The 121,896-nt window shown below is 38.3% G+C and overlaps 1 protein-coding gene across 2 annotated transcripts; it reads right to left on the bottom strand.

Annotated features, from left to right (window-relative positions):
* Positions 1–215: 215 nt before the first annotated feature.
* On the bottom strand, positions 216–92,086 carry NOSTRIN (nitric oxide synthase trafficking). 2 transcript variants are annotated; one of them, XM_053698399.1, is made up of 17 exons: positions 91,943–92,086; positions 91,205–91,290; positions 76,079–76,162; positions 61,970–62,032; positions 52,002–52,083; positions 44,883–44,945; positions 42,811–42,909; positions 40,174–40,299; positions 23,863–23,961; positions 23,633–23,758; positions 23,434–23,542; positions 21,824–21,912; positions 20,222–20,347; positions 14,133–14,373; positions 10,099–10,182; positions 3,517–3,566; positions 1,166–1,310 (listed from the first exon to the last, which is right to left on the bottom strand). In XM_053698399.1, exons 1-17 carry the CDS (start codon positions 91,967–91,969, stop codon positions 1,296–1,298), a joined length of 1,569 nt encoding a protein of 522 aa, XP_053554374.1. In that variant the 5' UTR covers positions 91,970–92,086; the 3' UTR covers positions 1,166–1,295. The 2 variants fall into 2 exon arrangements, with proteins under 2 accessions (XP_053554373.1, XP_053554374.1); XM_053698398.1 differs by lacking the exon at positions 3,517–3,566 and having other exon boundaries at positions 216–1,310; positions 91,943–92,081.
* Between the last annotated feature and the right edge of the window lie 29,810 nt (positions 92,087–121,896).

Here is a 121,896-nt window from a genome sequence, read left to right as displayed (position 1 = left end):
AATTGGTGTGTTTCAGTAAAGCTATAAAAAATGGTATATTTAAAACAGTACAAACATACATTTTGAAATGCCCTCATACATGAAACAAAAACTGAATACAACTTTATGTACATACAGTAAGATGAGTGCATTCTCAGGAACGAACACCAGTTTAATAACGTGTTCGCTTTTTCTATGGGGATTTCCCATATGGGTGCAAATTTTTTTAGCCCAATGATGCTTTTCACAGAGAAGTACTTTCCTAAGTATATCAGTCTGATCCCACCTAGTGAGGTCAGTTCAGCCCCCCAAATACCAGGCAATCCCTCTCTAAACAAAGAACATGTCAACCTCAGACGATCCTTTTGTCCTTCAAGTTATTGAGCTAGTTGTTCATTCTCTCTGTTTGTATTATGTCTCTCTAAGGGAAAAAGGGGCAAGCAGACAAACTCCTTGTTCAGGGTGCTTAGAGGAATATGGCTGCACCTCACTGACGGGGCCTAATGAAAGCCTAAACGATTGTCTGGGGTTCCATGTTCCATGTTCCTTGTTCAAAGAGGAATTGCCAGGTCTTTCGGTGCTGGGCTGACCTTAAAGGGATAGGAAAGTCAAAATTAACTTGCATGATTCAGATAGAGCATGTTATTTTAAGACAGTTTTAAATTCACTTCTATTTTCAAATGTGCTTCGTTCTCTTAGTATCCATTGTTAAAAAATGAATTTGCACATACCATACACTAGTGGGAGCTGTTGCTAATTGGTGCTTGCACACATTTGTCTTTTGTGATTGGCTAAATAGATATTTTTGGCTTCCTGTCAGTAGTGTAATGCTGTCCATTCAGCAATGGATAACAAGAAATTGAAGAAAATTTGATAATAGAATTAAATTGGAACGTTGTTTAAAATTGTATGTTCTATCTGAATCATAAAAGAAAATTTTGGGGTTTACTATCTCTTTAATAAGTAGGATCAGACTGATATACTACAGGGAAGTTCTACTCTGTGAAAAGCATTACTTGGCTAAAAAGAAGCTGCACCCAGGTGGTAAATCTCCATAGAACAAGCTAACAAGTTATTGAGCTGGTTATTCATTCCTGAGAGTGTGCTTCTCTGTGTGTACAATATCACTTTAAAATCAATTTGTTAAAAAAAAATGTTTCAAGAATGCTGTGGATATTGCATTATACAACTGAATTTCCTCTATGCCTGAGATGAAGAATTATCTGAGTTGAGTTCTTTTACATATGTAGAAGGGAAATATCCTTTTTTCCCATTTAAGGTACCCAGCCACCAGCCGCTGTCGTCCTTACGGTGAACTATAAGATGATCATCTGCAAAAAAGAAACATATTTCAACATGATACACACAATGTAACTTACAGTAAAAAGTGCAACTATTTTGGTAGGTTGAAATTTTTAAGTAAACAGTTAAAAATATATATATCTGTTTTCCATGGCAAGTGCAATCATTATATCTATACAAAGGCCTATCAATAAGATGATACATCTTACACTATTCCCGAAGAGAAGAACCTCTTGCAAGCTTGTGCTAAAGTTAATGATAATAACCTCTTTAAACATTCTCTCAACTGAAGATGTCCATTTAAATTAAGAAAATGTTCCATGAGCACCTTTTTAAATTTAAATGGACAAGTTCAATTTGCTTTTACATCTGTGGTATTTATCAACAGTTAATGCTACACTGCTTAGAAATAGGATGGATTTATGAGAAAAAAAAATATTATTAGAATTGTTCTCTAATCAGTGCTATCCCCATATGGCACTTTTGTTGTAGCTAGAGCACTGATTGGAGAACAATTCAAACCTTTAGCTCACAGAAATTTTTTATTTTGAAGTGGACGGCGGAGCACAGGGGTATTTGATTTTGATATCTACAGTATATTAAAAAGTAATAGTACTAATCAACTAAACTCCATCTAAAGTATCATTAACATTTTGTATCTATTTTAAAAAGGGGAGACTTAAAGGAACATAACACTTTATTTTGGGGCAAATTGGTTGACATTTTTTCCATTAACTAATGAATGCTAGCGCAAAGTGCTACCGCAAGCTTGTGATAGCATAAACCTGCCACTCGTAATGGCTGGTTATGTAACGTGCTTCCGTTAATAAGGGCAAATTTGCCCCTTTATAGGCACACACAAAATTAGCACTCCACTGCCAGAGGTTTAACAGGCAGGTTGGTATTGAAACTTTATGGGATACAGAATCTCAAAGGAGATTGTGATATTAACAGGTGAGCATCTAGCAATTACTGTATATAAATTCTCAGTATAAAGAAAATATAAATGTAACTGAAATGTTCTTACTACCGTTTATACTTGTATCTGCTTCTAGTTTAAAGTACAACTTCACTTGCATACAGCTGGCAATATGAATCAGTGAGATCTACAAGTGTAAATTGCTTAGAGAATATAATGAGGGACAAATCCTGGAACTCCCCTTTCCAGCCCAAGGCTGATTTTGTAAAGCAAAAATACAGAATATAGTGAAATTTGTAAAAAAAAAAAAAATGCACATAAATATACAAAGTATGATACTAATTTGTTAGTTACAGAAAAATATTGAAAGTAAAATCAGAATTTGTACAAATCACAATCCTATATACAGAGGTATATATGTCTATGTTAAAACACAAATTGAAATTAAGTAAGTAAATGTGAAGTGTAAAGTAAATTAAAACGCAAAACATAAAATGTAAATCCAACAAAACTCTCATGGCATGCAGTACAATATTGTGCTGTCTATCGCTCTTTCACCTCCATAAATACAGGGAACGCTCCCTAGAGTGACATGACACAAAGTTTGCATTTCTAAAATCTTGTGAGAAATCTTGCAGTGCAGACAGATCATTTTAGATAATTTTTATAAAAGTGATTGCTTATTTTTTTGGTGTAGTGTTTACATTTCTTCTCTTGTCTGCCGGAGGTATGTAAGGGCTTTGGATTAATTAGCTTGGATATCTGACAAAGTGACAGGGGAGCTGAAATATACATGGTGAGATGGTCAAGTAATAGACTACCTATAGATTTTTCTTTAAACCACACCCATGAAAAATCTACCTAACAAGGCTGGAGATCATAAGAGTAAAGTTGCTTACAAGCAGCTTAATGATCAATTTGGACAAAAAATTTATGGGAAACAAATGACAGTATAAAAGTAACCATTTTAATTTAAAATCATTAAAATTAATCTTGGTGAAAAAAAAATCAGTTTTATCTGAAACAATTTAAAGGGACATATCATAGTCAACACTGTGTATTTAGTTTCTGGTATAGACACTCAAACTGCTAATCTGACACAGGTGACAGTAATTATAGAACTTTTAAATTAAATATGTTTTTTCTTCGTTTTAAAACGTTTGTGGGATTCGAAACATTAAGGTTAGAATTTCCAAAGTAGATTAATTAAATTGTGTTGTAATTGTAGAAAATAATACAATAAAAATGTAGGTGGTTTAAACAGAGAAAGGTTGTGGTAATCATCATTGGCCAGAACAAAAGCATGATATGCACACCTGTATTATTGTGTCTGAGCCATGCAGGTATTCATACTTGATCATGGGGTCTGCAAAATGAACAAAATACTATTTTTTAAGTTTTATTATAGTCACAAAATGGTCAGATATAGTTGAACAGAAAGCTTTTTGACTATTGCAATGAGGGTAAAATGTTCTGTATTTGTTAGACTGATTTTTTGGGGAGAGGGGTTTATGTAAGTAACTCCTCCATTTATGCTTTTTGTTCTTCAAATAAGACGCAATTTATAATTTACCCGGTGGACAAGGTTCCCAGCTTTGTAGTGAGGTCTGTCCATGTTTGTAGTGAGCAGATCCCATTACAATCTAATAGCCCACATACATTCATGTTGAAAGACATTGATGTGCATTTTCCACTTTAAAAATATGTTTTGAAAACCTGTGAAATATTGGGCAAAATAGTTTTTTTTTTTTAAACAGTGTGAAGTTTTAAAAAAAGGTAAATTTATGCTTACCTGATAAATTGATTTCTTCTATGATACGACGAGTCCATGGATTCATCCTTTACTTGTGGGATATTATCTTCCTGCTAACAGGAAGTGGCAAAGAGCACCACAGCAGAGCTGTCTATATAGCTCCTCCCTTGACTCCACCCCCCAGTCATTCGACCGAAGGTACAGGAAGAAAAAGGAGAAACTAAAAGGTGCAGAGGTGACTTAAGTTTTAAATAAAAAAATTATAATCTGTCTTAAATTGACAGGGCGGCCCGTGGACTCGTCGTATCATAGAAGAAATCAATTTATCGGGTAAGCATAAATTTACTTTTCTTCTATAAGATACAACGAGTCCACGGATTCATCCTTTACTTGTGGGATGCAATACCAAAGCTACAGGACATGGATGAACGGGAGGGACAAGACAGATGCCTAAACAGAAGGTACCACTGCTTGAAGAACTTTTCTCCCAAAAATAGCCTCTGAAGAAGCAAAAGTATCAAATTTGTAAAATTTGGAAAAGGTATGAAGTGAAGACCAAGTCGCAGCCTTACAAATATGTTCAACAGAAGCATCATTTTTAAAAGCCCATGTGGAAGCCACCGCTCTAGTAGAGTGAGCTGTAATTCTTTCAGGAGGCTGCTGTCCAGCAGTCTCGTATGCCAAACGGATGATGCTTTTCAGCCAAAAAGAAAGAGAGGTAGCCGTAGTTTTTTTACCTCTACGTTTTCCAGAATAGACAACAAACAGAGAAGATGTTTGACGGAAATCTTTGGTCGCTTGCAAGTAAAACTTCAAAGCACGAACCACGTCCAAGTTGTGCAACAGACGCTCCTTCTTAGAGGAAGGATTAGGACACAGGGAAGGAACAACAATTTCCTGATTAATATTCTTATTAGTAACAACCTTAGGAAGGAATCCAGGTTTGGTATGCAAAACCACCTTATCAGAATGGAAAACAAGATAAGGCGAGTCGCATTGCAATGCAGATAGTTCAGAAACTCTTTGAGCCAAAGAGATAGCAACTAAAAACAGAACTTTCCAAGATAGAAGCTTAATATCTATGGAATGCATAGGTTCAAACGGAACCCCTTGAAGAACGTTAAGAACTAAATTCAAACGCCATGGCGGAGCAACAGGTTTAAACACAGGCTTGATTCTAACTAAAGCCTGACAGAACGACTGAACGTCTGGAACATCTGCCAGACGCTTGTGCAGTAAAATTGATAAAGCAGATATCTGTTCCTTTAGGGAACTAGTTGATAGCCCCTTCTCCAATCCTTCTTGGAGAAAGGACAACATCCTAGGAATCCTGATCTTACTCCATGAGTAGCCTTTGGATTCGCACCAATAAAGATATTTACACCATATCTTATGATAAATTTTCCTAGTGACAGGCTTTTGAGCCTGAATCAAGGTATCTATGACCACTTAGATAAAATCAAGCGTTCAATCTCCAGGAAGTCAGCCGCAGAGATACTAGATTTGGATGCTGGAACGGACCTTGAATGAGAAGGTCCTGTCTCAGTGGCAGTGTCCACGGTGGTAGAGATGACATGTCCACCAGGTCTGCATACCAAGTCCTGCGTGGCCACGCAGGCACTATCAAAATCACTGAAGCTCTCTCCTGTTTGATTTTTGCAATCAGGCGAGGAAGGAGAGGAAATGGTGGAAACACATAAGCCAGGTTGAACGACCAAGGTACTGCTAGAGCATCTATTAGTACTGCTTGAGGATCCCTTGATCTGGACCCGTAACAAGGAAGTTTGGCATTCTGACGAGATGTCATCAGATCCAATTCTGGTGTGCCCCATTGATGAATCAATTGTGCAAACACCTCCGTGATGGAGTTCCCACTTCCCCGGATTAAAAGTCTGACGACTTAGAAGATCCGCTTCCCAGTTCTCCACTCCTGGGATATAGATTGCTGATAGATGGCAAGAGTGAGTCTCTGCCCATCAAATTAATTTGGAAACCTCTATCATCGCTAGAGAACTCTTTGTTCCCCCTGATGATTGATATATGCTACAGTCGTGATATTGTCCGACTGGAATCTTATGAATCTGGCCGAAGCCAGCTGAGGCCACGCCTGAAGCGCGTTGAATATCGCTCTCAGTTCTAGAATATTTATCGGGAGGAGAGCCTCCTCCTGAGTCCACACACCCTGTGCTTTCAGGGAATTCCAGACTGCACCCAAGCCCAATAGGCTGGCGTCCGTCGTCACTATGACCCATGCTGGCCTGCGGAAACACATTCCCTGGGACAGATGATCCTGTGACAACCACCAAAGAAGAGAGTTTCTGGTCTCTTGATCCAGATTTATCTGAGGAGATAAATTTGCATAATCCCCATTCCACTGTTTGAGCATGCATAGTTGCAGTGGTCTGAGATGCAAGTGAGCAAACGGAACTATGTCCATTGCCGCTACCATTAGTCCAATTACCTCCATACACTGAGACACTGACGGCCGAGGAATGGAATGAAGAGCTTGGCAAGTGGTTAAAATCTTTGATTTCCTGACCTCCGTCAGAAAATTTTTGATGTTTACCGAATCTATCAGAGTTCCCAGGAATGGAACTTTTGTGAGGGGGATAAGTGAACTCTTTTTTACGTTCCCCTTCCACCCGTGAGATCTGAGAAAGGCCAACAAGATTTCCATGTGGTATTTGGCTAGTTGGTAAGTTGACGCCTGAATTAAGATATCATACAGATAAGGCGCCACTGCTATGCCCCGCGGCCTTAGAACCGCCAGAAGGGACCCTAGCACTTTTGTGAAAATTCTGGGAGCTGTGGCCAACCCGAAGGGAAGAGCCACAAACTGGTAATGCTTGTCCAGGAAGGTGAACCTGAGGAACTGGTGATGATCTTTGTGGATAGAACTGTGAAGATATGCATCCTTTAAATCCACGGTGGTCATATATTGACCCTCCTGGATAATTGGTAAAATAGTCCGAATGGTCTCCATCTTGAAGGATGGGACTCTGAGGAATTTGTTTAGGATCTTGAGATCTAAAATTGGTCTGAAGGTTCCCTCTTTTTTGGGAACCACACACAGATTGGAGTAAAACCCCTGCCCCTCTTCTGCTTTTGGAACTGGGCAGATTACTCCCATAGTATATAGGTCTCCTACACAGCATAAGAACGCCTCTCTTTTTGTCTGGTTTACAGACAATCAAGAAAGATTAAATCTCCCCCTTGGAGGAGAATCTTTGAAGTCTAGAAGATACCCCTGGGTCACGATTTCTAAAGCCCAGAAGTCCTGAACGTCTCTTGCCCAAGCCTGAGCAAAGAGAGAAAGTCTGCCCCTACTAGATCCGGTTCCGGATCGGGGGCTGCCCCTTCATGCTGTCTTGGTGGCAGCAGCGGGCTTCTTGGCCTGTTTACCCTTATTCCAAGTCTGGTTAGGTCGCCAGACTGACTTGGATTGAGCAAAATTTCCCTCCTGCTTTGCAGCAGGGGAGGAGGTAGAGGGTCCAACTTTGAAGTTTCAAAAGGAACGAAAATTATTTTGTTTGGTCCTCATCTTATTTGTCTTATCCTGAGGAAGGGCAAGGCCTTTTCCTCCAGTGATGTCTGAAATTATCTCTTTCAGTTCAGGCCCGAATAGGGTCTTACCCTTGATAGGAATGGCTAAAAGCTTAGATTTTGACGACACGTCAGCAGACCAGGACTTAAGCCATAATGCTCTACACGCTAAAATGGCAAAACCTGAATTCTTTGACGCTAATTTAGCCAGTTGAAAAGCGGCATCTGTAATGAAAGAATTAGCTAGCTTGAGAGCCCTAATTCTATCCAGAATATCATCTAATGGGGTATCAACCTTAAGAGCCTCCTCTAGAGCCTCAAATCAAAAAGCAGCTGCAGTAGTTACAGGAACAATGCACGCTATAGGTTGCAGAAGAAAACTCTTATGAATAAATATTTTCTTTAGAAGACCCTCAAATTTTTTATCCATAGGATCTTTGAAAAAACAACTGTCCTCAATAGGTATAGTTGTACGCTTAGCCAGGGTAGAAATAGCTCCCTCCACCTTAGGGACCGCCTGCCACGAATCCCGAATGGTGTCTGATATGGGAAACATTTTCTTAAAAGTAGGAGGGGGAGAGAACGGAATACCTGGTCTATCCCACTCCTTAGTAACAATGTCCGAAATCCTCTTAGGGACCGGAAAAACAATAGTGTAAGCAGGAACCTCTAGATATCGATCCATTTTACACAATTTCTCTGGTGGAATTACAATAGGGTCACAATCATCCAGAGTCACTAAAACCTCCCTGAGCAACAAGCGGAGGTGTTCTAGCTTAAATTTAAAAGCCGTCATATCTGAGTCTGTTTGAGGGAACATCTTTCCTGAATCAAAAAGCTCTCCCTCAGACAGCAATTCCCTCACCCCCAACTCAGAACATTGTGAGGGTACATCGGAGATGGCTAATAAAGCTTCAGAGGGCTCAGCATTTACTCTCACACCGGACCTACTGCGCTTCCCCTGCAAACCAGGCAGTTTAGATAAAACCTCAGTGAGGGTAGTAGACATAACTGCGGCCATATCTTGCAGGGTGAAAGAATAAGACGCACTAGTACTTGGCGTCACTTGTGCGGGCGTTAATGGTTGTGACACTTGGGGAGAATTAGATGGCATAACCTGATTGTCTTCTGACTGAGAATCATCCTGTGACATACTTTTATCAGCAAAAATATGTTCTTTGCAATTTATTGCCCTTTCAGTGCATGAGGGACACACAATGGCTTCTAAACACATTGAACATTGGCTTTCCTCAATGTCAGACATGTTAAACAGGCTAGTAATGACCACAAACAGGCTTGAAAACACTTTATTTAGTGAAAAAATAACAATCTTAAAAAACGGTACTGCGCCTTTAAGAGAAAAAAAGCATACACGTTTTGCAAAACTGCTTTAAAACAATCAAATCGTATTAATTTTGTGATATAAGCATTCAAACTATGCAGCTAAGTTTGCCCCACAAGGAAAGGAACACTTAACCCTTACTGGAAAAAACGGATAATTAATAAACTTTTAAATCCGGAAAAAACACCCCCTGCACCTCGCCACAGCCCTGCTGTGGTGCCTACCTGCCCTCAGGGATCTGGAAAATAGGGTTAAAGCTTTGATTTGGCCCAATACTCTCACAAGGGCCCACCGGAGTTGGAGCTTGCTGCTTGCCTGTCAAATACAACTGCGCAACGGAGGCACGAAAATAGGCCCCGCCCATCTCACTTGATGTCTCTCAGCCCAAATAAACTGCACCAGAGCGGTCTCAAACTAGCCATGTGGGTTCCTAAGCCCAAAAAGAAGCCAAGTGTACCCTCTCATTTAAGCATAAAAACGTTCCTTCCAAAAACGTTATCAGCACTCCCAGTTGAATAAATGTTTGCCCACAAACATTCAAACTCACTGTCAACCATTTTTTTTAGCCCCTATTATGCAAGCTTAGTAATACCCCTCTATTCTTTTAGGATTACTGCTTACCCTTTCCTTCATGGGGATACTGTCAGCCAATTCTGAAATACCACAGTCTCTCCAGAAAAAATGACATACCTCACTGCTTATAGCATGAAAAACGTTCCTCACACTGAAGTTTCTTAAGTACTCCTCAGCCATTCTGTGGGAACTGCTCTGGATCTTAGTGACAAATGCTAAGATCATCAGCCTCCAGGCAGAAGTCTTCATCCATCTGCTGCCTGAGAGAAAATAGTACACACCGGTACCATTTAAAATAAAAAAACTCTTGCTTGAAGAAAATAAAAACTAACATTGTATCACCTCTTTCACTTTACCCTTCCTAGTACTTAGAGTAGGCAAAGAGAATGACTGGGGGGTGGAGTCAAGGGAGGAGCTATATAGACAGCTCTGCTGTGGTGCTCTTTGCCACTTCCTGTTAGCAGGAGGACAATATCCCACAAGTAAAGGATGAATCCGTGGACTCGTCGTATATCTTATAGAAGAAATATTTCTGATCAATTCAAATGGCTTTGAATTTTAAAATGATGTATTACATGGCATTAACCAATGGGAAAAGACTCATAAAGTCTGCTGTTACATACCCAACTTTTATGTATCTGTTAATATATATATAAAACAACTTTATTCTAAAATTCTGAAGAATACCTTTCTTCAAGCTGAGTTCGTCTTGTCTTTGAGGCTCATATGGGTATAAAACTAAGTACGATCCTTGGTCTTGTTCACCAGTTTCTGTAGATACAAATAATAGTTTTGCTTTATTATCTGAAATTAGGTTTTATAAGATTAAAATAGCTAAATCAATAAAATTATACAATTAAAACTAATATGGTTAAAATGGTAATGAAGGGGAGGCTGTTGGAAACATATAGAAGATATGCATTCTACTTTGTCTATATAACAACCATGAAGGGGCTGCTGGGCTATGCCTCTGATCTGCATACTAGTTTAGTTATATAAGAGATTTAAGGAGGCTGCATGTCCATGCATCTGATCAGAGGTATCACTTGGTTATATAATTGGCATAAAAATGGATGCCTGGTAATGGAAATGTTCTGAGATCTCACCTGGGTAAATTAATGGCATAAAGGAAACTACAGGGGCATGTGCATTGTTTACGGTAAAATTTTTTGTATAATTTGCTAATTGTAGAAACTATATTTAGAATGTAATGAAAAATATTATTTTGTTTATCTAATACAATGTCTTTTTGCAGTATTATTATTGAATACAATTGAATATCATGTGAGGGGGCCCACAATGCTCCCTACCATCTGTTTTTTTAGTTCTGCCACACTGATTTGTTTTTCTTGTTTTTAAATCTGAGCAAATATTAACACATTTTATCTTACAGCAATACTAATGCAACATATTACTGGGGAGGAAACCATTATATTTTTGTTTTATCAGAAAAAGAAAACATAACTTAAAATAAATATCTTTCTTACAGATTCACTTGTCAGTCATGTTTAACTGCTATGATTTACTGATCAGTTCTCAATTTTAAAATTAGCTCTTCATTTTGTTAGTGGAAAGCAGAGTTGTCTGCAGGTTAATACCAACACATTAAAAAAAATCAGGGGTATGAATTTTGAAATAAAACAAAGTAGGAAGATGAGATAATTATTTTCTAGACAAGTGTCCAAAACCTTGATTCAACACTACAAAAAAGCCTGTGTTTATCTTTATTAGACTCTAGTTTGACCTGATGTATTGCTTCTTATTGCAATACAGGTAGCCCTCAGTTTACGCCGGGGTTAGGTTCCAGAAGGAATGGTTGTAAATCGAAACCGTTGCAAATTAAAACCCAGTTTATAATGTAAGTCAATGGGAAGTGAGGGAGATAGGTTCAAGGCCCCTTTCAAACTTGTCATAAGTAACACCTAATACATTATTTTTAAAGCTTTGAAATTAAGACTTTAAATGCTAAACAGCATTATAAACCTAATAAAAACATCACACAACACAGAATATATAATTAAACTAAGTTAAAAGAACAAAAACATTTGCTAAACAGCATTATAAACCTAATAAAATAATCACACAACACAGACTTTACTTGCATTTTTCTGCAAACAGTTATTTCTATGCATTCCAATCTGGACTGATTTATAGACAGGAAGATCTTGTTCCTTTGAAATCTGCTCAATAGCTCAGGTCTGGTTAAACTGATTAATTTCAGCTTGCTTAGCTTTGCTGCAACACAAGCAGACAGCTCCATCTACTGGCTATTTTAATAAATGCACTGCTTCTCAATGCTTTTCAATAGCAGTCACATGACTGGAAAAAAAGGTTGTTATTCTGAAACGGTGTAAATTGAACCATTGTAAAACGAGGGCCACCTGTATTATGTTCCATGAAAACAAATGATAAAGCTGGATTATTTTCATAGACCTGAGTCTAATTGGTTGTAAAAACATTGCACTGATGGACCCCTGCTGTGTGAACAAGTCAGGAGCTCAATAGTTTGCCAAATCATTTATGTGATTCTGAAGCAGGTTAAAACTGGTGAAAGGAATGAAAAAATCTGGTAGAAGCCTAGACATAGAGAGTTCATGATTTCATGATAAATAGGAACATTGTTAGGAATAGATTAATAAATATAGAATTAAAGAATATTTTAATATTTCCTAAAAGAAATGGTCGATGGTTTTTAATGGCTATTGCTTCTGATATGTGAGACAAGCTTATAGCTCTTTTCATTAGTCTATTTTAAGTCATAGAACAGAAAAAAGAGACAAGCGCAACCGCGATTCACTGTACCGGTTTATTATAATCAGATCCCTGACTGCATAAAATTTCACACTTACAAGATATAAATTAAAAAAGAGCCCATAACATCTACTCAGCCACCCTGTAGTTCTGGTCCGGCCTCCAGTTCTCCAACAGTCCGTATAGATGGTAATGCTAGGAATATTTCCCCATCAATGGACAGAGCCACCAGGTAGGTGGTGAGTTTATGTGCCGGCAAAGGTACACAGTCTTTCAGAACGTAACCTGAACGCGTTTCGTTTACTCACGGTTAAACTTTTTCAACAGGAAGTGAGTGTATTTGCATCTCACACTATAGGTCTTTAAATTTGCCGGGCTATTATCTCATTGGTCCGTGTTGGATGATCTTTGTAGCCTACCGTGTCCCTGTGTGTAATAATATCAGATAGACAGTGCCCCATACAGCTCTACTTAGAGTTTATATTAGGCTATTTTTATTCTTGTCTGTTTTTTAGTTGCGCTGCTTAGTGTAGATATTTAACTATTTTCAGTCATACTTCCATTTCTCTCCTGAACTGAAGCTGTTGTGTGTAATTTATTATTTTGCGTGTCATATAATTCATTCACCAGCTTGTTCCTCTATCAGTTTTACATTGTCCTAAAACCTGTCCCCTAATTTGTGTAAGACCCCTTATATATTCACTCTACAATTTATTTATTTTTTGTACTTTTTGATAGTTAGTTGTGCATAGCATTCTATAATTAATACTTTTTTTGTCTTATAACTTCAACACATGGAAATTTCCTGTCTAACCCCTGTTACCCCATTAACTCTGCAGCAGTGCATTTAATGCTAATAGGTGGTTTCTGCTTTTGGCACTGTTGAAGGCATTCATGGTGTACAAAAAAAAAGCTATTTCTAAGCACCCTAGTCCAAAAGGATCATCTTTTTGGAGTTATTCTGAAGTAATTGATGACTCCAGACTAGTCATCAGAAGCCATTCTGAAGTATGCCCACAGGTTTACAAGCCTATTGATGTCTAATGATGTGCAAATTATTTCTAAAGTAGTTTGATGATCATCAGATGACTCCAGGATGGTCTCTTAAGTAATCCTGTTTGCTTTGGGCATGCTTTTAAACATGTGCAGCTTTCTTGATGAGGATTTACTGGTGCCCTAAAACATTCCCTCAGATGTGTTTTGTTTTATGTTTGCAATTTACTAAGGCGTAGATTACAAGTGGAGCACAAAAGTATTAGCTCCTAAATATTGCTATCTGGCTCCCATGTGTTTGGAAGTTGGCCAAAGAGGAAAAAAATATAAATAGGCACATTTCTTTGCACATCCCTGAGGCACCCTTAATTATATGAGAAACTGTGAAGTAAGCTACTATGCCACTTAAGAGGAGTATTTTGCTTGACATTATTGTCCCTTTAAAAGAAGTGAATGTTTTCAAAATATTATTGGAGGTAAAACTTATGTAGGAAATATTCTAGCTTACTGAAAATATACTACTTCACCGGACAATGAACCATGCATTGCCTTTGTTCTTGTTGTATTATGTTTTACATCAGGAAGGTCATGTCACACAAATCTGTAGTTTGTATGACTGAGTAGCTAAAGTGATAAACCATGGTAAAATAACCATGTAGAATTTTGCAAAACATGTGTCCCTTATTTATAAACTAACTAAAACTGGTCAGTTGACTCAGGTTCATGGATAATTAAGTGGCTAAAAAGTTGAGTTAAGGAGAGATAAACTGTTATATTTGCTGTGTATAAAAGAGGACACTTCAACATGTTTTACAATTTTTGTGGGGTTTTTGTTTTTGTTTTGATGAAACAACCTAATTTTCCTTGCCAGGCTTATTTGTCCCTACCAGCAAAGCTGACACTTTATTTTTGTTTACTTCACCATTTCGGTTCTTTTTCACTACTATTTTAACATGCTCTATATAGAAATAAATTACCATCATTTGGAGTGCTCAAATCAGCTTTCACTAAGTTATTCTGGTCTTTAGAAAGTCTTATTCCTGAACCTCTGGGTGGTCTCTGTGGGTGATCAGTGGAGTCCTGTAAATTTTCATATTCATTGGCAACTTTGCTACTTAAGTTAGAGCTTTGCCTGGTAGGTGTCCTCTTACTGTTGGAGCTTCTGATTTTTTGCATATTTATGGAGCGGGATATATGCACAGAGCAATGCTGGCAACCCTGTAAATAACATAAACATTATCTTAGCTTTATCAGCACACTCTGTAAACAATCACCTTTGACAAAATCGTGGAGATCAGTATATCGAGAAATGTAATACTATTATTTTAAAGATTATTACAAAGACAGTACCTGATTTACTCAATGTGTATTGCACTACAATAAACATAAAAAGGACATTGCTATTGGGATTAAATGAAATGGACAGGGGATGCATATTGGTGCAGACTTTAGGTCTATATCTGCCTAGCAATGTTTACTTTCTATATTCTGCCTTTAACAGTTCAGAATTATGGGAAAATGTATCAAGTGGCATTCAAGGCTTTTGAAACTTTACAGTGCAGGCTTGCATATATTGGTGCTGTTAGTAATTATGATTATCCTATAACAGGGGGAACAATCTTAACTGGTGAGGAAATACCTATTAAGAGGGGAAAAAAAATTGCTCGTTCACCATTTCTAGCTTGTTTGACCCCACGTAAAATGCTGTGTACGGATTTAGAAAAAGTAATGAATCAGAATAAAATAGAGATTTAGAAGTGGGCAACAGAGATGGAGCATGGTCTAAAACTCCAGTCTTCAAAAAGTCATAATAGAGAGAAAATGAAGGAACGTTTAAATATATTGTGGCATTGTTACAAATAAAAGCAATTTTCTTCTGAAGGAAAAAGAAACACTCAATCATGAGTGAGCTTTGAGTTTCAAGCATTGACCAAAACATTTTTATAAAGGGATTTGTAAAGACAGTACATTTTGTATAAAGGGTAGCTGATTTAAGAAATAGATATTCAATGAATAATCAATAGATGAAATATATGTGGTGTACAAGTAATAGTAGCTAGAAAAAGAATTAATGTTTTAGGCAAATGAGCAAACCTGATGAACATATTAACTTCTGTGTTGTAGATTTCTGTAGCTTTTTTGCAGACATTAAAGGGCCATTAAAATAAAAAAATACTTGTTCTGATCTATTAAACTATGCAATTTTAAGACTATTATCCCTACACTGTGGGCTAGATTTATCATACTACTGGTGGACAGGGGCTGACATCCTTGCACCTGTCTGGCCAGCATTACCTCTGGCAGGCCGCATTTATCATTGCACACCTGCACTTGTGTGAAACCCCACCCCCTGCCCGCGCACAACCAATCACCCTCGGGCAGGGGCTGTCAATCTCCCTGATTGGAAAAGTTAGGGGCGATTGATATCCGCCACATAACAGGTGGAAAATAGGGTTGAGAAGCAGCGATCTGATGACCGTTGCTTCTAAAATCTCGAGACCCATTGAAAAATCTTCGCCTGTGTTTTAACCACAAGAAAGGGGTTTAAAACAGACATTAGTCTAGAATTGATAGTCATAAAATTAAATCTTTTCTTTTTATTATAATGTCCCTTATCATATTGTATAGAAGCACATTTCTTTGCACATCTCTGAGAAATACATCATCATCTAAAAGTTGGTTTTATAAATTAGCTGCACTTTCTGTTGTATTTAATCTCATTTACTTTCCTTATCGCTGCCAGGCTTAAGTATGGCCTATGCTCTTTTGTATGAATCCCATATATGTTTCACAAGTGTATTTTTTTTGCCCTTTTTTCTTTTTTTTTTTTTTAAAGCATTTCATTATATTCCCCATATCCCAATTAAATCTTGATTCTTAATCTGTTGGCAGAAAAATAAAAAAATATAGGATAAAAGCAATTTTATCTTCATATATACAGTGAGGGAAAAATTATTTGATCCCCTGCTAATTTTGTACGTTTGCCCACTAACAAAGAAATGATCAGTCTATAATTTTAATGGTAGGTTTATTTGAACAGTGAGAGACAGAATTACAACAAAAAAATCCAGAAAAAACGCATTTCAAAAAAGTTATAAATTGATTTGATTCGAGTAAACTAAGTATTTGATCCTCTATCAATCAGCAAGATTTCTGGCTCCCAGGTGTATTTTATACAGGTAACGAGCTGAGATTAGGAGCACTCTCTTAAAGGCATCTCAGCTTGTTAACTGTATACAAGACACCTGTCCACAGAAGCAATCAATCAGATTTTAAAATCTCCACCATGGCCAAGACCAAAAAAAGAGCTGTCCAAGGATGTCAGGGACAATATTGTAGACCTAAACAAGGCTGGGATGGGCTACAAGACCATCGCCAAGCAGCTTGGTGAGGTGACAACAGTTGGTGCAATTATTCGCAAATGGAAGAAACACAAAATAACTGTCAATCTTGCTCAGCATGGGGCTCCATGCAAGATCTCACCTCGTGGAGTTTTAATGACCATGAGAATGGTGAGGAATCAGCCCAGAACTACACTGGAGGATCTTGTCAATGATCTCAAGGCAGCTGGGACCATAGTCACCAAGGAAACAACTGGTAACACACTACGCCGTGCAGGACTAAAATACTGCAGAGCCTGCAAGGTCCGCTGTTCAAGAAAGCACATGTAGAGACCTATTCAAAGTTTGCCAATGAACATCTGAATGATTCAGAGGAGAACTGGGTTAAAGTGTTGTGGTCAGATAAGACCAAAATTGAGCTCTTTGGCATCAACTCAACTCGCTGTGTTTGGAGGAATGCTGCCTATGACCCCAAGAACACCATCCCCACCGTCAAACATGGAGGTTAAAACATTATACTTTGGTGGTGTTTTTCTGCTAAGGGGAAAGGACAACTTCACCGCATCAAAGGGACGATGGACGGTGCCATGTACCATAAAATCTTGGGTGAGAACCTCCTTCCCTCAGCCAGGGCATTAAAAATGGGTTGTGGATGGATATTCCAGCATGACAATGACCCAAAACATATGGCCAAGGCCACAAAGGAGTGGCTCAAGAAGAAGCACATTAAGGTCCTGGAGTGGCCTAGCCAGTCTCCAGACCTTAATCCCATAGAAAATCTGTGGAGGGAGCTGAAAGTTCAAGTTGCCAATCATCAGCCTCAAAACCGTAATGACTTGGAGAGGATATGCAATGAGGAGTGGGACAAAATCCCTCCTGAGATGTGTGCAAACCTCGTGGCCAACTACAAGAAATGTCTGACCTCTGTGATTGCAACAAGAGTTTTACCATCAAGTACTAAGTCATGTTTTGCAAAGGGGACAAATACTTATTTCACTTATTAAAATGCAAATCAATTTATAACCTTTTTTCTGGATTTTGTTGTTGTTATCCTGTCTCTCATTGTTCAAACAAACCTACCATTAAAATTATAGACTGATCATTTCTTTGTCAGTGAGCAAACGTACAAAATTAGCAGGGGATCAAATATTTATTTCCCTCACTGTATGTATACTTTTTTTAGGATAGTTTTGCAATACTACAAGCTCTATTGTGATGGAAACCCTGTGTTTTTGCATTTATATATTTATTATGAATTTATTATGTGTTTGCCACAATACAAAAAGAAAGCAGCTCAATCCTATTTTTCCTAAAAGCACCACAATTATGGAACGATCTCCCGCACACTTTCAAACCTTCCCCAAGCCTAAAATCCTTTAAGAGATCCCTCTCTACATATCTCAAAACAGAATGCACCTGTCATGGTTGACTATATATTTACTATCTGTTCTATGTTAATTTTGCATATATTATGTATTAATATTGGCCTAGATTACGAGTTGTGCATTAGAGTTAAAAAGCAGCATTAAGAGGTCCTAACGCTGCTTTTTAACGCCCGCAGGTATTACGAGTCTTGCAGGTACAGGTGTACCACTCACTTTTTTGGCCAGACTCGGAAATATCGCAAATTCACTAGCGAGAATTACGTATCCTATATTTTCAATGGGACTTGCATAGCGCCGGTATTACGAGTCTGATCAAAAGTGATCGGTAGACCCTCTCCTGTCAAGACTGGTACCGCATTTTAAAGTCAGTAGTTAAGAGTTTTACACTACAACGCCGTAGCATAAAACTCTTAACTAAAGTGCTAAAAAGTACACTAACACCCATAAGCTACCTATTAACCCCTAAACCGAGGCTCTCCCACATCGCAAACACTAAAATAAATATTTTAACCCTTAATCTGCAAATAGCCCTTAAAAGGGCCTTTGTGGGGAAGATTCCTTTAAATGACGTCATCCAAGATGGCGTCCCTTCAATTCCGATTGGCTGATAGAATTCTATCAGCCAATCGGAACTAAGGTAGAACTTCAATCCTATTGGCTGATCCAATCAGCCAATAGGATTGAGCTGGCATTCTATTGGCTGTTCCAATCAGCCAATAGAATGCCAGTTCAATCCTATTGGCTGATTGCATCAGCCAATAGGATTTTTTCTACCTTAATTCCGATTGGCTGATAGAATTCTTTCAGCCAATCGGAATTGAAGGGACGCCATCTTGGATGACGTCATTTAAAGGAACCTTCATTCAGTCATCGGCCATGGACAGAAGAGGATGCTCCGCGTCGGAGGTCTTGAAGATGTAGCCGCTCCATGCCGGATGGATGAGGATAGAAGATGCCGTCTGGATGAAGACTTCTGCCCATCTGGAGGACCACTTCTGTCCGATTGGATGAAGACTTCTGCCCGTCTGGAGGACCACTTCTGCCTGGTTGGGTGAAGATGTCTCCCGGTAAGGTGATCTTCAAGGGGTTAGTGTTAGGTTTTTTAAGGCGGGATTGGGTGGGTTTTAGAGTAGGGTTGGTTGTATGGGTGGTGGGTTTTAATGTTGGGGGGTATTTGTACTTTTTTTTTTACAGGTAAAAGAGCTGATTACTTTGGGGCAATACCATGCAAAAGGCCCTTTTAAGGGCTATTTGTAATTTAGTGTAGGGTAGGGCTTTTTTTTATTTTTTTTTATTTTGGGGGGCTTTTTTATTTTGTTAGGGGGATTAAAGTAGGTGTAATTAGTTTAAAAATCTTGTAATTTCTTTATTATTTTCTGTAATTTAGTGGGGGTTTTTCGTACTTTAGATAATTTTATTTAATTGTAATTAATTGTATTTAATTTAGGTAATTAATTTAATTATAGTGTAGTGTTAGGTGTAATTATAACTTAGGTTAGGTTTTATTTTACAGGTAAATGTGTCTTTATTTTTACTAGGTAGTTATTAAATAGTTAATAACTATTTAATAACTATTGTACCTAGTTAAAATAAATACAAAGTTGCCTGGAAAATAAAAATAAACCCTAAGCTAGCTACAATGTAACTATTAGTTATATTGTAGCTAGCTTATGGTTTATTTTATAGGTAAGTATTTAGTTTTAAATAGGAATTATTTAGTTAATTGTAGTAATTTTATTTAGATTTATTTTAATTATATTTAAGTTAGGGGGTGTTAGGGTTAGGGTTAGACTTAGGTTTAGGGGTTAATAACTTTATTATAGTGGCGGCGACGTTGGGGGCGGCAGATTAGGTGTTAATAAATGTAGGTAGGTTGCGGCGACATAGGGGGCGGCAGATTAGGGGTTAATAAATAAAATGTAGGTGGCAGCGATGTTGGGGGCGGCAGATTAGGGGTTCATAAGTATAATGTAGGTGGCGGCGGTGTCCAGAGCAGCAGATTAGGGGTTAATAATATAATGCAGGTGGCGGCAATGTCGGGGCGGCAGATTAGGGGTTAATAAGTGTAAGATTAGGGGTGTTTAGACTCGGGGTTCATGTTAGGGTGTTAGGTGTAGACATAAAATGTGTTTCTCCATAGGAATCAATGGGGCTGTATATTTTGTAGAGGAGTATATTTTATTCCTTAACAGAAATAAACACTTTTTTTCTAAATTTAAGCAAATCTTAAATTTCTTATACTTAATCTGTGTTAATTGATGACCTTTCATATTCATATATATTAGAAAATGCAAGATTTCCTTATTGTTTAAAAACATTCTGTACAAACCATAAGGTTACCTTTTCTTTCCATTTAGTTATGCACTCGCTACAAGGATGTTTTGGTAGTGGTTTCTTTTGCAGCTCTGCCAGTGCTAATGCAAGTTTGAAGTTATTTGCTTCTAAGAGGTTGAGTTTTAAATTTGTCTAAAATAGAAAGTGTATAAACTTTATGTATGTTACACAGTTTAAAGGGATATGAAACCCAAATTGTTCTTTAATGATTCAGATAGAACATGCAATGTTAAGTAACAGTAAGCTTACATTCCTACGTGTACACCAGTAACTATACCATTATAGTTTATGATTTTCACATGCTGTAATAACTTTTGTGAACAACATATATTATAGTGGTTCCACTCAAAGTATTCCCTTGAAGTAAATTGTTAAAAAAAAAAAAATCAATAAATACAAACTTTTAATCCCATAAGAAAATTAGACTGTGTGGTGATAGCATAACACATGGCTTAACAATCACAAAAAGTCATGAAAGATTTAAATACATTGGATCAGTGATTCCATAGCTATTTTAAGTTCAGATAGGACATGCAATTTTAAACAACTTTCCAACTTACTTTTCGCATCAAATTTGCTTTGTTCTCTTGGTATTCTTTGTTGAAATCTAAACCTAGGTGGGCTCATATGCTAATTTCTAACCCCCTGAAGGCCACTTCTTATCTCAGTGCATTTAGACAGTTTTCACATCTAGACAGTGCTAGTCCATGCGTGCCATATAGATACCATTGTGCTCACTCCCGTGGAGTCATTTATGAGTAAGTACTGATTGGGTAAAATACAAGTCTCTCAAATGAACTGAAATAACTGTGCAGTCTGCAGAGGCTTAGATACAAGGTAATCACAGAGGTAAAAAGTGTATTAAAGGTTATGCAAAACTGGGTAATGGGTAGTTAAGGGATTATCTATCTTTTTAAACAATAAAGTGATAGTAAATCCGAGCGTTTAACAAACTCATCGGCTTCAGTCACACAAGGCACAGCACTCTTCTACCAATGAGGTGACGTTTGCACCTCTAAACCAATAGCCGTTCTTGTATACAACACACTGTCAGATGACACGCATGGCTATTGGTTTAGAGGTGCAAGCGTCACCTCATTGGTAGAAGAGCGCTGTGCCGTGGGCGGCCAAAGCCACTGAGTTTAGCGTTGTGCGGTGGCACAGTCAGGGTGAGTTTGGCACCCTTTATTTAATAACTGATCACTTTAACCACTTTATTTTTAGTGATGGTAAATCTTAGGGTTTGTTAAAAAAAATCTGAAATAGACTGTCCCTTTAAGTGTGTTTTTTTAAAATGTATTTATGGTGCTTTAGCACTTTTATATAAAGTAAGTTGTTTTTTTTTTGTTCCCATTATATTAATGTTTAAAGTAGAAATAAAATTGCAATTTTAAGGGAAAATAGTATGTTTAAATGTGTGCAGTTACATTAATTACTCTGGCTAATAAAAATTCTCATAGATACATATTGCTGAGGCAGTGTAATAAATAGAAGATTGCTTCTAGTTTTTAATTATTCAGTAGCTTCCCATAACCCTTTAGCTGCAACAGATTACACAAACATATGGATAGATATAAAAATAGATAGCTACTTTTACATTTTCATTACCTCTTCTAAGATTAGACTTGTGTCATCTTCATTTTTCAAATCTGAAAATGCTGGATTTTCTGTGTAGGCTTTCATCATCTTTTCCAAACCTAGATTGATAAACACATAAAAAGGATTCAATAAATACTTAAAAATTCAACTTTTATTATTCAACTTTTAAAATTCAACTTTTATTATTCAATTTACTTCTATTATTTACTATCATATTATTTTACTATTCTCTGATTTGCTTTGTTCTTTTGGTATCCTTTGTTGAAAAACATATCTCTGTAGGCTCAAGAACAGAAATGTACTACTGGGAGCTAGCCAGTGGGTGACTGCACATATATGCCTCTTATCATTCGCTCACTCAATGTATTTAGTTAGCTCCCAGAAGATTATACAGTTCAATAGAGAGAAGAAAATGTAATAGTAGAAGTCATTTGGAAAGTTATTTAAGTTTGTATGCTGTATCTGAATTATGTAAAATGTTGGGCTTCATGCCCCTCTACAGGAACATGAATGTGTTATAGCATTTTATTATTGTACTGTTGCTTCCATATAACTGTGTGTTTAACCTCTGCACAGGGGTTAAATGCATAGTTAATGTCAGCTCCAGAGCAGCAATGTAATACTGGGAGCTAGCTAAGCACATTTGGTGAGCCAATGTGACATATGTGTGCAGCCACCAATCACAAATCACCAGCTTGCTCCTAGTAGAACAATGCAGCTCCATAACCTATTTAGGTATGCTTTTCAACAAAGAATACCAAGAGAAATAAATTGATAACAGAAGTAAAGCATCCCACTGGGAATTTCTTCTGCTGACTGTGCTTACACAGCTTTTCTACAGCCTATACTTAAAGTGATGGAAAATCCTAGCGTTTTTGAAACGCTAGGACTTACCAATGCTATTTTCTCAATGAGTTGACTTTTCCACCTCTTAGCCAATATCTTTCTAGTGAAACGGCATAATGCTGAATGGCTAGCATGGCTATTGGCTAAGAGATGAACGTCACCTCATTGAAAAAATAACGTTTTGCCGTGGGGCAACCTGTGGTATAAACTCGAGGGGTAAATAAAGGTACTTTTATAATAAAGTTTTTTATACTTCATGACTGAAATTCCCCTTTATTTATAGCACTGGTAATTTGCATCACTTTAAGTATAGGCTATAGAAAAGCTGCGTAGACACAGTCAGCATAAGAAATTACACTCCCAGTGGGAGGTAGGAGAGATAAGTCACAAAATGTTAATTTTCAATTGTTTTCTTTAAGTATTGGGCATTGGTATACAGACAGAGATAATATAAAGAAGTATGTGTGGGTACAGAAAGTGATAAAATAAAGAGATCTGATTTCTCAAACAATTTTAATAAGCTGTTTTTTCAAAGAACAACACCAGCTATTTCATATACAAAGATAATTCCAAACAAGCAATTTCTCATACATTTTATACAGCTGGTATAACAAGTCATTGTAAGCTCATTAGGTAAATCAATTTTACATCCCTTAAACATATCAAAGCCTTACTTTGTAAAAAAATTTTGTTGTTGTCTCTGGAAATGAATATCCCATGGAACATATTTAGATGGTTGATGTAAGGTAATTTAAAAAAAAGTTTTCTCCTACCCTCTTTGTCTCGTGAAGCCTTTTCTATGTCTTGCTGAATTCTCTGTGTTTTCATTTCCAAGGAAGCTACTCTTCTGTCTTTATCCATTATACATGAACCATCTTCTTCCTGATTAAAATGATTTAAAAAAAATGTTCTGAAGAAACTATTTGTTTACATTGCCACCTTTTAAATTGCATTTTGATATCGAATACTTACATAATAATCTAACAATAGAAATTCTGATTTGTTGTCTTCAGAATAAATGGTTGTTTCCTCCAAGAACGTCTGAATATCTTTCTCAACATCAATACTTTTTATTGCTTGGTCAATTTGGGTCTGAGACTAAATAGTGCAATATAAAAAAATGCTAAATATTAGGAATGACATTGAAGGCAACTTCATTATTTATTCTAGGTTAAAGAAAGTTAAAAATGAGCTTTTCATACCTTGTTTAGTGTTTGTCCGAAGGTTAATACATGCTGGTTGTACCGAGTAAGAATCTGGGATAGCAGCTGTATTTTTTCTTTTTCAAGATCTTGAATACTCTGAAATACAGCATGAAATACAGACATTATTCTCTGCATATTTTAAATGTTATATTATTCTATATATACCTATAAACCATGGAACAAGTTAAAGGAACATTGTACACTAGATTTTTCTTTGCATAAATGCTTTGTAGATGATCCATTTATGTAGCCCATCTGGGAGTGTTTTTGTAACAATCTATAGATTTACTTATTTTTTAAGAACTTTGTGCTGATTTCAGACTCCTAACCAAGCCCCACAGTGTCAGATGTATACCTGTGTTTACAAACTCCTGCTGACTCCTGTTTATGTTATCTGTCTTTTCATATGCAGGGAAGGGGGAGGGGGGGGTATCTGCTCTTTTCATTTTCCCAGCCCCTTTCACTGGGTGTCCCAGCCTAACCTCATCAACAGTGCTAAACTGGGACCTACTAAGTAAGTTTTTTAAGGTTTTATACTGGATTTTGAGATTAGTATCTGTGCATGTTTTGCTTTTCATTAGTGTCTATTACATGCAGCTATACGAAAATTGGTGTATGCTGTCCCTTTAAGAATGAAAATATGTACTTAGTATCTGGCAAATATTGTATGTACATATTAATTAGATAATAATTACTACGTGGTGCAATATCTTTATTACTGGTAAATCAGATTTTGCAATAGTAAGGAAAGCTGAACCCTTCTGATAAAACTGGTTTCTAAGAGATAATATCAAGCAACTCAAACCCCAAGGCCTGTACGCAAGGATCAAAGGCTACCATGCACATATTCTAAACATTTTTAGGAAGAGTAATGACTAAGCCATAGCCAGAGGTTTATCAAAACCAAATATTCTTCAGTGAAAACCCCCTTAAAATAGGAACATGGTGTTTTAATATATACATCTAAATCAACATTCATATGTATAAATCCAATCTGAGAATAACTGTTGTGAAAAAAACAATGTATTGTTTCAACGGCACTTATAAATGTTGCAGTATTGGTTGCAAAGATTGCAGCTATATACGAATAACAAACACGTCATTTTCACAGAGGGTGTATTAATTGTTTGACTTACTTTCAGCTAGATTATGAGTTTTGCGGTAAGAGCTGCTCGGTACTAACTTGCAAGTTATTGTCACTGATCACTTACCTACAGCGCTGGTATTACAGGTTTACAAAAACCCGGCGTTAGCAGGCAATACGTGAGCGTAGAGCAAAATTGAGCTCCATACCGCACTCCAATACCAATGCTGTGGTGAGCTGGTTTTACGTGCTCGTGCACGATTTCCCCATAGACATCAAGGTGGAGAGCCGGCTGAAAAAAAGCTTAACACCTACAACAAAGCAGTGTAAAGCTCCGTAACGCAGCCCCATTGATTCCTATGGGGAAATAAAATTTATGTTTACACCTAACACCCTAACATAAACCCCAAGTCTAAACACCCCTAATCTGCTGCCCCCAACATCGCCAACACCTACATTACACTTATTAACCCCTAATCTGCCGCCCAACATCACCGCCACCTACATTATACTTATTAAACCCTAATCTGCCGCCCCCAATTTCGCCGCCACCTACCTACATTTATTAACCCCTAATCTTCTGCACCAAACAATGTCGCCACTATACTAAAGTTATTAACCCCTAACCCTAAGTCTAACCCTAACCCTAATACCCACTAACTTTAAGGTAATTAAAATAAATCTAATTAAAACCTAATATTAATAACTAAATAATTCCTATTTAAAACTAAATACTTACCTTTAAAATAAACCCTAAGCTAGCTACAATATAACTAATAGTTACATTGTATCTAGCTTAGGGTTTATTTTTATTTCACAGCTAAGTTTGTATTTATTTTAACTAGGTAGAATAGTTACTAAATAGTTATTAACTATTTACTAACTACCTAGCTAAAATAAAGAAATATAACTGTAAAATAAAACCTAACCTGAGTTACACTAACACCTAAACTTACACTACAATTACATAAATTACATACATTAAATACAATTAACTAAATTACAAAAAACAAACACTAAATTAAACAAAATAAAAAAAGAAATTATCAGATATTTAAACAAATTACACCTAATCTAATTGCCCTATCAAAATAAAAAAAGCTCCCCCAAAATAAAAAAAAAAACCCTAGCCTAAACTAAACTACCAAGAGCCCTTAAGAGGGCCTTTTGTGGGGCATTGCCCCAAAGAAATCAGCTATTTTACCTGTAAAAAATATACAAACAATCCCCAACACTAAAACCCACCACTCACACAACCAACCCCCCCAAATAAAATCCTAACTAAAAAAAAACTAAGCTCCCCATTGCCCTGAAAAGGGCATTTGGATGGGCATTGCCCTTAAAAGGGCATTTAGCTCTTTTTCCGCCCAAACCGTAAGCTAATAACAAAACCCACCCAATAAACCCTTAAAAAAGCCTAACAATAACCCCCGAAGATCCACTTACAATTTTTGAAGACCTGACACCCTTCCTCAACAAAGCCGGCAGAAGTCCTCAACGAAGCGGCAGAAGTCTTCATCCAACCAGGCAGAAGTCTTCATCCAACTGGGCAGAAGTCTTCATCCAGACGGCATCTTCTATCTTCATCCATCCGGCATGGAGCGGGTCCATCTTCAAGACATCCGGCGCGGAGCATCTTCTTCAATCGACGTCTTCTTGAACAATGAATTCTCCTTTAAATGACGTCATCCAAGATGGCGTCCCTTGAATTCCGATTGGCTGATAGAATTCTATCAGCCAATCGGAGTTAAAGATGAACAAATACTATTGGCTGATGCAATCAGCCAATAGGATTGAGCTCGCATTCTATTGGCTGATTGGAACAGCCAATAGAATGCAAGCTCAATCCTATTGGCTGATTTGAATTTAGTATTTGTTTGTTTTTTGTAATTTAGTTAATTGTATTTAATTTATGTAAATTATTTAATTGTAGTGTAACTCAGGTTAGGTTTTATTTTACAGGTAAATTTGTATTTATTTTAGCTAGGTAGTTAGTAAATAGTTAATAACTATTTAGTAACTATTCTACCTAGTTAAAATAAATACAAACTTACCTGTAAAATTAAAATAAAACCTAAGCTAGATACAATGTAACTATTAGTTATATTGTAGCTAGCTTAGGGTTTATTTTACAGGTAAGTGTTTAGTTTTAAATAGGAATTATTTAGTTATTAATAGTAGGTTTTATTTAGATTTTTTTTAATTATATTAAAGTTAGTGGGTGTTAGGGTTAGACTTAGGGTTAGGTTTAGGGGTTAATAACTTTAGTTTAGTGGCGGCGACATTGGGTGCGAAAGATTAGGGGTTAATAAATGTAGGTAGGTGGCGGCGATGTTCGGGGCGGCATATTAGGGGTTAATAATATTTAACTAGTGTTTACGATGCCGGAGTGCAGCCGTTTAGGAGTTAATATGTTTATTATGGTGGAGGCGATGTCCGGAGTGGCAGATTAGGGGTTAATAATTTTATTTTAGTGTTTGCGATGCGGGAGGACCTCGGTTTAGGGGTTAATAGGTAGTTTATGGTTGTTAGTGTACTTTTTAGCACTTTAGTTATGAGGTTTAGGTTACGGCTTTGTAGCGTAAACCTACTGACTCTCAGTTTACGTTATGGATCTTAAAGTTTTAGGCTGTACCGCTCACTTTTGTCCGGAAAGGCAAACTCGTAATACCGGCGAAAAAGGAAGTCCCATTGAAAAAGGACTTTTTGAAAGCTGCAGTAGTTACGTTGTGTTACGGCCAAAAAAGTGTGCAGTGCCCCTAAACCTGCAAAACTCGTAATACCAGCGGTAGTGAAAAAGAGCCTTAACGCTGCTTTTTCACTCATACCGCAAAACTCGTAGTCTAGCCGTTTGTTATCTATCTTATATAATTTGTGGGTTGTACCTTAAGGTATATGAACGGTTTATGTGGGACTCACTACAAAAGATGTTAGGTCCTAATTAACAAACATTTATATAATATCAAGAGAAATGTCCGTTGTTCAGCACAATCACACAACTTTATTAATATACACAGATGAAAATGTGCAAATTTGTTACAGATACTAGGGGCAAGATTACATATGAATAACTGCTGAAACCTGCGTGGCCCTAATGTCCCCTCGCACATCGGGGAATCACATATACAGCACCAGCAGTTCATAATGTGCCGTAAGTTGGATAAACTAATGATGTCCAGAAATGTGCGTACGTAATTACAAATTTCTGCAGTCGCCAGTGACTTACGGCACGTCAGAAACTGTTGGCGCCTAAGAAAATTAAATAAATGTAAAACCCCCTGTAAAGTCTAACATGCCTCCCAAAAATAAACCTGACACATAAAAAACCCTAAATCCGCCAACACCAACATCGCAAACTACCTAATAAATGTATTAACCCCTAATCTACCATTCACCCTCATCGCGATCTACCTAATATATTAACCCCTAATCCGCCATTAATTCACATCGCAATAAACATAATAAATGTATTAACCCCCTAATCTGCCATTACCCACATCGCAATAAACCTAATAAATGTATTAACCCCTAATCCGCCAATAACCCACATCGCAGTAAACCTAATACATTTTTAACCCCTAATACGCCATTAACCAACATTGCAATAAACCTAATAAAAATATTAACCCCTAATCCGCCATTAACCCACAATGCAATAAACCTAATACAACTATTAACCCCTAAGCCGCCAAACCCACTCAACACAATAATCCTTATAAATCTATTAACCCCTAATCCGCCAAACCCCCACAATGCAAACAACTAAATGACTAAGACCCCTAAATTAAAACCAATTACCTAAATTAAAAAATACTAATTTACAATTAAAATAAAAAAAGCTAACATTACTTAAAAATAAAAAACCTAAGAATGAATTAATCTAAGATAACAAAAAATAAAAAAGTCTAACATTACATAAAAGTATAAACTATATTATAAAAAATAAAAAAATGAAACCTAATCCCTATGAAAATAAAAAATCCCCCCTAAAATAAAGACACCCCTTAATCTAATACTAATTTACCAATAGCCCTTAAAATGGCCTTTTGAAGGATATTGCCCTAAGTTAAACAGCTCTTTTACATTAAAAAATACTAAGTCCCCCCTCTAACAGTAAAACCCCCCAACCACCAAACCCCCCAAAACAAAAAAACTAACACCAAAAAATCCTAAACTACCCATTGCTTCTAAAGAGGCATTTGTATGGGCATTTAGCTCTTTTACTGCCCTTAAAAGGGCATTCAGCTTGTTTAAGAGTGCCCAATAAATCCCTAATCTAAAAAAAAAAGCCCAAATCTAACCCCCAGATAGGTACTCACTGTTCCTGAAGTCCGGCGGAGAAGGTCCTGTTCCAGGAGGTGAAGTCTTCTTCCAAGCGGCCAACATATTCTTCCAAATGGGGACATCCAGGACCAAGCCGACGTGGAGCAGAGATGAGCATGGAGCAGGACCGGCGACCATGGAGCCATGGAGCGTGGAGGATCCTCTTTTGTATGATTACATTAGAGCTGAATGTCCTTTTAAGGGCAATTCCCATACAAAGGTCCCTTTAGGGGCAATGGTTAGTTTAGGATTTTTTAGTGTTAGGTTTTTTTATTTTCTGGGGTTTGGTGGGTGGGGGGGTTTTACGGTTAGAGGGGGGACTTAGTATTTTTTAAGATAAAATAGCTGTTTAACTTAGAGTAGTGCCCTACAAAAGGCCCTGTTAAGGGCTATTGGTAGTTTAGTATTAGATTAGGGGGTGTTTTTATTTTGGGAAGCTTTTTTATTTTCATAATGATTAGGTTTAATTTTTTTATTTTTGATCATTTGCTTTATTATTTTATGTAATGTTAGAATTTTTCATTTTTTGTAATTTTAGATTAATTTAATCTTAGTATTTTTTAATTTAGGTAATTGGGGTTAATTTATGGGGTGTTAGGTTAGGCGGCTTAGTCATTTGCGTTGTGGGGGTTTGGCAGATTAGGGGTTAATAGATTTATTAGGATTATTGCATTGTGTGGCTTTGGCGGATTAGGGGTTAATAGTTTTATTAGGTTTATTGCAATGTGGGTTAATGGCTGTTTAGGGGTTAATACATTTATTAGGTTTAATGCGATGTGGGTTAATGGCTGATTAGGGATTAATAGTTTTATTAGGTTTATTGCGATGTGGGTTAATGGCGGATTAGGGATTAATATATTTTATTAGTTATTGCAGTGGGGGTTGGCGGTTGACAGGTAGATAGATATTGCGCATGCATTAGGTGTTAGTTAATGTTTTCAGGCAGTTACAGGAGTTACATGCTTACATTTTCAGCGCAAGGCTTGCTGCGTCTGCCTTTGTAATCTTGCCCCAGATAGGCAAAAAACTTACAAAGAGTTTGATTTGATCAACTACTGGAAGTGAGATTTTTATTGATATATGAATATGTATATCCAGTAAAATAATAATTTAATGTAGATAATCAGATCTATTTCTATGGTTATATCACTTATTGTAATCTTTTCAATGCCATGTATGATAAACGTTTACCCTATGATTTTTTGGACGCAGTTATTTTTTAATTATTTAGCATAAAATAGAATAATAAAAATGTATTGACTTCTAGTAAATATATAAATATTATGTACATTTTCTAGAATACACTGTCTGCTATATAAGGGTTAGTAATGGTTAAAGATATCTGAAATCCCAAAAAAATATTTTATGATGCATACAAAGTGCTGCCATCCAGTGCTCTGGCAAACACATATTCTAACATTCTTGCAAAACTGCTGCTATATAGTGCTCCAGACATTCCTGAGATTAAATCTTTGCTTTGTGGGTTTTAAAGGATTAGTCACACAGGGCTAGATTATGAGCGGCAAACTAATTGTTATCTCGAGCAATAAGGGATATATTGCAGCTCTCTTCGCGGGTCGGAAGTAGCGTGCGTATTACGAGTTAAAAATAAATGTGTTCGCTTGAGTGCAATTGAATTTAACACATGTTGGGTTATGGTGACTTCTGAACTCTGGTTAACTGATACTCTTGACTAAAAAGTTGCACAAAAATGATCAAAAATACATTTAAAGTTACACTCACAATAACACAGTCTAATAAAACAATTTAAATAAATATTGCATAAAGATATGAGGTTTTAGGTGTTAGGGAAAAAAGGCTGCAAAAAGCTTTAACAGAATATTGCATAAAAAAATGTTCTAATAGCTCAAAGTTATGAGGTATTAGAAAGAAAAAAAAAGGGCTGCAAAGAGCTTTAACATAGTGATACATACATATATATGTCTAAATATTTATATGTGTACATATATACACATTTAAACACATAAAGAGATATGTATGCATATATAGAAGTATATACAGTATCTCACAAAAGTGAGTACACGTACACCCCTCACATTTTTGTAAATATTTTATTATATCTTTTCAGGTGACAATACTGAAGAAATACTAAACCCCCTTTAACAGTAAACCATACAGTGGTTTCACAGGACAGGTTCCACTCAGAACAGGCCTCGCAATGGTCGGCCAAAGAAGTTTAGTGCACATGCTCAGCGTCATATCCAGAGGTTGTCTTTGGGAAATAGATGTATGAGTGCTGCCAGCATTGCTGCAGAGGTTGAAGGGGTGGGGCGCCAGCCTGTCAGTGCTCAGACCATACGCCGCGCACTGCATCAAATTGGTCTGCATGGCTGTCGTCACAGAAGGAAGCCTCTTCTAAAGATGATGCACAAGAAAGCCCGCAAACAGTTTACTGAAGACAAGCAGACTAAGGACATGGATTACTGGAACATGTCCTGTGGTCTGATGAGACCAAGATAAACCTATTTGGTTCAGATGGTGTCAAGCGTGTGTGGCAGCAACCAGGTGAGTAGTACAAAGACAAGTGTGTCTTGCCTACAGTCAAGCATGGTGGTGGGAGTGTCATGGTCTGGGCCTGCATGAGTGCTGCTGGCACTGGGGAGCTACAGTTCATTGAGGGAACCATGAATGCCAACATGTACTGTGACATACTGAAGCAGAAAATGATCCCCTCCCTTCAGAGACTGGGCCAAGCATGTCATCAGACCTAAACCCTATTGAGCATCTGTGGGGCATCCTCAAACGCAAGGTCTCTACCATCCACCAGCTCTGTGATGTCATCATAGAGGAGTGGAAGAGGTGCATCCTGTGAAGCTCTGGTGAACTCCATGCCCAAGAGGGTTAAGGTAGTGCTGGAAAATAATGGTGGCCACACAAAATATTGACACTTTGGGCCCAATTTGGACATTTCCACTTACTTTTGTTGCCAAAGATTTAGACATTAATGGCTGTGTGTTGAGTTTTTTTGAGGGGAGAGCAAATTTGTATTGCTATACTGGCTGTACACTCACTACTTTACATTGTAGCAAAGTGTCATTTCTTCAGTGTTGTCACATGAAAAGATATAATAAAATATTTACAAAAATGTGAGGGGTGTACTCATAAGTGCATTGAAGTCCTTGTCAGTCAAGTAGCTGAAAACAGGAAAAGCCATATATATGCAATATTCCTCTTTAATAAAGTGTTTAAAGGTATATGAAATCCCAAATGTTTCTTTCATGATTCAGATAGAGCAAGTGATTTTAAAAAACTTTCCAGTTTACTTCTATTATTTAAACTGTTTCTCGACTTGGTATCCTTTGTTGAAAAATATATCTAGGAAGTCTCAGGAGCTGCTGATTGGTAGCTGCATATGTATGCCTCATGTTATTCGCTCACCATTACATTCAACTAGCTCCCAGTAATGCATTGCTGCTCCTTCAACATAGGATACCAAGATAATGAAGCAAATTATATAATAGAAGTAAATTGTATATAGAAGTAAATATATATATATATATATATATATATATATATATATATATATATATATATATATACGTGTGTTGTGTATGTGTGTATGTATGTATGAGTATGTGTGTGTATATGTATGTGTATGTTTCTGTATATGTGTGTGTGTATGCGTGTGAGTGTGTATATGTATATGTGTGTATATGCGTGTATCTGTGCATATGTGTGTGCGAGTGTGTATATTTTTGTGTTTGTGTGTATGTGTATGTATGTGTATGTGCGTATGAGTGCATGTATGTATTGGTGTTTATGTGTAAACCTCAGTTTTTGAGTTTAATTGCAGTGTTGGCACTTTGAGATAAAAAGGTTAACCATCACTGTTCTAAAGCTTAGAGATAATTATGTTGGTAAATGCATATGTTGTTTTTCAGCAAATAAACATATTTAAAGTAAAGACATTAATCTTTTTTTTTTTTTTGTAGGGTCACCCTACCCAAATGTATTTCTCAATTAGAAATGCTTTTGTACTGAGAAGATTAAACCATTAAGTGTAACAAGGTATTGCAACTTTATTATTGTACGGCTAGATTACGAGTTGTGCGTTAGAGGCTATGTGGTGCTAACGAGCAGTTTTCTCTCACCACTCACCTACAGCTCTGGTATTACGGGTTTTTACAAACTCGGTGTTAACAAGCAAGAAGTGAGCGTTGAGCAAAATTTTGCTCCTTACCGCACTCCAATACCAGCCCTGCTTAAGTCAGCGGTGAGCTGGTCGTACGTGCTCGTGCATGATTTCCCCATAGGAATCAACGGGGAGAGCCGGTTGAGAAAAAGTCTAACACCTGCAAAAAAGCAGCGTAAAACTCAGTAACGCAGCCCCATTGATTCCTACGGGGAAATAAAAGTTATGTTTACACCTAACACCCTAACATGAACCCTGAGTCTAAACACCCTAATCTTACACTTATTAACCCTAATCTGCCACCCCTGACATCGCCGACATCTGCATTATATTTATTAGCCCCTATACTGCTGCTCCGGACCCCGCCGCCACCTACATTATACTTATTAACCCCTAATATGCTGCCCCCAACATCGCAGACACCTACATTATATTTATAAACTGCTAATCTGCCGTCCCCAATCTGCTGCTCCTATAATAAACATATTAACCCCTAAACCGCACTCCCACCTCGCAAACATTAGTTAAATATTATTAACCCCTAATCTTCCATCCCTAACATCGCCGCCTCCTACCTACATTTATTAACCCCTAATCTGCCGTCCCTAACGTCGCCGCCACTATACTAAATGTATTAACCCCTAAACCTAAGTCTAACCCTAACACCCCCTAACTTAAATATAATTACAATAAATCTTAATAAAAATTAATATTATTACCTAAATAATTCCTATTTAAAAGTAAATACCTATAAAATAAACCCTATCGGCTAGATTTGGAGTTTGGCGGTAAAAGGGCTGTTAACGCTCCGCGGGTTTTTTTCTGGCCGCACCATAAATTTAACTCTGGTATCGAGAGTTCAAACAAATGCTGCGTTAGGCTCCAAAAAAGGAGCGTAGAGCATTTTTACCGCAAATGCAACTCTCGATACCAGAGTTGCTTACGGACGCGGCCGGCCTCAAAAACGTGCTCGTGCACGATTCTCCCATAGGAAACAATGGGGCTGTTTGAGCTGAAAAAAAACCTAACACCTGCAAAAAAGCAGCGTTCAGCTCCTAACGCAGCCCCATTGTTTCCTATGGGGAAACACTTCCTACGTCTGCACCTAACACTCTAACATGTACCCCGAGTCTAAACACCCCTAGCCTTACACTTATTAACCCCTAATCTGCCGCCCCCGCTATCGCTGACACCTGCATTACACTTTTAACCCCTAATCTGCCGCTCCGTAAACCGCCGCCACCTACGTTATCCCTATGTACCCCTAATCTGCTGCCCTAACATCGCCGACCCCTATGTTATATTTATTAACCCCTAATCTGCCCCCCACAACGTCGCCGACACCTACCTACACTTATTAACCCCTAATCTGCCGAGCGGACCTGAGCGCTACTATAATAAAGTTATTAACCCCTAATCCGCCTCACTAACCCTATCATAAATAGTATTAACCCCTAATCTGCCCTCCCTAACATCGCCGACACCTACCTTCAATTATTAACCCCTAATCTGCCGACCGGAGCTCACCGCTATTCTAATAAATGTATTAACCCCTAAAGCTAAGTCTAACCCTAACACTAACACCCCCCTAAGTTAAATATAATTTTTATCTAACGAAATAAATTAACTCTTATTAAATAAATGATTCCTATTTAAAGCTAAATACTTACCTGTAAAATAAATCCTAATATAGCTACAATATAAATTACATTTATATTATAGCTATTTTAGGATTAATATTTATTTTACAGGTAACTTTGTATTTATTTTAACCAGGTACAATAGCTATTAAATAGTTAAGAACTATTTAATAGTTACCTAGTTAAAATAATTACAAATTTACCTGTAAAATAAATCCTAACCTAAGATATAATTAAACCTAACACTACCCTATCAATAAAATAATTAAATAAACTACCTACAATTACCTACAATTAACCTAACACTACACTATCAATAAATTAATTAAACACAATTGCTACAAATAAATACAATTAAATAAACTATCTAAAGTACAAAAAATAAAAAAGAACTAAGTTACAGAAAATAAAAAAATATTTACAAACATAAGAAAAATATTACAACAATTTTAAACTAATTACACCTACTCTAAGCCCCCTAATAAAATAACAAAGACCCCCAAAATAAAAAATTCCCTACCCTATTCTAAAATACAAAAATTACAAGCTCTTTTACCTTACCAGCCCTGAACAGGGCCCTTTGCGGGGCATGCCCCAAGAATTTCAGCTCTTTTGCCTGTAAAAAAAAACATACAATACCCCCCCCCCAACATTACAACCCACCACCCACATACCCCTAATCTAACCCAAACCCCCTTAAATAAACCTAACACTAATCCCCTAAAGATCTTCCTACCTTGTCTTCACCATCCAGGTATCACCGATCCGTCCTGGCTCCAAGATCTTCATCCAACCCAAGCGGGGGTTGGCGATCCATAATCCGGTGCTCCAAAGTCTTCCTCCTATCCGGCAAGAAGAGGACATCCGGACCGGCAAACATCTTCTCCAAGCGGCATCTTCTATGTTCTTCCATCCGATGACGACCGGCTCCATCTTGAAGACCTCCAGCGCGGATCCATCCTCTTCTTCCGACGACTAGACGACGAATGACGGTTCCTTTAAGGGACGTCATCCAAGATGGCGTCCCTCGAATTCCGATTGGCTGATAGGATTCTATCAGCCAATCGGAATTAAGGTAGGAATATTCTGATTGGCTGATGGAATCAGCCAATCAGAATCAAGTTCAATCCGATTGGCTGATCCAATCAGCCAATCAGATTGAGCTCGCATTCTATTGGCTGATCGGAACAGCCAATAGAATGCGAGCTCAATCTGATTGGCTGATTGGATCAGCCAATCGGATTGAACTTGATTCTGATTGGCTGATTCCATCAGCCAATCAGAATATTCCTACCTTAATTCCGATTGGCTGATAGAATCCTATCAGCCAATCGGAATTCGAGGGACGCCATCTTGGATGACGTCCCTTAAAGGAACCGTCATTCGTCGTCTAGTCGTCGGAAGAAGAGGATGGATCCGCGCTGGAGGTCTTCAAGATGGAGCCGGTCGTCATCGGATGGAAGAACATAGAAGATGCCGCTTGGAGAAGATGTTTGCCGGTCCGGATGTCCTCTTCTTGCCGGATAGGAGGAAGACTTTGGAGCACCGGATTATGGATCGCCAACCCCCGCTTGGGTTGGATGAAGATCTTGGAGCCAGGACGGATCGGTGATACCTGGATGGTGAAGACAAGGTAGGAAGATCTTTAGGGGATTAGTGTTAGGTTTATTTAAGGGGGTTTGGGTTAGATTAGGGGTATGTGGGTGGTGGGTTGTAATGTTGGGGGGGGGGTATTGTATGTTTTTTTTTACAGGCAAAAGAGCTGAAATTCTTGGGGCATGCCCCGCAAAGGGCCCTGTTCAGGGCTGGTAAGGTAAAAGAGCTTGTAATTTTTGTATTTTAGAATAGGGTAGGGAATTTTTTATTTTGGGGGTCTTTGTTATTTTATTAGGGGGCTTAGAGTAGGTGTAATTAGTTTAAAATTGTTGTAATATTTTTCTTATGTTTGTAAATATTTTTTTATTTTCTGTAACTTAGTTCTTTTTTATTTTTTGTACTTTAGATAGTTTATTTAATTGTATTTATTTGTAGCAATTGTGTTTAATTAATTTATTGATAGTGTAGTGTTAGGTTAATTGTAGGTAATTGTAGGTAGTTTATTTAATTATTTTATTGATAGGGTAGTGTTAGGTTTAATTATATCTTAGGTTAGGATTTATTTTACAGGTAAATTTGTAATTATTTTAACTAGGTAACTATTAAATAGTTCTTAACTATTTAATAGCTATTGTACCTGGTTAAAATAAATACAAAGTTACCTGTAAAATAAATATTAATCCTAAAATAGCTATAATATAAATGTAATTTATATTGTAGCTATATTAGGATTTATTTTACAGGTAAGTATTTAGCTTTAAATAGGAATCATTTATTTAATAAGAGTTAATTTATTTCGTTAGATAAAAATTATATTTAACTTAGGGGGGTGTTAGTGTTAGGGTTAGACTTAGCTTTAGGGGTTAATACATTTATTAGAATAGCGGTGAGCTCCGGTCGGCAGATTAGGGGTTAATAATTGAAGGTAGGTGTCGGCGATGTTAGGGAGGGCAGATTAGGGGTTAATACTATTTATGATAGGGTTAGTGAGGCGGATTAGGGGTTAATAACTTTATTATAGTAGCGCTCAGGTCCGCTCGGCAGATTAGGGGTTAATAAGTGTAGGTAGGTGTCGGCGACGTTGTGGGGGGCAGATTAGGGGTTAATAAATATAACATAGGGGTCGGCGATGTTAGGGGCAGAAGATTAGGGGTACATAGGGATAACGTAGGTGGCGGCGATTTGCGGTCGGAAGATTAGGGGTTAATTATTTTAAGTAGCTTGCGGCGACGTTGTGGGGGGCAAGTTAGGGGTTAATAAATATAATATAGGGGTCGGCGGGGTTAGGGGCAGCAGATTAGGGGTACATAAGTATAACGTAGGTGGCGGTCTGCAGATTAGGGGTTAAAAATTTTAATCGAGTGGCGGCGATGTGGGGGGACCTCGGTTTAGGGGTACATAGGTAGTTTATGGGTGTTAGTGTACTTTAGGGCACAGTAGTTAAGAGCTTTATAAACCGGCGTTAGCCAGAAAGCTCTTAACTCCTGCTTTTTTCAGGCGGCTGGAATCTTGTCGTTAGAGCTCTAACGCTCACTGCAGAAACGACTCTAAATACCGGCGTTAGAAAGATCCCATTGAAAAGATAGGCTACGCAAATGGCGTAGGGGGATCTGCGGTATGGAAAAGTCGCGGCTGTAAAGTGAGCGTTAGACCCTTTAATCACTGACTCCAAATACCAGCGGGCGGCCAAAACCAGCGTTAGGAGCCTCTAACGCTGGTTTTGACGGCTACCGCCGAACTCTAAATCTAGGCCTAAGCTAGCTACAATATAACTAATAGTTACATTGTATCTAGCTTAGGGTTTATTTTTGTTTTACAGGCAAATTTATATTTATTTTAACTAGGTAGAATAGTTATTAAATAGTTATTAACTATTTAATAACTACCTAGCTAAAATAAATACAAAAGTACCTGTAAAATAAAACCTAACCTAAGTTACAATAACACCTAACACTACACTATAATTAAATAAATTAACAAAATTAACAACAATTAAATAAATTAAATTAGCTAAAGTAATAAAAAAAACCCCACTAAATTACAGAAATTAATAAACAAATTACAAGATATTTAAACTAATTACACCTAATCTAATAGCCCCATCAAAATAAAAAAGCCCCCCCAAAATAAAAAACCCTAGCCTAAACTAAACTATCAATAGCCCTTAAAAGGGCCTTTTACGGGGCATTGCCCCAAGTAATCAGCTCTTTTACCTGTAAAAAAATACACACAACCCCCCAACAGTAAAACCCACCACCCACACAACCAACCCCCCAAATAAAATACTTTCTAAAAAAAACCTAAGCCCCCCATTGCCCTGAAAAGGGCATTTGGATGGGCATTGCCCTTAAAAGGGCAGTTAGCTGTTTTGTGGCCCAAACCCTAATCTAAAACCCACCCAATACACCCTTAAAAAAACACTAACCCCCTGAAGATCGACTTACAGTTCTGAAGACCGGACATCCATCCTCAAGGAAGCGAAAGAAGTCTTCATCCAACCGGGCCAAAGTCCTCAACGAAGCCGGGAGAAGTCTTCATCCAAGCCGGGCAAAGTGGTCCTCCAGACGGGCAGAAGTCTTCATCCAGACAGCATCTTCTACCTTCATCAATCCGACATAGAGCGGGTCCATCTTCAAGACATCCGACGCGGAGCATCCTCTTCAAACGAATTCTTCTTACTGAATGACGGTTCCTTTAAGTGACGTCATCCAAGATGGCGTCCCTTAGATTTCAATTGGCTGATAGAATTCTATCAGCCAATCGGAATTAAGGTAAAAAAATCCTATAGGCTGATGCAATCAGCCAATAGGATTAAAGTACAATCCTATTGGCTGATCCAATCAGCAAATAGGATTCAGCTTGCATTCTATTGGCTGATTGGAACAGCCAATAGAATGCAAGCTCAATACTATTGGCTGATAGGTTTAGGGGTTAATATGTTTATTATTGTTGCAGCGATGTCCAGAGTGGCAGATTAGGGGTTAAATGTATTTTAGTGTTTGCGATGTGGGAGGGCCTCAGTTCATGGGTTAATAGGTAGTTTATGGGTGTTAGTGTACTTTTTAGCACTTTAGTTATAAGTTTTATGTTACGGCGTTGTACCATAAAACTCTTAACTACTGACTTCAGAATGCGTTAGGGATCTTGGAGGTAGATGGTGTACCGCTCACTTTTTGGCCTCCCAGGACAGACTCGTAATATCAGTGCTATGGAAGTCCCATAGAAAAAAGACTTTACAAAGTTTACGTAAGTCGTTTTGCGGTAAGGCCAAAGAAGTGTGCGGTGCCCCTAAACCTTCAAGACTCATAATACCAGCGGTAGTGAAAAAGCAGTGTTAGGACCTGTTAATGCTGCTTTTTCAGCCTAACGCACAACTCGTAATCTAGCCGATTATTATTTTCCATATACTTGATATCCCACAAGTTAGTAAATCTCACATATCAAAATTCTCAAGCACTTTATTTAGCAAAATAATGACATAGCAGAAGACTAATAAATAATAGTATACCGACCTTATAACAATTTTCCAATACATTTTCCCACTTCAGTCTTATAGCCTGCCCAGTAACATTTTCTTTGTAATATTCATCATCTATTTTTATCAGAAGTTCTGTTGATTTTTTCAGCTTATTGAGAAGCTAGAAACAGAAGCAGCAAGAAAATTCAAATGACATAATCCTTCCCTCCAAACACATTTAAAAAAAGTAGAACAATAGCAAAAAAATAGAAGAACTATTGTTATAATATGTATAAATAGTGTAATTATGTTTAGTTTTTCAGAACCAAGCTGACATTACATTTGTGGCAAAATAATTTATTATAACATTTTTTTTTTTTCAAGGCATTTTAAGTATTGTATTTCTTTCAACTGTTGCACCTTGTATATTATAAATGAAACACTGATGACAAGATGATGAATGGCAGCAACAAAACAGCGTTTGAACTTGTTTAATTTAACTAGAGTGAACTAAAAGTATTTGTTGTCCATACTAATAAGTTTAGTATTTTGCAACATTCCTTTACATCAGGGATGTGGGCCTCTTTCCAGACACAAACCATCTTTACATGTAGGGAAAAGTCTAATTTTAACTAGTCCTCTGTAATTTCTTACTAGTCCGGGTATCTATCTATCTATCTCTGTTTATCTATCAATCTTTCTATCTATCATCTATCTATTTTTGTTTATCTATCTATCCATAAATACATTGCTGGATACAGTATATATTAACACAGTCTGCGTGCCTAATATAACTTCACAAGGTTCAGCACTTTTCTTGCTGCCATATTGTAGATGAAAATCTGGATTGTCATGACGATGTACAGTGGGGAAAAAAAGTATTTAGTCAGCCACCAATTGTGCAAGTTCTCCCACTTAAGAAGATGAGAGAGGCCTATAATTTTCATCATAGGTATACCTCAACTATGAGAGACAAAATGTGGAAACAAATCCAGACAATGACATTGTCTGATTTGGAAAGAATTTATTTGCAAATTATGGTGGAAAATAAGTATTTGGTCAATATCAAAAGTTCATCTCAATACTTTGTTATATATCCTTTGTTGGCAATGACAGAGGTCAAACGTTTTCTGTAAGTCTTCGCAAGGTTTTCACACACTGTTGCTGGTATGTTGGCCCATTCCTGCATGCAGATCTCCTCTAGAGCAGTGATGTTTTGGAGCTGTTGCTGGGCAACACGGACTTTCAACTCCCTCCATAGGTTTTCTAAGGGGTTGAGATCTGGAGACTTGCTAGGCCACTCCAGGACCTTGAAATGCTTCTTACAAAGCCACTCCTTTGTTGCCCGGGCGGTGTGTTTGGGATCATTGTCATGCTGAAAGACCCAGCCACGTTTCATCTTCAATGCCCTTGCTGATGGAAGGAGGTTTGCACTCAAAATCTCACGATACATGGCCCCATTCATTCTTTCATGTACATGGATCAGTCGTCCTGTTCCCTTTGCAGAGAAACAACCCTAAAGCATGATGTTGCCACCCCCCTGCTTCACAGTAGGTATGGTGTTCTCTCTCCTCCAAACACGAAAAGTTGTGTTTCTACCAAACAGTTCTACTTTGGTTTCATCTGACCATATGACATTCTCCCAATCTGCTTCTGGATCATCCAAATGCTCTCTAGCATACTTCAGACGGGCCCAGACATGTACTGGCTTAAGCAGGGGGACACGTCTGGCACTGCAGGATCTGAGTCCCTGGTGGCGTAGTGTGTTACTGATGGTAGCCTTTGTTACGTTGGTCCCAGCTCTCTGCAGGTCATTCACTAGGTCCCCCTGTGTGGTTCTGGGATGTTTGCTCACCATTCTTGTGATCATTTTGACCCCGCGGGGTGAGATCTTGCGTGGAGCCCCAGATCGAGGGAGATTATCAGTGGTCTTGTATGTCTTCCATTTTCTAATTATTGCTCCCACAGTTGATTTCTTCACACCAAGCTGCTTGCCTATTGCAGATTCAATCTTCCCAGCCTGGTGCAGGTCTACAATTTTGTTTCTGGTGTTCTTCGACAGCTCTTTGGTCTTCGCCATAGTGGAGTTTGGAGTGTGACTGTTTGAGGTTGTGGACAGGTGTCTTTTATACTGATAACAAGTTCAAACAGGTGCCATTAATACAGGTAATGAGTGGAGGACAGAGGAGCCTCTTAAAGAAGAAGATACAGGTCTGTGAGAGCCAGAAATCTTGCTTTTTGTAGGTGACCAAATACTTATTTTCCAAAATAATTTGCAAATAAATTCTTTCCAAATCAGACAATGTGATTGTCTGGATTTGTTTCCACATTTTGTCTCTCATAGTTGAGGTTTATCTATGATGCAAATTACAGGCCTCTCTCATCTTCTTAAGTGGGAGAACTTGCAAAATTGGTGGCTGACTAAATACTTTTTTTCCCCACTGTATGGACGTATGTGTCTTTTTTAAGGGGAGTTTTCAGCAAATTTATCTGTGTGTGTGTGTGTGTGTGTGTGTGTGTGTGTGTGTGTGTTTTAGTTACTTGTACTATGTTAGAAGGGTACAGAAACTCCTGAAATGTCAACTTTAAAAAATTAAAAAAATCATTCTGCTGAATTTTAAATTATATATATATAAACTCAAAATTCAGCACTCACAGGAATTTTATATTTTTAATTTATTCTGTATCTCACCTTTTGCTTATCCTTTTCATTTGCAGATTCCTTGCCGTTTTCTGCATGATGGAAAAGTGCTTCATGTTTCTTAGTGTGATCCATTAATTTTTTCTTGACCTGTAGAATGCCATACTTTAAAGGTCATATTCAAAATAAACTGTTAAAGATTTTTAGAAATATTAAGAAATATTATTTTTATATTGCTGCTACTTATATTTGCCACCCTATTCTACTTGTAGTTAAAATAAAAACTACACTGTTATAAATGAAATCTTTTAGGAAACCGGTAATAAATAACCACTGTATGTTCATTCAAAAATGTAAAATCAAATTACTGTTTATCATCCTATGCAATATTACTAAGAGAAATCAGTGAATAGTAAATCAATGAATAGTAGATCTTACTAGCTAATCTCTAAAAATGTACTATAACCACACTTAATTTGATTTTATTTTAATAATTTCCAAAGCCAAGTCAAATGTATTAATGCAACTCATAATATTGAGATAATAATAATTTGAATCTCTAGTTGCAGAGATAAGAAGATTATATTTTGCATGCCTTCCTCCCTAGCTTTGATATTGCTATTACAGTATTCAATGTACACTTTGGGGCCGATTTATGAAAGTGTGAGCGGACATGATACGATGTAGCGTATCATGTCCGCCACACATCGATAAATGCCGACAGCATTCGCATTTAAATGCCGCCCCCTGCAGATCTGCGGCCGCTAGCTGGGGGTGTCAATCAGCCCGATCATATAGGATCGGGCGGATTGATGTCCGCAGCCTCAAAACAGGTGGACAAGTTATGGAGCAGCAGTCTTTAAACCGCTGCTTCATAACTGTTGTTTCCGGTGAGCTTGGAGGCTCGCGCGGAAACAGGGGCATCAAGCTCCATTCGGAGCTTGATAATTCGGCCTCTTTAAATGAGAATATTTCAATTTTTGAGCTTTGGTCGTTCTTTAACCATTTTGAGGCTAACCTTTTTTTCAGAATACAGATTTATGAGCAGGTATGTTCTTTCCTAGTTTTGAAATGCAAATTTTCAAGAAACTTCTGAATCAAAGAGCCCATAATAGAAATTGCACCATAATTACTTATTGCATATCCAAAGTAAATTTCACTAATTTGTGGTTTTCTAGTCATATACATGTCACCTGCAGAGATGATATAGTTAGATATTAGGAAAATGAACTATATCAAGTCACGGGTATAAATGGTTAGAAACATACATTTGTGTCAAAGAAATACGCCCTGTTCCCTCCTTGTAATCATCACCATCGGTGGTGTGCTACAGGTTCCTGGTTTGTTCCAAGACATTGCCCATGTTGTGAACTATAAATATCTCCTGCACAAATCTGACAGAGTAAAATATAGGCTATTTAGGAACAATAAAATATAATATTAAAAAAATCTAATAGTTTTATACTCTGGGGCCGAATTATCAAGCTCCAAATGAAGCTTGATGCCCCTGTTTGTGTGCGAGCCCGCTACTCCATAACTGGTCCACCTGCTCTGAGGCTGCGAACATCAATCCGCTGGATCCTATACGATCGGGCTGATTGACACCCCCTGCTAGAGGACGATTGGCCACGAATCTGCAGGGGGTCGGCATTTATCGATATGTGGCGGCCATGATACACTACATCGTATCATGTCTGCTCGCACTTTCATAAATCGGCCCCTCTGTGGTTGTTCTTCAATTCTGTAGGACCAGGCATTAGAGAAATACTGTAGCTTTGATACAGAGTGATTAAATAAAAACTGACATTTGAACCACCTGTCAGTTGACTAAAAATGTTTGTGCCTCCAATGATCTGTTTCATTCTATATGTGTCATGTATTTTATGTATATAGAAAGAAATAAAAATACATGTTTTTCTCTTACACATTTATACTAGTAAACTGTGTCTAATATTAAACTAATACACCTAAATCTCACATTAGCATCTATGTGTCAGAACATTATCAATGTAGACCATTAACAAACCATTTTAAAGAAACAATATTTCCATATTGAATGCCATATTTAAAATATACTTGTCTCTTATTTGTAAAGCTACAATTACAAATAAATCATTTAATACCTTTATTTGTTGTTTCCAGTTGTGTAAAACAGAATTTGCCATCTTTTCAACTTCATTATCTAGCTTTGAAAACATAGATTATGAGTTAATTAGTTACTATTTTAAAATCAGGAATACAATAAAAACAATTAATAACTGAAACCTTAATGTTTAGATTTACATTGTACAATATTTTAAACAGAATTTCTTACAATATTATGTTTTTTTTGTTTGTTTGTTTGTTTTGTGTGCAGAATTAGGCTGATTTACCAAATGTCTGTCGGACCTGATCCAACAGTGTGGATCAGGTCCGACAAACATCGCTGAATGCGGAGAGCAATACGCTCTCCGTATTCAGCATTGCACCAGCAGCTCACAAGAGCTGCTGGTGCAACGCCGCCCCCTGCAGACTCGCGGCCAATCGGCCACCAGCAGGGAGGTGTCAATCAACCCGATCGTACTCGATCGGGTTGAATTGTGGCGATTCCTGTCCGCCTCATCAGAGCAGGTGGACAGGTTATGGAGCAGCAGTCTTTAGACCGCTGCTCCATAACTTGTGTTTCTGGCGAGTCTGAAGACTCGCCAGAAACACGGGCCCTCAAGTTCCATCCGGAGCTTGATAAATGGGCCTCTATGTTTTCTTGCCAGGCTTGTGAAGTCTTGTTCCACTCAACCATTAAATAAAGACATTGAACAAAGGGTACTGAGTTACCGGTGGTGCATAAGCAAACAGGGTTCAACACATATTACAGTAGATTTCGCTCAGTCTTTTCCTGCAAAACATCTGCTTTTAACAGTTCAGTGACATATGAGCTGTGGGGATGCTCAACACACCATTTAGGGCTCCATTTATGAAGCAGCAAGAGCTACTCCAGAGCCCTTGCGGGGCAAGTTCGCACATGCGAGCCTGTTTCCCACAATGTAAGAAGCAGCAGTCATTAGACCACTGCTTCTTACACATAAATATAACATTGTTCTCACTCCTGTGGAAAAATTATATTAGTTATACACAAACCAGCACTAATTAGCAAAAATGCAAGATTGCAAAAAGCACTGAGATAAGGGGCAATCTGCAGGGGCATAGATACAGGTAATTATAAAGGTAAATATTAATATAACAGTGTTGGTTTTGCAGAACTGAGGAATGGGTATTAAAGGGGTTATCTATTTTTTCAAACAATAACATTTTTAAAGTAGACTGTCCTTTTTAATCCTATATGAGGTGGAAGGTATGAAAGATGTTTGGCGGCATTGTAAATTAAAAAAAGTTAAAGAAAAATGCTTACAACCAGGGACATCCAGTGGGGAGACAGAAACAGGCACACATAGGGGTAAAAAAGATTGTTTTGAACATAACACAAATTGGGCAAAAACAATGATATTTTCAGCGTTCTAATATCTCTTTTTTTTGCCCTCTTGTTTGAAACTGAAATATACTTCTGAGTGTACAGTTGTCTAGAGCACTAATGGAAGCTGTGTGTGCCGGATACCAACATAAAAAGAATAAATGAATAGCAGAAGTAAATTAGAAAGTTTTTTGTTACAATTTACCAGCTTTTATGTCTTTAAATGGAAAAGTAAAAAAACTAAAACGTTTTATTAAATTATTTTCTTTGTAATTTTTTCCTGTGATCCCAGCTACATGTTTATACTTTATAGCAAAGTTGTCTACTGAATGCTATGTTATAATACATGATGATTAAAAGGTTATTGTGCATGTGCTTCAACAAAAATCACTGTTCTCCATTATGCTTCATCTCCCTGGCAAATCTGTGGCAAATCCGTTCCATAGTTAAGCTGTAAATATGACTACACTTTTTATAGCCCTGTTTGGATAAACTGTAAAATAAGATCTCATTTATAAATGATAAACTACCAAACAGACACCTAGATTATGAGTCTTGCATTAGGGTTAAAAAAGCAGCGTTGAGAGGTCCCAACGCTGCTTTTTAATGCCCACTGGTATTATGAGTCTAGCAGGTACAGGAGTACCGCTCACTTTTTTGGTCAGACTCGGAAATACCGCAAATCCACTTACGTCAATTGCATATCCTATATTTTCAATGGGACTTGCATAGCGCCGGTATTACGAGTCTGCCAAAAAGTGAGCGGTAAACCCTCTCATGTCAAGACTGGTACCGCATTTAAAAGTCAGTAGTTAAGAGTTTTACACTACAACGCCGTAGCATAAAACTCTTAACTAAAGTGCTAAAAAGTACACTAACACCCATAAACTACCTATTAACCCCTAAACCGAGGCCCCCCCCACATCGCAAACACTAAAAAAATGTTTTAACCCCTAATCTGCCGGCCCTAACATCACCAACACCAACCTACATTTATTAACCCCTAATCTGCTGCCCCCAACGTCGCCGCCACTATATTAAAGTTATTAACCCCTAAATCTAAGTCTAACCCTAACCCCCTAACTTAAATATAATTTAAATAAATCTAAATAAAATTACCACAAATCACTAAATTATTCCTATTTAAAGCTAAATACTTACCTATAAAATAAACCCTAAGATAGCTACAATATAACTAATAGTTACATTATAGCTATCTTAGGGTTTATTTTTATTTTACAGGCAACTTTGTATTTATTTTAACTAGGTACAATAGTCATTAAATAGTTATTAACTATTTAATAACTTCCTAGTTATAGTAAAGTAAATACAAATATACCTGTAAAATAAAACCTAACCTAAGTTACAATTACACCTAACACTATACTATAATTAAATAAATTAACTAAATTAAATACAATTAATTACGAGAAAAACCCCCCACTAAATTACAGAAAATAATATAATATAAAAATTATATATAATTTTTAAACTAATTACACCTACTCTAATCCCCCTAACAAAATAAAAAAGCCCCCCAAAATATAAAAAAGCCATACCCTACACTAAATTACAACTAGCCCTTAAAAGGGCCTTTTGCGGGGCATTGCCCCAAAGTAATCAGCTCTTTTACCTGTAAAAAAATACAATTCCCCCCCAACATTAAAACCCTCCACCCACACAACCAACCCTACTCTAAAACCCACCCAATCCCCCCTTAAAAAACCCTAACACTAACCCCCTGAAGATCACCCTACCGTGAGACGTCTTCACCTAACCGGGCACAAGTGGTCCTCCAGATGGGCAGAAGTCTTCATCCAAGCCGGGCAGAAGAGGTCCTCCAGATGGGCAGAAGTCTTCATCCAGACGGCATCTTCTATCTTCATCCATCCGGCACGGAGCGGGTCCATCTTCAAGACATCCGACGCGGAGCATCCTCTTCATCCGACGGCCGATGACTGAATGAAGGTTCCTTTAAGTGAAGTCATCCAAGATGGCGTCCCTTCAATTCCGATTGGCTGATAGAATTCTATCAGCCAATTGGAATTAAGGTAGGAAAAATCCTATTGGCTGATGCAATCAGCCAATAGGATTGAGCTTGCATTCTATTGGCTGATTGGAACAGCCAATAGAATGCGAGCTCAATCCTATTGGCTGATTGGATTAGCCAATAGGATTGAACTTCAATCCTATTGGCTGATTGCATCATCCAATAGGATTTTTCCTACCTTAATTCTGATTGGCTGATAGAATTCTATCAGCCAATCGGAATTGAAGGGACGCCATATTGGATGATGTCACTTAATGGAACCTTCATTCAGTCGTTGGCCGTCGGATGAAGAGGATGCTCTGCGTTGGATGTCTTGAAGATGGACCCACTCCGCGCCGGATGGATGAAGATAGAAGATGCCGTCTGGATGAAGACTTCTGCCTGTCTGGAGGACCTCCTCTGCCCAGCTTGGATGAAGACGTCTCATGGTAGGGTGATCTTCAGGGGGTTAGTGTTAGGTTTTTTTAAGGTGGGGATTGGGTGGGTTTTAGAGTAGGGTTGGTTGTGTGGGTGGTGGGTTTTAATGTTGGGGGGGATTGTATTTTTTTTTACAGGTAAAAGAGCTGATTACTTTGGGGTAATGCCCAGCAAAAGGCCCTTTTAAGGGCTATTTGTAATTTAGTGTAGGGTAGGGCTTTTTTTATTTTTGGGGGCTTTTTATTTTGTTAGGGGGATTAGAGTAGGTTTAATTAGTTTAAAAATCTTGTAATTATTTTATTATTTTCTGTAATTTAGTGCTTTAGTTTTTCGTACTTTAGATAACTTTTTTAAATTGTAATTAATTATATTTAGTTTAGGTAATTATTTTAATTATAGTGTAGTGTTAGGTGTAATTGTAACTTAGGTTAGGTTTTATTTTACAGGTAAATGTTTCTTTATTTTAACTAGGTAGTTATTAAATAGTTAATAACTATTTAATAACTATTCTATCTAGTTAAAATAAATACAAAGTTGCCTGTAAAATAAAAATAAAACCTAAGCTAGATACAATGTAACTATTAGTTATATTGTAGCTATCTTAGGGTTTATTTTATAGGTAAGTATATAGTTTTAAATAGGAATAATTTAGTGAATTCTAGTAATTTTATTTAGATTTATTTAAATTATATTTAAGTTAGGGGGGTTAGGGTTAGGGTTAGACTTAGGTTTATGGGTTAATAACTTTATTATAGTGGTGGCGCCGTTGGGGGTTAGGGGTTAATAAATATAATGTAGGTGTCTGTGATTTTGGGGGCAGCAGATTAGGGGTTCATAAGTATAGTGTATGTGGCGGCGGTGTCCAGAGCGGCAGATTAGGGGTAAATAATATAATGTAGGTATCAGCGATGTCACGGGTGGCAGATTAGGGGTTAATAAGTGTAAGATTAGGGGTGTTTAGACTCGGGGTTCATGTTAAGGTGTTAGGTGTAGACATTAAAATTATTTCCCCATAGCAATCAATGGGGCTGCGTTAGGAGCTGAACGCTGCTTTTTTGCAGGTGTTAGGTTTTTTTTCAGCCGGCTCTCCCCCATTGATTCCTATGGGGAAATTGTGCATGAGCACGTTTTTCCTGCTCACCGCTAACGTAAGCAGCACTGGTATTGAGGTGAGATGTGGAGCTAAATTTTGCTCTTCGCTCACTTTTTTGCGACTAACGCCGGGTTTGTAAAAACCCGTAATACCAGTGCTGTCTGTAAGTGAGCAGTGAGGGAAAACTGCTCGTTAGCACCACACCCCTGTTAACACAAAACTCGTAATCTAGGTGAGATTTTCTTAGTCACATTCTCCAATCTGAAATACATTCTTGTTCATTTCAAGTTTATATTGTATGTCCATTTTTTAAAGCTTACCCGGCTTGAAACTTGAACCTTCATCTCAGTCTTATAGAAAAGCTTTTTTGTAAAATCTTCCTGCATTAATCTGTGTGTGGCTCCCTTACAGTGAGGGAACACTTATATGGGCTTGATTTATCAAGCTAAGTCAGACAGGGGCGTACATATGTAACCCTGTCCTATGCAGCTCGCCTCTGGCAGACAGAATTCCGCTAGCGCCCCCTGTCCGCACACAGCCAATCCCACGAGGACAGGGGCTGTAAATCTCCCCGGTCAGACGATACCAGGGTGATTGAATATATCCTCTTAGGTGGAGAAGAGTGTATGAAGTGTCTGATGACTGCTGCTTGATAAATACAGACTGCAGGTTCTCGTGTGAGAACCTGCAGTTGTAGATGGGCGAAGGGCTTGATAAATCGAGCCCTCTAGTATGTCTCTGTAAAAAGGAAGTTAGTGGTCTGAGGCAGCAAATAAAGCATGTGTAGCATTCTGTAATGTTTAAAATTTGGAAACACTTTAAAAAACAAATGTAAAAAAAATATATAAAATGTATCTGCACTTCTGTCTCCAATGTAAAAATGTAAAATATATTGATTCTGTTTCTGATGTACTTTTTTTTTAAAACTGAACTCTAGAATTCAAAGTTAAAAAGACATTCAAATATAAATTTCTCATACTTAAGTGAATTAAGATGGATAATTTGTAAGTACTACATTTATCTAGCTGCAGTAGAGGATGTTTTGGAGCTGTTGACTGCTGACTGCTGCATCCAAACTTCTCTGTCACCTGATATGTAGCGGACTTAAGCGCATTCTTTCAGAATTATTGACAATCAATTGCTTGAGAGCAGGGGTGTGAATGTACAAGCAATTGCTTGTGCAATCCTAAATGCAAAGTTGATAAATGGGGGCCTTAATATGAATTGCCCCTAAATATAAAATGTTGACCTTGCCTAGCTGTACACATAAATGGGGCAATAATATCAATATTAAAACATTATCAAAGCATTTATCTACAATCATTCCTTTACATTTTATGCCAAACTTTGTAGAAATATTTCCTGATATGCTTTTCATCTGCAATATAATCTAGTCCAGGTTATTGCACACATCCATAAGAACCTTGATAACATTACAAGGAAATACAGTTGTTAGCTTTAACTTTACAAATTAGTTTTGAATTTGAATAGATTTATGCTGTTAAGTGTTTCCTTTTTTAATGTACAGTTTTTGTGTGGGTATCTTCTAGTTTAATGCCAGTCCTGGGAAAGCTGGGACTTTGGTATAATACTTAGATTTGTATTACCTACAGAGCTTTACCAAAGCTGTGCCAGATCAGAACAGCACTACAATGAAAAGGTTAATTGTAATATAACCACTGTTGTTTGATCCTTTAAACTTTACATAACATTTTGATAGATATATAAGCATTTGGTTTTTTTTTTATCGTACATTTTACATAATTACAAATGCATTTTGTTTAAAGTGAGAGTAAATCCTAGCATTTTTGTAAATGCTAGAATTTACCAGTGCAACAAATAAAGGGGACTTCAGTCATGAAGTATAAAACATTTTTGTAATTTTTTTTTTGCAATCACATTTAAATAGAGCAGTGAAAGAGACATGCAAGAGAAATACCAGTTTATATTTCACTGTGAAAACATGACAAGGTTTTTCTGGTCTGCAGACTCCAGATTCCTCCAACACTGCAACATAAAGCACACTTTATGAGCAGAAGACGGCTGTGAATATTAATGTATTTTAAATGATATCATGATATAAATCTGCCAGTGAACAAATGTTATCCAGCACACAGGACAATAGCTCAACTTTGAACCAAAATATTTCAGCTATGAGTTATAGGTTTAGAGCAGCAGACAAATATCAGGACACGTGTATAATTCAGTACCATAAATTAAGAATAATTGCTTACTTTTTTCCTTCTCTTGTCGTGCTCTTCCAAAACTTGATTTGTTGGCTTTATGGCTTCAGCCAGGATTGCAGTCCCTAGTTTTCTAAAACAAAATGTACACTTTAAGCAAGTGACAGATAAAAAAGTATTATTCCAAGGTCATTGTATAATGCAACACCTTCAAAGTGCTACTTATCATTTTGACCCTTTATACAACTTTGATATGATCTGCAGCAAAAATTCACTGTGTTTGGGTGGGAGTGAGTGGACGATAAGTGGAAGTTGGAGTGAAAAGGGAGTACCAGTAATGAAGTGAGCTAAAATATACAATATGTTTTTCTAGGAGTAAAGAATAAATAAATTACACATTCTTCCAAGGTCTTTATACTTTATTGAATTGTATAAAATCTACATTTTAGTTAAAGTTTCCAAACCTATGTAAAGAAAAGATATATACATAAGAAGATACAAACTGTGCATTGTTTTAGTGAAATAAATCACAGTTGACTTGCAGTGCAATATTTAAATTTATAGCAAATATATATACAATAAAGCATTGTAAATCTGTATTTACAATATACCTAGAAGTCAACAATGACCTGCTCCTTGCATCTTCTACCATCACCTCCTCCCATGCTAGTCTGCAGGACTTCTCTATTTGGAACGCACTTACTTGTGCTGTCTGACTTTCCCCTGATCTGTCCTCCTTTAAACACTCCCTAATTACATTTTTGTTCAAGGACGTCTACCACCCAACTTGGTAACACATAAATTCCACCCCTAATAATTGCCCTCATCTAACTTTGTATTAAGTTATTAACATCATTCTCACCCTTGCAGTCCCCACCTCCTGTTTCTCAGTCTCACCCTCCAACATTTCTAGATGATAAATTCCCATAAGAACAAAGCCCTCAATTCCTCCTGTATTGGTTTGATGTTTTGTCCTGTCTCTTAAAAATATTGTATCATCATTGTATGTTTATTTTTTGTACCCATGGACATCACTGTCTGCAGAAATTCCATCATATTGGAAAATGTCACCATATGAAATGCAAAAAAAAAATCTTTTTATTTTTGTTGGCCTAGATTTAGAGTTTGGCGTTAGCCGTGAAAACCAGCGTTAGAGGCTCCTAACGCTGGTTTTAGGCTACCGCCGGTATTTGGAGTCACTCAAAATAGGGTCTAACGCTCACTTTCCAGCCGCGACTTTTCCATACCGCAGATCCCCTTACGTAAATTGCGTATCCTATCTTTTCAATGGGATTTTTCTAACTCCGGTATTTAGAGTCGTTTCTGAAGTGAGCGTTAGACATCTAACGACAAAACTCCAGCCGCAGGAAAAAAGTCAGTAGTTAAGAGCTTTCTGGGCTAACGCCGGTTCATAAAGCTCTTAACTACTGTACTCTAAAGTACACTAACACCCATAAACTACCTATGTACCCCTAAACCGAGGTCCCCCCACATCGCTGACACTCGGCAAAAAAATTTTAACCCCTAATCTGCCGACCGCCACCTACGTTATCCTTATGTACCCCTAATCTGCTGCCCCTAACACCGACCCCTGTATTATTATTATTAACCCCTAATCTGCCCCCCTCAACGTCGCCTCCACCTGCCTACACTTATTAACCCCTAATCTGCCGACCGCAAAGCGCCGCCACCTACGTTATCCTTATGTACCCCTAATCTGCTGCCCCTAACACCGCCGACCCCTATATTATATTTATTAACCCCTAATCTGCCCCCCACAACGTCGCCTCCACCTGCCTACACTTATTAACCCCTAATCTGCCGACCGGACCTGAGCGCTACTATAATAAAGTTATTAACCCCTAATCCGCCTCACTAACCCTATCATAAATAGTATTAACCCCTAATCTGCCCTCCCTAACATCGCCGACACCTAACTTCAATTATTAACCCCTAATCTGCCGACCGAATCTCGCCGCTATTCTAATAAATGTATTAACCCCTAAAGCTAAGTCTAACCCTAATACTAACACCCCCTAAGTTAAATATAATTTAAATCTAACGAAATTAATTAACTCTTATTAAATAAATTATTCCAATTTAAAGCTAAATACTTACCTGTAAAATAAATCCTAATATAGCTACAATATAAATTATAATTATATTATAGCTATTTTAGGATTTATATTTATTTTACAGGTAACTTTGTATTTATTTTAACCAGGTACAATAGCTATTAAATAGTTAAGAACTATTTAATAGCTAAAATAGTTAAAATAATTACAAATTTACCTGTAAAAGAAATCCTAACCTAAGTTACAAATAAACCTAACACTAGACTATCAATAAATTAATTAAATAAACTACCTACAATTACCTACAATTAACCTAACACTACACTATCAATAAATTAATTAAATACAATTGCTACAAAGAAATACAATTAAATAAACTAGCTAAAGTACAAAAAATAAAAAAGAACTAAGTTACAAAAAATAAAAAAATATTTACAAACATAAGAAAAATATTACAACAATTTTAAACTAATTACACCTACTCTAAGCCCCCTAATAAAATAACAAAGCCCCCCAAAATAAAAAAATGCCCTACCCTATTCTAAATTACTAAAGTTCAAAGCTCTTTTACCTTACCAGCCCTGAACAGGGCCCTTTGCGGGTCATGCCCCAAGAAATTCAGCTCTTTTGCCTGTAAAAAAAAAACATACAATACCCCCCCCCAACATTACAACCCACCACCCACATACCCCTAATCTAACCCAAACCCCCCTTAAATAAACCTAACACTAAGCCCCTGAAGATCATCCTACCTTGTCTTCACCATACCAGGTTCACCGATCGGTCCAGAATAGCTCCTCCGATGTCCTGATCCAAGCCCAAGCGGGGGGCTGAAGAGGTCCATGATCCGGCTGAAGTCTTCATCCAAGCGGGCCAGAAGAGGTCTTCCATCCGATTGAAGTCTTCACCCAAGCAGCATCCATCCGGAGCGAAGCGGCAGCATCCTGAAGACCTCCACCGCGGAACATCCATCCTGGCCGACGACTGAACGACGAATGACGGTTCCTTTAAATGACGTCATCCAAGATGGCGTCCCTCGAATTCCGATTGGCTGATAGGATTCTATCAGCCAATTGGAATTAAGGTAGGAATATTCTGATTGGCTGATGGAATCAGCCAATCAGAATCAAGTTCAATCCGATTGGCTGATCCGATCAGCCAATCAGATTGAGCTCGCATTCTATTGGCTGTTCCGATCATTATTTAAGGGGGGTTTGGGTTAGATTAGGGGTATGTGGGTGGTGGGTTGTAATGTTGGGGGGGTATTGTATGTTTTTTTTTTACAGTCAAAAGAGCTGAATTTCTTGGGGCATGCCCCGCAAAGGGCCCTGTTCAGGGCTGGTAAGGTAAAAGAGCTTTGAACTTTAGTAATTTAGAATAGGGTAGGGCATTTTTTTATTTTGGGGGGCTTTGTTATTTTATTAGGGGGCTTAGAGTAGGTGTAATTAGTTTAAAATTGTTGTAATATTTTTCTTATGTTTGTAAATATTTTTTTATTTTTTGTAACTTAGTTCTTTTTTATTTTTTGTACTTTAGCTAGTTTATTTAATTGTATTTATTTGTAGCAATTGTATTTAATTAATTAATTTATTGATAGTGTAGTGTTAGGTTAATTGTAGGTAATTGTAGGTAGTTTATTTAATTAATTTATTGATAGTCTAGTGTTAGGTTTATTTGTAACTTAGGTTAGGATTTCTTTTACAGGTAAATTTGTAATTATTTTAACTATTTTAGCTATTAAATAGTTCTTAACTATTTAATAGCTATTGTACCTGGTTAAAATAAATACAAAGTTACCTGTAAAATAAATATAAATCCTAAAATAGCTATAATATAATTATAATTTATATTGTAGCTATATTAGGATTTATTTTACAGGTAAGTATTTAGCTTTAAATTGGAATATTTTATTTAATAAGAGTTAATTAATTTCGTTAGATTTAAATTATATTTAATTTAGGGGGGGTGTTAGTATTAGGGTTAGACTTAGCTTTAGGGGTTAATACATTTATTAGAAATCGGCGAGATTCGGTCGGCAGATTAGGGGTTAATAATTGAAGTTAGGTGTCGGCGATGTTAGGGAGGGCAGATTAGGGGTTAATACTATTTATGATAGGGTTAGTGAGGCGGATTAGGGGTTAATAACTTTATTATAGTAGCGCTCAGGTCCGGTCGGCAGATTAGGGGTTAATAAGTGTAGGCAGGTGGAGGCGACGTTGTGGGGGGCAGATTAGGGGTTAATAAATATAATATAGGGGTCGGCGGTGTTAGGGGCAGCAGATTAGGGGTACATAGGGATAATGTAAGTAGCGGCGGTTTACGGAGCGGCAGATTAGGGGTTAATAATAATATGCAGGGGTCAGCGATAGCGGGGGCGGCAGATTAGGGGTTAATAAGTGTAAGGTTAGGGGTGTTTAGACTCGGGGTACATGTTAGAGTGTTAAGTGCAGACGTAGGAAGGGTTACCGCATAGCAAACAATGGGGCTGCGTTAGGAGCTGAACGCGGCTTTTTTGCAGGTGTTTGGTTTTTTTTTCAGCTCAAACAGCCCCATTGTTTCCTATGGGGGAATCGTGCACGAGCACGTTTTTGAGGCTGGCCGCGTCCGTAAGCAACTCTGGTATCGAGAGTTGAAGCTGCGTTAAAAATGCTCTACGCTCCTTTTTTGGAGCCTAACGCAGCCTTTATGTGGACTCTCGATACCAGAGTTATTTTTATGGTGCGGCCAGAAAAAAGCCGGTGTTAGTTTTTCGGGTCGTTACCGACAAAACTCCAAATCTAGGCCTTTGTATTTTATAGGGGGGCTCTAAAATTGTCCCCTTCACCTTGTTAAACACTGCAAGAATGTGTACTTGGGGCAGATAATCACCATTACCATTTGCTACATATGGTCCCCTACTTATCAAGAAGTCATCTTACTTGCATTCAACGGCACCAATACGCTCGCCTAAGATCGCCTAACATCACTGCCGCGGACCTGAATACGTTCTCCAAATTTACAAAAAAAGCTTTGAAAAAGCCGTGCACCAAGTACGGGGCGATGAGCAGCGGACTGTTGTTAACTAACAGTCATCGATCTCGCTGCTCTTCAGCTTTTTCACAGCTTTATTGGTATACTGTCACTAAACACCGCCACTATACTACACTGATTCACTCCTATCCCACTGCTCACGGACCCCACCGCAACTAAATAAATTTCTAGCCCCTAAACCGCTGCTCCCGGAGCCCACCGCCACCTACATTATGTTATTAACCCCTAATCTGCTTCCCCCTACATTACATTTATTAACCCCTAATCTGCTGCCCCCAACGTCGCTGCCACTATTCTAAATGTATTAACCTCTAAATCTAAGTCTAACCCTAACACCCCCTAACTTAAATATAATTTAAATAAATCTAACTAAATTATTCCTATTTAAAACTAAATACTTACCTATAAAATAAACCCTAAGCTAGCTACAATATAACTAATAGTTACATTGAAGGGTGTATTGGGTGGGTTTTATTTTTAGGTTAGGGTTTGGGCCTGCAATAGAGCTAAATGCCCTTTTAAGGACAATGCCCATCCAAACGCCCTTTTCAGGGTAATGGGGAGCTTAGGTTTTTTTAGTTAGTAATTTATTTGGTGGGTTGATTGTGTGGGTGGTGGGTTTTAATGTTGGGGGGTTGTTTGTATTTTTTTTTACAGGTAAAAGAGCTGATTACTTTGGGGTAATGCCCCACAAAAGGCCCTTTTAAGAGCTATTGGTAGTGTATTGCAGGCTAGGGGGTTTTTTATTTTGGGGGGCTTTTTTTATTTTGATAGGGCTATTAGATTAGGTGTAATTAGTTTAAAGATCTGTAATTTGTTTTTTATCTTCTGTAATTTAGTGTTTGTGTGTTTGTAATTTAGCTAATTTAATTTAATTTATTTAATTGTATTTGATTCAGTTAATTTATTTAATTGTAGTGTAGTATTAGGTGTTATTGTAACTTAGGTTAGGTTTTATTTTACAGGTACTTTTGTATTTATTTTAGCTAGGTAGTTATTAAATAGTTAATAACTATTTAATAACTATTCTACCTAGTTAAAATAAATACAAACTTGCCTGTAAAATAAAAATAAAACCTAAGCTAGCTACAATGTAACTATTAGTTATATTGTAGCTATATTAGGGTTTATTTTGTAGGTAAGTATTTAGTTTTAAATAGGAATAATTTAGTTAATGATAGTAATTTTATTTAGATTTATTTAAATTATATTTCAATTAGTGGGTATTAGGGTTAGGGTTAGACTTAGGTTTAGGGGTTAATAAATTTAATATTGTGGCGGCGACGTTGGGGCCGGCAGATTAGGGGTTAATAAGTATAATGTAGGTGGCGGCGATATTGGGGATGGCAGATTAGGGGTTAATAAGTATAATGTAGGTGGCGACGGTGTAGGGGGGACGGCAGATTAGGGGTTAATAAGTATAATATAGGTGGCGGCGACGTTGGGGACGGCAGATTTGTGGTTAATAAGTATAATGTAGGTGTCGGGGAGGCAGATTAGGGGTGTTTAGACTCAGGGAACATGTTAGGGTGTTAGGTGTAAACGTAGCTTTTATTCTCCCATAGGAATCAATGAGATATCGGGCAGCAGCAAACTTGAGCTTTGCTGCTTTCAGACTCCCATTGATTCCTATGGCATCCGCCGGAATAGTGCCGAGCGTACCTGGTAGAAATTTGATAACTAGCAAAAGTAGTCAGATAGTGCCGAATTTGCATTCGGAACATCTGTAGTGACGTAAGCATCGATCTGTGTCGGATTGAGACCGGCGGATCGTATGTTACGTCACACAACTCTACTTTTGCCGGTCTGTAGGATTTGATAACTAAGGAGAATCAGGCTCGCCACAAATACGCTGCGGAATTCCAGCGTATTTGTGGTTGACGGCTTGATAAGTAGGCCTCATGGGCTCTGTAGAAGATTCTCTTGCTTGTCATCAGATATCACCTGGTGGGGCAAGTGATTACCATTTTGATCTGTGATCAGCTGCATCCAGGAGGAGTCTGACCTTTCCTGCTGAAGGTTAATTACATTTTTATAGTGATCACCTAAATCTGCAGGACTTCCTTGTGACCTGTGACATGAATGCAGTGATTTCACTGAGAGTTCTGCTTTCAGCCAATAATGGGGAACTATACATCAAACTCCTTACCTGACTTCTTTGTGGGGGTCTCCAGGATCCAGGTCAAAAGGCAGACCCCCAAAGAGAGTTTTAAATCAGTATTTGAGCATATTCTTCTTTTTAGTAATGTCTATTAACTGCAGTTATATGAAAATTGGTGTATATTGTGCCTTTAAAACACATGTATGTTCTCTACCCTACCACAATTTGTTCTTATGTAAAGTTTTAACAAATGATACAAAGAAAAGGAAGTATGTTTGATAAGAATAGTGAATGGGGACATTTTGTAAAATAGTATCTGAAAACACTATCTGGATCATGAAAGTATAATTTTGTACTTCAGTTTTCCTTTTAAGGGTGAAGGCTTAAAGATCAATTTGATTCTAAAGGACTAAACTCCCAACTTGTGAAAGGTTATACACCATTTATTTATGGATCTCAGATTTGCTAGTGAATTGAGGCTCTGCAGATTTCATCTCACAAGAATTGAGATTTTTATTCCCTCTAGCACAGGGGTGCACCAACTTTATTATATGGTGGGCAAGGCGCAGAATCACAGAATTGTCTGAGCGCCATATTACATTATATTCATACTAATGCTAAAGACAACATCTCAAAATTAAATTAGATTATAACAAAAAAAATGTGAAAATTTAAATAGAAAATTATTTACACTATGGCTTTTAACGCTGAAAAAAATGGCAATTTCAGCATAACGGCAGTTTTAGAAGCTCTCATCCTATTGGCAGTTTTGAACAGCCTATAGGATTTTAGAATTTAGGATTTTAGAAGCTCTCATCCTATTGGCTGATTTGGATTTGAAGAATCAAATCACCCAATAGGAATGCAAGGTACGCCATTTTGAAACGGCTACCTTGCATTGAAGCTTCAGTGTACAGCGGGGACCGTGTAAAGAGGATGCTCCACGCTGGATGTCTTTTCCGCTCTGCGACATCAGGATGAAGATAGAAGACGCCCTAGCGATGGATGAAGACTTCTTGCCACCTGGATATCCGGACTTCAGCAACGTGAGTAGATATTCTGGGGTTAGTTTTAGATTAGGGTATGGGCTTTTGAAAAAGAGCTAAATGCCTTTTTAAGGGCAATGCCCATACAAATGCCCCTTTAGGGGCAATGAGTAGCTTATGTTTTTTTTAGAGTTAGGTTTTTTTATTTTGGGGGTTGGTTGGGTGGTGGGTTTTACTGTTGGGGGGACTTTGTATTTTTTTTACAAGTAAAAGAGCTGTTTAACTTAGGGAATGCCCTACAAAAGGCCTTTTAAAGGGCTATTGGTAGTTTATTGTAGGCTAGGGGGTGTTTTATTTTTATAAGGCTATTAGATTAGGTGTAATTGTTTTTGTTTTTGATAATTTTGTTTATTATCTTTTTTTTACGCTTAGTGTTTTTATTTCTCATAATTTACTGTTTATTATTTTTTGTAATTTTACATTTTTTAATTTTTCTCGTAGTATTTTTTAAATTTGTAATTTAGATTTTTGAATTGGTAGTATTTTTTATTTTATTAGAATAGTGAGGTTAGGTTAATTTATAGTTTAATGTTACGTTTATTTTTTATTTCACAGGTAAGTTTTTATTTATTTAAATATAATTATACAGTAATTTTAATTTAATGTTAGGGGGGTGTTAGGTTAAGCGGTTAATAGTTTAATTTAGTGTTTTGTGATGTGGGGAGCCAGAGGTTTAGGGGTTATAAGGTTTATTTTGTTGCAGAGATGTGGGAGGCCGGATATTTAGGGGTTTATAACTTTATTATAGTGTCGGTGAGGGAGCGGCAGAATAGGGGTTAATAGCTTTATTATAGTGTCAGTGATGTATTGGAGCGGCGGATTAGAGGTTGATATATTTTATTAGTGTCAGCAATGTTGGGGAGCAGCGGAATAGGGGCTAATAACTTTTATTAGTGTGGGCGATGTTGGGAGCGGCAGATTAGTGGTTAATAACTTTATTTAGGTGTCGGCGATGTCAGGAGCGGCGGATTAGGGGTTAATCACTTTATTATATGTTGGCAATGTCGTGGGCCACAGATTAGGGGTGTTTAGACTTGGGGTTTATGTTAGGTTTAAACGTAACTTTTTTTCCCCTATAGACATCAATGGGTTTGCATTACGGAGATTTTTCATTCCGCACTTCAGGTGTTAGTTTTTTTTCTAACACTCTCTCCCCATTGATGTCTATGGGGGAAGTGTGCATGAGCATGTCAAAGCAGCACTTGGCTTTTGTGCGGTATGGAGCTTAACGCCACCATATCACACGCACAAGAAGGCTTTTCAGTAACTTGTAACGGCAGCGCTATGGAGGGTGAAATAACACAACTTTTTTGGCATTAGTTTCGCACCCTGTTTAGCGTAAAACTTGTAATCTAGGTGTATATTTTTATTTTCAAACAAATTGTATATACTGCTCAGATTGACAAAATCTGGTACCAACACACATGCTTAATTACTTAAAAGGGAAATGGGAAACTGCTTTTCTACTAACAAATCAGTTACATTACAACTGTTTTCTGCTCAGTGAATCAGGGGTCCCACTGGCCATAGTTTGGATAGCCCTGCTCTAGCCACATGTTTCTGTGTGTAACTACCAAGGTGTGATTGTGTCACAGATTGTCTGCAATACAGTAATAAAGAAACCATAGAGCTACTGAGTTGGGGATATCTCTTCAATTCATATTTTATCCTGTAGAGTTGAATCACAGTCTGCATCACTGTAAAGTTATCTATGAACATAATGTGCGGAATACTAGGTTGAATATTATTTGATTTTGTAACACTTACTTGTGCACTTCAGCTGTTGTCCTCATTTCTTCTGAAGCACACGTCCATGCATTATTAATACAACTAAATATGAAATATAAAGAACATTCATTTTTCATCTTAACTATCACACACAAAATATTCACCATATTAATAATGATATTTAATAAATGGAGGTAATTTTTCAGCAGTTCAGGACTCTCTAAAATCTGGTACGCAAACATGTCGGACAAGCTTTAGTAGATTTTAAATATTAAAGGGATATGAAACCCAATTTTTTTCTTTCATGATTCAGATAGAAAATGTAATTTAAACAACTTTCTAATTTACTTTTATTATCAAATTTTCTGTGGTTTCTTTTTATCCTTTGTTGCAGGAAGGTGAGTTCAGGAGTGTGCAAGTGTCTGCAGCATTATATAGCAACTGTTTTGCTACAATGTTATAAATTAGAAAGAGCACTAGATGGCAGCACTCTTTCCTATTATGTAGTGCTCCAGAAATGTGCATGTTACCTATCTAGGTATCTCTTTAACAAAAAATAACAAGAGAAGAAGCAAATTTATTAACAGAAGTAAATCAGAAACCTTTTTTTAAAATTGTATTCAATATCTGTATCATGAAAGAAACATTTTGGGTTTCATGTCCCTTTAAAGGAAAAAATAATAATAGAAACTATGGCGAAAAGAAGAGACAGCACAACCCCACATCAAGGTAGCAGTTTCCACAAATTTATTAAATACACAAAAGTAATGCACTTACAAACAGGCTAAAAAGTTATCGCATTGATCCCTTCATAGGGAAAGAGAAGTGGGTCCCAGTTCACTTAAAAGTCCTTCAGGTCACAGCTATATTGCTGCCGCTTCAATATTCTTCCAAACAGTCTTAGTACATTGGAGCCGTCCTTAGCTCCACCCCCAACGCGTTTCGTCTGCGCTCTCCAGACTTTTTCAAGAGGAAATGATGATGTTTAGCGCGCTCCTGTACGTTGCTATTTACATCCGGTCATCACTTCTGATTGGTTGCTCACTGACCGGATGTAAATAGCAACGTACAGGAGCGTGCTAAACATCATCATTTCCTCTTGAAAAAGTCTGGAGAGCGCAGACGAAACGCGTTGGGGGTGGAGCTAAGGACGGCTCCAATGTACTAAGACTGTTTGGAAGAAGTATTGAAGCGGCAGCAATATAGCTGTGACCTGAAGGACTTTTAAGTGAACTGGGACCCACTTCTCTTTCCCTATGAAGGGATCAATGCAATAACTTTTTAGCCTGTTTGTAAGTGCATTACTTTTGTGTATTTAATAAATTTGTGGAAACTGCTACCTTGATGTGGGGTTGCGCTGTCTCTTCTTTTCGCCATAGGATCTACAAATAAAGAGAGCGTTTGGAAACAAGCCTCTGGAAGTAGCTGCACCTCATTTTCTAAAGACAGTGATTAGGAGTTGGCATTACAAACTACCGCAACAATCATTATTCTATGTGAATACTCCTAAGGACACTCCCCTCTATTGGGCAATATCTATTCAGACAGATCAACTGCTTTTTAACCATTTTCTATTGCTTTTTAAGTATTTATATTTTTATGTATGAATTTATATTAATTTGCATGTACATTTCTCATTTAATATTTTATTGATGTGTAGTTGCTGCAGTATTAATTCAATCTTTTAGCTATTTCAACTTATTCTAATATCCCTCTTGCTTTAACACTACCATCCCACATCCACTTCTCTACCAAGCTGCGCTGTTAATACTTTCAGTGTGCTTAATAATAGAAACTACATTATTATTTTACAGGTTTTAGATATGACTGAAAACCTAACATTTCTAATAAAGATAATTATAATATTTTAAAATAGTAAAACAAAACATTGTCCCTATTATATCTAATGCTTCTGTCTTTAACTCTTTGGAAATATTTTTGCAGAAATATCTATAGAGTTGCTGGTAGCATGTTACAGATAAAACAATTATAAAAAAAAGATTGAAGAGGGAAAAAATTATGAAAACGCCCTTGCGCATTTTATTTATTATCTGATTTGAAGTATTATAGTCTGTATGTTTAGATTGTAAAAAATGTAATCCATTATTTTTGTCTAAAAACATCTAAAACATCTATAAACACCTACAGTCTTTATTTGTTTCTCACATTTTGACACAACACTCATACCTTCAGCCAAGGGGTTGTGTGTGTTATGTAAATATATATATATATATATATATATATATATATATATATATACAGTTTATATGTAAATTTGTGTCCTGCCCACAGCAAGCGGACTATACAATAGCCATAAATAGAACTTTAATGTCTTGTACAAGTGCCACATAATTGAATTCTTCCATATCACCTTGAAATGCTTTCATATACTGTATGTCTAAAAGGCAATTTCAAGACTTTATCAAGTGCCTTTAGGTGTTAAATTTGTGATCTTGTTGAAACAAAATTTATGATCAGCTAATAGAATGGAATCAACGCCTAAATGTTTTGAAAACATTTAACAGTTATTTTATTATTGCAATTTACAGATGTTAGCAAATAAATGGACAGATTTATCAAACAGTCAATCGGCCCCAATGCATCTGTTTCCGCGCAAGCCTTCAGGCTCACCGCTACTCCTTAACTCATACTCCTCCTCTGAGGTGACGGACAGCAATCCGCCTCATCGTGTAAGATCTGGTTGATTAGCTGCTTGCGGCCGATTAGCTGCAAATCTGCAGGGGGCGGCATTGCACATGCAGTTCACCATAACTGCTTTTGCAATGTTAAATGCCAACAGTGTATGCTGTCGGCATTCAGCGATGTCTGGAGGACATGATCTGCTACAGCGGATCATGTCCACCAAACATTGATAAATCGGCCCCTATGAGTTGTTCAGCTGAACACCCATAAAATTCCTGTTTTAGTCTTGTTTGCAAGTAAAATAAAATCAGCTTTTACTCTGATCCAAACAATTACGGTGTAGAACAATTTCATTATACCTAAAGGGACATAATACTAATATGCTACATCAATTGAAAGTGATGCAGAATAACTGTAAAAAACTGACATGAAAATATCACTTGAACATCTATATGTAAAAAGAGAAGATATTTTACCTCAAAATTTCTTCAGCTCTTCACAGTAAACACTCTGTTATCAGTTATACTTCAGGTACTGTTCAGCTGCAGGTAAAAAAAAATTGCCACAGGGCTATAATCAGCAGGGCTGAAGTCAGTCTTTGTTTTGCTGTGACCTCATGAAATTTTACTGAAATCTTGTGAGATTTCATAGTAAATTTTCTTAAACTGAATAGGGAAATGACATGATTGTGCTACACATGCCAGATGCAGGCTCTCCTGCAAGTCCTGGGACAAGCATCCTTATTGGCTGTTGAAAGTACTTATGATATTTTGAGGTGATATTTCTTCCTTTTTTACATAGAGATGTTTAGATTATATTTTCTAGTCAGCTTTTTACAGATATGCTGACTCACTTTCAAGTGCTTCAGCATTTGGGTATCATGTCCCTTTAAGTGTGCTGGAAGCACTCTGTATAAGCCTTTCTACAATTTTATAAGTCCCTATAAAGTCAATTTAATTTATCAACAGCAATGAGATTTATCAGTGATACAGTTCTTAATAAATACTTATGGCAAAATGTCGTCCCCCTTCTCTCACAAGTCCAGTCTCACGAGAGCAGGGCCTGTCAATCACCCCAAATGTTGCTTCTTACATGGAGCCCATGGAGCTGCTTAATACATGGAGCCCAATGTTCCCATTGGGATCATCAAATTATTTAGGAGTTAATCTTTTACAGATATTTTTGAAATCATAATCATTGGTGTGTAATATGTAGAACCCCTAATGCAGTATCACAATTTTTTTTTTTTTTATTTCAAAAAAAGGCTTTATTGAATGAACAATTGTAAATTTACAGCAATTTGGATCTACAGCGACTGGATTACATGAATTGTGCCTACACCAAACAAAATAGCTTTATCACAGTCTGTATAAACAACCGAGAAAGTTATACAATTTGATTGTTCATTATTAACATACAGATTACATGCTCAAAATGTTTTCCATGTATAATCTCATCGAGTTGCGAGTTTAGAAAGCTTGTAAAATTATTCACACCTTGGCTAACAGTGGTGTAGGTACGTAGACCTCTGTTCTTAACCTCAGTGAACAGAAAGTTAGTGCATGTATGGCTTACATTGTCCACTATAAGACCAGGGCACGAGAGAAGGTAAAGAGAAAGCTAGGGAGGAAAGGAGAAGGAGAAAGGGAGAATATTTTTTTTATAATATCTCCGGTGGGTAAATATCAGGTACCCATTAAATAGAGGTCCATCCCTACACTCCCCTGCCCTGCCATATCAATGTCATATACTCATGTGTCGCAAGTCTCCCAAGCCTAAGATAGTGAAATCTTTCCAGAAAGAGCAGGTCCCCGACCCCAGCCCTCCACTCCCCAACACTTGGCACTTGTAAGGACTTCCAGTATTTTGGGATGAGCCCCTTAGCACAGTTCAGCATCAATAGGAACAACTGACACTTTGTGTCTTCAGCTATTTTGAGCGTTTCATGATATATTAAATAGTTTGGATTGGGGTGTAATATGACCTTCAGAAGTCGACAACTCTTGCGGAAGACACTTTCCCAGAAGGGCTGGATACAAGGGCAATGCCACCATATGTGTAAGAGTGTTCCCTCCTTGCCACAACCCCTCCAACACTCCCCGCTCGTACGTGGGTATATTTTTTTTAATCTCTGTGGGGTCAGATACCACCTACTGAGAAATTTGAAGTGCATTTCCTTAAGTTTCACAGAGACCGAAGCTCTTCTTGCCTTGTCAAATATCAATAGCCATGTCTGGTCAGAGCATAACTGTCCTTCAGACCATTGATGAAATGATTCAGTTGCGCTACCCGGAACCAAGAGGAGAACATCGCATGGTCCCATTCAACAAGACCCTCTTGGGACTTAATCTTTCCTGATGGAAAACATTGGATATGGTTACTGAGGACAAGGGATATGAGGTGCCTGGATCATGCACTTTATTTGCTAAACTATTATCAGGATTTTCATGGACTGGAATGAAACCATGATGAAACCGTGCTGTGACACTGAGAAACGTGTTGCTGATGTTGTTTTAACTTTTTAATAAACTTTTGATGATTTGTTACATCACTGCTGCACTTTATTGTCTTTGGACCAATCACCCTTTGTGCTCCCTGTGGTTTTCACTACTTATCCACTGTGCCTTGGAGAGCATCAGCCACTGGTTCTGTCTACAACTGGAGAATATTGTGGGAACTACATTGCCCTTTTGGATCCCCTTTGCTGGGATAAGGATACGACCAGTTCCAGGTGCCTGGGAGTCTGCCGGGCTACTCTTTGGACCCGGTTTGCTTGCACTGCACATTGGTGCTCTTTACCACGTGAGTAGGCTATCTGTATACCTGCACTTCTACTCCCTGTTTGCTTTGACCTGCACTATGTAGCGCCCTCTGTCTCTTGTGTTATAGATGTTTCAATCTTGTGTCGGGGCAAAACACACCAGAGGAGCTGCCTGGGAAGTTTTCCTGGATACTGTCACTCTTCACAATCTTGTTTTTGGATAAGTTCAACCTGTTGTCTACCTGGACTCAATCTATTTCTAACTTTTAACGCATTTTTTTATTTTGATTTTTATCATCTCATTTTTTAATTAATTTATCTATTTTAGACAATTATTTTATTTGGACTTTTTTTTTATTTTTTTTTATTCTCTGATTTTTTATATTTATGGTTTTACAGTCTATCACTTGCCTTTTATTTATTTATATTTTTTACTGTGCCATTTATGCGTTATATTTTTGTTTACAAATTCATCACACTCTTTGGTATTATTTAAGATATTATTACTGATCATTATATTATTAAATTGTATTTATTTATATTGTTGAAGATATATCACTATATATATTATCATATATCCATCTATCCATATCATATACTATTGCATATCTATATATTCTTGAAAGCATACTTCATCATATATACTACTGTATATACTACTATTGTATATTTATCTATCTATATCATACACTACTATATACCTAGATATCTCGAAAGGATATTCTATTGCATATATTACTGAATTTATTTCAATTATATAATTATTCACTGTTCAATTTTTTGCACCTCTTATTGATACCTGCCTACTCTCTCCTGCCGGCTGTGTATCTGACCATACTATTTTAAGTGAAAAGTGCTTTGGGGTACACTAATGTTTAAGACTTCAGATTTAGTGGGATTAAGAAGGAAGTCTGAGATCTTCCCATATGCCTTGAAATTCTGCCAACGAGGCCCGGAGGGAGGAAGCAACGTCAGCAAGAGTCAACAGGACATCATCGGCACACATCGCCAACTTGTGCTCTATTCCTCCCACTGTGATGCCCCTGATGTCAGGGTTAGCTCTGATCTTGCATGTCATGACCTCCATGACAAGAGCAAAGAGCAAGGGTGAGAGAGGATAACCCTGTCTTGTTCCGTTGGTTATTAAAAAGGGCGTGGAAAAGATACCGTTGACCTGAACCTTAGCACTAGGGTTAGAGTATAGTGATAATACTCTGTGTATGAAATGTGGCCCAAAACCCATTTTTATCAAAGTGTACCTCATGAATGTCCAATTAACCCGTTCAAACGCCTTCTCTGCATCTGTCGACACAAGTGCCAGCGGAGCAGAGTTGGCGTGAGCATAAGAGATCAACTGAATGACCTTGAGAGCATTATCTCTTGCTTCTCTAGCAGGAAAAAATCCAACCTGGTCTGTGGAGACCAACTGGGGTAAGAATTTTTTAAGACGGTTAGCTATAACCTTCTCCAGGATCTTAATATCCACGTTAAATAGAGAGATCGGTCTGTAACTAGCCGGCTGGTTCTCAGGCTTGTTAGGTTTAGGAATGACCGAAATCTCCAGCATCGTACATGGCAGAGTCGGAGTCTCCGATAGTTGATTAAATATCTGGAGCATGTGAGGTATCAGGATGTCTATAAACCCCTTGTAGTATCGGGTACCTATCCCATAGGGGCCTGGGCTGATCCCGATCTGGAGATCTCTGATGGCCCTCTGGACCTCCTCAGCTGTAAACGGAGCATTCAATTGGTCCGCCTCCTCTCTAGACAGTACCGGTGCAGACACCCGCTTTATTACCTTGTTCAAAAAATTGTTGTCTGAGCATCGGCGCTTTTTTGTTGTTGTTCCTATTGAAAGTGATGCAAGAGAGCCAACCTGGCCATCATCAGGTTTTCTTGCAATATCTCATCTGTGGGCTGCTCTTTGTGTGCCAGTTTGGCTTGGGCTACTCGCGCCAGTAGAGCCTTATACAGGTCTCGTTTAGCCTTGTTTGCAGCTGCTCTGTGTTTTATTAGGATACCTCTGAGTACGCACTTGTGCGTATCCCATACCGTTGTACTGTGAAGAGCTTAGTTTGAGTTTAGACGAAAGTATTCTTCCATTTTGCTATGCAGCTCTTGTCTTAAGGGCTGGTTATCTACCATGGTTTAATTCAACCTCCAAACAAAAGGGGTCACAGGAATGTTAGGCCAGTCGATAGTGCATCTGACAGGTGCATGATCTGACCATGTAATTGGACTGATGTAGCTATTAGTTGTAATGGAGAGTCCCGCTGAGTCCACAAAGAGGTAATCTATCCTTGTGTACTTCCTATGTGGATGAGAGTAGAAGGTGTAGTTTTTGGTGGACATGTGCAGTGTACACCAAATGTCATGAAGAACGAGATCCTTAAGGGACCTGATAAGGTGCTTAACCACTTTGTGGGGAGTGCTGGAGAGACCATCCAAAGTGTCTAAATTAGGGTTGAGTGACACATTGAAATCCCCACCCAAGAAAAGGATCCCTTTTTGAACTTCTAATAATTTGTGAGTAACATTTTTGAAAAACAGGTCCTGTGCACTGTTCAGGAAGTACAGGTTTGCCAAGGTCACGGGTCCGCCATATAACGTACCTGTCAGTATCAGATATCGACCATTGAGGTCACTATATGACTGCTCCAACTGGAAAGGTACCGTAGGATGGAATAATATGCCTTCCCCATTTTTTTTGGAAAGACCTCATGCAAAATAAGCTGTTGAATAATGGCGGTTAAACCATTTGGGTTCCCTTAGCCTAGAGAAGTGTGTCTCTTGAATAAATATTATATCTCCACCCATACTATGCAAATCCCGAGTGATTATTGAGCGCTTCCCTGAATTGTTAAAACCTTTGACGTTGATAGTAAGAAGGTCTAAAGATGACCCTCTGACCTGTGATTGTGGGTTAGCCATTTGCGCCCCTAGCGGAGGCAGGTACCCTGAAGTGGAGAAAAAAAAGGGGGGAAGGAAGGGGGTTGAAGCACAAGGGAAGAAGGAGATGGTTTATTAGAGAGAGAAAGCAATGCTCTGTTAGAAAGGGAAAAAGGCTAGTTCAAGGCACACTAAGTGACCAAACACTCCCTGATACCCCCTAAGGATCCAAAGGTGAGAGGGTAGTGTGGCAATAAAAAAAAAGGTAAATAGAAATATATAACAAGGGGTAGAAACCCCAACACTCTCATTCATTGATATATAAACTAAGCTAATAACAATTGTTGGTAAATGTAACCCTAATGAAAAAATGAAAAACATATACCAGAAGTGTGAACAACAGTTAAATGGTTAAGTTATGTGGCACCCCATTAAACTTAGCATGCCTCCAGATAGGTGGTGACCCCTATAAAGTAACCTTAATGTTAGTATGGGCGGCATCAGCACCTTTAGGCTTCTTATAAGCTGGGTCTACACTGCTGCCCACTCCGGTCCCCGCTCTCTTCTGTGCCCCAATGCTTGGGTACCAACCCAAGTGCAGTTGGTCTATCTAGTGGAACAAGCTTATAAGCCATCATTGTGCAATATCTGCATAACTCACCCCCCACTTATATGAGGTGATTTAGAGCAGTGTAAATTAAGGCATGGAAATAAAACAGTTCTGTTGTTCCCTGAGGAACCCTGATCGGGATGATCACCCCCCTAGTGAGGATCTGGTGTTGTCAGCATGTGTTGTTCTAGTTTCTCTGATGTGCACCTGTGGGTGGGTCCCGCCATACCTGAAGGATGAATACAGTCAATAGCAAAATCATTAACATCATTTTAATACATAACAGTTTAATCACTGCACCCCTATGGTGTGAAACAAATTTTGATCACCGAGTCCCAATCGTCAAGTGTTCGGCACACATGAGCCAGGCATGGTGATAGTACATTCCCAAATCAGGAGACCACCAGGTGGCCCTCCAAATAGAGGTAGGGAATCCCTCCCCAGGGGGCCGATATGTGGTACTTGATGGAGATCTCGACCAGGAAGTGCCCATAATGACACAGAGAAGAGTATGTGCATTCCTACCTTATAACCAATGTGTCTTACATAATCCAGGCCTGTGTAGATGACCCCTGATGTCTCCACCCTCTAATATGTCCCGTCCCGCAGGCACTACTCTCAAGAAAGCTATCCCCACAAATATTATGTGCTGTGCTGTATCCTTTGTGAGGCGTTTGCGTGGATTATCCCTCACATATCCTGACCATGAAGGGGCAGCGCCCGGTGCTGTCTGAAAGTGTATAAACTCAATAGTCCCCTGTTTAAGATGGCTGCTGATCCGTAAAACAGCGTCCCCCCCAGATTATGTTATTTGCGTGTTGCAAGAATATTCTTATGAGAGGGCCATGGCCCACTGTGATAACATATGCATCTGTACATGGTAAAAGAAAAAAGGCATAAATTCAAATACTCAATAAATAAAGCAATATTTCCCCACAAGACAATGATTGTTCAGGACCCCTCTCCCTCCCACTCAATTAGGCTCAGTCTTTCCTTAACTAACATCCAGGATGCTACAGCCTCAAGCTTAAGAGTCCAGGGAAGAGAAAGACTGTTCAAATCCACGGAGGAGACAATTTGTTACAGGGTTCCTCAGAGTATACTCAGAAACCACTAAATATAAAGGGTGCATGTTATGGTGTGTACATAAAAGAATTAAAAGAAAACATTAACTTATCTGTCACATGCTCCGGGGTGCAGACGAGGCAAGTGTCTCAGATGAGATACCCAACCAATTGTCTGGGCATTTCAGGCAACATGGTGAGGTTCTGCCAATATTCTCAAGTACAGGCAAGTACGTTAGACAGGCCAAATCCCCTCTTCCCCTTGATCCGCTTCAGGCCTGGCTTGTGCAGCGTTTACTCCCATGCCTAGCGGCCTTATCTGTAGACCCAAAGCTTGGTTAAAGGCCTGGAGGTCTGCTGCTGATCTGAAGATGGCTGTTGTTCCGTTCCTAGAAGCTATGATGCAAGTGGGGAACCCCCACCTGTATTGGATCTGTTAGTCCTTGAGTTTTGACATTATGTAGCGCAGATCTCTACGCTTCTGAAGTTTGGTTGGGCAGAGGTCGGTGAAAACCTGTATCTCCGTGCCTTCATACATGATAGGATGCTTGCTCCTGGAATGCCTTAGAATATCTTCTCTATCTTTGTAGGATAGGAGCTTAACTATTATGTCCCTATTATGTCCCTGGGCGGTGCCCTTGCTGGTGGCTTAGGCCTCAGGGCCCTATGTGCACGCTCCACCTGAACATCCAATGCATTCGGAGAGTTCTTAATAAACTTAAATAATTCTTAAATGTATTGACCTATGTCAGGGAGGCTGATCGATTCTGGGACCCCTCTGAGGCGCAAGTTGTTCCGCCGACTTCTATTTTCGAGATCCTCAATTCTATCAGTCAAGCTCTGTACTGTAGCGTCTTGAGCTCGTATACAGCTTGTCTGGTGTTAAAGATCAGAGCGCAAGGTTTCCTGCATTTCCTCCACCTGGACGACCCTATGCTCTACCACCACAATATCCTTCCTGAGTTTGCTAAACATATGTTTAACATCTAGCATCACCTCTTTAATGTCATTCTCGAGGATAAGTGCTTAATGTCCTCCTTGGTGACATATCCATGTTGCATAGGTTCAGCATTCTGTGGTTGATTAACGACCACTTGCCTGCAGGCCTCAGGTGGATTTCTGTTGGAGCAAGATGGCGGGTCTGGTGGTATCAAATAATTCGCTATGTTAGTGGATTGAGAGCTTTTGCTTGATTTTGTGAGTCTTCTGCTAGACATCCCCGAATGACATTTGGCATATGCAGACAGATATCACTTCCCTATCTCTCAGAGGTCTTAAAATATTGAGGCTGGGGGGTGTTACACTGTGGTCTGCTGCTTGTTAGTCTTTGAAATCCTCAGCAAAGAGCCTGAGGCTCTAATGGGGTTTGCTTATTTGTCTAAACAGGCCCTATCAGGCCCAAGGTATCTCAATGTCTCTTAAAAAGAATTAGTGCACTGTACTGCCTATACCGAGGATCTATTGCTCAACTGGGACCTCACCCAGCAATCGCCAATGTGCTCCAGAGATCCTCTCCGCTTCCAGCAACTATGCCTCAGTGAGCGGGGAGCCACATGAGCAAAGCATGAGTATCTGTGCAGACAGGCCCGGGTCCGCTGAAGTTTCGCTCACTCACCCCGCTGGCAGCTCCGCAATCTGCCCCACTCTTCCAACTAGGAGGTCCTGTGGAATTGGCTTCGGCTTAATCTTGTAAGGCGACTCAGATTAGCTCTTGCACCTACTGAGGGCTCTTACTGCTGTTTGTGTGCGTCGATGTGGGCCGCCACCCATGCTGCTAATCCCTCTGTGCTCTGCTGCACTGATTCAGGAGGTGACACCTTGCTTGTCTGGTGGGCAGCAGCAACAAGTGCCCGTATCTGTGGTTCTTCAACATCCCCGCCACACGTAGGTTTATTGTGAGGAATGTGGAGCGCTCTGCAACAGAGTAGGCCCAACTGTGCAACAACAGGATCGTCCAGAGCCCGAGCAGGATCCAAACGGCCCAGCTCAAAAAGGCATCCCCTGCAGATATTAAGTGCCTTAGTTGATCCCCCGTGTCCTAAGAGGTTCCAACTTGGTTTAAGTGGCTATGGGTTACAGATAGCTTTACATGAGAGTATTGAGGCTTCAGAGCTCAATTAATGTGCGGCCATCAGCAAGCGTGGCCAAGCTCCGCCCCTTATCACAATTTTTTTTAACAGGCTTTATCTGTGGAACATACAAGCTTTTTCTGTACAATCTCTTTAGATTGAGGATTACCAGTAGATCTCAAAGTATTGACTATTGGCTGGATACATGTTTGTGTAACTATCCCATTTAAAGGCAGATAATAGTGATAATGGTGCCTTTGTTTTTTTTTTATTTACCTATGAAAAATATATATATATTCTTAAAGCAGACAACCCAAGGTATTGATCTAGGCCCATTTTGGTATATATCCTGCCACTATTTGACTGCCAAATATAATCATATAAAAAAATGATTAGCTAACTTTGAGTTTCTCACTGAAATTGTTTACACCCAAGTACTGCAGCCATAAGAAAAATGGTTGTAAGAGCTTCTTTGCAATCCCTTTTGTTCTGAAACAGCAGGCATGCATGACTTTGCCATTTTTGTTGGCAACTAGAAGGCTGCTAATTTTAGCTGCACACCGCACTTCTGAAATTCCCAGCAATGAAGATGTTCATCAGGTAGCTTGTAAAGTTATTTTTTGCTTTAGACACCTATCAACACCTGTTCCCTCCCAAGCAGCCCCCTTTCACCCCCCTCCCTGGTCATCTCCATCTTAGGTACTGGCAGATAGTCTGCCAGTATGCAGTTTAGGAATTTTATTATTTTTTAATTTCTGTAGTGTAGGAAACCTTCATCACCCACCCACCACCATGATCCCCTAAATAAGTTCTCTAAACCTCCCCCCTCCAGCTACTCCCTGCCATCGCTGTTACTGGCTATTCTGACAGTATCTCATTATACTTAATTTTTTTATTATCCTTTATTTTAAATTTATGATTTTTTTCCTGTAGTGTAGTGGAGCTACCTCTCCCTCCACAATTTTTTTTTCCGCAGTGAAGGGTCCCCCCATCTAGCCGATATTACTTCATACTGTAGGGCCCTATCCTTCCCTCTTCCCTGCCTTACATTGCTGTAACGTAGGGGATCCCAACCCTCCCTCCTCCTCCTCTGCTGGGCCGATCCACTTGCCTCCCTCCTTCCCTCCCACCACTTCCACTTCTCAGCACCAATGATGGTCATTATAGAGAGTGACACAGACTGTCACTCTCTGTAACGATCAGTGATCTGTCTTCATATAGTAAGGTAGCATGATCAGATGTCTTCTGCCCCAGCTGCAGTCTCCGCTATCTAAGCTGACAGTGGGGCCACAGCTTACTCTGCAGTGTTGGACCTAGTTACTATGTAAACACAGTAAGCTGGGAAAAGTACTGTGTGACGTAGTACCTATGTCTATATGGTGAAAGGGGTTAATAAATAGTTACATTTTTGTTTCAAAATATTTAACCCTATAATAAGAATACATCTTTGTAATACAAAGGCTGATGAACTAAACTATGCTCTATCTCAGGCCATTATTATCTCTGATTCTGTTTTAAATAAAATATCTATTATGAGTGAACAGCCTGGTGATGTCTACTGAGGTAAAATTATTTAAAGGACCAATATAGTGTTAAAATTACATCCTCTAATCCACAAGTAATTTTAACACTAGTGACACTTTAATACTATGTACAAAACCCTTGCAAAGGGGTTAATAACATTGTTAAAGAAGCATTTCTGGTCCTTAGCAGAAACTGCCGCTGATACAATCAGCATTGCTTTCAGTAAGCTGCACAAACAGGTTCTTACTAAAGGTTGTGACACACTGCAAGCGGAGCGGTGCACAGCGTGTAGATGCGGCTGTGCGTGCTCAGTGTGTCCTGCCTTTTCATCTCTGAGCACTCTGCTGCATCAGGTCGCGTAGCTGAGCGCTCAGAGATGAAATAATTGAACTTCAGAAGCGATGCGACGCGGTTCAAATCAGCTGCATCACCTCGTGCCGCATCGCTTGCAGTGTGTCACAGCCTTTATACTACAAATCAATGTAAACAGTACACAAAGTTAAAGCAAATGTCTAATTTTTCATTACCCTTTCAGTGTATGTGTATGTTATGTTACCTACAATTATTTCCTTGTTGTGGTTTACTTACTTTTTGTTGTTGTTTTCAAGAGCTTTTGTCAGCTTGTTTGCAACTTTCTCAAGTCCTTTTGCGTAACTCAGTTCCAAGTTAGACCTATAGTATTAATAAAATGTGTAATCATTGACTTAAATTTAGCAACTGTTCAATGCAATAACAAACACAATCCATGCAGGGCTAAAACCCACCATGGTATCTTAAAGGGACATAATACTCATATGCTAAATCACTTGAAACTTATGCAGTATAACTGTAAAAAGCTGACAGGAAAATATCACCTGAGCATCTCTATGTAAAAAAGGAAGATATTTTACCTCATAATTTCCTTAGCTCAGCAGAGTAAGTTCTGTGTAAAAAGTTATACTTCAGCTGCTGTCCAGCTGCAGGTAAAAAAATAAATAAACTGAAGAATTGAACAGCTGCCAATCAGTGCTGAGGTCATGAAATCTTTTACTGTGATCTCATGAGATTTCCCTTAATTCTCATGATATTTCATAGTAAACTTCCTTAAACTGAATAGGGAAATAATTTGAGTGTACACAAAGCTCATTCCCTTGCCTGTCCCGGAACATACATACTGATTTGCTGCTTAAAGTCCTTTGCATTGGGTTTGAATACTTAGAACATTTTGAGGTAAAATATCTTTCTTTTTTACATAGAGATGTTCAGGTTATATTTTCTAGTCAGCTTTTTACAGCTATGCTGCATCACTTTCAAGTGTTTCAACATTTGGGTATCATGATCCTTTAATACTATTACATTATTTACTGGCTACTGTTTCTATGGGGTCAATTTATCAAGCTCAGTACAGAGCTTTATGCGCCGTGTTTCTGCTGCTCTATAACTTGTCCGCCTGCTCTGAGGCGGCGGACAGAAATCAACCCGATAGAATACGATCGGGTTGATTGACACCCCTTGCTAGCGGCCAACTAGGGGGCGGCATTGCACAAGAACTACTGGTGCAATGATAAATGCCGTCAGGGTATGCGGTTGGCATTTATTGATGTGCAGCAGACATGATCTGCTATATCGGATCATGTCCGCTCACACCATAGTAAATAGGCCCCTATATGTAAAGTCATGGGGGCCTATGTATCAAAGGTCTTGTGGACCTGATCCGACAGTGCGCTCTCCGTATTCAGCATTGCACCAGCAGCTCACAAGAGCTGCTGGTGCAACGCCACCCCCTGCAGACTCACGGCCAATGGGCCACCAGCAGGGAGGTGTCAATCAACCCGATCGTACTCGATCGGGTTGAATTGTGGCGATTCCTGTCTGCCTCATCAGAGCAGGTGGACAGGGTTATGGAGCATTGGTCTTTAGACCACTGCTTCATAACTGCTGTTTCTGGCGAGTCTGAAGACTCGCCAGAAACACGGGCCCACTAGCTCCATACAGAGCTTGATAAATGGGCCTCATGATCTCTGCTCCGCCTGTGTGTTTTATAGAGCTTGTAATGCAAGGTTTTTAAACAAACAGATGATATTTTAAAAGATAGAAATGCCAGCAACACACTTTATTACAGTGTTTTTGAAGCCATAGTCTCAAATAATCATTACTTCATGTTAAATTAAAGTAAACATAAAAAGCAACAGACTGTTTAAAACAGTAAACAACTTACTTGTTTTCATGCAAAATGAGCACATAGAAATTCTTAATGTAGCCACTGCCCACAGGGTGTTAAGAGAGTTGACATTTTGGCAATTTAGGATATATTAGGACTATTTTGAGCATGAGCAGATCTGACTCCCTGTTTCTCTAGTATTTTCACCTAATAGTAAACAAGCTCATGTTACTCTAGAAGTTTTATGATATCAAACTAGATAAACCTTCCTGTGGAGACTACAGTCTCCTTGTAGGGCTGTAAAAGGAAGTAATAGATACTGCACAAATGAAGTTTAAAAAAAAATAAGAAATAAAAGGTCAAATTAATTTAAATGATAAATAATACATAATAAAATAAGAAAAGAAAACACAATGGGCACACAATTTAGAAATCTAAGTAGCAAACAACAATGGTCATGCAGGGGGAGCTAAAAACAAAAAGAAAAAAATAAGGCTTAACTTTTAATAATTACTATATTAAACCGGGTATATGCTTACCCACTTTAAAAACATTTCAAAAATAAAATATACAAACATATCAGGGCTGCTGAGGTATTTGGAAGAACAAAAACAATAATTAATGCTGTACACAAACAATTTTACATTAAACTAACACATGAATCCTACACTGGTCTACAACTGAGAAGCCTGTTGTAGTGCATTTGACAAGTAAAAAAGATTCCCCCTAATTACATTATCACTATGTTTAGGTGAACCCTAAAAAGGGCTAGACAAGTGGAGCACTGTATTAACATGCACCTGTAAAGGGGTACATTTGCCCGTTTACAGGCGTACGTTAAATAACCGGCTCTAACAAGTGGCTGGTTAATGTTCCCGCAAGCTCGAGGTCAGAACTCTAGTTAACTAAAATAATGTGCCCCAATTGCCCCAAAATAAAGTAGACGATTCCTTTCTTAAAGTACAAAAGTATTAGCATCTTTATTTTTGTTAAAAAAAACTGCACAAAGCAGTTATAAGGGGTTAAAATGAGAGGGTGTGGGGCGTTAAAAAAAAACGGCACTGAAAAGTGCCTTTACATTGCGGTCTATGGGGGACTGTATTTTAACCCCTTAACGACAAGCGTTGCACCCTGTATGACGCTGGTCGTTATGCCCTTAATGACCCTGTACGTATCTGCAGCACTGGGCTTTTCTACTGCGATATTGTTCAAAATTGTGAGATTGTGCTATTTCTGCATGTCTCACAAGTGGGGCACTGCAGAAAAAGATTTGCAGAGTTACCGATGCAGAGAGGGACAGGTGGGCGACCCATCGCTGTAGGAGGCGGGTGGAGGGCGGGAACTGATGGGACAGCTTTGCTACAATATAGGGAACCAAAAAATATATATATACTTGCGTTATTGAGGGGGAAGGAGGGGCAATGAGGGGGATCCTATGTGGTATCCGTTGCCATATAGGGATCTGGGAGGGGGAGGGTGGTAGGGTATTGAGGGGGGCAGGAACACTACAGAAAAAAAAAACGTTATTTTAATTTTTTTGTAAAAAAATTGCCAAATTTGCAGAATACTGGGTGCTGGCAGACAGCTGCCACTATCTAAGATGGTGGCAAATAGGTAGAGGGGGGAAGGTTAGAGAGCAGTTTGGGGGGGATCAGGGGGGTTGGGGGCTAAGGGGGATCCAGTACTGCAGAATATTTATAAAAAAAAAGCCTTTTATTTTAATACTGGCAGACTTTTCTGCCAGTACTTAAAGGGACATAATACTCATATGCTAAATCACTTGAAACTGATGCAGTATAACTGTAAAAAAAAAAGACAGGAAAATATCCCCTGAGCATCTCTATGTAAAAAAGGAAGATATTTTACCTCACAATTTCCTCAGCTCAGCAGAGTAAGTTCTGTGTAAAAAGTTATACTCAGTTGTTGCTCAGCTGCAGGTAAAAAAAAAATAAAAAATGAAGAAATGAACAGCAGCCAATCAGCATCAGCAGTACTGAGGTCATGAACTCTTTTACTGTGATCTCATGAGATTTGACTTAACTCTCATGAGATTTCATAGTAAGCTGAATAGGGAAATAATATGAGAGTGCACAAGGCTCATCCCCTAAGCTGTCCCAGGACAGACACACTAAAATGCTGCTTAGAAATCCTTTACAATGGGAGGTGGCTACTGAGGAACTTTTGAGGTAAAATATCTTTCTTTTTTACATAGAGATGTTCAAGAGATATTTTCTAGTCAGCTTTTTACAGCTATACTGCATAACTTTCAAGTGTTTAAACATTTGGGTATTATGGCCCTTTAAGATCACGGTGATAATTGTGAGGTGGGGGAGGGAAGAGAGCTGTTTGAGAGGGATCAGGGGGTGGAATGTGTCAAGTGGGAGGCTTATCTCTACACTAAGCTAAAATTAACCCTACAAGCTACCTAATTAACCCCTTCACTGCTGGGCATAATACAAGTGTGGTGCGCAGCTGCAAATAGCGACCTTCTAATTACCAAAACGCAATTCCAAAGCCATATATGTCTGCTATTTCTGAACAAAGGGGATCCCAGAGAAGCATTTTCAACCATTTGTGCCATGATTGCACAAGCTGTTTGTAAATAATTTCAGTGAGAAACCAAAAATTATGAAAAAAATTAACAATTTTTTTTATTTGATCGCATTTGGCAGTGAAATGGTGGCATGAAATATACCAAAATGGGCCTAGATCAATACTTTGGGTTGTTTACTAAAAAAAATAGTTATATATAGTTTTGATAGGTAAATATTAAAAAGGCTCTATTTCTGTTTAAATGTAGTGATGGCAAAAATGCTAAAAATGCTCTGGTTTTTGCAGAAGTTTTTGTCTAAAATGCCCGGTCCTTAAGGGATTAATTGTAGATATATATGCATATAATTATATACATATATATATTTATGTGTTAATATGTGTATATACACATACAGTATAAACACATACATATATATGTATATATTCATATATATTTTTAATTTGCTGCCCAACACATAAAAAAACCCATCAATACCCATATATTTACATATATTCACACAAACACACACACACACACACATATATATATATATATATATATATATATATATATATATATATATATATATATATATATATATATATATATATAGGCAAAAAGAGTCAGTTGCACTCTCACAAACAGTTCTCCAAGGGCCAGGGTGCTAGAGTAGATGAAATGTAGTAGAGTAGAAAACAGAAAACAGCACTCTCTGGACTTTAGTTTTAAACAAATAGTTTAATTGGTAACGTTTCGGGGAATGCTCCCCTTCATCAGACCAACAACATACAAGTGAATCAAACATTTAAACATACATAGACCCCTCCCCCTAGGGCAAAAAACGCCAAAAGTTGGTTGTCAAGGCAACCAAAAAGACAATACAAAGTAAATACTAATAGTATAGCAACAAACACATTAAAGAACCCAAAAATGCATAATTAAGTGTTTCCTGGACAGAAGGCAGATACACAAAGAGCGCTTGGAATATATAATGCATGTCAGTGGAAATTTCTGTCAGTAGTCTTCTTGAATACTTGAATAGAGTAGTCCCAAGTCTGTTGTCAACCTTATAGATTCTTAAATCAAGGAAATCCACTTCACTGTAACTGGAAACTTCTTTCAGTTGAACCTGTCCCCCTATTTCATTCAGGTATACGACCCACTCACCAAAGGACTCAATCGTTCCACGCCAGACTACCACGAGGTTCAACTGAAAGAAGTTTCCAGTTACAGTGAAGTGGATTTCCTTGATCTAAGAATCTATAAGGTTGACAACAGACTTGGGACTACTCTATTCAAGAAGACTACTGACAGAAATACACTGCTGCATGCTTCCAGTTACCATCCTAGATCACTCATAAAGGCGATCCCCAGGGCACAAATGCTAAGAGTCTGCCGTAACAATACATCTGACGAGAAGAGGGAGTTACAATTAAGAGAAATGGAACTAAGATTCTACAGCAGAGGATACAAAGACAACATTGTAAGAGAAGCAAGGTCCCAGGTGAACTTGGAGATTACTAAGAAAGACCACCAGAAGAGAATTAATTTAGTCACAGCATACACTCCCAGCACAAGGACACTGGGGGTAACTTTGAAAGAAAAATGGGATATTGTTCAGACAGACCCATCACTACCGTATCAGCACTATGGACCACCCAGGATTGGGTACAAAAGGGGAAGAAACCTGAAAGATATTCTGATGAAAACGGACTCTATTGATAGCTACAATACGGTCACACCAATTACCAAAAGGGGTTCCTATAAATGCCCTAGTTGTGTGACGTGCAACTCCATGTTGCAATGCAAACAGTTCAGACATCCACACAACAATACAAACTATAGGATTAAGCACTACCTTACGTGTACCACAAAATTTGTGGTATATATGCTGAATTGCAGCTGTGGCCTATTTTACATTGGTAAAACCTCAGACGACATCAAGAAAAGGATGGCCAATCATAGGAGTTCCATCCGGACAGCAATTGAAAAAGGGAAGAGTGATCAGCCGGTGGCCAGACATTTCATAGAGAAGGGTCAATCTGTGGCTGACCTTAGATTCAAGCTTATTGACCACGTACCCCCACTCCCTAGGGGTGGTGATAGGGACACACATCTCCTACAGAAAGAAGCTGAGTGGATCTTTAAACTGGACACCATACACCCCAGAGGTTTGAATATGGGAATATACTGGCATTGCTTTCTATGATTTTTTATGATGTTTTTCTATGATGTGCTTTATTCAGGTATTGGACTGTTGCTGTTACATTAATGCACTGTGTATTTCACCTTTAAGTTGATGTGATTGCTCGGGTCACACTTCTCTTATACATCTACCCTTGTTTACCTTGTATATGGGGGGCCTTGGGAGAACCAAACCTGATGCCATCCAGTAATATAGTACGGTGTATAGACTATGATGGGTCATTCATTTTACATATAGTTCCCATATATTCTCCATTTAACTCTCCCTGTGAATCTAATATGTAATGTATTTCCTGGAGCTGTCTTTATTATGGCCACCTAGCCTGGTATGAAGTAAGAATATTTTGAACTTTTTTGTTCTATTATGATTATGAAGTATAACATTGCACCATACACCATATCATGTCTTTCTCGTGCATAGGTTTTAAGCAATTTTTGACGTAACCTATTTTTATGTTACCCGGTTTTTTTGTTACTGTGTGGTTTACCTTGCTACTCTGTTACACTGTATCGAGATGCCAATTAGAATGTATGTCCGGGGCTGAGCGCAACTACCGCTCGGGATATGACAGATCTACACTTGTCCTGTATGTTTGACTAACACGGGCTGGGTCACTCAGTAATCTGAGGATTAGACCTATATATTAGCCTATGGGGGTTTTGTATAGAGCACTTTGTGTGCTTATTCTCCTATTCTGGACCGCCCACGTATAGCTCACTCCCCTATGTACGGCTCCTTGTACTCTACATATTGTCCATACTTCTTATTACTAGATTGGCAGACCGATGCTGTGTTAGAAAAGCGGCCCTCTGATTAAACACTATATTTTGCCCAATACCGATACCGCCACAGCCCGTTGGTTACTATCTTGCTGTTACCCATGTAGGGGCTTGTCCATTAGAGCCAATTGGGAGCCCTGCTTTGGACTATCGGGGGCGGACCCCCCCCCCCCCGGAGCGATACGCATGCGCACTACTAAACTGTGCAATGCACAGTGCAAACTGTAAGCACAGACACGGGTCTGTACCAGACCCTGCCGTACGGGCTGACATCTCTGAGGTACACTCACGTTCCGCTAGTTCTATCACTGTTATTTGGGTCTTTACTGATGTTACCTAGAAATAAATAATAATAAGGGGTGACAGAAGCAAGTTTATGATTCTATAATTGGGGAATTGGTAATCTGACATTTATGCAAATTATTGCCATTGTGTCTTTACTATGTGAAACATTGGATTACTTAAGATATATAAAGTGAATATGGATGTTATGGGTTATTTGTATAAATTGGATCACTGGCCTTAAAATTGTGTTAGGGAAGATATATCTATACAGTTAGAGGCTGGATTATATTTTGTGATTTCTTCTGCTTATATACAAGACTGTACTACCAGATATTCGGCTGGTTCCACTGACATGCATTATATATTCCAAGTGCTCTTTGTGTATCTGCCTTCTGTCCAGGAAACACTTAATTATGCATTTTTGGGTTCTTTAATGTGTTTGTTGCTATACTATTAGTATTTACTTTGTATTGTCTTTTTGGTTGCCTTGACAACCAACTTTTGGCGGTTTTTGCACTAGGGGGAGGGGTCTATGTATGTTTAAATGTTTGATTCACTTGTATGTTGTTGGTCTGATGAAGGGGAGCATTCCCCGAAACGTTACCAATTAAACTGTTTGTGAGAGTACAACTGACTCTTTTTGCCTATTAGAAACCATTCTGATGCACCCACCAGCGAGTTAACATCAGATCCCTCACTCTGTTGTACTACCGGATTTGTGTTTTAATCCTACATCATCACCACGGTGCGGACATTCACTGGGGATTTTTTTGTCACTACTAAAGCAACAATGGAGCACATTGAACCCACGCAGGCCACAGCAACTATCCCAGCAGATGTGGAGGGTGCCGAGACACTGTCCATGAGTGACTTGGATGCAGCAAGGATTCTGTTTGACACCATTCTACCTGAAGATCCAGCAGAAAATGCAGTAACTGTGTACAATCAACTCATCAAATTGAAGAAAAGAGAGGTGGATCTTAAACTACATGGCATCTACCTCTCAGAGTATCACAGAAAAAGACTGATACCCAAGGGTTTTAGAATCAATAACGTGCCCACCATAGGCAGACAAAACTCTGACTTTTGCAGGAAATGGGTGGCAATATTGAATAAATGCTCCTTGGACTTGATCTTGCTAGTGGTCGAGGAAGTCAGAAGTCAGATGCAGAAAGCAAAGGATGATATCAGCAATTTGGAAGAGGTTAAAGGGCATATCCTAATGCAGGACAAGACAGAGAATTGGATGGACAAAATCAATACCCAATTATGTGAATACAACAATGCCCTGATTGCCTTTAAAAATAAAAAGCTTGGCTATGTTATGGAAGATTATAAAGATAAGAAAGTTTACCGGTGGACACTTGGGCCTGTGGAAAGAGCCCAATACCAACCAAGGAGACAGAGGAGGTTCAGAACATATGCACACCGTCAATTGAATATGGTAGACTCCAGCTCTGGCTCAGATACTGAATACTCGAGCGACCGGCCACAGGAGACAGAGAATCAGCACAATACACTGCCTTTTTTAGGCATTACCACCCACTCCAGAGGAAGGGGCGAAGACCACACGCACGCAGGGGTGGATTTTGGAAGAAGACCCCCACTACCTCGCAGGAGGAGGAGGATGTGACGGTCAACCTCAGCCAACATGTTCTGAATGATAATGAAAGGCGAGTACTCATGAAGGCCTCTCCTTTGTACCCACGACTAAACCTGATGACTTTGCCACATATATTGACACTATGCATTTCCAGAGACAATTGAAATTGGGTGACTTTTTCCAGGGAAAAGTGATGGAAGATAACAGACACCCTTTTAAGAAACCCAGCACGTTTGAACCTCCCACGACTAATCCGAGTATCAAAACTTATACTCGTATTGTACAACAAAGACTAAGACAGGGTGAACATGGCCCCACTAGAAATAACATGACAGCAAGTGATTGGGAAGCTGTACAATCCCTCAGGAATGACTCTACAATAGTCATACGCCCAGCGGACAAGGGTGGTGTGGTTGTCCTACAGGACTACCAGGACTATAAAACCGAAACAGGCAACTGGCGGACAGTTCTACCTACAAAGCTCTACCTTGTGATCCGACCATTACGTATAAGGCACAGATTGATTCAGTTATTGAGTATGCTGCACGAATGAACTGGATAGACTCAACTACTAAAGAATGGTTGACTACAGACAATCCAGTGAGACCAATATTATATACGTTACCAAAGATACACAAGCAACTGGTACACCCACCTGGACGCCCCATAGTGTCAGCACGGGGGTCATTGTTACAGCCCTTGGCGAAGTATGTTGACTCTTTGCTACAACCATTGGTTGTGAATATGCGGTCGTACCTACGTGACTCCTCTGCCCTTATCTCATATCTGAACGAAATGTCTGACATACAACCAGGTGACGTGCTTGCTAGCCTTGATGTCACTAGTTTATACACCATTATACCGCACGAAATGGGGATGGAGATAATCACCAACTGCCTTGAGAGATGCCCCTATGTGGGACCACCAACCAGCTTTATTGTTGAACTCCTATCCTTATGTCTCAAACTGAACTATTTTAAATTTCGGAGAAGATTTTATCTGCAGCTCATGGGAACAGCCATGGGCTCGAATATGGCACCTACATTTGCAAATCTTTTTATGGAGCATGTTGAAGAGAATATATTCAAAGTGTATGACAACCAACAGGTACATTTTTACAAGCTGTAAATTGATGATATCGTGGTAGTCTGGCGTGGAACGATTGAGTCCTTTGGTGAGTGGGTCGTATCCCTGAATAAAATAGGGGGACAGGTTCAACTGAAAGAAGTTTCCAGCTACAGTGAAGTGGATTTCCTTGATCTAAGAATCTATAAGGTTGACAACAGACTTGGGACTACTCTATTCAAGAAGACTACTGACAGAAATACACTGCTGCATGCTTCCAGTTACCATCCTAGATCACTCATAAAGGCGATCCCCAGGGCACAAATGCTAAGAGACTGCCGTAACAATACATCTGACGAGAAGAGGGAGTTACAATTAAGAGAAATGGAACTAAGATTCTACAGCAGAGGATACAAAGACAACATTGTAAGAGAAGCAAGGTCCCAGGTGAACTTGGAGATTACTAAGAAAGACCACCAGAAGAGAATGAATTTCGTCACAGCATACAGTCCCAGCACAAGGACACTGGGGGTAACTTTGAAAGAAAAATGGGATATTGCTCAGACAGACCCATCACTACCATATCAGCACTATGGACCAGCCAGGATTGGGTACAAAAGGGGAAGAAACCTGAAAGATATTCTGATGAAAACGGACCCTATTGATAGCTACAATAAGGTCACACCAATTACCAAAAGGGGTTCCTATAAATGCCCTAGCTGTGTGACGTGCAACTCCATGTTGCAATGCAAACAGTTCAGACATCCACACAACAATACAAACTATAGGATTAAGCACTACCTTACGTGTACCACAAAATTTGTGGTATATATGCTGAATTGCAGCTGTATTTTACATTGGTAAAACCTCAGACGACATCAAGAAAAGGATGGCCAATCATAGGAGTTCCATCCGGACAGCAATTGAAAAAGGGAAGAGTGATCAGCCGGTGGCCAGACATTTCATGGAGAAGGGTCATTCTGTGGCTGACCTTAGATTCAAGCTTATTGACCACGTACCCCCATTCAAGCTTATTGACCACGTACCCCCATTCAAGCTTATTGACCACGTACCCTAGGGGTGGTGATAGGGACACATGTCTCCTACAGAAAGAAGCTGAGTGGATCTTTAAACTGGACACCATACACCCCAGAGGTTTGAATATGGGAATAGAGTGGCATTGATTTCTATGATTTTTTATGATGTTTTTCTATGATGTGCTTTATTCAGGTATTGGACTGTTGCTGTTACATTAATGCACTGTGTATTTCACCTTTAAGTTGATGTGATTGCTCGGGTCACACTTCTCTTATAAATCTACCCTTGTTTACCTTGTATATGGGGGCCTTGGGAGAACCAAACCTGATGCCATCCAGTAATAAAGTACGGTGTATAGACTATGATGGGTCATTCCTTTTACATATAGTTCCCATATATTCTCCATTTAACTCTCCCTGTGAATCTAATACGTAATGTATTTCCTGGAGCTGTCTTTATTATGGCCACCTAGCCTGGTATGATGGAAGAATATTTTGAACTTTTTCGTTCTATTATGATTATGAAGTATAACATTGCACCATACACCATATCATGTCTTTCTCGTGCATAGGTTTTAAGCAATTTTTGACGTAACCTATTTTCATGTTACCCGGTTTTTTTGTTACTGTGTGATCTACCTTGCTACTCTGTTACACCGTATCGAGATGCCAATTAGAATGTATGTCCGGGGCTGAGCGCAACTACCGCTCGGGATATGACAGATCTACACTTGTCCTGTATGTTTGACTAACACGGGCTGGGTCACTCAGTAATCTGAGGATTAGACCTATATATTAGCCTATGGGGGTTTTGTATAGAGCATTTTGTGTGCTTATTCTCTTATTCTGGACCGCCCACGTATAGCTCACTCCCCTATGTACTGCTCCTTGTACTCTACATATTGTCCATACTTCTTATTACTAGATTGGCAGACCGATGCTGTGTTAGAAAAGCGGCCCTCTGATTAAACACTATATTTTGCCCAATACCGATACCGCCACAGCCCGTTGGTTACTATCTTGCTGTTACCCATGTAGGGGCTTGTCCATTAGAGCCAATTGGGAGCCCTGCTTTGGACTATCGGGGGCGGACCCCCCCCCCCGGAGCAATACGCATGCGCACTACTAAACTGTGCGATGCACAGTGCAAACTGTAAGCACAGACACGGGTCTGTACCGGACACTGCCGTACGGGCTGACATCTCTGAGGTACACTCAACTTCCGCTAGTTCTATCACTGTTATTTGGGTCTTTACTGATGTTACCTAGAAATAAATAATAAGGGGTGACAGAAGCAAGTTTATGACTCTATAATTGGGGAATTGGTAATCTGACATTTATGCGAATTATTGCCATTGTGTCTTTACTATGTGAAACATTGGATTACTTAAGATATATAAAATGAATATGGATGTTATGGGTCATTTGTATAAATTGGATCACTGGCCTTAAAATTGTGTTAGGGAAGATATATCTATACAGTTAGAGGCTGGATTATATTTTGTGACTTCTTCTGCTTATATACAAGACTGTACTACCAGATATTTGGCTGGTTCCACTGACATGCATTATATATTCCAATTGCTCTTTGTGTATCTGCCTTCTGTCCAGGAAACACTTAATTATGCATTTTTGGGTTCTTTAATGTGTTTGTTGCTATACTATTAGTATTTACTTTGTATTGTCTTTTTGGTTGCCTTGACAACCGACTTTTGGCAGTTTTTGCACTAGGGGGAGGGGTCTATGTATTTTTAAATGTTTGATTCACTTGTATGTTGTTGGTCTGATGAAGGGGAGCATTCCCCGAAACGTTACCAATTAAAAGTCCAGAGAGTGCTGTTTTCTACTCTACTATATATATATATATATATATATATATATATATATATATATATATATATGCACACACATAATAACCTTTCTCAGTAAAATACCTTGTCATATATCATATCCCTTTCAACATTTTTACTAATATTTATATAAAATATTTTTAATCAGATTGTGTATTTATGAGCGTAAAACTTTTTAATGTATTTATGTTGTGTTTTGTGCAACTTTTTTTTAACCCTTACAATTTACTCTAGGTCTCCAGGTGCGCTAATACATTGATTGAGTGCAAATTTTGTTTGTGCTTGAGCGCAACTGTTTACGTTTAATTCGGAATATGAGTTCTTTCACGATATTGCTTATTGCGTCTTGCGCTAACAATATTATGCAACTTGTAATCTTACCCTAAGTCCCTTATATGGTAAGCAGTAAGAATGGTAACAAACAGTATTTGCTTCTTCTGACAAATTCTGTTCAGTCCATAGTTACAACATAAATGAAAAAAAAGTAGCTGAGAAAGGGTGTGCCAGGTGTGCCCACGGACAACCTAATACAGCCGCTTGCAGACTAACCTGAATGACACAACTGGGAGATGTTCTCATTGCATTACCATTACCTGGGGCCACACGGAACATAACTTGTGAGTCCCTCTCCATCCAATCTGCTGGAAGTAAGAGCGAGAGCTCAGAACTTGGTGCCTCTTCCCCCTCACTGCACTGCTGCGGGAGGGAAGAGGCCTTAAAGTGGTTCCTGGGCTTGATCCTTTTGGCCAGAAGTGGTAAAGTGGTAATTAATTCTTCCATTTTTGCTTTTAATCTTAACTTTTAATCTTAGGGTCTTCTCTGTTTGTGGTGTTAAGTATATATATATATATATATATATATATATATATATATAGATACCTTTTCTATTATTGTATTTCTATGTAGGGTTATTAGGATCATACATTGATCGACTGTTAATCTGTCTCCTGTCAGAGTCTTACCCGTCTGTGCACCCGCATCACGCCAATGTTTATACGTTGTTTCCATAGTTACGCATGTTTCCTTGGTTTCACCTAGGACGGCGGCAACGTGATGACGTCACGCCACGCCTACGTTGAGCCCGGCAAAAGTTTTTTAGATTTGTGTGAGTGGGTGCGCCGCGGATTTACATTCTGATTGGTTTATCACTTGGGATGGGTGGGTATTTAAGGTGTGGTTTTGTTTAAGTCTTCACATTTGGTTTTGTACACCATTGACAAAGGCTCGTGTTTGAGCCGAAACGTTTGGTAAGCGATACTGCCAATAAACCGGAGTGTTTTTGAAAAAACCTGTGTGCCTGCTTCATTTGGATCCTGGCTGCAACACGGAGCCCGTCCGTGGGATTCATAGCTGCTTTACTGTTTGTTTCTCCCTAGTGAGAGCACCAGGTAGCTGACTTATTTGTGAGTGCCGTTCACCTCTGCTACTATATATATATATATATATATATATATATATATATAGAACATTTTCTTCTATGTGAAAAACATTGGAATGTAAAATATTCATAATTCATGTGAGGTATAGCGCACATGGTTAAACGTGGTTGGGTTAGACATCTGTTAGATTTTGTTTTTGTATTTGCACTTTCTATTGAAGTCTATGGGGAGAATAAGTTAGTGCAGTTCTGATATCTGAAGTCCAACAGTTAGAACTTAAAAAATAAGTTCTCTAACCGTTGGCGGTGTTTGCACCCGAGCGAAAGCACTAAATAGCGTGCCACTTGTAATCTGGCACAAAGAAAATCATAGACTAAATATATCTAGATTCATTAACAATTTGTCCATTTAATGCTCCTATGTAATTTTATGCAGCTGACTCACAAAAGCTTATTGCTAGATGAGACTAATACTTACATTAGGTATTCTTATTCATAAACCATATTAACAATAATATGCTTTATCCAAAAAATATATATATATATTTTTTTAAATATGATAAAAAGCACAAAACAGGCTTAATGAAGATCCTTAGCATATACAGTACATTTGGCGCATAAGTGGAATAACAAATAAAATAAAATGTTTACAGTTTTCAGTGACAACTCATTTTAAATGGGGTTCATTTTTTCATGTTATTTCAAATGAAGTTACATTGTCGTTAACTGTTAATTGCTCAGCAACCAGATGCGTGCCAAAGGCCACTGCTGTTTTAATTGCTTTGAAAAGAATGTTCTTTTTTCTGATTGTTTAATAAAGATAAATATTTATACTCACCTTTGCTGCAGTGTAGACATAAGGGATTTTATAAAACTCTCTCCAGTTTTAGAGATATTCTTTAAGTCTTGATACACTTTCTGATACTGAAAAATAATAATGCCAAGTGTAAAATATATACAGTTCTTTAATATATATATATAGATAGATAGATAGATAGATAAAAATATTTATACATTCATATATATCAAATAAATTAATTTATCAGTCATGGGAAATTACTCTTCCACTAAATGTTTTATATATACACACAAAAAAATGTGTGTGTGTGTACAATTTTTAATATTTCAGAAAAAATAAAAGCATACATTAAATAAATATGAAAATTAGATGTAGAGGTACAATAATTATTGCAAAAAGTAGTTAACATTTTCTGGGAATAAGGCTGCAGTATAATATAATTGCAATCTTTACAAATATTTAAAAGTATATACTTTATAAAACATTAGCTTTGCATTTTTTGTTCAGAACATAATTCACCTTGAATTGCCTAGAACAAATAATAAACTTAAAAACAATGCCTTTATATCCATAATGAATGCTTCCTTTCATTTAGCTGTCAGGCTTACTAAATGCTGGCAAGGTGATATCACAATCAACAACAAGCACAAGAATTATTAGACTCTTTTATAAGTTTACTCAAGAAAAGACACTGAATGCATTTTAAGTTGTAGAAAGAAAAATATATGCTCTATCAATAAAATGTTTAAACAGCAAACGTTAAAACTGTGTACTTACTGTTGAACCTGTAAGTGGGTCCTTCATTTTGAAAATTTTGATTTGATTCCCCTGACAGTAAGAAACTTAGGGTGCGGCAGTGAAGGTGCAGTGCATTCTGGGAGTTATTACATGTCACATGATTTGTAGGGCTTGACATATTACAAGACATAATAAAAATATTTCAGAAACATAGTCACAATTTACTCTACATATTAGCTCTGAGAAACTCTTTTACCTTTTGCTATCTGTCATCTGCTCTTAGGACTAAGTAATGTTTATTTTGTGAGGTGAACAGTAACCTATTACTAAGTAAATATAATGAAATGAAGCAAACACACACATTTAATGAACTTTAATCTTCCTTCCCATTATAAAGTCTTGCTTGTCTTATATACAAAAATCAATCCAAAAATGTATCATTGTTTTTATTAATGTATTTTTTTTTTTTCAACATTACAGATTGTAACATTTTTTTCTAATACTTATAAATGTATGGGCATTTTACAGTTGGTCTATATCCCAACTGATGGGCAAAAAAGAAAAAAAATGCACAACTAGTTAGGAATACCAGGGGTGGGATCCGATATACGGCGTAGTTTTCTGCGCAAGCGAGGGAACCCGCACCACCCGTAATTTCACCTTGCACATCGGGGTATTAAATATTCTGCGCCGTTAGATGCTAAACTGACGTAAGTAGGACAAACTAGCGTTCTTCCAAAAAGTGTGCAAATACACATTTTACTCGTCGCAGTAACTTACGCCTGTATTTTGTCCACGTAAAGTCTCAATAAAGAGTAGTTTTATGCAAATTAGGCTAACACTCATAAAAATTACCCGCGACTCCATCTAAAAATGCGCCACGTAATTACGCTATTCAAAAGTCATATATAAACCCATGCGCAGCCGCCATTTTCTTCAGTGTGTTTGGATGGTTCGTTGAGCTACAGCACACTACAGTGGAGTGGAGGATTAGTCAGAGTAGAGAGAGAGTAGACAGAGGAGTTAGTTAGGTCGCATTGTTGGTTGGTAAAGCTTGTACACTTACACATATTTTTACATATTGCACACATATTGCATAAATACATATACAAAATACACAACACTTTTTTTTTTCTAACACCTCACACATTTTATTTCAATTTTACAGTGTGATAGGCTGAGTGTTTGGTTGTGATTGTGTGTGATTGAATTGGGAGTGAGTGTGAGTGTGTGAGTGTGTGTAGTGTGAGGATGGCAGGGAGAGGTAGGGTGGAAGGGAGGAGGGGAGAGGAGTGGCAGGGAGAGGAGTATTGTAGAGGACAGGAGGAGCGGCGGGGTCCCCATCAGGGAGTAAGTGGAGTGGGGAGAGGGAGAGCTAGAAGGGATATGCCCGAGAGCCCCAGAGACCAGGCACATCAAGGAGAGGGACAGAGGGTGCACATGGGGACAGAAGGGGGGGGAGGAGGGAGAGGATAGGGAGGAACCCACACCAGGGACATCGCAGGGAGCAAGCCAGGTGTCCACAGAGGATGAGAGGATGTCCAAACTTCTCATTCGATGAGAATGTTGCCCTAGTCCAGGCCATCATGGACAATCACAGTGCCCTCTTTGGCAAGGAGAAGGGCAAAGGTGTTGCCAGAAGGCGTAAAACAACATGGTTGGCGGTAGAGGATGCCGTCAACAGTGTGGCCCCGCAGAGGAGGACTGTTGAGGGCCTTAAAAAAAGGTAGAATGACTGTAAGAGCCGGGTGAAAGAGAAGATGGGGCAGGAAGCTATGCACCAGAGGGGAACAGGCGGTGGTCCACCCCTGGACAGAGAATACAACACCTGGCAGGAGACGATACGCAGGTCCCTGAGCAATTCATGATATGAGGTGGAATAGTGCAATACTAACATGTTTCAGAGTAACACAGGCCACAAGCCACATGTAGAGTTTTCAGTAAATGGACACTATAGCCATCACAATACTTTTAGCTCAGAAAGCAGGTTCTGTGCCTACATCAGGCTAAAGTAAATTGTTTGAACACATTTTTTCCATCATTGACATGTACACATAACTATTGTATGAAACACATACCTGTATACTGTGCAGATTAAAATCCCTCATATCACAAATCACATTGTGCACATGCATGTTATAGAGTTTGACATGAGAATGAGTATAGGTCCTAGCATGTATCAATGTACATTGCATGCCCACATTGACATATATATGACTGTACTAATCCCTCTCATCATTTGACTCCTCCACAGAACCTCCTGTTACCAGGATGCAAACAGGCATGCCACCACCTCCACTACCACCACCAGTCACAGGCATGCAGCCACCTTCACCACCACCACCAGTCTTCAGGCAACCATGTGAACATTATGCTCCCAGCCATGAGCAGGGTTGCATGGCTTCAGTTGAGGACCCAGAAGTGATGCCACCACCATTGACATATGACCCCTGGCAAGATTCCTGGACAGAGGAATATTCTTCTTTTGGATTTGAGGGGGAGCCAAGACAGCCACAAAGGGTCCATGTATTTACCCCCCCCCCCCCCAAAAAAAAAAAACAATCTCAGGGCAGTCATGGCTTTTACACACAGGCTATGTCACAAGAAGTGCCAACTGGACAGGTTGAGTGGTCACACACTGGTCATCAGTGGGACTATCAATCCACCCTGAGAGCTCCACCATCCTCTTCACTTGGAAGAGCACCACCATCCTCTTCACTTGGAAGAGCTCCACCATCTGCAGAAGAACATATAGCTGAAAGTACTCAAGCCGCAGCAGATGTAGCTGAACCTGCACCTCAAGCACCACCAGATGTAGCTGAACCTGCACCTCAAGCACCACCAGATGCAGCTGAACCTGCACCTAAAGCACCTAGTAGCCCTGCTGCTCAAGAGCCTGTGGATGCATTGTATTCACCCCTGGGTGAGGAATACATTGCACTCCAGAGGACGGTCATAACAAGCACAGAGAATATACAAAGAAGCCAAGAGAGGTTCTTCAGGAGCCAACAGAGGAGACAACAATGTAGCATAGAGCTACAGAGGGACATAGCAGCATCATTAAGTGCAAGTGTTCATAACCAATCCCAGATGATGAGAATTCTGTCTGATATGCAGATGCAAATGGACAATAGATGGAGAGAACAAAATCAACCCTTGGGTGTGTTGGTTGAGCACTTTACACACCAGCAGGACACTGCCTCCAGCCTATCATCTGTGGCCAGCACACCAGCAGAAACAGAAGAATCTTCTCAAACCAGGAGAACAAGGCAATCCACTACAGCCACCTCAGCTCCCTCATACAAGAAGCTAAAAAAGAAATAAATATTCTTATAGTTCACCATAAATCCTCTGTTATTTACCAGATAATTGTCATCCACATCCATGTGAGGTGTGTTTTAGTACACTAATATTGTTAAAACATATAATAAGGCCTGTGTGGGAAATGGCCCAAAAAAGGTAATATTATCCTGTTTATGACATATTCTTGTACTATAACTCACATCCACAATAGTTGTTTCTGAAGGGTACATATAGCAATATTCACTTCTAAGATGTAAATCAATGTATCTCCCATCCAATATAAATTGACACCATTGGTATATATAGTAGTGATGTTACTGATAGGGTGGGCATTATCAGGTGTTTTAAGTCTGCAGTTGAGAGGTTGTGGTGTCTGTGATTGGTTTGACACAATTGCAAAGAGGCAGCCTTCAAGAAGGTGTTAGAAATGATCATATGAGCCATCCTAGGTTTTGCTTTCAACTAAGAATACCAAGTTAAGTGAGTTAAGACTCACAGACAAGGAACCATATGTATGGACAAGGAACCATATGTATGGAGGGGAACACTCAGGATTCCATAGACAAAAGGGGGCATTAATATTTACCAGTACCAAAAACCTACTAATAAAATAATGAATATATATATATATATATATATATATATATATATATATTATCCTTTGCTTAATATTTCACTGCCAGGGTGTACGTTCAGACAAAACACGTATATCCAAATAGCAATAATAATGGCACTCACCGGTCTTTTCTTATAAATCCACTTTAATGACACTTTAGGGTTTCCCCCTTTCTCAAACCAACAAACAAGACTTAATACATTTACTTATCACCTTACACCAGCTATATATACACCTCTCTACATTTGTATACCAGCTCTGCCAAACCAGAACAACACCAACGTTCCCCTCGTGCAACTGTGCATGCCCGTTATGAACTACGGCAGCCCCGGCAAATGTCAAAAGCAAAAGTTATACAAAAACATTAAGATCACTCTCTAACATGTCATATAGTTATTACAACTTAACAGGCAAGACTAATTATTCACCTCAATACACCAAAAATGTTTATACTGCTATATCTTCTATCTTAAGCACAACCTTGCTACATATCTGTACATACCTCTTCATCTATTTAGAAATGCAACCCTATTAATATATATATATTGGTCTCATAAATCTCCTGATGATTGAATAAGCTGACAAAGCCATACCTATACAAAACAATGCATATCACAATATGTATTTAACCCTTTAGGGTAAAGGATGTCCAAAGCATGTATCCACCTAGACTCTCATTGCAATAGCTTTTTTGACCTATCTCCCCCTCTCGTGGGTTTTGGTATATGATCAATTATTATATATTTCAAATCGGACACATTATGTTCCTCTTTAGCAAAATGTCTTGCGACTGGTTGAATAGAGTCTTCCTTTTCTATTGCAGTTCTTATGGCTCAACGGTGATTAGCCATTCACGTTCATAAATCATCTTTGGTCTTTCCAACATAAAATTTCCCGCACACACAGTGCAGCAGGTAAGCAATAAATTTAATGGTTCATGTCACTCTATGTTTTATCCAAAACATCTTGTTAGACCATGGATGAATGAAAAAGGGGCTCTGTGTTAGGCCATTGCATGTTGTACATCCTGCACATTTAAAACATCCCTTTTTCGTTGATGTTAATGAAGTCTCTAGTAAGTATGCAGTTGGCAAGTATGTCTTCATAAGTTTATCTCTTAGGGAACTTCCTCTTCTATAGCTTATACGTGGTGCCCCATATTGTTTTAGAGGTAGACTGGGGTCTCCATTGACAATATACCAATTGCTGTCCAGTATCCCAGTGTATCCTTTTTTATCTGGGTTGTACTGTGTCACAAAGGTCATATGTTTATTCAGTTCTTCTCCTCTTCCTGCTTCTGCACCTTTCAGGGCCTCTTCCTGCGTTATTTCTAGTGCTTCCTGATAAGCATCCTTGATGTCTTGCTCTTTGTAATTACGGTCTATAAATTTTTGGTACATCTGTTGAAGTTGCAATCCTTTACCTTAATTGGTACTGTTATTTCTCACCACCCTTCTAAACTGTGAGATGGGTAGGGACTTTTTACTTCCTGGTGGATGACAGCTAGTTTGTAATAACATTGAGTTTTGATCGGTTTCTTTAGAGTAAAGTGTTGTATTTAATGCTCTTTCTATCTTAAAGATCCTCAGATACAGAGAGTCAATAGACTCCAAACTGCACGTTTCCTTAGATTTAAGAGATGGATTTGCCCCATTCAGTTTTTCTAACCATTGTTCTAGGTCCATCTGAGATACTCTCCAGATCACCATCAGGTCATCTATATATATTTTGATTAGCTTTATCCTAGGATCTTTAAAGATATCAGATCTATTTATTTCCAAAAATCCTAAAAAGATGTTGGTGTATGATGGGGCCATATTAGACACCATCGCCATTCCAGCTGTTTGTAAGAAGTAACTGGTTTCAAACGTAAAATAATTGTACCTGAGACAAAAATTTAAAAGCTGTCTTATTATTTCCTCTGGGGGACCCACATATGGATATCTGCTGATTTCTTGAATTACTGCCTCTACCTCCTCGTCATGGGGGATTATAGTATAAAAACTTGCAACATCTAGAGTCATCAGAATATCTTGTTCTTCAATATCATCAATGCCTTGCATAATACGCAGTAATTCTGTTGACTCCTTCAAGTATGTAGGAATATTTTTCACCATAGGTTGCAGTATTTTATCCAAGTATATAGCTAAAGGTTGTAAAATGGAACCTCTTGAAGAAACAATGGGCCTGCCTGGAGGCTTTGTTGGATGCTTCTGCACTTTTGGCAAAGTGTATAATATAGGTGTTATGGGGAAATCTACAATCAGATATTGCATTAGATTTTTAGTGATGAAACCATCCTTATTCAATTCTGTGATGTATCCATCAATCTATTCTTTATACTCAATTGTGGGTTCTCTAGTTAATTTCTTATAGGTAACACCATCAGTTAATTGTCTCATAATTTCTGCTTTGTAATCCATATAATCCTGTAAAACTAGTGCACCTCCTTTATCAGCCTCCCGTGTCACCAAACAGGTATTCTTAGCCAGATATTTGAGTTCTGTTCTTTCTCCTGCTGTTAAATTATTTCTGATCACTTTTTTTTATCTTGATTATTTGAATTTAACATGTCTTCTGTGGTGATCCGTGTATATGTTACAATACTTGGGTTACTGCTTTTAGGGTCAAAGGTGCTCTTTTTCTTTAGGTCTTCCTCATTTATGCTGCATCCCTTAAAGAATTTTGTTAGTCTTAGAGATCTGTGGAATGTATAGGTATCCACTTTTAAGTAAAAATCATCAGTATATGTGGTTGGAACAAATGATAGTCCTTTGTTTAGTAAACTCTTCTCATCTGCTGTTAACGCATGACAGAAGAATCTTCTCAAACCAGGAGAACAAGGCAATCCACTACAGCCACCTCAGCTCCCTCATACAAGAAGCCAAAAAAGAAATAAACATTCTTATACTTCACCATAAATCCTGTCCTCTGTTATTTACCAGATAATTGTCATCCACATCCATGTGATGTGTGTTTTAGTACACTAATATTGTTAAAACATATAATAAGGCCTGTGTGGGAAATGGCCCAAAAAAGGTAATATTATCCTGTTTATGACATATTCGTGTACTATAACTCACATCCACAATAGTTGTTTCTGAAGGGTACATATAGTAAAATTCACTTCTAAGATGTAAATCAATGTATCTCACATCCAATATAAATTGACACATTGGTATATATAGTAGTGATGTTACTGATAGGGTGGGCATTATCAGGTGTTTTAAGTCTGCAGGTGAGAGGTTGTGGTGTCTGTGATTGGTTTGACACAATTGCAAAGAGGCAGCCTTCAAGAAGGTGTTAGAAATGATCATATGAGCCATCCTAGGTTTTGCTTTCAACTAAGAATACCAAGTTAATCTCTTATCACAGACTCACAGACAAGGAACCATATGTATGGAGGGGAACACTCAGGATTCCATAGACAAAAGGGGGCATTAATATTTACCAGTACCAAAAACCTACTAATAAAATAAATGAAGTACATATATATACCTATATATATATATATATATATATATATATATATATATATATATATATATATATATATATATATATACAACTCCAATAGGTAAGTATTTATCCTTTCTTGACTAGTGCACGTACACTTAGTGAGGTCTGCCAGCCTCACATATACATATAGTGAAACAAATGGGTATTGTCAGCACTTTTTAGTAAAAGTATCCATGTTTTATTGAGGTAACAAACAAAATAAAAACAGCAACGTTTCGAGTCAACACAGACCCTTAGTCATGCTATGGATTATGGGAAATCACCTTCTTATATAGCACCTGTATGTTAATTGACCTTAATTGCTAAAACACTTCTTAGTTTCCATTTTGGATTTTTTTGTCCCCTAACAGGTCAGAATGTTCAACAGTAATCCTTATACAAAACCATAGTTTTTTTATATATATAATTGCTATATAACTTAACTGTATTATATATCTAGTGAACTTAACCCAAGACTATACATCTGCAAGAGTGGTTTAAAAAAAAGGTTACAAAATTACAAAAATCCAATTGATTAAAAACAACATTACAAAAACAAGTGAAGATCATAGTCTTTGTTTAGACCATTCGGACTGAGGGTTTTTAGATGCTGTATCCACCATACCTGCCTTTTTTTTTAAAAGTAATTCTCTGTTACCCCCTCTCCTTTGCTTACATTTTGTAATGTTGTTTTTAATCAATTGGATTTTTGTAATTTTGTAATTTTTCTTAAAAGAAGTACTATATTCCGTAGGAATAGTTGAACATTTAGCAAGAGTAGAGATGGCCCCATCAACTTTGGGGATATTTTCCCAAAACTCCAATCTATCAGTAGGCAAAGGATACAATTGTTTAAACCTTGAAGAAGGAGTAAAAGAAGTACCCAGTCTATTCCATTCCTTAGAAATCATATCTGAAATAGCATCAGGAACCGGAAAAACCTCTGAAAATAACTACATGAGGTTTATAAACCGAATGTAAACGTTTACTAGTTTTAGTATCAAGAGGACTAGTCTCCTCCATATCAAATGCAATCCACACTTCTTTTAATAAAGAACGAATATACTCCATTTTAAATAAATAAGAGGATTTGTCAGTGTCAATATCTGAGGCAGGATCCTCTGAATCAGACAGATCCTCATCAGAGATAGATAAATCAGTATGTTGTCGGTCATTAGAAAATTCATCAACTCTATGAGAAGTTTTAAAAGACCTTTTACGTTTATTAGAAGGCGGAATGGCAGACAAAGCCTTCTGAATGGAATCAGAAATAAATTCTCTCAAATTTACAGGAATATCCTGAGCATTAGATGTTGATGGACCAGCAACATGTAATGAACTACTACTGATGGAAACATTCTCTGCATGTAAAAGTTTATCATGACAACTATTACAAACCACAGCTGGAGGAACAGTTACCACAAGTTTACAACAAATGCACTTAGCTTTGGTAGAACCGATATCAGGCAGCAGGATTCCAGTAGTAGATTCTGAGACAGGATCTGATTGAGACATCTTGCTGTATGTAAAAGAAAAAACAACATATAAAGCAAAATGATCAATTTCCTTATATGACAGTTTCAGGAATGGGAAAAAATGCAAACAGAATAGGCCTCTGACATAGAAAAAAAGACCAGAGGCAAAAGGAATGAGGTCTTAAATAATGAAAAAATGTTTGGCGCCAAGTATGACGCACCACAAACTGAAAAAAAAAAAAAAAAACGTCCGGAACGAAACTCGAGCGTCATAGATGACGCAAACTCGTGAAAAGATTCGGCGCCAACTAAGACGCCGGAAATGACGAATTTGCTTCAACTAACGTAATTTTTCGCGCCAAAAAAATCTTGTGCCAAGAATGACGCAATAAATTATAGCATTTTGCGCTCTCGCAAGCCTAATACAGCCCGCAATTTAGAAAAAGTCAATTTGAAAACCTCAGGTAAGAAATACAAATTTTTAATTTTTTTTTAATTTTTTTTTATAAAGCATTTCCCAGATATGAAACTGACAGTCTGCAAAAAGGAAATATACTGATAAACCTGAATCATGGCAAATATAAGTACAAACATATATTTAGCTGAGAGTGTCTTAAAGGGACAGTATACACTCATTTTCATATAACTGTATGTAATAGACACTACTATAAAGAATAAGATGCACAGATACTGATATAAAAATCCAGTATAATACTGTATAGAAACTTACTTAGAAGCTCTCAGTTTAGCTCAGTTGAAAAGGTAGCTGGAAAGCCCACTGCAAGTGGGAAATAAGACACTCCCCCCTCCCCCTTCTTTTGCATATGAAAAGACCATTTACACAAGCAGGAGCAAGCTGGAGAAGGTAGCTGACAGTATTCACATAAAACTTTGGGGCTTGGTTAGGAGTCTGAAAATCAGAGCAATGTTATTAAAAATTAAGCAAAACTATACATTTTTTTAAAAAAAAAAACCTTTATGGGCTATATAAATAGATCATCTACAAAACATTTATGCAAAGAAAAAATGAGTGTATAATGTCCCTTTAAGTAAATGAAACATACTTACCAAAAGACACCCATCCACATATAGCAGATAGCCAAACCAGTACTGAAACGAGAATCAGTAGAGGTAATGGTATATAAGAGTATATCGTCGATCTGAAAAGGGAGGTAGGAGATGAATCTCTACGACCGATAACAGAGAACCTATGAAATAGATCCCCATTAGGAAGACCATTGTATTCAATAGGTGATACTCCCTTCACATCCCTCTGACATTCACTGTACTCTGAGAGGAACCGGGCTTCAACATGCTGAGAAGCGCATATCAACGTAGAAATCTAGCACAAACTTACTTCACCACCTCCATAGGAGGCAAAGTTTGTAAAACTGAATTGTGGGTGTGGTGAGGGTGTATTTATAGGCATTTTGAGGTTTGGGAAGCTTTGCCCCTCCTGGTAGGATTGTATATCCCATACGTCACTAGCTCATGGACTCTTGCCAATTACATGAAAGAAACAGATGTTTTATAAAATCCAATAGGGAAAATCAGAACAAAGAAAAATCAAAACAATGTAAGATTACAAAAAAATAAAACCACACTAAAATTACAAAAAATAAAAAAATCTAAGATTACAAAAAATAATAAAGGAAAGTATCCAAAATAATACAAATTAAACCTACCCTAATACTCCTATAAAAACAAAAAAGCCACCCCAAAATAAAAACACCCCCTAATCTAACAATAAACTACCAATAGTCCTTAAAAGGGCCTTTTGTAGGGCATTGTACTCACAGTTCCTGAAGTCCAGACATCCATCTGAAATATTCAAATCAGCCAATAGGATGAGAGGTGCTTAAATCCTATTCGCTGTTTTGAACAACCAATAGGATTTAAGCATCTCTCATCCTATTGGCTGATTTGAATATTTCAGCCAATAGGAATGCAAGGTACCCCAAATATAAAAGGGGTACCTTGCATTCAATTTTCAGTGTGCGGCGGATATTGCATAAAGAAGAGGCTCCACGCTGGATGTCGTTGTCACCGCCGGTACTGCTGAGCTCCGTGCCGCCACAGCTCTGTGCCACCGGGATGAAGATAGAAGATGCCCCCACGATGGATAAAGATGTTGCCGCCTGGATAAAGACTTGTTGCTGCCTGGATGAAGATGGATGTCCGGACTTCAGGAACTGTAAGTACATTTTTTGGTTTTAGTGTTAGGTTTTGTTTTTTGGGGTGGGTTTTTATTAGATTAGGGATTTTTTTTTTTTATGGACACTAAAGAGCTGATTGCCCTTTTAAGGTCAATGCCAATACAAATGCCACTTTAGGGGCAATGGGTAGTTTAGGGTTTTTTTAGACTTTTTTGGGGGTGGTTGGTTGGGGGGTTTTACTGTAAGGGGATACTTTGTAATTTTTTATGTAAAATATCTGTTTAATTTAGGGCAATGCCCTACAAAAGGCACTTTTAAGGGCTATTGGTAGTTTATTGTTAGATTAGGGGGTGTTCTTATTTTGGGGTAGCTTTTTTGTTTTAGATTAGATTAGGTTTAATTTTATTATTTTGGATAATTTTGCTTATTATTTTTTGTAATCTTAGATTTTTTTTATTTTTTCGTAATTTCAGTGTTTTTTATCTAATCTTAGATTTTTTTTATTTTTTCATAGTGTTAGGATTTTTAAATTTTGTAACTCAGGTTTTTTATTTTTTGTTTATTTTAGTTTTTTTAAATAGTAATGTTAGGTTAATTTATAGTTTTTTTATTATTATTATTATTATTTCACAGGTAAGTTTTTATTTATTTTAAGATAGTTAGTATATTGTAACTATAATTTAAAGTTAGATGGTGTTAGATTTAGGGGTTAATAGTTGAATTTAGTGTATCGCGATGTGGGGGGCCAGCGGTTTGGGGATTGATAGGTTTATTATAGTAGTTGCAATGTGGGGGGCCGGCGGTTTAGGGGTTAATAGGTTAATTATAGTAGTTGCAATGTGGGGGGCGGTGGTTTAAGGGTTAATAGGTTTATTATAGTAGTTGCGATGTGGTGTCAGCGGTTTAGGGGTTAATACTTTATTTTAGTGTTGGCTATGTAGGTGGGCAGTGGATTAGGGGTTAATAAGTTTAATAAAGTATTTGTGATGTGGGGGGTGGCGGTTTAGGGGGTTAATAATGTAGTTTATGGGTGTTAGTGTACTTTGTAACATTTTTGTTATGGGTTTTGTGAAACATTTTTGTTTTGCAAAATCCATAACTACTGGTCTTTGATCGCAGAATGGATTGTTGTGGTATAAGCTATAATGCTAGCGTTATAGCTGGACCGCACAACCTGTAATACAGGCGCAATGAAAATTCTACACTCAAAAGCCATTTTTTGAGTGCGGAATGGAGAGTTGCGGTACAGGCTAACACGCTTGCGGTATAGCTGTACCGCCGCAACTTGTAATACGGGAAACCTGCCATTTCCTGGGCAAAGGTAAATTTTTCAGCGGTATAGCAGTACCGCAAAACATGTAATTTTGCCCTCTGTTTTTTGTCTTTAGTTTTTACCCAAAAAAACTACAGTATCTAAAATAAAAAAAACAGCATTTTACCTAACACTAAACTATATGCCCCTGAAATGGAGTGGACCTTGTCAGGAAATGTAAAGTACAAACAGAATGATGCAAAATAAGTTTTCACTTTTAAACAAAAGTCTTTACTTTCAGTCAGCAGTTCAAGGGTTAAACAACCACCCTTTTGTTAAACAAACAAGCAAAAATAAAACAGTACACATACAAAGGCATATGCTTTAGAACAAAAAATAAAAAAACAACGTAAATAATCCTACAAGTTCTTATTATAAAGCATTAAGCATTTTAATACAGGTTATCCAAGACAACTCTCCCAGAGTCTTGTTACTTCCCTGTCTGAGATCTAAATGAATCTAACCTTGCTTGCAAGAGCTGCCTTTTATATCCCTCTAACTATCCTCAGCTGTTGCTTATTGGCTTCTTTTGTCTGCCTGTTACTAATAGTAATATTTTCAGCAGTGAGCAGACAAGCCTTACAGCACTTTGGTTCTTTCAGTATAGTATTTTTCCCTTTAAAGAAATTAACCCTTTCTACAGGGATGAGTTTATACACTCCATCACAGCTCCATGTAATATAAAACCCAACCCATAAAAAAAAATTACAATACTAATTGTAATAGATTATTATTAACTAGGCCTTAATCTCCTAACCACCCCCTATACCTCACCTGCCTATCCGGGCTCCTGGAACTCAGCCCTGGACTGGAATTGAGCCCTGATCCGCTGCTCCGAGAAGGGTACAGGGGAACCAGTCGGATTAAGTAACGTTATGTGCTTAAATAAAATTGTATTGATTTTACCTTGAAACGAGGATGCGCTTCTCTGTTCTTATTTCACAGTGTCATTTTGGCTAAGGACTCCTTATGTACTTGGAGATTTGGGGAGCTGCACCTGTGATTCCAAAAGGGAGTTTTACCAACCAAACTTTGTTTTGTACACATTGACACAAGATCCATATGTTCGAAGCAGCAAAGTGCAGGTTTCAAAGAGAGTAGCAGCCATGTTTGTCTCACTAGCTATCAGCCATCATGACTACATCACCTGACCTAGTTAGTGTAGGTGTAGTAAAACTTAGGTCCCCACGGCAATATTTGAGGTGTGCCTACATGGAAACTAATTTTCGTTGTGTATGCCCACTTCAAATAGGGTTCCCCCCCGCAGAAAAATGCTGACAAGTAGAAATGTGGGGTTGACATCAAGCTCCCATTGACTTCTATGGGAGAAACATCACCACTCACCGGTATTGCTTGGACTCGCCCCTATTCTTTGAATATCTCAACAGACCATCAGACTGCAAGGCTGACAAGGCCAACAAACCAGTTTGCTGACGGTCTGTTGATGCTTACAATATTGGGGCCTATGTGACAGCCCAGACAAAAGAGGAAATTAAGGGGGCAGAGGAACAGAAGATAGCAAGTATGAAAATAAGTCTTGTATTATAAAAAAATGTATACAGTTTTTTTTTTATTATGCAGTTTTGCTTGTACACTCATATATTTTTCATAGCAACAATCTTAAAGTCTGAAATTTATTATCACTTTAAACTTCCTCCAGAAAACAAAATCTCTTTTACCTTTCCTCCTCCCATTCTCTCCTCATTCTTGAAGTTTTACCTCTGATATCTCAAAAATTGTAAATATGCATAATTTGGATAACTTTGTATCAGCCTCTGCCATTTAGTCAAATAGGCTTTAAATGTTTTAGGGGAAGAATTTGGCATATCTATTTGTTCAATAATAGCTTGAAGATGTATTTTCTTAGTGAATTCTGCCATACTTGGCTCTTTCCTGTTTTTCCAAGACCAAAATATAAGTTGCCTCGTACACATAATTACTGAGTTAACAAAACTTTCATTTATGCCTAACATGGGGCTTTCAAATAAGAAAAACACATGTTTTTTCTGAAGTATTGTACTCTGTTTTAGAATTGTATTTAACCAAAAACTAATGACCTGGGCCCTGGTGCCATTGCACCTGCTGCACCAATGGAAGTTCCACCCCTGCCTGCGAGTGAAAACTTTTTATTTTCAACTTAGTTATAATACAAACGTTACACAACGAGCACAAAAAGCTTACTTCTAGTGGAGGTAGGGTGCGAGCAAGCCCTATGTGTTTTCCATTGCAAGTCTTGTTCTCCTTTTCTTTTATAGGCATTTGTTATACCAGTAGCAGCTTGATTATATTCCCTTTATATATATATATATATATATATATTTATTTTTTTTAGGGGGTAGTGCTATTTTATTTTATAATCATACATGAGACCCCTGCCTTATGATTGTCTCATCTGAGTGCTTAGTGCTCCATGATAGCTGATATCATTAGGTTATGTACAGTGACCCTATAACGTTAACAGAGTAGCATGTTGGGATTCTAGTATTATGAGCTGTATTCAAAGGATTGATTCTTATGGTGCCACATTGTCATATTTGATGCACATATTGCGATTTGGGTACACATTCAAGATTTATTTCAATTTAATGTGCAATAATGGTTTTCGTTGCAATAATCGTACATACCACAGGGGGGCAGATGGTCTCTCAGTCATGTCCCTGAACTATGGCGCTTGTTTTATGAGCCTGAGTGTTGTGAATGCGGTGAGGTCGCACACTGGGGACATGTAGACATCCAGCTTGTGTTGCGGATTAGGAGGACATTGGAGGTAAACCTTACTATATTGCTCCTTATATCTTCATATATTTGTGTTTTTATTTGATTTGATTTGTTGTCCGTTCCGTTTTGTGATCCGGGTATGTATCTGTTTTTCAACATGTGGGCTATTATATGTATCTCGTATATTTTACTTTATTTTATATCTTATATATTCTAAACATATGCATCACAACCATCATTGATTTATCCTCAAGGGTCTCCTTGATTTAATTTAATTTTGTTGCTTATGGATGTGTTACACTTTAAACCCATCAGTCATCTGTGTCCATTTGTTGTTGTTGTTGTTGTTTTTGCTTAGCACAGTAACATGAGGGATTGCTAGCTATATACTTATATAGGTGTTTTATCACATTATCCTACATATATGATGTGGGCCATATTATTTACACATTGTTATATTGGAGAAGTGCACTATATGTATATTGATATATGCTCTGACATTATGATTGTTTTTCATTTACTGACACTATTTGTTTTGGATTATTGCCATGACTACGGTTTTGGCGCACTTTTCACTTCACTGGGAGGGGCCTATATTGTTTAAATAGACTCCTGTGTTTTGTGTTTGCTTGTCTGAGGAAGGGGAGTGTGTCCCCGAAAAGTCACACTTTTTCTAATAAAAATACACTTGAAAAAGACCAGTGAGTGCCGTCCTCTATCTGTTATATTTAACTGTTGGCACCCTGGCAGCTGTTATTAAGGTGAGAGTGCTCTTTCTTTGAACTGTATATATATATATATATATATATATATATATATATATAGATAGATAGATAGATAGATAGAGATATATACACACACAGAGAGAGAAGCACACTCACCAAATGAACAAACGGCTCAATGCAATTGTTAGTCTGTTCTATACCGAATTTACCACCTAGGTGCAGATTCTTTTAGCCCAGTAATGCTTTTCACAGAGTAGAACTTTCCTGTAGTTTATCAGTCTGATCCCGCCTATTACAGTCAGTCCAGCGCTGAACAGTGATGTGTGGTGAGGTCAAAGTCTAGTGAGGCATTGGCTATGATACTCCAGAGAAACACACAAATAGTGTGTGTGTGTGTGTATATATATATATATATATATATATATTCATTCATTTCTCTCTTTCACTCTCTCTTCCTCTCTCTATATCTTTCTCTCTTTATTTCTCTCACTCTCTTTCTCTCTCTCTCCCTCTTTCTTTATCTCTCTTTCTCTATCTTTCTCTCTCTCTTTATCTCTCTTTCCCTTTCTATATTTCTCTCTTTTTCTCTATCTTTCTTTATCTCTCTCTCTTTCTTTATCTCAATCTCTTTCTCTCTCTCTTTCTCCCACTCGCTTTCTTTCTCCCACTCTTTCTTTCTTTCTCTCACACTCACAGGAATGAACAACCGGCTCAATACCATTGTTAGCCTGTTCTATGGCAATTTACCACCTGGGTGCAGCTTCGTTTAGCCCAGTAATGCTTTTCACAGAGTAGAAATTTTCCTGTAGTATATTGGTCTGATCCCGCCTATTACGGTCAGTCTAGCACCAAAATACCAGGCAATTCCTCTCTGAACAAGAGGGAGGGCTATGGCTGGCTATCAGTGGATGTAAAGTCGCTTTATTCATCCATTCCACATAATTTAGGTTTGGAAGCCATAGCCTTCTTTCTAAGAAGATCTACTAAATATAATGATGATTTCATTAAATTTGTTGTCAGGGTAACCGAATTCCTCCTCACACATAATTTCTTTGTGTTTGAAAACGTATTTTATCTCCAGAGATGTGGCACGGCCATGGGAGCAAAATTTGCTCCCTCTTACGCCAACCTGTATATGGGTTGGTGGGAGCTGTGCCACATCTATGGAGATAAAAACAGACAGAGAAGCAAAATTGCATATTATCGTCGTTATATAGACGATCTGCTTTTTGTCTGGGATGGAAGTGTGGAGGAAGCTGAGATTTTTGCAGAGTATCTGAATATCAATAAGGCTGGCCTACAGTTCACCCATGAATATGGGCCGACTAGCATCAATTTTTTGGATGTTACCCTTCATGGTGTGAAACTGGAATATGTTAAGGTCGAGCTTTATAGGAAACCAATAACCAGAAATACGCTTTTACATGCCCATAGTAGCCACCCGAAACAGGTATTTAAATCAGTCTTGAAGGGTCAGTTCACCAGGGTCAAAAGGAATTGTACCCGAGATAGTGAACATTTCAAGCATGAAACTGAACTAGTAACCAAATTTAAGGAGAGAGGGTACCCCAAGCAGGATATATATAGGGCATGTGAGGAAGTAAGGGCCATAAAAAGGACCACCTTACTTTGTGAGAAACAATCAAAATGTGACACCAAACCAGAACAGTTAACTTTTGTCACACAGTTTAGTAGGCAATATTATCAGGTGTGCAATATTGTACGCAAGCACATGACGTTGCTGAAGGCTGATGATGAGCTCGCTCACATTGCCACACAAAAAGTGAGGTTTGCCTTCAGGAGAGGCAAAACCATAGGAAACTATGTAGCCCCCACACAATTAAAACAAGATGAAATAAATACATCCTCTTGGTTAAGGTACAAAGGGGTTTACAAGTGCAATTTTAGCGGCTGTATAGCATGTGGACATGTAAAACTAGGAAATATATTTAGGAGTGCCTATTCAGGTGAAACATTTGCACACAGGGCGCTCTTTAATTGTAGGTCTACATATGCAGTGTATCTTCTCAGTTGCGATACATGTGACATCCAATATACAGGACAAACGTCTCGACAAGTCAGAACCAGGATTAGGGAACATATAAACGATATCAAGCAAGGTAAACTCACCACCCCCCTTGTAAACCACTTCAAGTCTAAACATAATAAGGATCCAGGGACATTGTCATGGACAATTATTGAAGTGGTGAATACACAAAATAGGGGAGGGGATAGGGAGAACTTGCTCCTCAAAAGGGAAGTGTTCTGGATACACAGGTTGAACACCAGGGTGCCCAAGGGGCTCAACTCTGAGTATGATTTAATTAATTTCTGGTGTTAGCCTGTGTATTCAAAACAAAGCATTATAATATATATATATGCTTACAAGTTTATATGTTCATGAATAAATTTCACCTTCGATAAATTCTATCTTTAAATTTTATCTTTGGCAACTATACAAAAGACATAGAAAACTGACTTAAAATAGTCTAGTATATGTACACTATAGTAAAACATGGTTTAATGTAAAAATGCTTATGAGTATTAGCTGCCGAGAATACTCTCTGGTGCCTCCAGTATTGGGTCTGTTTCAGCAGATCCCTGCCTTTGTTATTATTATTATTTTTTGGATTTAAGATTGTACACTTAGTTTATTTTTTACAATTCATTATTACAAAGGTTTTTTCAGTTTTAGTTTTTGTATTTCTTTATGTATTTATATACATATGTTAAGGAAGGTCTCGTTTCATGACATTATTTATCTATTATATTTATTATATCAGTTTAGTTTATAATTGAGAATGACTAACCTGTACATAGAGTGGATAGCACGGTAACACATCCTAGATTAGGGCAGATAGATTAACTACAGGTGGAGGTGGGTGTCACCCACGTAGCACACAAGTTTTTAACCAATGATATGTGATTTGTGTATTTAAATAAACAAACAAGCTTGCACCCTATAGCTACGATTACGGCATTTGCCGAAACATGTCAGCACTAGGGTACGTGGGGAACTACCACTACACCATTGCCCCAAGGATTTAAGCTTTATCCTAAGTGTTTCCAGTTTTATTCCCTTAATAAAGGACATTTGTTTGTGCAACTACCCGGTGCCTCTATTCTCTTTCTTTGACGCTATAACACAGCAACCCCAGATGATCATTTCGGCCTTCATTGGGCCTCATCAGTGAGGTGTAGCCATATTCCTCTAAGAACACTGAGCAAGGAGTCCACATCTTGATTCCCCTTTTTCCCATAGGGAGACTAAATACACACAGAGAGAAGCACACTCACAGAAACGAACAACCGGCTCAATACCATTGTTAGCCTGTTCTATGGCGATTTACCACCTGGGTGCAGCTTTTTTTTAGCCCAGTAACCTCTTGTGTACCTCATTCTCAGTCACAAATGTTGGGAGATATGATATATATTTTTATTTCTGCTACTTCTTTTTATAATTATTTTTTAAAAATAACTGATCAAAGAATGTCCAGAAAGATTTGTAATGTTTCTTAGTGAATTTACTTTTCCTGATGTATTGTATTTAGTGTCTAATAATTTTAGGAAGGATACTGCAGAAGGTTATTAATGTATTACAGAGATTAAATTTATGACCCACTGTGAGTAATACAATAGAGTGATCAATATAATAGAATCAGCATTTGTTCAGAATAAAATAAGATTAATAACAGGAAATGTTTTAAATTTAAATAGTCATACATTCTATTTCTCATTTTATTTGCAAACTAAGAAAGAAACATATTCTGTTCAACAGTTGGCATTTAAACTTCTTAATATTCAAATACTAATACAAATTAAAATGAACTGTACATTTCAAAGATTGTTGTAAAGGTATATACTATCCCATAGTGTATTAGTGATGCCTGTATAATAACTTTGTATTCTTTAAAAGGATACGGTACTCAAATGTTTTCTATTATCCATATTTAGCATTTAGAGATGTTGATTTTTTATTTATTTTTTGCCTGAAAAAAAATATGAATTAAAAATATAAAATGACCTGTTTCGTACTAAGGTTAAAATCGCCATGACTTCACTCCCAACTTACCCACAATAAACACACGGGCACTGACTTGGAGGTAAGACCGTGGAGCAAGGTCACGTTTATTTAAACAACCAGGCATGAAAAAACTTTTTCCAGAAGCTTAAAGCTGAACTCAAGGTGGCGGCATCTGAGAGCTAATATATATCTAAATAACTTAATATTTACAACAAGCGTATTGAGGTCAACGGCCCGAATCGGGTGCTGCAATGCTCCTGCCAAGAATTTCCCTTCAGGGGTTGGCATCATCCGCCAGGGATTTAAAGGTCAGCAGGCCCACGGGGAGAGGCGTTGCAAGCTGCGACTTGCAACATCATATCCCTCCCATTAGCTTGACCACACCCTTGCGGAAACCAGAAAAATTATTAGGTCGTGACCTGCCACGCCAGTTGGCAATGTCTTAACCCTAATATATAAGCTTCAAACCATAAGGGACATCATGATGTAAGACGCATCAACAAACATCATTGATGGGAAGGTAGTGGGTGTAGAGGCGCAGATCCTTTATAGTATCTTTTTCTGATGCTTCAATTAGCACTAAGGAGTATGAAACTTGACTTGTGATTTGTGTAGATCAACACCAATTTATTAGTGCAGTATACTTACTCTGAAATTTTCAGAGTCCAACTTCTATAGCATTTGTTGTGGAGTTTACTTTTCTTGGTGTGAGTGTAACTGCAAATAATGGAAATTGTACTGAAATTTGCTGTATCTCACAGTATGTATAATGTGCAGTATACTCACTCCGAGTAATTCGGAATCCGGCTCCTCACTGGATGATATGGCTATTTCCAAAAGGCAGCAGACAAATATTTGTTATAAAAAACAAACATTTATTAAAACATGTCGATTTAGACAAAAAAAAAACTTTTTTTAGTTGGCTCTACGCGTTTCAACGATATACTCGCCTTTTTCAAGAGCAATAAAAAAGTGGAAGTGCTGCCCTTGGAATCATACAGGTGCTTTTTATACAGATAATCAGGGTTCCTGTTCTGGTGTTATCCGGAATAGGACTCACAGAGAAACAACATTAAAAGAGTTTTATTTCTATCCGATTTGGAAATAATAAATGGCTTTTTATTAGACTTGTGCAGCTTCGAAAAATTTGTTTCGGTTCGGTTCGGATCGATTTGAATTTCGGTTCGGATCTATTCGAATTCGGATGAATTCGAATGGATTCATTGGGATGTGCTGTGTATTACACTAGTATTATGTACTGTATATTAGGTTTAACCCATAGCAGAGTGATAAAACCTAATATACTGTACAATACTAGTGTAATACACGGCCATCCGAATCTACCGAATACATCCAAATTGATTCGGATGTATTCAAATCGATTCGGATGTATTCGATTTATTCGGTAGATTCGGCAGTATTTTAATTCGGAAATTCGAATCAATCCGAATCTCAGAATTTTCAGAATTTTCAGAATTTCCGAATCGATCCGAAACGAATCGCACATGTCTACTTTTTATTCATTAGATTTGGTGCTTGCTAAAGCGCTCTTCTAAGTTAGCAATTTCTAAATTGCTCAATCGGATAAAAATAAACCTGCTTACGTATTCATGATATAGCCAATCAGAATTAGGATAAATGGAAGTTCCCTTTCAGGTCCCGATCGTGTGCATTTCCCTTTCAGGTCCATTAGAAATTTGCGGTCACATGTTAAAGCTGTGCCAATCATATAGCGAGCGATGTTTCTTGCTTTACTTAATGATCATGTGTCCGAAGCTATTCAATCCCGAGTCAGTACCGGAGCCAATGTCCATTTTCCCTTTGTTTTATTTTATCTAAGGATATGTAATAACAGTACGAATCACTTGATGGCATATTTTCACATATGAATACAGAAAAAACATTTATTCAAATATAATCTATAGATTGTGAAAATCACGGCTGCCGGAAGTGATGTCATGACCGCGCCATACCGACCAGAAGTCGCCAACGGAGGAGGATACCCCGCCCACTGCTCCCGGAGAAGGCCTGGTGCCAGCAAAGGAACGATTCATCACCGGTATGATACCCGAAGAAACCGGAGGAGCCCCACCGGCCTGCCTGACGACCCCCGAGCCCTCCGTACCAGATACCGATGCCACCATGGCCTGGAACCAGGCCGCAACCACTGGCATTGCCGCCTCGGGAATGGGTAAGTTAGGTAAGTACTCTGCCCGCGACGGACTAGCTAGGCCTACGGACCCACAGGAACCACCAATAAAGGGGGTTGAACTTCCTAGGACGCCGCCTAAATTACTCCCAGAGGAAGTAGGAGGGGGGAAGGGCGCAAGGCCACCAGGCAAAAATTGGTCAGGATTACGATCCAAGGTCCCACTACCTACCAATCTTAACCCCAGATCCCCTGCGGGAACCCAATTTCCCCTGATTAGGCCTTCCGGCCTGTCCCGACCCTCTCTCACCATCCCCACCAACCGAGGCCCCTGGGAGGCCAACCGAGCCATCCAGGGCTGAATCCTTGCCATCCTCAACCCCCAATCCACCCGCCACCACCCCAAGTCAAATAGATCCCTGTCTTGAGTTAAAGGGAAAATAGCAGGGGTAGATGATAGGCCCGAGGGCAAAATTACATCCTGCTGAGAAGAAGTAAGGCCTTCCTCCCCGGAACCAGACCTAACCTCTCTCCCCCTCACAGATACTTGCCGTGTCACAGGTGAAGATTCCCGCAGCCGTTTTGGAGGCACCGATTGACGTCTGGGATGAACCATCATGCCAGCACACCCAGAAAAACATCTCATGTACAGTCGGTGACAAGAAAAGAGGGAGGGATCCAGCATCCATGCATTTTTATATGGTAAGGAATCTCCACCCCAACATTGGCAACAATGTTGCACACTCACACACAGCACCAGCTTCACGTCTCAGTCAGGCAGCATAACCTTTAAGACGTTTCAAGCACATATATGTTCTACACTAGCATAATGCTCATTGGCTGATAAGTAAAATGCTCATCAAACCTTTCAGCAAATGAGCATTAGTAGGAGGAACTAAAACTGCGCTGGTTGCAATTTAAACCCCTTACTTATATTTGTATATTTTCAGGGAAAAAACAAAACAAAAATACTGCTATTTTATATTAATTTTTTTTAGTACAATGTCTAGGTTCTCTCCAGCAAAGCAGTAAATCATATTATTGTTATACTCTGGTATACATTGTTACATGTGAGTAGTGAATGTCTAAAAAGCTGTTTATATTTAGAGAGTTATTTGCATTGTTATTAAATCCGGGTCAGTAAAGCAATATCTAGAATTCAATAAACAATGAGTAAGTGGTCAAATGAAACGTGCTATTACTAATTATACTTTGAAAATATACAAGAAAGTAAGTGAATATTTTATGCATACATGTTTTTTCGAACATACTGTACATATACATATATAAAGAATTAATACTCTTTTTTCCTTCTCCTTTTACACACTCTTATATACATACTTATATATATATATATATATATATATATATACACACACTGTATATACAGTATATGCACACACACATACAGCAAAATAGATTATTATTATTATTATCAGGTATTTGTAGAGCGTCAACAGATTCCGCAGCGCTGTGAACATAGTCGGTATACAGGATAGCTTTTGCAGGGATCAGGTGAGTAGAGGGCCCTGCCGAGAGTTTCACTGTTGTAGTCGGCTCTTATGAAGGTGATCTGCAAACAGCTGGGCTCATAGGCTTACATTGTAAGGGGTTCAAGGGGAAAGCAATGGAGTTAGGAAAGGTTAGTGTTGGTTGTAAGCATCCCTGAATAGTAGAGTTTTTAGGGAGTGCTTGAAGCTGTTAAAACTACGGGAGAGTCTTGTGGAGTGAGGCAGGGAGTTCCACAAGATGGGGGCCAGTCTGGAGAAGTCCTGTAAATGGGAATGTGAGGAAGTAACAAGAGAGGAGGAGAGGAGGAGATCCTGAGCTGATCGAAGGCGAAGGGAGGGAGAGTATCTGGATACAAGTTCTGAAATGTAGGGGGGAGCAGTGCAGTTGAGAGCTGTGTATGTCAGAGTGAGGATTTTGTGTTTAATCCTAGAGGCAAGAGGAAGCCAGTGAAGGTATTGGCAGAGAGGCGCAGCAGATGAAGATCGACGAGTAAGGAAGATGAGCCTGGCAGAGGCATTCATAATGGATTGTAAAGGAGCTAGGAAGCAGCTAGGTACACCAGAGAGGACAGAGTTGCAGTAGTGGAGGTGGGAAAGGATGAGAGAGTGGATTAAAATCTTAGTTGTATCTTGTGTAAGGAAATGTCTAATTTTAGAGATGTTTTTAAGGTGGAAGCGGCAGGCTTTAGCCAAGGACTGAATGTGAGGAGTGAAGGAAAGATCTGAGTCAAGTGTGACCCCAAGACATCGGGCATGCGGGGTAGGAGTAATGATGGAATTATCAACAGTTATAGAAAATTTGGGGGTGGAGACATTGGAAGAAGGGGGAAAATTAAGGAGTTCAGTTTTGGAGAGATTTAAGTTAAGATAGTGAGAGGACATCCAAGATGAGATGTGAGAAAGACAGTTAGTGACATAGGTTAGTAAGGAAGGAGGTAGGTCTGGTGCAGAGAGGTTAATTTGGTTGTCATCGGCATACAAATGATATTGAAACCCATGGGACTTTATTAAGGAACCTAATGATGACGTGTTGATTAAAAAGAGAAGGGGACCGCACTTTAGCCTTTTTCCCTAGACGCAGACAAAACACACAAACTGAAATAGTATGCATAAAATATACGCTCATGTTTACGTATCAGCCTAAATCACTGGTTTTCAAACCTCTCCTCAGACCTCTCTAATAGGTCACATTTTGAGGATATCTGAACTGGAGCACAGGTGAAACAATCAGCTGATTAGTAAACATGGTTATTTTACCTGCTGTCATCCAAGGTAATTCTGAAAACCTGGCCTGTTAGGGAGGCCTGAGGACAGGTTTGAAAACCAGTGGCCTAAATATATGAGAACAAATCTTTCATACCTGGTCACAATTATCTTAAAACTTTGATATACTTTGCATAAGTAGCTCAGATATAGATTCCTTAGACACACCAAACCTTGAACAGCATTCTATTGTTTAAAATTCCTTAGTAAATCTATCTATGTATGAATTCAAATTTGAATGAACTTTAGTGAACTATTTTATAGAATAGAAGAGAAATTGTGGAAACTGAAAATAATCCAGTTGTATTAGCAGCATGGCATAGGATTACCTTAATTTCAAGAGTCAGATTAATGTATATTTATTGTAAAATGTCATTTGTTTGGTGTATATACTCACTGAAGGAGTCTTTTTTTATACATTGTCCCCCTTATTCTAGAGCTTTCATGTCTTAAGTCCCTGATTAAATATTATTTGTCTCCTAAAATATATATTTAAATAATTTGTCTCAGTGGTATTATTCTGTCTGTTATTTTATTCAATAACTTAATATGGAGTTTACTGGAACTGTCCCTATATATTTAAATATAGATCCTTAAGAGCACTGGTTGTCAAACATGTTCTCAGGCCTCCCTAACAGGCCAGATTTTGAGGATGGAGACAAAAAGAAAAGGAGCGCCTCATGGTGTAATATCGCAAATACAGGATAAAAACCCAAATGGATCAAGAAAGGTTGAAATGCTACTCGCAAACAAGTTGGCACTACAGACTAGTGCATGCGAGCAGGCTGGCCTTTAACAGCAGCCAGTACGCTGACAGGAGTCCGCGGAGAAGCCGGGAAAGGGCTATACCAGGTAGCTGCACAATGGAGGATGTCTCGGTGTAAAGCGTCTTCCGGTTCAATCAGCGTGTGAAGGTCTGATAGTATGCCCAACAGGTAGCAGCACCAATCAGCTGTTTAGAGGTATAGGACAAACTCGGCATATAAGAGTAATTAGTATTGAGTCCAGGTAAATACGCCAAAGCTGTAAAAACTGATGTCACAGACAGTATCACACAGACAGGATCAGATGTGTTGTATTAAAAGAGAATATTTATTTGAGCACTACAACGCGTTTCTCGGCCTTGAAGCTCTTGGCCGTTTCATCAGGTAATGTATATGGTTAAAATTCCATAGGAGCTTTTAAAACAACAGGTAAAACAGGATTTGTCGGAACTTCCGCCACAAAACTAACAACACATCTGCTTGCATAATGAGAATCACAAGTAACGACGTAATTGTTACAATTCAAAACATGTAACATAATTTGAGACATATAAGAGTCTTAATATTGGGAGGAATAAATGAATAAACAAGTCTGGGATGAACCATCATGCCAGCACACCCAGAAAAACATCTCATGTACAGTCGGTGACAAGAAAAGAGGGAGGGATCCAGCATCCATGCATTTTTATATGGTAAGGAATCTCCACCCCAACATTGGCAACAATGTTGCACACTCACACACAGCACCAGCTTCACGTCTCAGTCAGGCAGCATAACCTTTAAGACGTTTCAAGCACATATATGTTCTACACTAGCATAATGCTCATTGGCTGATAAGTAAAATGCTCATCAAACCTTTCAGCAAATGAGCATTAGTAGGAGGAACTAAAACTGCGCTGGTTGCAATTTAAACCCCTTACTTATATTTGTATATTTTCAGGGAAAAAACAAAACAAAAATACTGCTATTTTATATTAATTTTTTTTAGTACAATGTCTAGGTTCTCTCCAGCAAAGCAGTAAATCATATTATTGTTATACTCTGGTATACATTGTTACATGTGAGTAGTGAATGTCTAAAAAGCTGTTTATATTTAGAGAGTTATTTGCATTGTTATTAAATCCGGGTCAGTAAAGCAATATCTAGAATTCAATAAACAATGAGTAAGTGGTCAAATGAGACGTGCTATTACTAATTATACTTTGAAAATATACAAGAAAGTAAGTGAATATTTTATGCATACATGTTTTTTCGAACATACTGTACATATACATATATAAAGAATTAATACTCTTTTTTCCTTCTCCTTTTACACACTCTTATATACATACTTATATATATATATATATATATATATATATATATATATATATATACACACACTGTATATACAGTATATGCACACACACATACAGCAAAATAGATTATTATTATTATTATCAGGTATTTGTAGAGCGTCAACAGATTCCGCAGCGCTGTGAACATAGTCGGTATACAGGATAGCTTTTGCAGGGATCAGGTGAGTAGAGGGCCCTGCCGAGAGTTTCACTGTTGTAGTCGGCTCTTATGAAGGTGATCTGCAAACAGCTGGGCTCATAGGCTTACATTGTAAGGGGTTCAAGGGGAAAGCAATGGAGTTAGGAAAGGTTAGTGTTGGTTGTAAGCATCCCTGAATAGTAGAGTTTTAGGGAGTGCTTGAAGCTGTTAAAACTACGGGAGAGTCTTGTGGAGTGAGGCAGGGAGTTCCACAAGATGGGGGCCAGTCTGGAGAAGTCCTGTAAATGGGAATGTGAGGAAGTAACAAGAGAGGAGGAGAGGAGGAGATCCTGAGCTGATCGAAGGCGAAGGGAGGGAGAGTATCTGGATACAAGTTCTGAAATGTAGGGGGGAGCAGTGCAGTTGAGAGCTGTGTATGTCAGAGTGAGGATTTTGTGTTTAATCCTAGAGGCAAGAGGAAGCCAGTGAAGGTATTGGCAGAGAGGCGCAGCAGATGAAGATCGACGAGTAAGGAAGATGAGCCTGGCAGAGGCATTCATAATGGATTGTAAAGGAGCTAGGAAGCAGCTAGGTACACCAGAGAGGACAGAGTTGCAGTAGTGGAGGTGGGAAAGGATGAGAGAGTGGATTAAAATCTTAGTTGTATCTTGTGTAAGGAAATGTCTAATTTTAGAGATGTTTTTAAGGTGGAAGCGGCAGGCTTTAGCCAAGGACTGAATGTGAGGAGTGAAGGAAAGATCTGAGTCAAGTGTGACCCCAAGACATCGGGCATGCGGGGTAGGAGTAATGATGGAATTATCAACAGTTATAGAAAATTTGGGGGTGGAGACATTGGAAGAAGGGGGAAAATTAAGGAGTTCAGTTTTGGAGAGATTTAAGTTAAGTTAGTGAGAGGACATCCAAGATGAGATGTGAGAAAGACAGTTAGTGACATAGGTTAGTAAGGAAGGAGGTAGGTCTGGTGCAGAGAGGTTAATTTGGTTGTCATCGGCATACAAATGATATTGAAACCCATGGGACTTTATTAAGGAACCTAATGATGACGTGTTGATTAAAAAGAGAAGGGGACCGCACTTTAGCCTTTTTCCCTAGACGCAGACAAAACACACAAACTGAAATAGTATGCATAAAATATACGCTCATGTTTACGTATCAGCCTAAATCACTGGTTTTCAAACCTCTCCTCAGACCTCTCTAATAGGTCACATTTTGAGGATATCTGAACTGGAGCACAGGTGAAACAATCAGCTGATTAGTAAACATGGTTATTTTACCTGCTGTCATCCAAGGTAATTCTGAAAACCTGGCCTGTTAGGGAGGCCTGAGGACAGGTTTGAAAACCAGTGGCCTAAATATATGAGAACAAATCTTTCATACCTGGTCACAATTATCTTAAAACTTTGATATACTTTGCATAAGTAGCTCAGATATAGATTCCTTAGACACACCAAACCTTGAACAGCATTCTATTGTTTAAAATTCCTTAGTAAATCTATCTATGTATGAATTCAAATTTGAATGAACTTTAGTGAACTATTTTATAGAATAGAAGAGAAATTGTGGAAACTGAAAATAATCCAGTTGTATTAGCAGCATGGCATAGGATTACCTTAATTTCAAGAGTCAGATTAATGTATATTTATTGTAAAATGTCATTTGTTTGGTGTATATACTCACTGAAGGAGTCTTTTTTTATACATTGTCCCCCTTATTCTAGAGCTTTCATGTCTTAAGTCCCTGATTAAATATTATTTGTCTCCTAAAATATATATTTAAATAATTTGTCTCAGTGGTATTATTCTGTCTGTTATTTTATTCAATAACTTAATATGGAGTTTACTGGAACTGTCCCTATATATTTAAATATAGATCCTTAAGAGCACTGGTTGTCAAACATGTTCTCAGGCCTCCCTAACAGGCCAGATTTTGAGGATGGAGACAAAAAGAAAAGGAGCGCCTCATGGTGTAATATCGCAAATACAGGATAAAAACCCAAATGGATCAAGAAAGGTTGAAATGCTACTCGCAAACAAGTTGGCACTACAGACTAGTGCATGCGAGCAGGCTGGCCTTTAACAGCAGCCAGTACGCTGACAGGAGTCCGCGGAGAAGCCGGGAAAGGGCTATACCAGGTAGCTGCACAATGGAGGATGTCTCGGTGTAAAGCGTCTTCCGGTTCAATCAGCGTGTGAAGGTCTGATAGTATGCCCAACAGGTAGCAGCACCAATCAGCTGTTTAGAGGTATAGGACAAACTCGGCATATAAGAGTAATTAGTATTGAGTCCAGGTAAATACGCCAAAGCTGTAAAAACTGATGTCACAGACAGTATCACACAGACAGGATCAGATGTGTTGTATTAAAAGAGAATATTTATTTGAGCACTACAACGCGTTTCTCGGCCTTGAAGCTCTTGGTCGTTTCATCAGGTAATGTATATGGTTAAAATTCCATAGGAGCTTTTAAAACAACAGGTAAAACAGGATTTGTCGGAACTTCCGCCACAAAACTAACAACACATCTGCTTGCATAATGAGAATCACAAGTAACGACGTAATTGTTACAATTCAAAACATGTAACATAATTTGAGACATATAAGAGTCTTAATATTGGGAGGAATAAATGAATAAACAAGTCTGGGATGAACCATCATGCCAGCACACCCAGAAAAACATCTCATGTACAGTCGGTGACAAGAAAAGAGGGAGGGATCCAGCATCCATGCATTTTTATATGGTAAGGAATCTCCACCCCAACATTGGCAACAATGTTGCACACTCACACACAGCACCAGCTTCACGTCTCAGTCAGGCAGCATAACCTTTAAGACGTTTCAAGCACATATATGTTCTACACTAGCATAATGCTCATTGGCTGATAAGTAAAATGCTCATCAAACCTTTCAGCAAATGAGCATTAGTAGGAGGAACTAAAACTGCGCTGGTTGCAATTTAAACCCCTTACTTATATTTGTATATTTTC

Source organism: Bombina bombina, chromosome 1 (assembly GCF_027579735.1).
Source record: "Bombina bombina isolate aBomBom1 chromosome 1, aBomBom1.pri, whole genome shotgun sequence".
Lineage (NCBI taxonomy): Eukaryota > Metazoa > Chordata > Amphibia > Anura > Bombinatoridae > Bombina > Bombina bombina.
This window is presented reverse-complemented; position numbering and strand designations above follow the sequence as displayed.

Bases quoted from the DNA above. Each gene is read 5' to 3' on its own strand.
- NOSTRIN (XM_053698398.1), bottom strand. From the start codon at position 91,969: ATGAAGGACCCACTTACAGGTTCAACA. The intron at 76,163-91,204 runs GTGAGTATAAAT...TTAATACTATAG, and splicing joins ATGTCTACACTGCAGCAAAG to GTCTAACTTGGAACTGAGTT. The intron at 1,311-10,098 runs GTATTCTTCAGA...TCTTTTTTGCAG, and splicing joins CGAACTCAGCTTGAAGAAAG to ATGATCATCTTATAGTTCAC.